This window comes from Pantherophis guttatus, chromosome 5, assembly GCF_059756535.1.
Source record: "Pantherophis guttatus breed Tessera chromosome 5, ASM5975653v1, whole genome shotgun sequence".
Classification (NCBI taxonomy): Eukaryota; Metazoa; Chordata; class Lepidosauria; order Squamata; family Colubridae; genus Pantherophis; species Pantherophis guttatus.
The window spans coordinates 68,499,302-68,623,741 of NC_142067.1; the positions used below are offsets into that span (position 1 = coordinate 68,499,302).

The window sequence follows — 124,440 nt, forward strand, 5'->3', positions numbered from 1 at the left end:
GGCACCTGAGCCATTAAAGCAGTGGTTCTCAACCTTCCTAATGCCGCAACCCTTTAATACAGTTCCTCATGTTGTGGTGACCCCCAACCAGGGGTGGGTTCTAATTTTTTTTACTACCGGTTCTGTGGGTGTGGCTTATTTTGTGGGCATGGCTAGCTGGTCATGTGACCGGGTGGCCATGGCTATGTGTATAGGGACTATTCGGAGGGCTGAAAAAAGTCATTTCTGACAGGTCCTCGGACTTTTGACTGGTCCTCACACTTATGACCATCCTCACATTTATGCCTGTGCAGCATTCTTAACAACCATGTCACTCATTTCACAACTGCTTCTCTTCAACATGGTGATAAGATAGGGCAAAAAACTTAAAATGTGAGGACAGTCGTAAGTTCGAGGACTGGTCAAAAGTGCGAGGACCAGTCAAAAATAACTTTTTCAGCCCTCTAAGTAGTCCATATGCATAAAAGGATACAGCAATAGAGAGGGATGAAGGAAGGGAAGGGAAATTAGAGTAGGAGTGAGGGTAAGAGAGGGAGGAAGAGGAGGAGAAGGAGAAAGGAAGAGGAAGTAGGGAGAAGAAGAAGAGGGGGGAAGAGAAAGTAAGAAGGAAAGAAAAGACAGAGGTGGTAGGTTTGAGGAGAAAGATTGCTGTACAATAAAAAAAGATGAAAGGGAAGAAAGCCAACCCCAAACAAATACACAGATATTAAGATAAAGAATGAATTGTTAAACTTTAAAGAATAAAAGAGAACAAATAGGAATAAATAGCAATAATTAGAAACACACATATAAACATACAAACATACAATGTATTTTCTTTGAACAGAGTATTTGGCCGGTTCACAAATTTAAACAGTTGTAGGAGGTTAGCACCCACCCCTTTCCTAGAAGAATGAAATATTTTGGGAAATATTAAAAAGGCAGAATATTATATTTCCCTGGATGAGAAATGGAGAAGCATATTTTACAGACAAAGCAGCTCCCACCTTCCTGCCCCCCACCCTTTGTTAATGGGCCAGAGGCAGAAAGTCAATCCTTTGTCAAAGGACATTTGCAACACAATAGCAACAGAAACTAACACAATGGGCTCCATCTAGCAACCGAAACTCATCACACGTGACCTGGGAAGCATGTGACCTGGGAAGCACATGTGACCATCAACCAGCAGGGCTAGCTAAGACCCCCACCCCCTGGGAGTCTGACAACCAATCAGGATACTCTTTCGGGGCCCCAAGAAATGCAAAGCCAGAGAGAGCATAAAAACCCAAGGATTTACTGTATCTGCCCCTTTTCTGTTCAGGAACTCAAGCCATGTGATCCTGTCCACCATTAAACCATCTTTCCAAGCAGTCTCCATGTTTCCAGTGTCTTTTTCCCCACTTGGAGCAGAACCCAGAAGGATATTTCTTCCAACACAGTGTTTAGTCATTTCAATTAAATTTACAATTTCTATATTTCCTTTTTGCCATATTTATTCCTCATCTATTTTTTTAAAAAACCAATATTACCCTTCATCCTCATCTCTAATCTTAATCAAATTCAATTTTTCCCTTCTATTCTATATTATACCCCTTCGCATTGTCATCTATTTTTATATCCATCCTCACATTGGTTAATTATGTAATTATGTAATACAGTTGTTTAATACAAATTCAACATTTTAATATAAATCAATTAGTTATATAACTATCTTTTTTGTATATTAATCAATATGAACATGAATATTCCAATTATTTCCATGCAATCCAATTTCTTACAAATCAATTAATTATATTTACCAATAATAATAAACCAAATAATTTTCCCCATATATTCCTCCAAACCATAGCTTAACCATTTCTGCTTTCAACACAATATACAATTAATAGTATCTCAATTATTACAATTCCCTAGTTAAATAGAGCTTTTTTTCTTTTGTGTTTTAAAATTTTGAACCTCCTCTTTTGCCTTAAATTTCCCATTGTTTGCAGTTTTGCACCTACCTTTTTTGGTGAGGAAAAAGAAAAAGAAATCTCTCTGCCTCATTTGTCACATTGCAGCAAAGACCCTGCTTTACTTTCAATTTTGCTTTTTCAGCATAGCTAGGGGGAAAAAAAATCTGCTCCAGGAATTTACCTCTTTGTTAGCAACAGAACCCTCCGCAAAACAGCTGAGAGCAAATCAGCTGAGAGTCTGGAGGCTGATCAAATCAATTTATGGTAATTAACCTATGCTGAAGCTGAAAGGGGCTGTTTTTTCTATTTTTGCAGGCACTGGTCTATTCATTTGTTTTCTTTTAATACTGATCAGCTGTAGGGCAGCTCTTTGAAGCCCTGTGGCAAGAATTTAAAGTTTTTTTCCCTCTAGCCATCAGCTGGGACTCCGGAGGCAGCAATAGATTGGGAGTGGGCGGGGTAAGCAACGGGCGACCGGCGATCCAACAGAGGCAGAGGGTGAGGGTGAGTGAAGGCGTGGGGGGGCCGAGAGAAGGCTTTGGCGATCCCTGTGAAATGGCCGTTCGACCCCCAAAGGGGTCACGACCCCCAGGTTGAGAACCGCTGCATTAAAGGCACAGCGTTTACATCAGGGGAAGGGGGAGCAACATAATATGGTGGGGGAATCTCCTCTTCCTCTTCAGTCACTTTGGGGAGCTTTTTCCTTTTTTCTAAAGTGACAAGGGGGCAAATTTTAGAAGAGGGTGTTGGAGTTAGCTCACACACTTTCTGAATGTCTGGGCAGCAAAGGATATTGGAGAAGAAACTCATGTAGAGTTCCTCTTCAGTTCGTCCAATGGTGGCCAGAAAATCAGCAAATTTGTTGACAAAATTTAAATCAAGGCTGCCTTCTGGAGGCCATGTTCCTACGTTGGGGCCAATAAAGTAGGTTGGCCAGATGGATGTGCAGAGGATTTTCAGCTTCTCCTTTTTAAGAACAACCTTTTTCTCTGCAATAGGCTTTACTGTGTCCCAATGGACTAACATGCAGTCCAGAGGAGACTGACATGCAGTCCACTTTTCTTGCAAGGTTACTTATTCCGAACAGGCTATCAATATGGTTGCCCATTGGTTTGTTTCTTTCTGAGGGGATTTTTCTGACTTTTTGGAAGCTCGAGGCCTGATCAAAACCCTTATTTTTCCCTAAAGAGTTTCTTGGGCTCGTCAGCTCGGGCCCTTGACCAAAGACCCTTCTTTTTCCCTAAAACATTTATCAGGCTTTTTCTTCAGTTTGGAGTTGGAGTTAGTTAGAACCCTCCCCTGAGTCTCAAGTTTTTAAAGGGGATTTCTCAGTAAGGGGGAGGGGGGTTGGGGCTTTTCATAGGCTTGGAACCTGACAAAACTCTCCTTTTTTCCTAAAGGATTTCTCGGGCTCAGAGTTTGGTCAGAACCATCCCCCGCACTTCAGACTTTTATTCCACTAGTCACAGGCCTTTCAAAGTGATCGTCTCTGGCTGATCTCCTTTTGAATAATCAGAAATGCAGATTGGATCTCCACAATTCACTTTGAGGGCAAACCTCTAGTAGGATTTCCCTCGTCTCATTCATGCACACACAAGGCAACACTCCCCTCCCCACCCAAAAGAAAATTCTCTACTCACCTAGCAGAGTATGTTAAGGATGTCCAAGGATCGTGCCCAATAACTCCATCACACAGGTACTCCTTAAATCAGTAGTCTTTATTAACAAGGCATCTTATCATTGCAGGTACAATTCTGGAACTGAGCCAGGACCGCATGGCTGGACCTTAAGTATCCCCAGGGCATGGCTAAGGTAAGGAGGGGTCAATGGGTTAGGGTGGACCCTGTGGGTTGGCCTGTTCAGCCCCCCTGCCTCCAGCCCTGGATCTGAGGCAAGGCATTTATCCCTGACAAAAACCCCTCTAAATGCCTGGCCGAGGTACCCTTGGATTGTGTGTACCTGGGATGTTGTTTCTGGGAGGACACCCAATTTGGATGTTAGATATGTATGCTGTTTATTTTGCAATGGTTTCGTTAAAATGTCTGCTGTCTGCTCTTCTGTATCGCAGTGTATGACCTTTATGAATCCTATGCTTGAGAACTGTCTAACGTGTTTATGTTTTATATCGATATGTCTCGACCTCTGACCAACTGCTTCGGCCTTTGATATTTCCACTGCAGCTTTATTGTCCTCGTGTATGGTTATTGGGTAGTTGGGTTCCGCCCATATGTTTGTGAGCAGGTCATCGAACCAGACCAGGTTGTTGGCGGCTTTGGACAGGCATATGTATTCGGCCTCTGTTGTGGATGTGGCTACCAGGTTCTGTTTACCTGTGTACCAATGTACTGGGCTGTTGTTGAGGAAAAATATGTAGCCTGAGGTGCTCTTCCTACTTTTCACGTCCCCAGTCCAGTCAGCATCAGCGTAGCATGTGAGTGTGGGTCTAGTGGCGTTCTCGGGTTCTAGTGATAGGCAGGCGTTAGCGCTATGCTTTAGATATCTCAGCACCCTTTTGATGGCTTCCCAGTGGTATACAGTGGGGTTACCTACATGCCGAGATAGCAGGTTAACTGGTAGGGCAATGTCGGGCCTTGTCCAGTTCGCAATGTATAATAGGGAACCTATGGTGGATCTATATAGTGTATTGTCCTTGAATGCTTTAGCCTCATTGTACATGTCCTTTATGAAATCTGGCTGCATTGGTGTCTCACACGTTTTGGCATTTGCCATGTTGCATTTTTGCAATAGTTCCAATATTTTGTCTTTTTGTGAGAGTTGGAAGCCTTTGTCAGTCTTTGTAATTTGTACCCCCAGGTATTCATCCACTTTACCCAGTATCTTTAACGAGAAGTGTCTCCCCAGCTCGTTGGCAAAGTCATTACATTTGCTGGACTGGTCGCTGATGTACAGTATGTCGTCCACATATATTAAAACATTTGACAGAGTTGCCTACCTTCTTAATGAAGAAGCAGTTGTCAGCAGAGGTGGCTGAGAACCCCATGGATTTCAGAGTCTTGGACAAGCACTCGTACCAGCGTTTCCCTGATTGTTTGAGTCCATACAGGCTTCTGTTTAGGACCCAGGTTTCCCCCTTCCTGGTGCTTTGGCTGGGTGGCGCTCTTACATATATCTCCTTGTCGAGCTCAGCGTGCAGGTAAGCGAACTGATGTACTTCTAGGCCAAGTAGCGATGCAATCACCAGTGCACATTTCACACTTTCGGCCCTGACCGTGGGGGGAATATGTCTCTGTATAGTCATCGGGGTATTTTTGGGAGAACCCTTGTGCCACTAGTCTAGCTTTGTAGAGGACTTTATCTCCTTCTAATGTTTTAATTTTGTAGACCCACCTGGTGCCTATGGGTGTTTTATCCTCTGGGACCTCGGAGTGGGTGTATACATTTAGTTCCCTTAGGCTGCTCATTTCCCTCTCCATAGCTTGTTCCCACTTTGTCCTCTCTCCCTCTGGTAACTTCAGCACATCCTCGTATGTGTTGGGGGTTAGTTGGTTAGTGTGGAGGGATAAAACGTAGTCCTCTAACCTTTTTGGTGCTTTACCCCTGTTTGCCCTGACTGGCCTGGCAGGAGGTGTCTTGGTGTCGTGTAGGTACTTAGCTTCTTTCTCTGTGAGTGAGTCCACTTTAATGCAGGGGTGGTTCTCCTTCCATTCCTTAACTTGTACTCCCTACCTCTTGGGTTTGCCCTTCTCCTGTTCTGTGGCCCTTCCTGTGTTATGCCCTGTCCCCTTTTGGTTACCTTCTGGGCCGTCCTTGCTAAGGGACACCTCGTTGAGGTGTATCTTGGACCAGTTGGCGTTCTCGTGGAAGACAGCTGTTCGTGATATTACAAATCTGTCGTTGCTGTCTATGAATCTGTATCCCTTTGTCCATGGTTCGTATCCCATGAACCTCAACCTTCTGGATACTTTGTCTCCCTTATGACTCAATTGCCTGGGGATGTGCATGTCGGCTGTGACCCCAAATATGTGTAAGTGTGACACCTGTGGTTTCTTCTGGTACATCAACTCATATGGAGTTTTATTCAGTACACTGGACCACAGTCTGTTTAATGTATAGTTTGAATAGATGAGTGCCTCTGACCAGAAATGTTGCCCTAAACTGGCATCCTCTAGTGCGCACCTCATCATGGTCTGTAGGGTTCCATTTTTTCGTTCTATGATGCCATTTTGGAAGGCGGAGAATGGAGAAGATGTGTAATGGACTACCCCACGTGCTTTCAGCCATTGCGAGAAATCGCTTGACAAAAAATCAGACCCCCGGTCTGTTATTATTTGTCTGATCTTAGTGTTGTGTTGTGTTTCCACCCTTGCATAGAATTCTTTAAATTTCTGGAATACCTCACCTTTGTGCTTCAGGTGTATATGAAGCTGTAGCGGCTGAAATCGTCCACTATGGTCAGGAAGAACCTCTTTCTTTATTTAATGGAGGGCCTTAGTGGTCCCACTAGGTCCATGTGTATGAGTTGGAAAATTGAGTTGGTTGTACATACTGATTTTTTGGGTCTGGGTTTGGTTTTTAGCTTGGAGCTTTTGCAAACAGAACACTCTAGATAGTTCTCACAATTTTTTATTTTCACACCTTCGGAGCATTCCATCATTTTTTGTACCACAGGGAAACTGATGTGCCCTAACCTCCTATGTAACAGGTGTGCACAGTTGTCATGCATTAGCTTCCCTATCGCTGGTTTCCCTTCCCCAGGTGGCCCCTGTTCTCTTGTGTCACTAGTTGTGTGTGCGTGGCTAACCCCCTCTATTTCCTCATCGTTGTTCTCCTCATTTGTGTTGCGTGTGTTTTTGGATTTGGCCCTCAGGTGGTTGTTCACCTTTGGCTGTGTGTCTCTGTCTGGGTGGAAAAATGGTAAATCCCCACTGATCACTGTTTTTCCTATGCTCTTGCCCCCTCTAGTTACGTGTGCCTTCCCTTCTTTGAATGTCACCTCGATGTTGTTGTCCTTGCTCAGTTTCGGTGTGGCAAGGATGTTGTAGGGTATGTTTGGTACTAATAGCACTCCCTGTACTGTTCCTATCCCTAGCACATATGTGTTACCTTTCCCTGTCACTTGTACATTGTTTTGGTTAGCCACCTTTATTATAAAGTTCTCCTTAGTGAAAGACGTTAGTGAGTTCTGGTCGTATGTGGTGTGGTTGGTGGCTCCCGAGTCTAGTAGCCACGTGTCCTCTTTCCTGTCCTGATCGGTGTGTTGTTCTTGGTCACCCAGTCCATACAGTGACCCAGTTTGGCTCTCTCTGGAGCTGTCCCTGTAGTTTCTCCTGTCCCTAGGGCTGGGGGAGTCTCTACGTCTGTGTCTATCATCTGGTGAGTGTCTGTCACTGTATCTCGCCCTTTGTTCTGGCCTGTCCCTCCGATGTGACCTGTCCCTGTCCCTAACATTCCTAAGGCAGTCCCTTTTGTGGTGGTTCTTCGAACCACATATGTAGCACTCTGTGTTGCCTTGGCTTCTACCTTGTGGTTCGGCCCTTCTGCTGGGTCTCTGCTCTCTACGGCTTAGTGAGCGGTCTTTCCTAATGTTATCCTCAGCTATGAGTTTACTGGTTAGTAGTTCCAGTGTGAGTTTCCCTGAGCCAAGGTTATCTATCTGCGTGATAAATGTGTCCCAGCTGGGGTCCAGGGAGTTCACGATAATGCTGATCATGGTTCTCTCGCTTATTACCTCCCCCCTTTGAGTCAGCTGGGCCCTGGTGGCATTTAAAGACAGTAAATGTTCGCTCATTGGAGTCCCTGCCTTGAGTTTGGTGGCATAGAACTCCCTGGAGAGTCTGGTGGTGCTTGCTACGCTTTGACAATAAAACAGTTTGTGCATTCTTTGTATTACCTCTAGGGCCGTTAGGTGGTAGCTAATGCTAGGGTAAATGCTGGGGGTGATGCTAGCAATAACTATGTAATAAGCCTTGTGATGGGTACAATCTAATTCAAAAGTCCAAGGTTTCTCTGGGGGATCAGTAACTAGGGACAACAGGTCTTCCTTCAGCAGGGTGACTTGGAGCTGTTGGTTCCACTCCAAAAAGTTCTCCCCATCTAGTCTTAGTTTGGGAAAGTCATTTGGTAAAGTCCCTGAATTGTAAGTTAAATTACTTACATTGTGTTGCTGTCCATGGTTTCTCACATAAGGATACTCGCAATAAGGCAGAGGGATGACTGTGGCAAGTCTGAACTGACTTGCTTCTATGTGCCTGCGTCGGTCTAGCTCTATGTCCCGCTCCGTTTCTCTTGCAGGGAGGCATTGCGCATGCCTGAAGTTCATTCCAGCCCAGCCGCTGTGGAGTGAGGAGCTCGTCTCTGCAGCTCCTGGGTGAAGGCCCCAATCTTCCGGATGGACCTTCAGTTCCTCTTTGGCCGGCCTCGCTTGGTTGAAGTCTCTTCGGATCGCCATCTGGAATCCCAGGAAGCGATGAGGATTGTCGGTGAAGGTCGGAAGTCCCGCTGGGGCCGCAAATGGTCCCGGATGGCCCGGCCTCGCATGGATGCTGCCTCCAGGTGTCGGGCCAAGTCCTCTGCCCACTGATGGTCGTCCCCTGCCTGCTTATGATCCCGTGGATCCTGGATCTGGTCCCGGTCGCCGGTCGGGTGAGTAGCCCCATCGCCCTCGGTGTTCCGTCCCCATGGGTGGGCCTCCTGGGGGTCGTGGGTAGTGTTGGGTCTGCGCGGTAGCGATCTGCTCCCCTGGGTGGTCACCAGCGCTGGCTCCCCTCATGTCGGTGTTCCCTCGGTGCTTTGGCCTGGCGCCGGTGTGGGTGTCCGGCAGCCTCATTTTGTCCCCTAGGGCCACGGTGACCAATTCTATTGCCCTGTTGACCTCGGGCTCGGTAGGCGAGCTCGTGGGCTTTGGCTTAGGATTTTCTTGTTCGTCGTGGCAGTTTTGGGTGGTCACCCTCGAGTAGGCCCCGATTCCCGCCATGAGATTTAAATCTCGGGAATCTATTGGTGGTTGGTCGGCCATTTTTGGTGACGTCACCTCCCAAGATGGCTGCCACGAAAAGAGCATGAATTCTTTTTCGGCCTTTTTGGTGGGTTTCTGGTGGGGGTAGTTTACCCTTATCGCGTCTTCGTCGCTGTAATCCGACTCGTCTTCATCTTCCTCACTCGCTGCTTCGCAGCCTTTGACCAGGCTTCGGAGTTCCGCGATGAGGTCGGTGTTGCTTTGTGCCAAGTCTATTAGCTTTATGAGTTTTTCTTTTAGGTCGTGTTTCTCGCTCGTTGGGCTCTCGGGTTCTTTCCACCCCTCATCGTGTCTGGTTGGGGTGCACGGGTGGTGGAGTAGGCCGCTCATCTTGGGTGCCTCTCCTTGCGTAGCTTCGGGTTGGGCAGGCCGTTCTGCCATCTTCTTGGTGAATGCCCTGGTATTCACCCTGTTAGTCGTGGTTCTCTGCATGGAGTCCCCTGGCATATCCTGGAGTATGAGGGTTGGGCTATTTAACCATCCTCTGCTACCATTTTATTAAGGATGTCCAAGGATCGTGCCCAATAACTCCATCAAACAGGTACTCCTTAAATCAGTAGTCTTTATTAACAAGGCATCTTATCATTGCAGGTACAATTCTGGAACTGAGCCAGGACTGCATGGCTGGACCTTAAGTATCCCTGGGGCATGGATAAGGTAAGGAGGGGTCAATGGGTTAGGGTGGACCCTGTGGGTTGGCCTGTCCAGCCCCCCTGCCTCCAGCCCTGGATCTGAGGCAAGGCATTTATCCCTGACAGAGTACAATCTTCCCCATTACCCAGTTCAAACCACAATTAAGGCATTCAGGTCCAGCTGGAAACAGAATCTGCTGACATCTGACCAGGATGATGTCACCGGTTCAAAACTTGCCAGGAGTGCTCTTGACATCATCTCTGGTTCTTGCTGGTTTCGTTTGTCTGCCGTAGTGAAAGGGGTTCAGCTTCCTTGAAGGAAAATGGTGCCTTCAAATCCCCTACCCCATGTTGGGTACCAGAAATGTAAGGTCTGACAATACGCTTAAGCCACAGTGAGCCAAAGAAGGACTTAAACCAGGGGTCTGCAATCTTAAACATTCAAAGAGCCATTTGGACCCGTTTCCCACAGAAAAGAAAACACCGGGAGCCACAAAACCCTTCCTGTGCCTGACTATTTCCTGAGCGGCCACAAAACTAGCATATGTAGTTGAATTAAACATTCTGTTTTCTTCTGAAACTTTTCTTTTCTTGGATTTATCCATGGTTGGCCTACCGGGGGTTGAAAAGCTCAATAAATTGCATGCCATTGGGTATTACACATTGGCGGTTGTGACGCATATTTTGAGTGACAGGGAGCCACAGCAGGGGAGTGAAAGAGCCACATGCAGCTCCAGAGCCGCAGGTTGCTGACCCCTGACTTAAATGGAAGCTTGAGAAATAATCAGCATTTAATCTTTGATCAAAGTTTAAAGACTGGGTCAGCAGTTCCAAACACATACAAAAAAGACATGCAAGGAAAGGCCACAAACTCAGGGCACATATGACTCCTTTTTATACTGTTTCAAACACCAGTTAAACCCTCAATTCTGGCCTCCTAATTAGGTTTATATATTTCTTATTGCCCTGCAAAAGGATAGAAGCCTCCCAATTATCAGTGTTATCACTTCCTTGAGTATTCCTTTGTTCTCACAATTGGCCACTTGGCTCCCTGGTGTTGCAGGGAAAGGAACTTGCACAGATCAAAGGTGTAAATTTTAGGGCTGTAGGAATAAATTGTATGCAACTCCAACCCGAGATATATGCTAGACCCTGTATGACAGGAGAGGAAGAGATAAGAAGATTGATATGAGTTCATATCAAATGGCAGGAAGATATGTTTGACAAATACCAGATACTTTACAGAGGCCTAATAACAACAGCAATATAATAACAGAGGCTAGAATTGTATTTGCACAAAACTGGAAAGCAGATAAAATCCCGTTGGAAGGAGAAATTATAAAGAAAATTTTAGAATGTGCAGAAATGAATAGATTAACATTGAGAATAAAAGATAAAGAGGAGTTGATATATTTCAAGACATGGGATAAATTTTATGATTGGTTAGAAAATAAATATGACTAAGGATATAGAAATAAAATAGAGAATAGATGGGAGAAAACAATTAGTAAAATAGATACCCAGATGATGTCAAGTAATAGGAGAAAGGGGAGGGGAGGGTAAAAGGGAAAAAAGTGAGATATTATAAAAATGTATGCAAATGATGAAATAAAAATAAATAATAATTGAATAAGAAATTGAAATGAGAATAAAGATAATTAGAAAATCGGGGCTGCTCGAATACCACTTTAGATTGAACTGAAAAGGGAAACAACAGGAGAGAGGGGAAGGAGTAGAGAGAGAGGAAGGGAGAAGAGAAGAGAGAAGAGAAAGAAGAAAGGGAAAGGGAGAGGGAGAACAGGGAGGGGAAAGAGGAGTAGAGGAAAAGATTAGAAGGGGGGAAGAAGAGAGGAGTGGGGGAAGAGAAGAGGAAGTAGGAAAAAGGAGAGAAAGAACGAAGGAAGTAGGAGAAGAGAGAGGAAGGAAGAGAAGGGGAGGAGAAGAAGAAAGGTTGGAGTAAAGGGTAAAAGAGCAGTCCTGAAAAAGTAAAAATGAAAAATGAAAGTTAAAAGAAAAGATGAATGAAAAATGATGGAAATGACTGTACATGTAAATGTGTTTATGAGAAATAAAAATTAAAAAATTTTTAAAAAAAGATTGATATGAGTTCAGATCAAATGGCAGGAACATATGTTTGACAAATACCAGATACTTTACAGAGGCCTAATAACAGCATATATTTGTTACATGAAATTAGTTGCAGGAAATACAAATATAAAGGCATAATGTAGCATTTTTGTGTTACAAATACAAAGGCATAGTATATCATATATATGTTACAGGAAACAAATGTTTACAGAATAACAAGTTTCTACTAATTCTAGTATTCCAGTATATTATATTCTCGTATTATTTAGTATATCCTTATTACCATTTCCCTTCAATCTGAAGACTCAATTTTGCTAAATGTCCCTTTGTGGTTTTTCTTTTTTATTCCACTACAAATGCTATAGAAGAGAAGGAAACATTTTCCAGTTATTAGTCAATTACCAGCATATTTGCTTTTCAGAGGTCCCGTTTCTCCCATGTTATATTAATAATATATTATACTAATTATAGTATAATGTAAAATCACAATTCTAATATTTTCCTGGGGAAGCAAATACCCCACCCCTCAAAATAATATGGAATGAAATGTATAAGTAGGGAAATAAGCAAAGTACACAAATGATTTTGAGGAGAGAGGAAGAAGAGAAATAACTCTGGTGGCATATTTATATGCATGCCTATCAGTGGTGGCATTCAGCTGGTTCTATCCGGTTCGGGCAAACTGGTAGCGGTTACTGCAGGATGCTCCACCCACCCACACGGACATCATGACATCCTATTTTTGATGCTCTGCGCATGCGCAGAGTGTCATGTGCAAGCAAAGTGTCCGAGCACGCATGCGCGCATGCTCCCATTTGCAAACCAGTAGCAAAGGTAAGTCAATACCACCCCTGGTGCCTATCCCATCAAAATCAAATGATCAATGGCAATTTTTACCTTTAAACTGCCAATTGGTCTTTTTTCTGATTCTCACTTATTCACCTATTATTTCAGGTGTTTTGAATATCTAAAGGCTGATGAATGAGAGTGTCCTCCTGTAAAACGATGGTTGGAAACTTTCTCCTCTTTTTACCATATGGCTAGCATTGCCACTAACAATGGCTCTGTCAACGAAGGGGAAAGGTGTTAGGATAGGAAAGAAAAATCACCCCTTCTTCAAACCCACTCAGCTACTACTCCTTACTTGCACTTTTTCAGAAGAAACTATACTGCTGCTTTAACCATAAAACATTTAGGCACAAGGGAATTCCTGATGTCGAAAATAGAGATGTTGGGAATGAAGGATATTTGATGACACCTAGAGAAAGTAAAATCTCAACAAAACACACTGCGATACCCCTTTGCATAATTTTGTCTTCACCCCATTACTTCACCATGACATTGTGGTGATATTTGTGATATTGATTAACTGTATGGGATAATTTGCATATACCTCTAAAGAGACAGTGTAATCTCTCCACTCTTTCAAACTGGCCTTTTCATCTAGTATTGATCAATAAATCAACTTGTGCTTCAATAGAAGTACAGGTGAAATTCAAAAAATTAGAATATTGTGCAAAAGTTCATTTATTTCAGTAATGCAACTTAAAAGGTGAATCTTATATATAAGATAGACTCATTACATGCAAAGCGAGATAGTTCAAGCCTTGATTTGTCATAATTTTGATGATTATGGCTTACAGCTCATGAAAACCCCATTCACAATCTCAGAAAATTAGAATATTACATGAAATCAATAAAACAAGGATTGTACATAGAACAATATCAGACCTCTGAAAAGTATAAGCATGCCTATGTACACAGTATTTGGTTTGGGCCCCTTTTGCATCAATTACTGCCTCAATGCAGCATGGCAGGGATGCTATCAGCCTGTGGCACTGCTGAGGTGTTATGAAAGACCAGGATGTTTCAATAGCAGTTTTCAGCTCTTCTGCATTGTCCGGTCTCATGTCTCTCATCTTTCTCTTGGCAATGCCCCATAGATTCTCTATGGGGTTCAGGTCAGGCGAGTTTGCTGGCCAATCAAGCACAGTAATCCCATGGTCATTGAACCAGGTTTTGGTACTTTTGGCAGTGTGGGCAGGTGCCAAGTCCTGCTGGAAAATGAAGTCAGCATCCCCATAAAGCTCGTCTGTGGAAGAAAGCATGAAGTGCTCCAAAATCTCCTGGTAGATGGCTGCATTGACCCTGGACTTAATGAAGCATAGCGGACCAACACCAGCAGATGACATGGCTCCCCAAATCAACACAGACTGTGGAAACTTCACACTGGACTTCAAGAATCTTGCAGTGTGTGCCTCTCCATTCTTCCTCCAGACTCTGGGCCCTTGGTTTCCAAATGAGATGCAAAAGTTGCTCTCATCAGAAAAGAGGACTTTGGACCACTGAGCAACAGACCAGTTCTTTTTTTCTTTAGCCCAGGTAAGACGCTTCTGATGTTGTTTGTTGTTCAGGAGCAGCTTGACAAGAGGATTACGACATTTGAAGCCCATGTCCAGGATCCATCTGTGTGTGGTGGCTCTTGATGCACTGACTCCAGCCTCAGTCCACTCCTTGTGAAAGTCCCCAACACTTTTGAATGGCCTTTTCCTGACAATCCTCTCCAGGCTGCAGTCATCCCTGCTGCTTGTGCACCTTTTTCTTCCACACTTTTCCCTTCCACATAACTTTCTATTAATGTGCTTTGATACAGCACTTTGGGAACATCTAACTTCTTTTGCAATTACCTTTTGAGGCTTTCTCTCCTTTTGGAGGGTGTCAATGATGGTTTTCTGCACAACTGTCAGGTCAGCAGTCTTTCCCATGATTGTGATTCCTACTGAACCAGACTGAGAGACCATTTAAAGGCTCAGGAACCCTTTGCAGGTGTCATGGCTTAATTAGCTGATTGGAGTGGGACACTTTGAGCCTAGAATATTGAACCTTTTCACAATATTCTAATTTTCTAAGATTGTGAATTTGGGGTTTTCATGAGCTGTAAGCCATAATCATCAAAATTATGACAAATCAAGGTTTGAACTATCTCGCTTTGCATGTAATGAGTCTATCTCATATATTAGTTTCACCTTTTAAGTTGCATTACTGAAATAAATGAACTTTTGCACGATATTCTAATTTTTCGAGTTTCCCCTGTATATAGGTGGCTAGTTTAAATAAGCTCAAAAATTCTCCAAGATCAAGCCATAGTATAAATTTAATTTAGTGTTTTGATTTAACATATGTGAATACAATCTAATGCTAAACCATTATCATGAGTTATAAATGATTCCTATTTTACCCAAATTTTAATGAATATCTACCTTATCTGGTTATTTTTACAACATAATAAAAGGTTCACCTATGAAATATCTTTTAAACTTATTAAAGACCCAGATGTGTTGCCAGAAAGATTCTTGATAGTAACAATGACTATCAAACTCTCTGGCAACTGAGCCAACTCAAAATACAGCCAAACTCTATTACTTAATACTGTTCTTTATACTCAGGAGCACAAATCAGCATACAATGCAATTATCTTTCAAGAAGCCTGATTTCTTGATTTGAGTGCTAGTCAGAAACCTTAATGCTGGTAACAGATGCTTCTGCTTGCATTTACTAAAACAACACCATCACTCTGGTAATTTCAACAACAATTTTCTTCCAATTAATCCACTTTGATTACTGCTTCTTTGGTAAGATGTGCACGTCCCTGCTTGCCAGGTGTGAAAAGGAGATAGAGATAGTTCTACACCTGAATAATAAGATTATTTTCTGGGATTCGATAAATCAATAATGCTAGTATGACATTTCATATGTGAATATCATCCATTACCAGGGAGTGCAGTGGCTCACATGGTTAGGACACTGAACTAACGATCAACAGGCTCTCATTTGAGATCCAGTTGCTGTCACGAGATGGGATGAGCTCTTGTCACTTGCTCCAGCTCCTGCCAAGACAGCAGTTTGGAAGCAGGTGACCATGAGTAAATAGATGGGTACCACTTCGGTGTGCAACTTAATGGGGACATGAAAGGAGCCTCCAACTGTGTGTCCCCTGAGCAATAGTAATGTCACCATTCTTTTTTTTTCAATTCAGAAGCACTTTGGTAGTCCCAACATGAATGCAGCAGCAGCAACAGCCATTACTGTAAAAGTTTACATTAATACTACCAAGAAAAGTTGTTTTCATGGAATAGAGGACATTGTTCTGGCAATAATGGTATCCTACTGCGATGGCTCCGGGGGTTGGGGGTGGGAGGCACTGTTCTACGGTGGTTCTCCTCCTATCTCGTGAGCCATACGCAGTTTGTTTGGGCAGGGGGTCAGAGATCCTCCCCGAGGCCCCTCGCCTGTGGGGTGCTGCAGGGGTCGGTTCTCTCCCCCCTGTTCTTTAACATCTACATGAAGCTGCTGGGTGAGATTATTCATAGTTTTGGGGTGAGGTATCATCAGTATGCTGATGATACCTAGGTCTACATCTCCACCCCAGACCAACCCAGGGATGCCCTTTCTGTGATGTCCCAGTGCCTGGAGGCAGTACGGGTCTGGATGGGTAGGAACAGGCTCAGACTCAACCCCTCCAAGACTGAGTGGCTGTGGATGCCGGCATCTCCTGATCTAGTTGCCCCATCACTTTAGATGGGAGGGGAGTCGCTGACTCCCTCTGGAAGGGTTTGTAATCTCGGTGTCCTCTTTGATTCTTGGCTGTCCTTGGTGGATCATCTGACGGCCGTGACAAGGGGGGCTTTTGCACAGGTTCGCCTGGTGCACCAGTTACGCCCTTTCCTAGACAGGGATGCCCTCCATACAGTCACTCATGCTCTCATTATTTCTCGGTTGGATTACTGCAATGCCCTCTACATGGGGCTGCCCTTGGGGTGCACCCGGAGGCTCCAGCTGGTCCAGAATGCGGCCGCGCGGATTGTTACGGGAGCTTCCCGTTACTTCCGAGTAACACCTCTCCTAGGCGAGCTGCACTGGCTGCCAGTTGCCCTTCGGATCCGCTTCAAGGTGCTAGTTCTCACCTATAAAGCCCTACATGGCATGGGCCCGGGATACTTGCAGGACCACCTCCTACTGGCCTCCCACCGCCCTGTACAGTCACATAGGGCTGCCCTCCTCCGGGTGCCATCGGCCAGCCAAAGTCGGCTGGTGGTCCCCAGGATGAGGGCGTTCTCAGTGGCCACACCGACCCTCTGGAATGGGTTGCCCATCGGGCTCTGGAGGGCCCCTGACCTCTGAACTTTCCGCACCGACCTGAAGACATGGCTGTTTCAGCAATTTCCCTGATCTGCTATGAGATTTTATTCTGTTTGGGTTTTTATATTGGCTGTTTTTAGGATTTCTTATTGTTACATGTTTTTATTTTGTGCACCGCCCCGAGTCCTACGGGAGAAGGGCAGCATATAAATTTAATAAAATAAATAAATAAATGAATAAATAATGAAAATAGATTCTGATATAAATACAGAAATATCAATCTTCCTCAACTTGATTCAACCCAGACATGTTGGGATTACAGGGGAGTGACAATATATTGAGAAGCAACCAATTGGAAAAGACCATCCTCAGTTTTCAAATAAGCATGTGTCAGGTTCCAGAACAATAATAAAGAACACAAACAAAACAAACCTGATTTGCTGCTGCTGCCTTTTATTTCTGGCACGTACTGACCATTCAAATGAAAATATTGTTAGGGCTATCTGCCCGGACTTCCCATCACCATTTATACATTTCATCCACGCATCCAACCCTCATTACCCAATCCTGAATGGTCAGCCCTCCCATGTGACCCGGAAGTGTTGTGCTAATGTGAGTGTGCTTGGAATTCAGTCCATGCCTTGCTCCTCAGGGTAGGGTTGCCTGGAGATGAGGGCTCAGTTCATGCTTTAGCAATAGCCACAGCTTGGCATCGACAAAGGGTGCTGTAGAGACGAAAGAGGAGGCAGGGGTGACTCTATCAGCTTCTATCACTCTCCTGGTGATGTCATCACCACGCGACCACCTCCCAGCTGTATGGGATGACAGGAAGCCTCGTTGCCATCCATCTCGGTCTCCAGCAGGTCAGTGAAACAGCATGCAGCCTCCCCTTCTCTGTGGTCATCTCTGATGTCCACCCCCCCTCCGAATGGCAGCTCCGACCATTCTACCATGGAGTGTCCGTCTGTAACAGAAAGACAATAGGGAGACAAAGGTTGAGTCATTGGTCCCCCCAGTTTCTCTGGGTGCTTTCTATGGAATCGAGCAACCAATTTGGGAGCAGCTACAACTTTTTCAGGGACCCACATAGCTTCAGCAAGCAGATAGCCCTTCCACAATAGTAGGTATTGGAGTTTTCCCTTGTGCCATCTCGTATTTAGCACTTTCTCCACCTCATAATGCTGCTCACCATCAACTAGTATCAGTGGCGGGGCCGTGGTTCTCATCCCCCTGAGTGTGGAGGGCACAGCAGGACATAATAGACTGCAATGGAAGACAGGTACGTCTTCCCTAATAATTTGGGTAGCTGGAATTGTATGGTCACTGGGTTGATTGCCTGTATTATTGGGAACAGACCAATGTATTTGGGTTCGCGTTTTTTACTTGGTAAGGGTAGTTTCAGATATTTAGTGGATAGAAACACTCTTTGACTGATATAGAAGGGGGCTTGGAGATGCTGAGTTTTATCTGCCTGGCATTTATACCTATCAGCTGCCTGTTTTAACGCATCGTGGCACCTTCCCACACCGGTTTTATTTGATTCATCCAGTCTTTTATATTCGTATCCACTGTATCATATGGTGGACACTCAGGTATAGGTACAAATTCTTTTACTGTCCCTATTTTGAAGGGTGTGAACCCGGTACTATCATGTACTGCATTATTGTAGGCAATTTCTGCAAAAGGAAGGAGGTTAGCCCAGTTGGGTTGTTGATGGTTTATATAACAGTGCAAATATCTCTCCACCATTGCGTTTGTCCTTTCAGCTGCTCAGTTGGTTGCTGGACGGAAAGCTGAGCTGAGCCCCTGTTGGACCCCCACCCTTTCTAGGAATTTCCTCCAAAACCTGGCGGTAAACTGTACACCCCTATTGGATATTATTTTCTGAGGTAGTCCATGAAGGTGATACATGTGTGTTATGAACATCTTTGTGAGTTTTCTAGCTGATGGCAACCCCAGACAAGAAATGAAATGTGCCTGCTTTGAAAACAAGTCAATGGCTGTCCATATCACCATATTGCCCTGACTCTTTGGGAGGTCAACTATGAAATCCATGGCTATTTGTTGCCATGGTTGTGTGGGAGGAGTTACTATTTGTAACAGGCCAGAGAGTTTTCCTGGCCTGGCCTTCATGGTTATACATACTTCACAGCTACGGACGTATGCCTCAATATCTTTTCGCATGTTTGGCCACCAAAACTGGCGATTTTCTAGATGGAATGTTTTTTGGAAACCAAAGTGACCTGCTGGACATACATTGTGACACTGTTGCAGTACAGTTAGCCTCATTTTTTCTGGAACATACATTTTTGACCCTTTCCACATGAGCCCCTCCCTCCTTGTCAGCCACGTCTGGTTTCCAAGAAACCAGGGATCAGTTGCGAGGGCTTCTTTAATAGCCTGCGGTAGGTTCTCCTTCAAACGCTTAGAATATGTCACCCCCGTTGGCAGGCCTATCATGGATTTTGTCGCCCTCACTGGGATTAATACCTGGATTACCTCCTCTTTTTCACTATTATATTGTGGCTTACGAGACAAGGCGTCGGCTAGGAAATTCTTTCCCCCAGGGATGTACTTTAAGTGGAAATTAAATCTCCTGAAATATAACACCTAATGAACCTGTTTTGGTGATAATTTACATGGGGATTGTAGAGCCTCAAGGTTTTTATGATCCATCCAGACTTCAAAGGGGACACTCCCACCTTCCAAGAGGTGCCTCCATGTCAACAGTGCCCACTGTACTGCAAACGCCTCCTTTTCCCAAATGGGCCAATTGCATTTGATGTTGTTCAATTTCTTAAACATGTATGCACATGGCTGGAGGGCCCCCTTCTCATTGGCGTGGAGGAGAACTGCACCTACTGCTACTTTGCTGGCATCCGTCTGTACGACAAATGGCTTCAAGGGATCTGGGTGCTTCAAAATCAGTTCCCTTGCAAATAGGAACTTCAAGAGCTTGAAGGCCTGTTGACAATCAGGAGTCCACTGAAGGGGATATCCTGGATGTGAGGTTTTATTTAAACACTTAGTCCATAACAAGTTGGTCAGAGGGAGTGCTACCTTAGCAAAGGAGGGGATAAAATGGCGGTAAAAGTTAGCGAACCCAAAAAAACTTTGTAATTGTTTCCTAGTTTTAGGGGCTTGCCCATCCAGGACTGTCTTGACTTTATTAGGGTCCATTTCCACTCCTTTGGGTGATATCCTAAAGTTTAGGTAATCCAAGGATGATTTGTGAAACTCACACTTGGAGAGTTTCACATAGAGGTGTGTGTTCAACAATTTTTTAAGCACTGTTCTCACCAAATGGATATGTTCTTTCATGGAGCAGGTATATAATAATAAATTTATTTACGGTCACAGACCAAAATGCAAGCATAGCTACAGAAAAACATAGGAAAAAGAACATCATGAACAGCCGGCCACCGGAAGCCCCGGCTGAGAGGGACCACAGCGCTCTCCTCTAATGGTTACGGCTCTTAGAAAAAATTTTGAGACCTGAGAGGTAGTGTATGAGGAGCCATCCCCTAAACAATACAAGGCCAAATCACTATCATTGGGCCCACAGAAATCTGTCTCTAAGAGAGATATCAAATTAGTCCTGGCTACGTTGTACATGGGGCAGTGTAAAAGGACATGCTCCACAGTCTCAACCTCCGCTCTACCACAGGGACATAGCTGCTCGCTCCTTGGAAGCCTCTTGAATCGACCGTCCAGCAATGCTGAAGGCAAGACGTTAAAACGAGCAAGGGAGAAGACTCTTCTATACTTAGGGATGGTTAGAGTATAGAAATATGAGGCCATCCTCAGTCCAAAATTATTAAATTGGCTGAAGACCAGAGGGGAGCAGGTTTTATTGGCTCTAGCTCTCAGATATTGTAAGTCTATGTCCACAAGCCGTTGGACTACCCTACATTGGGCGTCTTTAAGGCCATAGTCTCCCATGGCATCCCCCGAAAAACCTAACAGGTGGAGTTTCTTCATCAGATCCCTCTCCCATCGAGACGTATAGGGGTCAGCTAACACCAGGGAGAGGTAGCTGCCAAAAAGAGTGCCCAAAACCACCATTTAAAGGTGTTGATCCACGCCATGCATTCGACTGATCGAATGCCCAGTTCCAGATACATCGGAGCAAAGCCAACACAGGGAGGGAGACCCAAAAGTTTCCTTAAAAAAGCAGCCTGGGTTCTTTCAATACACTCCTTGAAGCCCTGTATCCATATCGGAATTCCATAAAGAGTTTGGGCCAAGGTTTTGGCTTTGTAAATACGCAGAGCAGAAGGAATAAATTGGCCACCTTGGGTATAGAAAAATCTTAAAATCTGCTGATGGCTACAAAAAGCTGAATTCAGCACCTGGGTTCGGTGTCTAGTCCAAGCACCAGTGTTCTGAAAATGTATACCTAAATACTTAAAATGGGAAACCTGCTTAACAGCATTACCCTTAATAGCCCAGTTGTGTAACTTCCGGGCACTAGAGAACACCAAGACTTTTGATTTGTCGTAGTTAATGGACAAGTGATTCTCAGCACAGTAGGACCCAAATGCAGAGAGAATCCTTTTCAGACCAAGCCTCGTCAGTGATAGGAGGACCGCGTCATCAGCATAAAGGAGAAGCGGGATCTTCGTTGTTGACAGCTTTGGGGCGTGAGACTCAATACATCCAATATAAGAGGCCAAATCAGATAAAAATAGGTTAAACAAAAGAGGAGCCAGGAGACAGCCCTGCCTTACTCCACTCTTTATCGGGATAGGGTTAGAGAGTTCTCCCTGCAAACTACACCTGACCTGACTAGAAGTCTGATTATATAGGGATCTAATTAGGAACAACAGACGTCTGTCGATGGAGCTTTTGAGCAATTTTGTCCACAACAATTCCCTTGGGATTGAATCAAATGCTGCCTTTAGATTGATAAAAGCAGTAAAAAGTTTACCACCTGGTATGGTGGCATATTTGCCAACCAGGTGCGCTAGGACAAATCAGTGGTCCAATGTGGCACAGCCTGCTTTAAACCCAATCTGTTCAGCATCAATAATGTTGGACTCCTCGACCCAGGTGAGGAGTCTGCGTTGGAGATATTTAGCGTACAATTTCCCAATGATAGAGAGCAGACTTATAGGACGATAATCGGCTGGGTTGTTCCTATTTCCTCGTTTAAAAATAGGGACAATAATTGCTTGGTTCCAGGAGGTAGGAATCCTGCCAGAGGTATTGATATGGGTAAAGAGTGTTGCTAAAAGAGGAAACCACCACTTGGGATTAGATTTTAACAGATCAGGGGGTATAGCATCAGGGCCAGGAGCTTTGCCTGACTTAAATTCAGAGATAAGCTCGTTGATCTCAGCATGAGTCACGGGGTGCCAGTCCGGAATTGCAGGGGGCAGTTGTTGTCCGAGTCCGGTCATGACTATTGAAGCCTGGAAGATTGATCCAAAATGGCTTTCCCAATCTCTGTTGGAAATACAACAGAGAGGGAGTTCTTGATGACCAGGCAGCGAACAGGCGACCATTTGCCAAAATAGTCGGGTGTTCTTCTGCTGAATAGAGAGGAGAAGTAGGTCCCACTTCTCTTTCTCTTTAGCCCTCTTTTTCTTAACAATTAGTCCAGTATTTGGGGGCCCTTAGGCAGATGTATATTTGTAAAGAGCCCAATGATTGTGACCAGGGGGTAGTGGTCGCTCTCCGTGAGGCAGTCCACAAAAAAAACATGGACTGCCTGTCTTAGTGGCTGGGAAACCATCACAAAATCAATAACACTACTCCCCCGTGAAGAGCTAAAAGTAATTCACCCGCTAGATCGCCTGGGGTACTCCCGTTAAGGATTGTCATATTGTGTTGGGATGCTAAGAGGGCTAATTGAACGCTGGCAAAATTTGTTAGCTCATCCTTAGAATGCCTGGCTGAGATCTGGTGTCCTATGGCCTGGCAGATTTCTTGGGAGTAGAGTGCCTCAATTGGTGGGGGAATTTGGCCTCCCAATCAGGCATTAAAGTCACCCCCTATGAGGATGTACGGCGCTGGAAATTTTGTTTCTGTATGGGTAATATAGCTCTCCAGTTCGCCCCATTGAGCCTTAGTGTCGGCTTGCCTCACCGTCGGGGGAAGGTAAACGTTGAACACTAGCATTTTACTGTGTCCTCTCTTAATTAGGAGCGCCATAGCTAAGGACCCACTGGGGGGCAGCTCCACTGTCTCCACTTTCAGGGAGGTAGAGACCAAACAAGCTAAACCACCCTTAGGTCTTCCCGACTTGAATTGTTTGGTAGCAGCCAAAGAAATGGCCGTAAACCCTGTAAGGGATATCTTATCGCATGCCCAGGTCTCCTGAAGCAGGACCACATCAAATGACTGAATATAGTTAATAAAATCGGTGGTGCCGCACTTTCTCCTCCAACCTGCTATATTCCATGAAAGGCATCTAAGTGTGCAAGAGGGGGATGCCAGGTTTGCTAGTCATTCTGTATAATTAATTTTTTCCAGAGAGCCCTTCAAATCCGAAAAAATACAGCCGTTATTCGATGGAAGTGTCACCCTTTTGGGAGATAAAGGCAAAGAAAAGTGGAAGGGAGGCGAGCCTTGTTCATGAGGCTGTAGGGCTCTACACGCAGTCCAGTTTATGCTTCTATCGTTCGTTGGTTGCTTACCTGGCAAGCATTCGGTGACATCAACAGACGGGGTTTGGAGTAGCCCTGGATCTTCAAGTTTACAAGTTGGACATTCTGGAGGGAGGGCCGAGGGAACTGCCTCTGATAAATTGATGTGGACTCCCTGGGGTCCAGGGGAATCCTTATCAGGTAGTGAAAGACTCCAAAGCTTGGATTTAACTGCAGACAGGCGCTTTATAATCTGGGCCCTTTCTGGTTGTGGAAGTGCGCGAAAGGAGTCGAAAAGCTGTATCTCCTCCAGATTCCAAAAATTGTCTTGAGATGGGATGGTTTCATAAATGGGTGGAATCCCAGAGGCACTAGCCTGAGGCTTATTCACTAAGGAACTTTGGAGGCCCTGGGCTGGTGTCGCTTCCTTTGGGGCCATTTCTTCCCAGCTGATCAGATCGTGACAAACTTCCTGATGAGATGGGCCTCGCTGAGGGGAGAAGATTTGACCAGCTGTAGGAGGAACAGACAAGGTACCGTCTGAGAAGATGCCATCGGGAAGTCTTGCAGGAATGGGTCTGTGTTTGATAGATGGTCTAGTATTAGGGATGGCATTCAAAATTGGCACATTAGTATGTGCTGCTAAGGGTCTTTTGGGGGCTGTAAGTCTCCTGCTGGTCACAGATTGTCGGTTTCTTAAGAGTGGCTTAATCGACATATCTTTGAAGACTCTGCTTGGCACGATGCCGAAAGATCTTAGCAAAGAACTTCTCCTGAAGAATAATTTCGGGGTGCTGGGGTTATCAAAATTAAGTAACACTCTGGAGCAGTATGCAGGGGAGGGTAAAAGTTCAATCTTCTTCAGATCATCAGCAGTCAACCCCAGTAGCTGTAGTATATGACCCCTTGCCAGCTGAATTGAGCCCCAGTAAGGCAAATTGCCGTTAATGGGATTAATATTAAGGGCCACCTGTCTTGGCTGTAAAACCAGGTGGCTTCTCGCACCCGGAGGTGTAGAGTTCAACCCACTGGCAGGGCCACCCCAACCGGTACTTTTGCTGGGGCCCGACAGGGAGGGCCCTGTCACTGAACCAGGCTGCCGAGCAGTCTGTCCAGGGCAGCCGGCGGTAATCAAGGAAACTAGACAATCTAAAGTACTTATTATTTTATCAAGCTGTGACTGTATACTCGCAGTTGTTTCTGCAACCAGAAAACATTGCTGGGCCAAGAGTTCTATAAGAGTAGGTTCATTTGAAGGTTGAGTGGGGGCCATAGTTTTTGAAGAGCCTTTGTTTTCAACTCGGGGGACGACATCCTCGACCAACGGAAGATCACGACGACCAGCAGCAGTCAGATGAAAAGGAGCTAGAGTTTCCAGGCAGGGAGGTCGAATTAAAGCAAAGTCCTCAATCTTAGATTGCTTCAAAGAAGGTTGGGGAGCCAAGTCAGTAAGGGATCTGGTCCTTTTCCTTGACTTCATTATATAATATGGTGAAAAATCTAGTTTCTGGGACGAGTCCAGGTCCAGAGGCAGAGGGATCAAGAGGAAACAAGCCCTGATGCAAATAACAACAAAACTCCTCACGAGTAAGGCAAGGATCCTACCCTCCCGGCAGAGCAAGGAGCAGGGAGTAGATAAAAATAATAAGATAAATGGAGTAACAAAATGATAGTTAAAAATAATTGTCAGATAGAAGAAGAAGTCAGATCAAAGCTTGGCAGTACTTGGCTTCCAAGCTAAAGCAATAAATCGTAGATAGCAGCAACAAAAGCGGCAGCAAAAACACTCCCAAAACTGAGGCCAGCTCAGGTAGTTAAAAGTTGTTAAAAATACAGCTACTATAACTGGGGCATAGCTAAAGGTAAATTGAGAAATATAAAAATATAAATATAGAAATATTTAAAATTTAAAACTTAAAAATTTAAAAATTAAAACAGAAACCTTAAAAACAGTTAGAAGATAAAATAAGTCAGTTTAAGCTTGGATAGGAGCCGTTGTAGTTGCCTGCAGCTCTGCCGAGCCACTCGGGGCAATCCAGATATTTATTTATTCCTGCCTGTAAGCTTCTTGAAATCTAAACCCCTGCTGTATGTTAAAAAGATTTTTTTAAAAAAAACTAATAAATTCTCCTCCTCTTACATAATGGTCTACAAATAGTTATGCTGTCTCATCCTTATTTAACAAGAATACTATATTATATAAACCTCATGGAGCAGGTATAGATGAGGATATCGTCTAAATAGACGAGCACCCTTTATACAGGTGTTCATGCAGAACCTCATTGATGAACTGCATGAACACCGCTGGGGCGCCCTGCAACCCAAATGGCATGACACGGAACTGGTAGCTGTGTAGGGGACAATTGAAGGCTGTTTTCCATTCATCCCCAGCCTTGATCCGTATTCTGTAATAGGCTTCACAAAGGTCCAGTTTCATAAAATATTTTCCTTCTGACAGCCGTGCCCTCATGTCTTTTAGGAGAGGAAGGGGGTATAGATACTCAATGCACACTGCATTTATTCCCTGAAATTCACACATAATTGCAACCCACCATCTTTTTTCTCTCAAAATTACATGGAGGCAGAGATCCTGGACCATGCAGGTTAAATGAACCCTCTTTTAAGATTTTTCACAACGTAGCACCTCATCTCAACTAATCCCTGGGGGGTCATCGAATACATTTTAGGTTTCGGTAGAATTGCCCCAGGGATTTTTTTTTTATTGAAAAGTTTTAAAATGTTTTACAAACAAATTCCCCCTCTCCTCCCCCCACCCATTCCCTTCTCCCTCCCCCCCCAACTTCCCAGAGCAAAATACAGGGTATTGCATTTAACAAACGTAATCTAACATAAACAAACTAACTATGAGCTCTTAACTCCCCCTTACTCTTTAACTCCCCCATAGGAACCAAAATGTCAAAGTAAAAAGAAAAATAATCTAAATATTTCATTCATAAGCTATTTGCAAGTTTTTAGTCCCATATTTGTTTTGTATATAGTCAATCCATCTTCTCCATTCCAGTACATATCTTTCATTCGAACGATCCTTCAAGTATGCAGAGATTTTAGCCATCTCCACCAAATTAGCTACTTTTAATGTCCATTCTTCAATGGTAGGTAATTCTTCCTTCTTCCAATATTGCGCCACCAAAAGTCTGGCTGCAGTTGTTAAGTTCAAAATCAGATTAGTCTCTATAACTGTACAGTCTACAGTTATACCCAATAAAAACAACTGTGGAGTAAATTTTATCTTCCTTTTAAGAATATTTTGTATAATCCACCATATTTTAATCCAAAATGCCTTAATTTTCTTACATGTCCACCATATATGAAAATACGTTGCATCATCACATTTACATCTCCAACACATAGATTGTAAACTTGGGTACATACAAGCTAACTCTTTGGGATCTAAATGCCATCTATAAAACATTTTATAAAAATTTTCTCTCAGGTTTTGGGCTTGAGTAAATTTTACATTTCTAACCCATATTTTCTCCCATACATCTATGGTTATTGATTCCCCAAAGTTTTGTGCCCATTTTATCATACAATCCTTCACTAACTTGGTTTCTGAATCTATTTCTATCAATGCATTATACAGCCTTTTAATATGCATTGGACTTTGATCCCTGATTTGTTTTATTAAATTTTCTTCATTTTGCAAAATACCAATTTTCTGAACTTCTTTCCATCTAGTATACAACTGTCCATACTGAAACCAAGTTTGAATTTTCCTTTCTTCCTTTAATACCTCTAAAGACTTTAATTGCAATGTGCCTCTTTCCAAGATAAGAAGCTCTTTATAAGTAATCACATCTTGTTTCTGTTCCACACTTATATTCTCTATCATATGTCTAGGTATTGTCCATATAGGTAATTTATTATTTAATTTGTATTGATACTTTTTCCATACACTTAATAATGCATTTCTTAATATATGACTTTCAAAATTCTTATCCACCTTTTTATCATATAGTAAATATGCATGCCATCCATATAACAAATCATACCCTTCAATATTCAATATTCTCTCTTCTGTTGAATTAATCCAATCACTAATTACTGAGAGCACAGCTTCCTCGTAATACAATCTTAAATTAGGCATTTTGAGACCACCTCTTTCACGTGTATCTTGCATTAATTTTCGTTTTATTCTTGGTCTCTTTCCTGCCCACACAAAATTAGTAATACCCTTCTGCCATTCGTTCAAATTTCCATCTTTTTTCAGTATTGGTATCATTTGGAAAAGAAATAAGAACTTTGGCAAAATATTCCTTTTCACTGCAGCTAACCTTCCCAGCAATGATAATTGCATTTTTTTCCAATTTTCCATCTCTTTCTGTATTTTTTGCCACAACAATTCATAGTTATATTTATATAGTTTCGCATTTGATGTCATAATATAAATCCCCAAATACTTAACCTTCTTTACTGATTCAAATCCTGTTATTCTTTCTATTTCTTCTTTTTGACTTGTAACCATATTTTTAATTATTATCTTTGTTTTCCCTGCATTTATTTTAAATCCAGATACTTGTCCATATTGATTAATTATATCCATTAAACCTATAACCGATTTTATTGGTTGGCTCAAGGTCACAACCAGGTCATCTGCGAATGCTCGTACCCTATAATCCTCATGCCTGATTTTAATTCCCCTTATTTTATCTGAGCCACGTATTTTATTCAACAAAAATTCCAGAGTCAAAATAAACAGTAATGGAGATAAAGGACATCCTTATCTTATTCCCTTTTCTATATTAAAAGTTTCCGTTAAACTACCATTAATTATTACTTGTGCCGTTTGTTGCTGATATATTGCCTTAATAGATTGTATAAAGTACTCTCCAAATTGCATCTTTTCAATTATTTTCAATAAAAAATTCCAGTTCAATTGATCAAACGCTTTCTCCACATCTAAGAATGTAAGCACCGCAGGGACCTGGTTGTTTTCCCCCAAATACTCCAATATATTAACTATTTATCTTACATTACTCTTCATATATCACCTATTAATGAAACCGGTTTGGTCATTGTGAATCATTTGTTGCATAACTGGCATCAACCTATTTGCCAATATTTTAGTAAAAATCTTATAATCTGTATTTAACAGTGATATAGGCCTATATTTTTTTGGTTGAGTATGATCTTGATCCTCCTTTGGGATTAGGGAAATAAATCCTGTTCTCCAGGAAGGAGGCACTTGTCCTCCAGTTTGTATTTTATTAAATAATTCTTTAAGTGGTTCCACCATTTCTGCCTGCAAATTTTTATAATAAACTGCTGTCCCAGGGGCTTTTCCCACCTTCAGTTGCTTAATTGCTAGAACAATTTCTTCAACAGTTATCAATTGATTCAAACCTTCCCTTTGCTCTTCTGAAACTATAGAAATATTCTCCCTCTGTAGATATTTGTCTATATCTATACCTTGAATCTTATCACTAGTATACAACTTCCTATAGAATTCTGAAAATGCTTTTTTAATCATATTTTGCTGATACACCTCTTTACCCTTATATTCTATTTTCTCTATAGTACGTAACTTTTGTTTTTTCCTAAGCAAATATGCCAACTATCTGCCTGGTTTGTTCGCATTACAAAAAGAATTATGTTTGGCATATTGCAAATTAGTTGCCACCTGATCTGCCATCAACATATTAAATTGCCCTCACAATAAATTAATTGCTTCTTTTGTTTTCTTATCAGTTGGGTTTAAAATTAATACTTGCTCTTTATTTTTTATTTCTTTTTCTAACTCCTTCCATTTCCTTTCCTGTTTACGTCTATATTTATTGTTCAAATATATTAAAATGCCTCTCATATATGCTTTACTTGCATCCCAAACCGTTTCCATAGGCGTACCTTTATGCATATTCATAACAAAAAATTCTTTCATAAATTGTTTGCATTCTTTCACATTTCCCTCATATCTAAACAAGTTTTCATTCAGCCTCCAGGACTTCCTGGGTCCCTTTTCATATTCTAATTCCATCCAGACTGGACTATGATCTGTTAATATTCTTGGACATATTTTCGTTTTCTTCACCCTAGAAAGAAAATCATTAGAAATTAGTATAAAGTCAATTGTAGAAAATGACTGATGTCTATCAGAAAAAAAGGTAAAATCTTTCTCTTCTCCATTCCTCTCACGCCAAATATCTCTCAGCTCCATGTCCTCATATCAAAAAAGGATTTAGGCAATCTGGCACGTGTTTGGATATTTTGCAGAGATCCTTTTTTGTCCTTTTTAATATCCAAAACTCCATTCCAATCTCCCATCATTATATGTGTTTTGTAATCCCATTGTATTAATTTAGCAGGTAAAATCTTGTAGAAACTTTCTTGTTGCTGGTTTGGTGCATATATTCCAATCAATAATGTTTTTTCCTTTCTGTTAAAATTTCAATTGCAATATATCTTCCTTGCGCATCTGCTTCAATTAATTTGGCTATTAAACCTTTTTTTAGGTATATAACTATACCATTTTTCTTTTCCGGTGCAGATGCTACAAAATGTGTCCCTAACCTTGCATTTATTAAATATTTTTAATCTTGCATTCTAATATGTGTCTCTTGTAAACATATAATGTCATTTTTATACTGTTTCAGATAATGAAATATTTTCCTCCTCTTTTGCGGTGAATTTAATACATTGACATTCCAGGTTAAAATTTTACTTGCCATCTTTGGCAATTTGAAGCTTTTGAAGCATTAGCTGAAGGTCATCTTTCACTTTGATCTTCAGCCTTGCCCCTCCCACTGCTTCTGATTTTTTGGTTTCCTGTGCTTTCATCTGCACCTTTAATTCCTCTTGGCGTTTCCTTGCTGCTCGAGTCTGTCTTTGGTCCTTTGGTTCCTCTATTTTGCCAAATAATTCCATATCTTGGGCAGAGCTCATAAATTATAATAAATCTTCAACAATCGAGGCCCCTCCTTGAGCCTGTGCCTGAACCTGCGTAATTTCTTTCCCTCCCTTTCTTGCTCCCTCTGTTTCCTTTCTTCTTCTGATTTCTGGAGAAAATGAACCTCCAGCCTTTATTACATTAAAGTGTAAATCTCTTGCCTTCCCTACTGTATTAAGACGAAATCTCTGTCCTGAATAATCCACCACCAATCCAGTTGGAACCTCCCATCTGTACTGTATCTGACGCTTTCTAAGTTCATCCACCAAAAAAGCATAGTCCTTCCTTGCTCTCAACATTTTGGGAGGGATTTCTTTCAATGTTAAAACCTCCTGCCCTGCCATTTGAAGTTTATTTTTGTAAGAAGCCTGTAAAATCACATTTCTTAGCCTCCTTGTTGTAAAGTAAATTACAATGTCTCTTGGTAAATTTCTCTGCCTGGCCACCCATGAATTAACACGATAAATTTTATCAATTTGCCAATCCAAATCCTCCTTTCTTTCTTCAGTTATCTGTACAAAGGCTTCTGCAAAGATCTCTCTCAAATTCTCTTGGGTATTTTCTTTCAGACCTCTTACTCTTATGGCAAATTCCATCAATCTATATTGTATCATCATCACCTCTGAGTCTGCTTTTTCCATCTGTGTCTGAACCTCTCCCATTTTATTCTCCAAATTCACTTTTGATTGATTAATTTCCTCTAATCTTTCATCTAACCCTTCAATGTGGCTTGCCAAACCTTGAAATGCAAAAATAATGTCTTCTCTAATTTCCTTATTTCAAGCTTGAATTACATCTTTGATTTCTGTCATTTCTCCAGTTACTTCGTTCATTTTATCAGTCACCTCTTTCAGTTTTTCATCAAAAGCAGAAGTAATTTTTTCTTCTAAAGTAAAGGCTTGCAGCTTTAAAGCTTGCTGCAAGGCTTCCAGAGTTAAAATTTGTGGTTCTGCTGGAACTGTCAGAGATTGCGGTTTGGGTGATGGAACAGGAGAACTCACAGTAATTTTAGCCCCAGCAGTTTTTATTTGCTTGAAAGCCATTTCCAATTTTCAATTCCAAATTAAAACTTTTACAACAGCCAGAACAAAGTCCCAGAAATTAGCTCAATTTCCAATTAGTTTCCAGTCCTCAGTAAGTTTGAATTTATCTACAGTCCAATTTAATTCTTCTTTCTTTTAAAACGAATTCCGTTTATTGTCAGCAAAAACTGTCAGCGCAGAGGAGTACTTTAGAGTTAATTTTCATTACCACGCCCAATTAAGACTCGGCGCCATTTCTTTTCACTTTCTTCCCACAGCAATCAAGAAGGAAGTGTTCAATACACAGGAGTTAAAGTTTAATACTTGCAGTTAGAGTCCCTCCTGACTTCACTCTGCCTGCTTTTGTATCCAAAATGTTGTAAAAATGTTGCAGGGATGGTCGCGGTGTCTTGTTCTGCTAACAGCAGAAGTGTCCCGGGTCCGGAGCTTGTGTCAGGCTTCCAGGGAGCTCTCACGCTTCAAGCCCCAAGAGTTATTCCTGGGATTAGATTGGCTTAGTGGTGCGGAGGGGCGGGGCAAGCCAGCAATTTAACAAATGGTTCGGCTGCACCACTGGCTATAGGGCGGCCCTTTGAAGCCCCGCGGCAAGAATTTAAACAGTTTTTTTTCCTCTAGCCATCAGCTGGGCTCCGGAGGCAGCAATAGATTGGGAGTGGGCGGGGTAAGCGAACGGCTGGCGATCCAACAGAGCAGAGAGTGAGGGTGAGTGAAGGTGTGGGGGGGCGAGAGAGGGCTTTGGTGACCCCTGTGAAATGACCATTCGACCCCCAAAGGGGTCACGACCCCCAGGTTGAGAACCGCTGCTTTAGACTGTCCATTTAAGCCTGCATTGCCTGATACCACTTTCTTGCTCTGAGTCAGGAAGATGCTTGATTTGTGTGAACTTATCAGGAGGAAGTGTAACAGTACAAATCAAAGGCAAGGGTGCTTTTGTCAGTTGCCACGAATATCGCTCTGGAGGGATCCCCTTTGTGGCCCTCTTGGAACGCCTCAGAACAGCCGTCCATTCTTCTTCCATTTCGTCCTCGTCTTCACCATCGTCGCTAGCGTCAGCATCAGCGGCTTGCGAAGACAGAACATCAGGTTGAGAAGAACTAGTGGATGGAACATTTACCTGTGAATCTTGATCATCAGGCTGCGAGGCATCAGCAGCATCATCTCTAGGAAAATAAACTCCAGGATCATTGGAATGGATCCTAGACCAGTCAACATCTTCCTCAAAATTAGCGGATTAGGAAATCACTATTACAAGTGTGGAGTCAATAAATTTGCTCCACTTTGAGTTATCATCAATACTCATAAATCTCATCCTCTTTGCTACTGTACCTCCTTCCTTTCTTTGAGCTAAGGGAATGTTCACCATAGCGTATGAACCAAAAATATGGAAGTTTTTGAGGTCGGGCTTGTACCCATACAACATGAAGAAAGGAGTCTGATTTATTACACTATTCCAAGTACGGTTGACAATATAATTTGCATATTTAATAGCTTCACCCCAGTATGGGATACTGAGGTTGGTGTCTTCTAGGAGACAACGCATCATGGTTTGCAGGATCCCGTTTCGCCTTTCTACCACCCCATTCTCAGCTGGTGTATAACCTGAGGTCTGATGAAGAATTCCATTTTTAGGCATCCAGTCCTGGAACCGCTGAGACATGAATTCAGCACCACGGTCACTTTGAATTCTAGTGATGCTAATTTCGTGTTGGGTATAAACAAGAGTGGCAAAGTCTTTAAAGATCTGAAAGGTCTCAGTTTTTTTTTTCATAGGATATACATATCCATATCTAGAGTAATTATCAACAATTGTTAGAAAATATTTTTTGCCACCAAGTGTTGGCTTGAAAGGACCTACTATGTCAGTGTGTACCAAATCAAAAATGCGTGTTGACAGGCATGTAGCGCGTTTTGGAATGGCTGCTGCTTTGGATTTGGATTTTTTGCAGACAGCACAATCCAAAAACACCTTACACCCCTTTAGATTCAAACCTCTCGCAAACTTCGGCATCTTCCTAAGAACATGGAAACTGGCATGCCCCAATCTTCTATGCCACTTATGGATACACCTGTAATGCAAAGGTTTACCAGTTAGTGAATTTTCAACACTATCAGTTTTATGAGGACCTCAGGCTTGCTCTGAGCCACCTGTTTTCTAATTTTCTTTTTGTTGGCTTTAGGAGCCTTTGGAGTAGCAACAGGATCTCTCACTGGAACATCTCTCTCTGGGCCTGTGCTCTCCTCTTTTGGAGTTTGTATACTTGCCTGTGCTTGCGGTTTAGACTTTGGCTTTAAGTAATAAACACCACCAATTAACATGGTTTCAGCAACAATATCTCCATTTTTAACTATATAACTTGCTTTTTCAAGGTGGTGGACCTGGAACTTTGATACTCTAGACAAGTGGCTCTGACTAAGTAAACTACTAGTTGCTGTTGGTATATAATAAACATCAGGAATAAATGCATCAAGCTCTTCAACATAAACAATTCCTTTTCCTATGACCTGACAAGGATGATTTGAGAAAGAATAGAGTTCACGTAGTTCAGGTTCAGGCTCGTGCATCTCTGTATAAAGTTTCTTTCTGTAGGTAACATGCAATGCTGCGCCACTATCCAAAGTCCACAGAAGTCGTCTGTCGTACTCTGGATGAGGTTGTGGATCGTTGGTTAAAGCCAATGTGGCGAGTCGAGCTTGAGGATCACGCCTGGGACCACAATGACCTTGTCTTCCGCCTCTGCCTCTGCCACCTCTGGAGTCTGTTCCTCTGGGCTGGTACGTGACGGGAGCTGGAAACCGTTGGGGGCAAAACCAGGTGGCATGTCCCATAGATTACAGATGTAGCATCGTGGCATCCTTGGAACGTAGGCTCTTCCTCGAAAAGGGGGCTTCACTGGAGCTCTTGATTCAGGTGGTCCTCTCAAATGTGGCGTGGCTAGCATAAGTGCCTCTTCTTCAGTTAAAATTCTGCATACATGATCCACTGTGCGTTGAGCAATAGGCACTTGATTAATCTTTGTAATGGCATCTTTCCATTCATAATTCAAGGAGTTAATAATAATGCTGATCATTTGAAAATCATCAATAAGATAGCCTCTTTCGCCCAATTCTTTTCTCATTCCTTTCATTTTAGTTAAATGTTCTCCAATATATTCGCCAGATTTTAATCTCAAACCATGGAACTCAGACAAGGGCAAACATGTAGATTCAATTGAAACGGGCCGGTAGCATGTTTCTAATTGGGCCCAAATTTGTTGGGCGTTTGCATCAGGTGGAAAAGTAACCTGCAGTTCAGTATCCATGGACATCAATAATGTTGTGTATGCTTTTGTATCTAAATCTCTTATTTCAGGAACCCATGGCTGGTCAGGAGGATTAAACACCATGCAATGGGTACCTTCTCTACGGAGCAAAAGTCCAACCTTGTCACGAGTGTTTTCAGGATTGCTGTGGCTACTTGATTAGTCACAAACAGTATGGTCTCAATTAAGCCATCTTCTGTTTGCAATTACCTGCAAGCCTTCCCCGCCCTAGTTAATTGCAGGTTAACTCCCCATATAAGCAAGGACCTTTTCGCTTGCTACTTGGGCCTAACGCTGTTTAGGCCTAGATGCAGAAGCTCCTGCTGGAAGCTGGATGCAGAGCTCAATGCAACGTTACAGAAGGGAGGAGAACACAGATAAGGACTCCAGACGCTGTTGCCGAGTTACTCCTACGGATGCTTGCCTTTTGCTGTTTTGAAGCACGCAAGCTATCATCAGGACTGCTGCAGCTGGATATTCTTCCTCCCACAAGCTTCAAGCTACGTTTGCTGTTTGAAATTGTTTTCTCTTCAGGTGACTTTTTTTTAGCTGTGAAGTTTATGCTGCCACCCTTCTACTACCTCGATGATGTATCGACACCGAAGCTGCTTATTGTTATGTTAGCTTTTTTCTCTTGTGAACTGTTTCGGTATTGTGGAGAGGAATCTAGGGAGATAGCCTGGCTTCACATAACCAAGATAAGACTTTTTTACTAATGTGCTTTTTTTAAAGACATAGTGCTTTTTAAATGTTTTAAAGTAAATTATATTTTTACACAAGACACCTCTGTTAGATTTATTTCAGTCTCAGTGTGTTTGCTCATAAGCTGGTTCATGGTCCGGGGTACCCCTCAACCCCACTTCCTAACAAACCTCACTGACCCATGCCTTATAATTTTGTCCTGACTGCTTTAATTTCAAATCAGCAGCCAGTGGAACAATAGAAGATGCCTGTTGAGGAACATGCATTTAAGGTGCTGGCTGTGCAGGTAGAAATGCTTGTGGTACTTGTGGTGCTTGTACTTGAGGCTGCTGTATTCGACCGTGCAGCTGCTGTATTGCAGCTGCCACTGGTGCTTGAGCTGCAATATTAACATGGCCTGCTGGAGCCGCTGGCACCTGTATTTGCTGCATTAAGTGTGCTGTACTCCATCTAAAATCGGAAAAACGTCACCAGCACCACCAGGGGATGCTAAGGATTGAGCCTGTGGAGGTACAGGTGGTGATGCAGCCTGAAGAAATGATTGATTTATAGACATCGTTGAAAATGTTTGCTGTAATTCTTGTAACTGCTCTTGCAGCTGATATAATAATTCAGCTTTATCTTGTAAATTACTTCCACCAGCAGATGGTGCTGCAGCTTTAGTTTTAGGCATTGCAGAAAACTCTGCAGCCTTTTCAGCGTCACGTGTAATCTGAGAAGGTACAACATCATGAGTCAATTGTGATGTAGACACAGCTTTCTGTTCTGATTCGCCTGACGTGAAACCCTCCTGTGGGAGTGGTTTTGGCTTTGAAGAAGAAGGCAAAATGGAGGACTCAGGAATTTGAAAAACACTAGAGTCCTTCTTATCTGGCTTAAGCAAGGAAGTTAAAGCTTTCGCCTGGTGCAGCCCATGCTCTAGAATCTCTATTTGATCAAGATAGCTTTTCACAGCCTTCTCATGCAGGGTTTGTTCAGGGCTAAGAGGAGAATAATGAATTTTGCCTATCTCTTTGGGAAAGGAATGCCCAGCCACTTGTGGAGCTTTAGGTTTGGCAGCAAGCCTTTCAAATTCCTGGGCTTCTTTAGGAAATTCATTAGGAATTGGTTGAGGGTCTGTAATATCAGAAGAGGGCATCACTGACCTTGGTAGCACGTCATCTTCAGGAACAGCTCCCCCAACAGCACCTTCCTCAAGCCTGGTAGCTGAAGCAAATGGAGTTTGAAAAATTGAGAGCCTTTGTAAAATTCTTTCCATTGCTTCATCAGAGAGATTTATGTCTTCAGCAGACTGTGCTCTTCGTTTGGTTTTCTTCTTTCTTGGCATATTTGCAGTAATTAATCAGTGTTCCTCAGTCGCTGGACTAACTATCTGCCTAATAGCCTATACGCTTATCAGCAGAGCAACGGCAAAGAAAAACATCGTAAATCAAACCATCCTCTGCTACCATTGTCGGAGCGTAAATCAGCCCCGTTCCCCCCCTGAGGTAATTGCACTTGATTAGAGACAGATGGATCTTGTTTTTCCATGCTGTATACTTTAAAGAAAGAAAACCCAAATATATTCTAATAAATTTTTATTATAAAAATATAAAAAACTAGCTAACTACATTTTACCGGCAGCTTATCTCATAGACGAACAAAGGAAGTATAAATCAGGAAGTTAGGAAAAAAATGAATGTAGACGTGCGCAGTAGCTCAAAGTTTTCACAAGACTAGTCTTATCTCTGTTACTATAGATACGTGATCAAGTTCTCTGGCAGGCTACCGTAACACTCAGAATGGACGCTCAGCTGACAAAGACATAACGCAGTGACACATGTGATCGACTGAGGACTGAGGGGATGGTTTTGGGGGTTTTGATTTACTGAGGGAAAACCCAGACCTCTCAGATTTGGGTTTTCCCAGATGTGCCAGTTTACCTATTCTAGTAAATAGAACTTTGAAAAATGCTTGCTTCAGAGTCTTTACTTGGAGTTGGGTTTTTTTTCTGGAACGCTGACACCAATACCCCCTTATTTAGGTACTCATGAAACACTTCATTGATTAACTGCATGAACACTGAGGGTGGTCCCTTCAGCCCGAAAGGCATCACTTGGAATTGGAAACACCCTAAGGGACAATTGAAAACGATTTCCCACTCATTGCCTTCTTTAATTTTTACTCAGCAATACGCTTCAAGTACAGTTTGGTGAACATCTTCCCCTTAGCCAGGTATCCCAGCATGTCCTTCATGAGGGGAAAGGGGTACATGTTTTCCTCACAGACACCATTGATCCCCCCCAAAATCAACACATAATCTCAAAGACACATCTTTCTTCTCTTTGAAGAGCACTGGGGCTGCCATCCTAGATTTTGCTGGTTGGATGAAGCCCTCAGCTAGATTTTTATCCACTAAATTCCTAAACTCCTCTTCTATCTTGGGGTCATTGAGTACATTTTTGGCTTAGGTAATTTTGCTCCCAGCAATATGTCAATGCCACAGTGAGTGGGGCGTTGAGGAGGGAGTAGGTCTTATTTCTGCTCACTAAAAGCTCTGCTAGGTCTTGGTATTCCATAGGGATGGTCAGCCCTCCTCGGTTAATGAGTTGATGGATTCTAATTTTCCCCTCCTCAGCAGCAGGTTTTCACTGCCTCTGCGCTTCGTCTTCTACACATTGCAGACCGCCTGCTCTACTCCTCCAGCGCCACTTGTTGTATTTCTAGTCAACAGTTGGGTTCCACTTTTTCAGCTATGCCAACCCCAATAGCATTGTTTCTGCCATTTTCGGGCTATTATGAAACATAGTTTCTTGTGGCTTCCTGATCTCAGGGTTACTGGTTTGGTTAGGCATGTGGTTGGTAGGCCCCCAGTAAGGGAGCCATTGACTTGCTCAAACTTCATAGATTGCCTCAATTTTTTAAGTCTCAGTCCCATCTTTTCCACAGTTCTCAGGCTGACCAAGCAGTGGGTGCAACCTGAGTCTACCAGGGCCGTAAAGACCCCTCTCGCCCTGAATGGGGCACTAGCATCTCCACCCGGGCAGTAAGGGGTGATGGTTCTACTTACCATTGGCTTGTTATCCTCCCTCACTGTCACTTTCATAGAAGACCAGGTTGGGGTTGCTGGGGGTCAGAGTTTCCTCCCCCTTGCTAGAGGGGGAAGAGACCACCACAACCTGCTGTGCTACCCCTGTCCTCTTTTCCCTTCCTCTGTGCCTTCTTAGCTTTGGGTTGAGCTGGGCTCCTTCCTGCTGACATGGGTTGTGGGGCCATGCAGTTGGCTGCTCGATGGCCCTCTTTTCCACATCGGAAGCAGGCTTCAGACAGGCACTGTGGGTTCTCTCTACGGGTGGCAGGAGGGGCTCTTGATCCCTTGTGTTGGCAGGCATCTCTCCTGGCCTCATCGGGGGGCAACTCTCATATGCTGCGTGCTGCCAGTACTCCAACAGGTCTAGCTCCATTTTGATCGCCAGCTGGTACCATGCCCCAAGGATGTCTGGAATTCCTTAGGGCAGACAGCTTTGGTATGGCTCCTTATTTAATCCATTTTGGAAGTGATAGACCAGTAAATATTCCGGCCACGCTCTCAGTTTCTCAGCCAGGTTGTGGAACTACCAAATGTATTCAGCTACAGGCTGGCTCCCTTGCCTTATGGCATGGATTCTGGATTCTGCTCGACGGACCCAGGCAGGGTCTCCAAACCTGGCTTGAAGTTCATCCAGGATGATATCTGCATTCCCCAGCCACAGGGGAAATGGCAGCTCCTGCTGGGGGAGCCCCAGCTCCTTGGACAATACTCTCGTCTCACTTTTTAGAGTGGAGGAGAGTGGGCTGCTGACAGCCGACAAATCTCTCATAGAGTTGCTCTACAGATAGGCTGTGGCATGCTGTCAAAAATTTCCACTCCCCTGACTTATAATGAAGTAGGAGATATGTAAATTTGTATATAGAGCAAGGAATAGATTACTTATTAACTTGATTTTGACGTAAATGTTAGAAACCAGAGATGTTGAACAATGTCCATTGTTTTACTTTTAAAACTAATAAAATAATAATTAAAAAAAAGCATTTCCATTCCCCTGACTCTTCCCAGTCTGCAGTCCTCTGGGCTTTCCATTTGTTCCCTCGAATCATAGCAACTCCAGGCTGAACCAAGGGGAACTCCAACTTGCCTACCTTCCCCACTCCGCTTGGCCATCGCGCCTTTGGATCAGGCAGATGGATTCTGCCTTGATCCTCTCCTCATGCACCAGTGACTGCTCTGTCTTCCCTGCACTTATTTTGGATTGGATTACTTTAATGAACAATTTTAAATTGGTTGAAGAAAATGCCATGTTCTTCTCCTTGGTCCTTAATGAATTTACCAAAATTTCTAATAAAATGTTTTTTATTTATTTATTTATTTTATTTATTTATTTTTTTTAATTTGATTTATATGCTGCCCTTCTCCGGAGACTCAGGGCAGCTTACAATACGTTAAGCAATAGCCTTCATACTTTTGTATATTTATACAAAGTCAGCTTATTGCCCCCACAAACTGGGTCCTCAATTTACCTACCTTAGAAAGGATGGAAGGCTGAGTCAACCTTGAGCCTGGTGAGATTCGAACTTACAGTAATTGCAGACAGCTGGTGTTAATCACAATGCTATTAGTCTGCTGAGCCACCAGGCCCATTTATTGATTTATCTAGTTTTGAGGCCACTCTACTCAAAAGTGTGAGTAGTTTCAGATCAAAAAAATCACACATAAAAAGAAAATTACGACTGACTGGAAGAATACAACCTGCTATAAACGAAATCTAACTAAAGGAGGCTTCACGAGAACTCTGGGAGATCAGCTTTTAGTAATTTCCTGAACATCATAATAGTGAAAGATGCATATGCTTAAACTAACAGGAATAGGAATTTCATTAATCAAGATTTTTGCTAATCAGTGTCCTAGATTTGGGGAGAGTATTTTCAACTTCCACAATTGCAGAACATTTATTGGTTTCATATGTGCAAAGTATTTCTGAATAAGGTAATTGTCACAATTGGAGATTTTGATTTAAGAAAAGAATTTTGTATTAAAACACAATGTGCAGAATTTATTAACTTTGAACAGTGGGTTATATGGGTGGTTCATAAATTTTCTATATTTTATGAAACTGATTGTTCTGGGGGGAAAACAGTAAAAGAAAATGCAATTACTTTATTTTAAGTCGGTATCCATATTTTAAAGAACCATCTCTTTTCATTTTCTCTAAAAATATTTCATAGGTGATGCAGTACATCATAGAACATATGAGTAAAAGTACCCTTAGATTGGCAATGTTGAAACATAGGTGCATAGCTGTTGTGATAAAGTGACATCATTGGAGGAAATACAAGAATTTAATCTCATTATATGACAGTTATAAAATCACAGACATCAGCCTAATTAAATCTTTGCAGCAAAATTAACACTTATCAAGTATGATACAGGAATTGAACTAATTGGCATCCTTCAGTCTCAAGAAGCTATGGTATTGTGCTCTGGAAAGAGGTCCTAAAACAGCATCTAGTGTGACTAAAAAGGCCAATTCGAGAGTGGCAATCCCTTCCACACTGAGGGCAGATACATTCTGTCCCCTGTCCAGCCCCCAGATTTTGCTGGTTCCGGGATTGCTTATTTGCCTCAGCCTGTCCAACAAGTGTCTCTTCAAATTGGAGAAGGCCATGCTGCGTCTTTAGCCTTCAAGCTGAATGATCGGAGGTCAAGGTTTCTCAGTTGTTAATGTCAATTCCCAGGGCCTTTAGGTCCCTCTTGCAGATATCCTTAAACAGTGTTTAGTCATTTCAATTAAATTTACAATTTCTATATTTCCTTTTTGCCATATTTATTCCTCATCTATTTTTGTAAAAAACCAATATTATTATTATTATTATTATTATTATTATTATTATTATTATTATTATTATTATTATTATTAATAATAATAATAATAATAATAATAATAATAATAATAATAATAATAATAATAATTTTATTTCTATACCGCCCTTCTCCCGAAGGACTCAGGATGGTGTACAGCTTATTAAAAACACAAAACAACATCAGTTAAAATAGCTTAAAATTATTAAATAAATTCGGCTAAATTTTAAAACCCCAGAAATTTAAAACCCAATTTAAAATTGTTATGTTGATAGCCCAGCCTGGCGGAACAACAGGGTCTTAAATGCACAACGAAATACCCGGAGGTCGGAGATCTTACGTATTTCCGGGGGCAGTTCATTCCACAGGGCTGGGGCACCCACAGAGAAGGCCCTCCCCCTGGGTGTCGCCAGCCGACATAACTTGGCCGATGGCACCCTGAGGAGGCCCTCTCTGTGGGAGCGAACTGGCCGGTGGGAGGCTATTTGTGGCAGAAGTCGGTCTCGAAGGTACCCGGGTCCTATGCCATGGAGCGCTTTAAAGGTGGTGACCAGCACTTTGAATCGCACCCGGAAGACCACTGGGAGCAAGTGCAGCTCGCGCAGGAGGGGTGTCACGTGGGCGCAACAAGTTGCGCTCATAACCACCTGCGCGGCCGCATTCTGGACCAGCTGGAGCCTCCGAGTGCTCTTCAAGGAGAGCCCCATGTAGAGAGCATTACAATAATCCATCCGGGAGGTGACAAGGGCGTGAGTGACCGTGTGCAAGGCGTCCCGGTCCAGAAAGGGCTGCAACTGGCGAATCAGGCAAACCTGATAAAAGGCCCCCCTGGCCACGGCCGTCATATGCTCTTCTAAAGACAGACGTGCGTCCAGGAGGACACCCAGATTGCGAGCCCTCTCTGTGGGGGGCAGGGATTCACCCCCAATAGTCAGCGATGGCACCTGCTGACTATATCGGGACACCGGGAGCCACAGCCACTCAGTCTTGGAAGGGTTGAGTCTGAGCCTGTTCCTCCCCATCCAGACCCGCATGGCCTCCAGGCAGCGAGACATCACTTCAAGGGCATCGTTGGGGTGGTCAGGGATGGAGATGTACAGCTGAGTATCATCAGCGTACAGATGACACTTCACCCCAAAACCACGGATGATCTCGCCCAGCGGCTTCACATAAATGTTGAACAGAAGGGGCGAGAGGACCGACCCTTGCGGCACTCCCCATGCGAGGTTCCTCGAGGTCGACTTCTGCCCCCTTGTCAACACGAACTGCGAATAGTCGGAGATGAAGGAGGAGAACCACCGCAGAACGGTGCCCCCTATTCCTAACCCTCTCAACCGCTGCAGCATGATACCATGGTCGATGGTATCAAAAGCTGCTGAGACATCTAATAGGACTAGGACAGAGGAGCAGCCCCTGTCCCGAGCCCTCCAGAGATCATCCACCAATGCGACCAATGACGTTTCAGTGCTGTACCCCTGCCTGAAGCCCGACTGGTACGGGTCCAGATAGATAGCTTCATCTAGGTGCTGGGGAAGCTGTCATGCCACCACGCTCTCAACAACCTTCGCCACAAAACGAAGGTTGGAGACTGGACTGTAGTTAGCTAATTCAGCCGGGTCCAGGGAAGGCTTCTTGAGAAGGGGCCTCACTACCGCCTCTTTCAAGGCGGCAGGAAAGGCGCCCTCACTCAGAGAAGCACTTATAATTCCCTGGAGCCAGCCTCGTGTAACCTCCCGGGAGGCCAGTACCAACCAGGAGGGACACGGGTCCAATAAACACGTGGCGGCACTAATCTTACCCAGAACCCTGTCCACATCCTCGGGAGCCACAGGATCAAACTCCTCCCAGATAATATTCTCAAGACCTGCCCTCGTCTCCTCCCCTGGACACATCCAATCGGAGTCCAAGCCCTCCCGAATCCGAGCGACTTTATCATGCAGGAATTGCACAAAATCCTCAGCATGACCCTGCAAGGGATCTTCCCGCACTCTCCCCCGAAGAAGGGAGTGGGTCACCCTAAACAGGGCGGCTGGGTGGTTCTCTGCAGATGCGATAAGAGCGGAAAAATTGTTAGATTTTGCCGCTTTTATCGCCACTAGGTAGGTCTTGATATGAGACCTCACCTGTGTCCGGTTGGTATCGGATTGACTAGTCCTCCAAATGCTCTCTAGGCGTCTTTTCCGACACTTCATCTCTCTCAACTCCTCAGAGAATCAAGGAGCTAATTGAGATCGGCATCGGGTCAGAGGCCGCAAAGGCACGACACGGTCCAAAGCTCCGGCGGCCGCACTCTCCCAGGCGGCCACCAGCTCTTCAGTCAAGTCGTGTGCCAGAGTCTCAGGAAACAGCCCAAGCTCCGTCAGGAACCTTTCGGGGTCCATCAGGCGCCTGGGACGGAACCATCTGGTCAGTTCCGTCTCCCTGCGGCGGGGGGAAGCGGTAGGAAAGTCCAAGTGAAGGAGCGAATGATCTGTCCATGACAAGGGTTTGATGTCTAGGTCCCTTCTACCAAGATCATTCAACCACTGACCAGAGACAAAAATCAGATCCAGAGTGTGTCCCCCTATGTGAGTTGGGCCTTGAACTAACTGGGTCAGGTCCATGGCCGTCATGGAAGCCATGAACTCCCGAGCCACCTCTGACTCCTCACCTGCAGACGGAAGGTTGAAATAAGTCTGGGGGTATCAACCGCCACCCCAGCAATGACGTTGAGTAGCTCGGGCAGGGTCGCTGCCACGTGACAGGGAGCCAGGTACGTAATCAGCAAACCCAGCTGTACCCCACGGCCCCACTTCACAAAAAGGGACTCACATCCGGCTATCTGAGGAACAGTGGTCTCCCTCGGACAAAGACTTTCCCTAATAATCACCACCACTCCCCCACCCCTCCCCTGGGCCCTTGGCTGATGAAATGCATGGAAACCTGGTGGGCACATTTCAACGAGGGGGACCCCCCACTCTTGGCCCAACCAGGTCTCCGTAATACCTGCCAGGTCCGCACCCCCCTCCAAAATAAGATCACAGGGAATCTGGCAATCCCTAAGACAACCAGGGAAACCCCCCAGGCTAGGGGCATTGCCAAATTGCAAACAGCCCCAGTGGACCCGTTCGTTGCTGCCACTCCAGCCTCCGAAGCCTCCGACTCAGAAACGCCAACGCCGCTGCTCAGCTGGTGCAAGCGAAGAGATCCGCCAGCCGCCCTACTAGCCCTCACTGACGCCGACGCCACCACAACCCTCGTCCAGCCACAATGTCCTGGGGGGGGGAAGCCCCCACCTGGCTGGCAAAGAGCTCCCCTAGCTGGCCCTGGGTCGTAAGCTGTCAAATTGACCCCCTAAAGGACCAACAAGGCGAATAGGCCACCATCCTCGAGCCGCGATTCAGGCAGATACCGCCATCTTGGACATGCGCAGCAATAAATTACTCTTCATCCTCATCTCTAATCTTAATCAAATTCAATTTTTCCCTTCTATCCCTTCTAGTCTATATTATACCCCTTCCCATTGTCATCTATTTTTATATCCATCCTCACATTGGTTAATTATGTAATTATGTAATACAGTTGTTTAATACAAATTCAACATTTTAATATAAATCAATTAGTTATATAACTACCTTTTTTGTATATTAATCAATATGGACAAGAATATTCCAATTATTTCCATGCAATCCAATTTTTTACAAATCAATTAATTATATTTACCAATAATAATAAACCAAATAATTCCCCCCCTATATTCCTCCAAACCACAACTTAACCATTTCTGCTTTCAGAAATATACAATTAATATTATCTCAATTATTACAATTCGCTAGTTAAATAGAGCTTTTTTTCTTTTGTGTTTTAAAATCTTGAACTCTCCTCTTTTGCCCTAAATTTCCCATTGTTTGCACCTACCTTTTTTGGTGAGGAAAAAGAAAAGAAATCTGCCTGCCTAATTTTCCAACGTTGCAGCAACAGCAAAGCAGTTTCAGTTTCATTTTTCAGCATAGCTAGGGGAAAAAAAATCTGCTCCAGTAAGCAGCATAGCCCTGAGCAAAACAGCTGAGAGCAAATCAGCTGAGAGTCGGGAGCTGATCTAATCAAGGGCTAATTAGCCTATGCTGAAGCTCCTCGGGCCAATAAAATTACAAAAAAACACCGCACCATTTGTTAAATTGCTGACTCGCCCGCCCGTCGCCCACCACTATTTATTGGCAATAAATAGTGGTGCAGAGGGGCGGGGCAAGGGGCGGGGCGGAACTGGCAGAATCCCACCACTGGCTATAGGGCGGCCCTTTGAAGCCCCGCGGCAAGAATTTGAACAGTTTTTTTTCCTCTAGCCATCAGCTGGGACTCAGTCGGCAGCAATAGATTGGGAGTGGGCGGGGTAAGCGAACGGCTGGCGATCCAACAGAGCAGAGAGTGAGGGTGAGTGAAGGCATGGGGGGGGGCGAGAGAGGGCTTTGGCGACCCCTGTGAAATGGCCGTTCGACCCCCAAAGGGGTCGCGACCCCCAGGTTGAGAACCACTGTCCTAGAAGATGGTTCTGCCCAGTGGTGGGTTGCTGCCAGTTGGCAAGAACCGGTAGTAAAAATTTGTGGTAGTTTGGAGAACCAGTAATAACATTGGCTGGTCACGCCCTCAAACCGGTCCCCAGCTATGTTGCCGCTCGCTTACTCCACCCACCTCATCAGAGCCTTTTTTTTTTTAACTTTTAAAAGCATTTTTTCTACAACCTCTTCGGCCGAAAAAATGCTTTTAAAAGTAAAAAAAAAAAGCCTCTGATGATCGTGCGACTCAGCTGGGATCGTCAGAGGCGTCTAAAAGCATTTTTTTCTGCAATCTCTTAAGGTTGTAGAAAAAATGCTTTTAAAAGTAAAAAAAAAAAAGTTGGCCACACCAACCCAGTCATATTACACCCCCCCACCAAGCCATGCCCACAAAATAAGCCTGTCAGATGTAAATGCCTTATTCTCTAATGTGTAAATAATATATGAACGGAGTATCAGGGGTTAACTTATTCTTCACTTCTTAATGTATTCATAATTCACCACTCCCACTTATAGCTCCACCCATTGTATATATAAGGAGCCACCTACACCATTTTCCTTGCTTCTATCTGTGAATATTCAGTGAATATAGAATGCCTATTGTAAATAAAAGGAAATATATTTAAACCTTTAACTCTTACTAATATTATTGAGTCTGATCCTGAAAATATTGCAACAAGCTGGTAGCAGAGGATGGTTAATTGACTCAATAAAAAAAACTTAAAAATGTCTAAGAAAGATAGGCCCAACACCAGGGCCTACAGCAAAGAAATGGAAACAGAACAAGAAATAATCAACGAATCCACAAACGCAATTTCGAGAGAATCCGAAGAATACACCACTGAAGACGAAGAAATAATAGATGAAATTGATGACCAGAAGGAAATCGAAATAGAGAATAACGAACTCAGGTCAGAGATATTAAAACTATTAAAGAGCCAGAAGAATGATGAAAGCCTCATCGCGAAACTCCAAGATATGCTGAAGAACAGCGGAGCAGCGAGAGAGAAAAACATCACTAATGAAAAGTCTAAAGACCCAAAAATAGTGAGTGATATGACTGCAGAGAAAGTCATTACGAAGAAGAAAAACGGTGATCCCGCGCGAAATTTTGAATGGCAGCCATCTTGGTTTCAACAGGCCTCCAGGGTGAGCGAAGCAGAGCCAATCAAAATGCTCAATTCAAAATTTCTGGCGCGAAAAACGTTACCAAACAACGAAAATGAAAAAGAAGATTCAAACTCCTCAGAAGAATCAGAATCAGAAAGTGAAGATGATTCAACAAACTCCCAAATAAAATCAGCAATGAAAACGCTTTTTGCTGCATTTGGGCCAAAACTAAAAATTAACAAACAGCTACCGAAGAAGCAAGCGAGCAAGCCGATGCCTCAAGACCTGCCCGCTCCCATCCTGACTACGAGAACGCCGACGCCCGAACCCAGAGAGCCCTGCCGGTACCGCCCTACGCCACAAACCGAAGCAAGCACCAAAGCCCTCAGGGGAAGAGGAAGAGCAGCCGCCGTCGTCAAGACTCCCAAAATTGAACCAGAGACCGATTCATCTGAAGAGGAGCAGAACGAGCGAGCCACAATGGAGAGAACCTTCCACGACGACTCCAAAGAAGAAATGGACAACGCGCATGCGCAAAACTACGCAGACGGTCCGGGAAGACATGAACTGGCGAGGAGACCATGCAGACTCGTTGCAAGCATTCCCATGCCGTTTTGCAATTTTCTACACTTGCGAGACCACGGACTACCTCAGGTTGTAAGTAATGGACACAATAATGTCGGAAATTTACCCAGTGACTTCCCAAAGCTAAGGGTTGATGGCGTTAATTTGCAAGAATGGTATCAACAGCTCCAGGTTGTCTTTATGAAGGAAAACTTATTATTTTTTATCACTAGTCCCCCAAAAAGACCTTGGACTCTAAAAATAGATTGTTTACACCATAGAGCATTTTTCTTAATAATATCTAGTGTGTCTCCTGCAATGTATCATAGCATTAAGCCAAATCTGACTGTTTCAGAAATCATTCAATGCATGTTTAATTTATTTCACAGTGACAGTGTAGCTACCACCACAAGGATGTCTAAAGATTTCTTTTCATCTAGGGTAAAACCAGGGGTTTCCATAAGTGAGCATTTAATATATTTAAACAAAATAAGAGCTGAGCTGCATTTGAGGGGGGAGGTGATTTCAGACCAAACAATGAAAAGTGTTATTATCAACTCACTTGATTCATCATGGGACAATTTTATGTCACATTTAGACACTATCAATCTAGGATATTTATCCATAGAAAGTCTATCCAATAAACTGATAGCAGAAGACAATTCAAGAAGGAATCGTTCTAGCAATCACACAGAACATAAACCATATAGGAAAGTAGCTTTCCAAGAAAAATATAATGAAACATTTAAATGCCACAATTGTGGATCCAGGGAACACAATAGAAGAGACTGTCCCAAAATTTCAAGAGAAAGGCATAGGTCAGAATATAGAAACAAATACAATTATAGACAGTCTTCCATAGATAGACATAGATATAGGAGCCCACCAAATTACAAAGAGAATAGAGGGGGCAGAGATAATTCAAAGGATAGAAAATCTGGCTCACTGAACGGGCTAAATAAACAAGACAACACTAACATACAGCAAAATGAGAACAATAATTGGCTTATTGATTCTGGAGCAACTAATCACACCACTAATAACAAAAATATATTGTCTTCATTTGCAGAAGATAAATTTGTAATAAAGGTAGCTAACCAAGAAAAGGTGCAAGTATTAGGTAGAGGGAATGTAACCTTGCCTGGTCTAGGAAAAATAGAGGGGGTATTGCTAATACCTGAGATACCTCATAACATACTAAGTGCTATAAAACTAAGTAGAGATTCTGACATTAACATTGTTTTTTCAAAAGGAAAAGCGATTTTGGAGAAGAATAAAATAAATATAGGCACAGTGATGATTAAAGGAGGCCTACCTTATCTGATAACTAAGGAAAAATGGTTGCATAACATTGACTCAAATATGGAAGATTGTATTGAAGTAGATGATGAAAATGTTAGCAATAGTGACAATGATGAGTGTAAAACATCTCATGATCACAAAGATGCACACAATGAAAAAAAACCAAAAATAGGTAAGCCAATTCATGATGAGTGTGCTCACATCTTACATAGGAAGTTAGGACATGCCAGTTTTCCTGTAGTACAAAAAATGACTGAACACGCAGAAGGTGTTAAAATAAAAAATTGTGAAAACTATTTGGAATGCTCAGTATGTAAATCTACAAAACTAAAAACTAGCCCCAGGCCAAGAAAATCTACTAGATCAACCAACAAAATTTTTGATTTAGTACACATGGACTTAGTTGGTCCATTAACTCCATCAATCACTTATAGAAAACGTTACTTCCTGACAATAGTGGACGATTATAGCCGCTATGGGTTTGTTTATACATTAAAACACAAAGATGAAACATTTCAAAAATTTAAAGAATTTTACAAACGCATAGAAACACAACACAACATCAAAATAAAACAAATTATGACAGATAGGGGATGCGAATTCATGTCTAAAGAATTCTCCCAATGGTTAAAAGACAAAGGAATGTTACATTACACATCTAGTCCATTTTCTGCGTTCCAGAACGGGATTGCAGAGAGGAAAAATTCCACATTACAAACCATGATTAGATGCACATTGGAAGATGCTGGCTTAAGCAAACAATTCTGGTCAGAAGCCTTACATTATTCAAATTACACACAAAATAGAACATGGTCCAGCATTGTAAATAAGACACCATATGAAGTGATGTATAATAGAAAACCAAAATTAGCACACATGCATATATTTGGAGTCACTGCAGACGTACACATACCTAAACAATTAAGAAGAAAGGGAGAAAACGTATCCAGAAGACTCAGATTTATGGGATATGAAACCGGTACTAAAGGGTACAGATTCATTGATAACAATAACAAATTTATAGTCTCCAGAACAGCTGTGTTCCATGAACAGGCTAACTGGTCTAAATTACATCTTAATGAAATATTTCCAAATAAATATAAAGGTACAAAATCTCATGAAGAAGGGATCATAGAAAAGCAAAATATCAACAAAAATAAGAACAAAACCAAAATTTGGACAAATAGCCAACACAAAATTAAGACAGACACATTAACAAAAAAGGAAGCAAGATATTTGCATGATAACGATAGTAAACCTGAAAAAACCATTAGAAACACCAGAAATCAAATGCCAAATAAATACAAAGATTACATAATGCATATGGATGGTGAGCCAACAACACCCAATACATATGAGGAAGTGTTAAAACTCCCTCGTGAAGAAAAGGAAAAATGGGAATTAGCGATGAAAAAAGAGATGGAAAGTTTACAAGGATTAAATGTATTTACACCTGCAATTGCACCTAAGGATAAAACAATTATTGGTACCAGGTGGATATATAAAATTAAGAACTTAGAGGGAGGCAATACTCTATACAAAGCTAGACTAGTTGCACAAGGTTATGCACAGAAATATCCGGAGGACTATACTGACACGTATTCCCCCACAGTAAGAACAGAGAGTGTCAAAACAGCTCTAGTGGTAGCATCAGCACTCAACCTTGATGTATTTCAATACGACACACAGACTGCGTATCTACACGCTAAACTAGATAAAGAAATATACGTAAGAGCACCTCACAGTCAATACACAAACAAAAATGAAATTTGGTTGTTAAACAAGAGTTTATACGGGTTAAAACAATCTGGTAAACGATGGTATGATTGTTTAGTGAAAGTACTTAGAACCATGGACTTCAACGCTACTACTGCTGATAACTGCTTTTTTGTCAAAAAGGATGATGATTACATTGAATTTGTATTGATTTATGTGGATGACATTTTATACATAGGAAAACATAAAGAGAGAAGAGAAACCTTTGTAACCAAACTAAATGAACATTTCTCGTTAAAATCTCTAGGTAAAGTAAACAAATATCTTGGTGTCCAAATTAATAAGACTAGAAGGGGATTCAAACTTACTCAGAGAGATAAGATTGTAGAACTTTTAAATAAATGCAATTTAAACAATGCCAAACCTTGTGATACTCCTATGCAAACTGATTTTCTAAGAAATACTGATGAATCTTCCCCCGAATTCAAGGATAACACGTTTTATAGATCAATCATAGGTTCACTTCTTTATATATCTAATTGGACTAGACCAGATATCGCCTTACCACTCAATCTATTATCCAGACATGTCAGCAAACCAACAATGTATCACTGGGAAGCTGTTAAAAGAATTTTAAGATATCTGAAAAGTACACTAGACTTTTGCTTAATATTAGAACCTAAAGACAATAAAGAACCAAAGCTTACATGTTATGCAGATGCAGATTGGGCTGGAGACACCTCATGTAGAAAAAGTACATCTGGTTATATATTTCTCTTAAATGACTGTCCAGTTTACTGGTACACTGGTAAACAAGAACTAGTGGCCACTTCAACGACAGAAGCGGAATATGTTTGTTTATCCAAAGCTGCAAATAACCTTGTATGGTTTAATGATTTAATTTCAGATGTTTGGAAAAAACCTGTTTTGCCTTTTGTTATGCATGAAGATAATAAAGCAGCCATTGAAATATCTAGATCTGATGCCATTGGACAAAGGTCCAGACATATAGATATAAAATTTAAACATGTGAGACAATTATCTCAGGATGGATTTATTAAAGCAGTGCATTGTGATACCTCAGAACAATTAGCTGACATATTGACAAAGCCTTTACCTTCTAAGCAACACAAATATTTAACTTCTAAGTTGTATGTATTGTATTGTCCTGAATCTGAGTGTAATTGGTGTTGTATAACGAATCGGCATTTAGAGGGGGATTTGTCAGATGTAAATGCCTTATTCTCTAATGTGTAAATAATATATGAACGGAGTATCAGGGGTTAACTTATTCTTCACTTCTTAATGTATTCATAATTCACCACTCCCACTTATAGCTCCACCCATTGTATATATAAGGAGCCACCTACACCATTTTCCTTGCTTCTATCTGTGAATATTCAGTGAATATAGAATGCCTATTGTAAATAAAAGGAAATATATTTAAACCTTTAACTCTTACTAATATTATTGAGTCTGATCCTGAAAATATTGCAACAAAGCCACCCCCACAGAACCGGTAGTAAACATTTTTAGAACCCACCCCTGGTTCTGCCATTTTATCTGCCGTTGGGGCATAAAGCCCTCTTCCGCCTTCAAAACAGTTGACCATCTTCTCCTGTAACCCTGGATAGGGGCCCTTACAAGATACTACCAGCCGGGCCAAGGTTTTTTTTTAGAGAGGTATTACTCCTCAAGCACTGTTCCTCACTACAGGATTCCTGCTCCAGGTTTTGCCTCGAGGTTGACTCCTGAAGACTTTCCCATAGATGGGTATAGCCACAAGGCAGTGGAGGTTTGAGATCAGAGTTTTCCTTCTTCTACATAAATTGCCTTTCAAGGCTAACGGACACCATCTAACCGGTTTTTCCCATGCACACAACTAACAAGACTTCCCAGTTACACTAAATCAAACAGCCACTCTCCCCTCCCCCTAAAAACAAGCAGATTTTCCCATGAGGAGAGCTGGAGAACTTTCCTCCCTGCAGTCACATGATCCACAGGAATTGAACTGTGATAGTAATAAAAAAAATTAATATGTAGGATACAAATTAATAAAGATTTAATCAGTAAATAGATTAATACAAGTCAGTAAAGAAAATATAGTTCTTAAATTAACAGTTTTCATACATTTTGCATGAGGATATTTAAAATATTTTAGATAATTACTTTATTCATTTATTAGGTTTCTGATTATTGACAAGATTAACCAAAGAAGATATTGATACTCTGTTGCTTGTCAGATTTTGCACATTTTATCTAAAAATAAAAGATGAATTTGCTAATACAAAAAGCTTTAATATAAAAGGATCTTCCAGTAAGCAACATTTTCTTCAATTGGATAAATTTAATTCTATGTAGAAAAAATGTTAAAAATAAATCCAACAAACCCAGAAGATCAATTAAATTTAATTGGATCCAAATGACTTGTGTCTTAGTACAAGCGTTTGTCTTATACCAGACATGTCTTCAGAAGAAAGCATTATTGTAGATATAATTTGGAACACTAAGTAGAAGAAACCCTCTTATCAAATGCAGTACAAATCACATAAACTGCATAAGCCAAAATATTAATTTACAACAAATTTAATAATAATAATCCAGACTGCAATATTCCAGGTGACTATTATATTTTTGCCCTGATGCCTTTCAAATAACTTATCAACTTCTCCCCTTTCCTGACTGTTCGATCAGTACCGTAGACCAGTGTCTGGTTATCCCGCACCTTGACAGCAGCGCTTTTCAAGCTTGGCAACTTCAAGTCCTAGAATTCCCGAGAATTGAAATTCACACATCTTAAAGTTGCCAGGTTGAAAGATCTCGTTATATATTCGATACTGCGACTACGATTCCCCCAGAGGCTACGTTTCTTTTTCTTCCATACTGAATGTTTTGGAAAAAGAGAGACACTAAAAATAGGATTAGGAACGCCGTCATCCACACCAGTCTCACTGAACTATTTTGAACTGTAGTCACTCCCGCCTATAATTTCATTCTCGCGATAGTTTTTTAGTGCGATTGTGCCGTATTGAAAATGAGAAATACAAGAGTCTACAGCGGCATTGACTTTCGAGTTTCTTCTTAGTAGATTTGTTTTAAGAAAATCGGTTACATCGCTGCTCACGAACTCTTGAGTACACGAAGAAACAAATATTAAAGCAAAGCAGTTTAAACTACATCAAAATTAAAAAGGAAAGCTTGCTTTGCTTTCTTCCCCTGCAGAGTTCGTACTTTGGGAGATGGAGTGACTTCCTACAGCTGTGTAAAAAAGATTTGTGCTGATTGGATTGCTGTTTGCCATGAAGTTTTTAAATGCATAGGAACCTAGAAAAGATACATTTCTGCTTCGCAGTGAGGGAGAATCTTATACTTTTAAAAGTATGAGTAATACTTTTAAGAAATATTTTTTTGTCACTCAGAATGCTGGATATTGAAAACAAATGTCTAGTAGTTCTAAAGAATTCTCTTGTATTCGTTTAACCTGCAAAACATGTTTCTTTTTGATGCTGCAGACTAACTCGCCCATCTATCCAAATTGCGTTTACAATTATTTAAAGCACACACATACACAAGGGACTTTTGCTAGAAAGAAAAGAGAATTTCGGCAGAAGACTGGCTTCTTTTCTCGACCAACATTCGCTCGAAGCAGGGACAAAGCCTGAACACAACCCTTCGTTTAGCACCGCTGAGTTCCACTACTCTTTCCCCACACACCGGCAACCGCTCGCCACGGTATGAGAAATGACGGCTGTTGGGAGTTCTTGGAGATTTTATTTTAAGTCCCTGAAAAGGAAGCGGAGACACTCGGCTAGGCTCCTCCTCCTGGGCCTCAGCCAGGCGGCTGAGGCTGAATTCCTCTGCCTCGCGCGGCTCGGACCGGGCGGGGCCAGGCTGGATCCAGAAAGGCTTCCCGACCGTGGCCAGCACTCTGCCCCACCCCTTCCCTCCGCCCCCACCGTTACCACCCGGAGACGCCCCCTCGCCGCACGCAGACGGGAAAGGGGGGGCCGTCCCGCCCCCACGAAGTCAGGGGGGCCTGGTCGCCTCAGCTGCCCCCGCGCAAGGGGGCCGACTGGGTAGGAATCGTGAGATATTTGTGCTGGAAGCAGCCCCCCCCGCGAGCGGTGAGAGAGAGAAAGCTCCTGGGAGAATTCGGCGTGGGTCTGTCAGCCTGTGCGGCGCGCGAACGTAGCAAGTGGGTTGTTAGTAAAGCCTGACAGGCGAAGGAAGAAGGGGAGTGGGGGTAGTGGCTTGCTGTTTTAACGCCTGTTAAGTGGGAAGTGTCCAGAAGAGGTCAAAGCAATGGACTTGAGGTGGGTGGTTGTGGTAAGAGTGAGGGCGGGCTTTATTATGAAGGGGGAAGTTGCACACCCCTATGCACAAAAGCGTACACGCAAGAAAAGGCAGCTGTAGCACAAAAGTAACTACTCTGCATTAGAATCTTGCAAGGAGAGGATATTAAAGGTAGCAGGAGGCTTGGAAGCAAATAGAATAAACGAAATGAAATTATCAATTTCATATACTAGTTTTACAATGATTCCAATGCTGGTATTTCTAGAGAGGCACTGGGTGTATAAGAAGGATCAGCTTTAACCAAGCCAGATGATTGGTAGAGAATTTACTCCTTGAGGCCTATAATAAAGAGTCATGATTTAACCTGCTTGCCACCACCCTCACTTTAGATGATCTTGGATTGGATCTTTTGGAATCTAGTTCTCAACCCATTACAGTATTTCAGTTGGATAGAAAGGCAAAACTTCTTTCCATACCTGTACACATTTCTAAACTTTTGGTCTGTTTTGGAGTTTGTAATTGGGTTGCTTAGAATAGGGCGCACCTATTCATGCATTTGTATAATAGAGATGTGATAATACCACTACTAAAGCCTTGAAACTATTGTATAACTGTTGTAAGTATTTGCAAGTTTAATTGTTGCTGTTTCCTTTGGAATGTGCTCTCAGCATAGTCACTGCAGTATGATGCTGCTGCTACTTTGATTTGGCAGCTTTGGAAATAGAGATCTCAAGTGAAAGCAAGGTTTGCTGTATATATTTTTGCTGAATTCTAAATAATTGTGATTATTTTATTTCTTTATTGTTTGCTAGAGCATGCCAATTCAGAGTAGATTAGACTGAAAACTAAACAAAAATGCTTTTTCTAATGCCTTTATATCTGTGGTATTCTGGATCCTATTCCTAATTGTGTATTCTGTTATCTCATAATTAAAACAGCAGGGTAACCTTATTGCATGAGGAACTGAGTGTATAGAGAACCTGTTCCATCATAGAGGGGAGTCAGTATAGTTTTGGGGGTCTTTTTTCATCTTAAGCTTTGCAATATATAGATATATAAACTTTATCTACCCCTACATATTTATGCTCTTTATATATGGTGAAAGTAAAAATTAAACATGTAATGCTAATTTCTTATTGTAGTAATGCACTGCTTTTTACATAAAATGTTTAAATAGGAAAACAAGAAGTTCAGTGTTTTCTTAATTGACTATTTCTTGTCTTGAAAAATATTTTTTATTTTCTTCTTTCCTTATTTTATAAAACATTTTATAAAAGTATTTTATAAAACAAGACTGGCAGACAAATAAAAATCCTGTGTTTGGTATTTGCTTATTATCGTAAGATTAAAATGTGCGTATTTGACATTTGAGAATTAGTTGGTGTATCAGATAGGTATCTGGCTATAAAACCAGGAAAATGGCATTGGACCTGGGTATTTGCGGGATCGCCTTCTGCCGCCGATAGCCTCCCACCGGCCAATACGCTCCCACAGAGAGGGACTCCTCAGGGTGCCGTCAGCCAGGCAGTGTCGGCTGGCAACTCCCAGGGGGAGGGCCTTCTCTGGGACAGCACCTGCCCTCTGGAACGACCTGCCCCCAGAGATACGTATGATACCAGATCTCCAGGCTTTTCGCCGTGCCCTAAAAACTTTTCTTTTTCACCAAGCAGGGCTGGCGTAAACCCCCCCCCCCCTTTTTGAGATGTTAGATTTTTAATTGTCTATGGATTTTAGTCGGGATTTTAAATTTAGGCCAAAGTTGTGTAATTCTTTTAACAAATTTTAAATTTTGTATTGGGATGTTTTATTTTGGCTGTGCGCCGCCCTGAGTCCAGTAGGAGAAGGCGGTATACAAATTTAATAAAATAAATAAATAATAAAATAAAATATGAGTTGCTTTAGGCATGAAGCTTGGGGACTTGGGGACAGTCACCCTTTTTCAGCTCCAATAAAACAACCGTGAACCACTTCCAAAATATTGCCAATAAAACTGCATGGATTTAGCTGGAATGATAACTGTATTTTATAGTGGGAATGTATTAAGTGACAGGGTAATGTTATTCCTTCAGCAGATGTAATGATATGGAACAACAGGCAGTTTTTAAAAATAACTTTCAGTAAATACCATATGGATATTATGTAAATTCAATAGATTTATCAATGACTATTAATATCAAGTCATTATGTTCAGAAATAGTATACCTCAAATATTCAGATGCTGGGACAAAAGGAGTGACTGCTATCAATTCAAAGTGTTTCTGTAATAACTCGGAGCTCTTCGTTGATTGTGATTATAGAGCTAGGTTTTATAATTAGATTCAACATTGGCATTAGTACTACAGGTAGTCCTTGACTTACGATCACAATTGAGCTCAGAATTTCTGTTGCTAAGTGAGACATTTGTCCCATTTTATGACCTTTCTTACCACATTTGGTAAGCAAATCACTGCAGCTATTAGTATCAAGGTTGTTGAATCTGGCTTCCCCATTGACTTTGCTTGTCAGAAAGATGCAAAAGGTGATCACATGACTGACCCTGGGACACCCGCAGCCATCATAAGTATGAGTCAGTTGCCAAGCACCTGAATTTTGAACCCGTGACATGGGGATACTGCAACAGTTGTAAGTGTAAAAAGTGTTCATAAGTCACTTTTTTCAATGCTTAGAACTTTGAACAGTCACTAAATGAACTGTTGTAAGTCAAGGACTACCTGTAGTTAATGCTTAGCTGCTGCTGTAGATCAGGGGTGTCAAACTCGTGACAACATGTCACATGACGTATTGCAACTGTTTTCTCCTATGTTAAAATGGGGGTGGGATGGCCAGCATGTGACGCATCCAGCCCGTGGACCGCGAGCTTGACACCCCTGCTGTAGATTAAACAAATTTATTCTTTTATGTCTTTTACACAAAGATACACACATACAACCACACCAACACACTTGCAAAGCAAGTTAGGTATAGGGAATAACTTTTTTTTAGCTTTATAAACATACTCTAATGGTTCATTCTGTAGTGCCAAATTAATGGTGGTGATTGTACTGGAAATACCTCATACATGGCAGTATCTGTATTTTTATGGATTTATGAGGCAGTACCCAATGTAAAAAATGAAGTGGAAGTTTAGTATCCTCCAGAAATATATAGAGTGATAGTGCTAATTAAGAATAATGTTGATTTTTTTTTGAGGAAAAAAGCGTGGAAACTTTTATGTAAATTAAGGCACTATATAAAAATTTTACATATAAATATTTCCAGTTTTCAGATTGATAACATTCTTTTCTTTTACATACTTACCAAAGATAATTACTTAACAATGTTAAACTACTCATTTGCAATTTGCAGCTATTTATTATTGATAATTAATTTACAGAACAGAAAATTATTTGTAGAAAGAATTAAGCACCATAAAATGTTCTGCCTGATAGTTCATTAAAATATAGCCTTCCTTAAACTAAATAATCCTTTAATTCATTTTTTTGTATGTATCTTTTGTTGATTTTTCTCTTTTTTTAGCAAAGAATTACAAGCAGGGAAATTTAATAGTACCTATTAATTGGTCAATGACAAGCCTTCTGCTTTGTAATGTAACTCATAGGAAAGCAATACATTCTTCTCTTTTTAAGGGCTTATAGTGAAGACCAATTAACATTTTGTTTTGCATTCTGAGAATGTTGGTTTTAGAGAGCTATATGTGTATACCTATACCATATATTTCAGTGTATAAGACACACTTCCCTCCCCCCCAAAAAAGTGGGTGGAAATGTCTGTGCGTCTTATACAGGGAATGTTGCTGAAGCCCCCCCCCCCCTTTCGGTCTCTGCCTGCCAGCAATTTGCCTCCTTACAGCAAACCGCAAATAGCCTGGTCAGCTTCAGCACAGCCTGATTTAGCATGAGCAGTTGATTGGCAGTTGGATCTGCCTCCTGGAATACCGCCTATCAGCTGTTCCAGGCTGCGGGGATCGCTGCCACCGCCGCCGCCTATCTCCGCCTCTGTTTGCCCAATTTTCGGCCTCTGCGCATCCTGTTTTCAGATTCCATGCACCCCATTTTCAGCCCGTTCTAGGCGGGAATCGCTGCCTCCTATCCCCGCTAACTGGAATGGGTCAAAAACAGGATGCGCGGAGGCAGAAAATGGGACACACGGAGGCCAAAAATGGGGCGTGCAGAGGTGGCGATAGGCAGCAGCAGCGATGGGCTGCGACAGTGACGATGGGTGGCCGCAATCCTCACTGGATTGCTGATAGGCGGTATTCCGGGAGGCAGATCCAACCACCAATCAGCTGCTCGTGTTAAATTAGGCTGTGCTGAAGCTGACCAGGCTGTTTGCTGCAAGGAGGCAAATTGCTGGGAGGCAGAGGCAGATTTTTTTTTCTTGTTTTCCTCCTCAAAAGCTAGGTGTGTCTTATAGTCCGGAGGGTCTTATAGTCCGAAAAATACGGTACATACAGGAATAACTTCTTTCTGAATCCATGTGTCAACTTGCAAAGCTTTCAAGTTGCCATGAGCAGGAGGGAGGGAGAACTGAAGTGAATTCCATACATTTTTCTGACCGTAATCAGAAGGAGGGTGTTAGGTTTCACAGCCAGCCAAAGTGGTTAATTGGAGAATGTGATTTATGACATGGCCAGGGCGGAGGGGAGAGACAGGGTCATAGGGGAACGTAAATCTATGTGAGATCAGTCCTGACTGCATCCAAGTATTGCCGGAATGGTGCTCCTAATAAATGAATATATTTCCTTTGAAGTTTGGATCATGGCTCATGAATTAATTAGGGCATCTTTCGGAAACTTGACACCATGCTTTACTTTTCCTTGGTTCATAATTTATTATAGATGAGCAAGGAAACAAGTTTTTCAGAAGTTGTGTGGTCATATTTGACATCTTTAAACATGCCAAGGGATATGATTAATGAAAATTGTATATCATAAGAATGTGGATAGTTCAAATAATTGGAAGCATTTTCATTCTACATATCTTATTTTTATTTACTGAAATTTATGATCTGCCTGTATATGCTGTTTTTTGCACAGAGCATCCTCTTCCTGTCATTTAATAATTTACTGAAATGGTTTAATTTGGATCAAAAATTAATAATTGTACAATCATACAGTTAATCATACAATACATAAATATGTACAATACAATAAATTGTATGATTAATTGGATTATCATACATGCTGAAAAACAGCTGGTATGTGCTACTTTATGTAGGACCTTTTAAAGTCTTTGGTTGTATGAATGACCATCTTTATAGATCTAGTTTTTCTCAGAGAAGATATTTCTACTTATTCAGTTAAGTCATTTATTCCATGCTTTGAATAGGGCATAAAAGTAAGGTAATGCAAAATATGAATTACCAAGATTCTCTGAGATAATATGATAGTGGATCATTTCTTTTTCTCAGAAGGATAGAAAAAGGTGGTTGTGCTCAACAACAGCAGAAATGGCCTAAAAACCAGTGGTCTAACAGTTTGGGGACATAGGATTCTTTTTTTTCTTTCCTGTCTCCCTCTACCATCCGAATAAATATATGATGATGGAAAATTTCTTCGTTCATTTGTATAATGCAAATAGTGGTGTCTACAGATACTGTGTTAGTGAATCAATCGTAGATAATTTTGGTATGCTTAGATCGCTTTGTATTTAGATTGATAACTTAATCAATTGAACATATTTTTATAATACTGGACTTGAAAACCATATATATACTCGCGATAGTTTTCCTATAAAATAATAATTATAATGTCGTAAAATTCCACATTTGAACATTGATGAAGTTTAATTCAAGAATTACCTATTGCTGTTTATCTTTCTGATAGTCATAAAATTGCACATTAATATGAGACATGGATAATTGTCTGAAAAGAATCGACATTAAACTATTACATAGTTGTGGACAGTGTTGGGCTTCAGGTTTTAGTGACCACAATCTAGAGAACAGATTTCCTAATGTTACACCAAGAACTGTGGCTGGCATCTTCAAAAAAAAAAAAAAAAACCTTTTATCCTTGTTAGTTTTGGATCATGGACTTTGTAAAGAGAAGTCTGGTTCAAATGTTCATACTAAAGGAAGAAGTATAATATGAGAATTTAGTGTCCATCTAGATGTTCTGACTCTATCCTGAATTAAGGGTCATAGAAAGGGAGACTCAGCCCATTTTTGAGGCTAAAAGGAAAAAAAATATCTTTAGATGTAATTTTATTGTGAGAATTGTAAATATTCACTTTAGATATGTGTATTTGTGAGGATTCATTGTGGCATTAAAGGGGGATAAGATTTTGTAAACTAGGTTGAAATGCTCATATTGAAGTGTTAGTATGCTATTCGGTATCATTTTTATTTATTATGTTAATTTTCTCAATTATCTTTCTTTTTGCAGAAGATGTGTGAAGCATTCAAAGATCATAATTGCTGGAAAGTTTGTTGACTGCTATTCCCTGAAAGTCCTGAAACTTAAACATCAATCTGGCATGGCACAGGGAAGCCAGCAGTTAGATATGCAGGTACTCCATGACCTCCGGCAACGTTTTCCTGAGATTCCTGAAAGTGTGGTGTCTCAATGCATGCTCCAGGTAGGTGTTGGTTGCCCCAACAGTAGTTTCTCTTTGAAGTAGTAGATAAGGGTAACCAAACAAGATGCAAGAATAACTTTTCAGAAACACAAGCAGTATGGAAAAAACTGGGACGGTGGATTATAGGAGATGAGAATAAGAACAAATATAGTAAAAGTTGGTTATTTTACCCAATTTTCATTTATCTTATTATACTTTTAGGAAACAGTTTGCTTCCTTCCCCTTTCTTTTTTTCTTTTACAAATGAAATAATTCTATTAGGCTCCATTTAATTAAAAATAAAAGTATAACTAAATAGCATGGACATAGCTAGAAATTTATATCCTACTAAAATCAGTGGGGGATAAATTCATTCTTAAATTCTAAATCTTCAGGATTGGTAGAAGCACCTTGATATGTTCAGCTTTTGTTCTTGAAAGTACTTCCCATCCTATATTTTCTTTCTATACAATTTATTTTCTTCCATTCCACTATTAGTTTCATTTACATTTATGAAATGGAATATTGTACGCAGAATACAAAATTCCATGTGGGAAAAAAAGAATTATTCTGTAGAAAACTCAAGCCTTAAAGAGATAGGTATTTCGGTTTCTGCATACATCTCCCATATCTGTTTTACTACTTATCCCAAGCTGCAGTAGAAGGAGTAGTTAAACATTCTGGTTCATTCATTGAATAACACAAATTAAATATTCTCGTTTTGGGGAAGCCTTTTAGCTAACAAGATTTGGAGTGGTAACATCTGTTTTACAAATCTTTAGGGAGAATTAATGAGATATTTTGTGACTGCACATACTTCAAAGCTGTAAAAAAGTTTGTCTAGATCAGACGTGAAACTCAAGGCCCACGGTCCAGCTCCAGCTCACAGTGTGGTTAGATCTGGCCCATGGGGCTGCCCTGAAGATAGCGAGAGGCTGGCCCCCACTGCCTCAGCCCTGGTCCACCCCAGCCCAGTGGGGCACTCCACCTGGGCGTGTATACAGGAAGCAGCGAGTGCACAGGGGCTGGTGTTCCGTGAAAGGGAAGTGCTTGTGGACTGTGAGGCCCTGGAAGCAGTGGAAAGCTGGTAGTGGGTATGTCGCTGCTGCTGGGGCTATAGGTGCTGATTTACAACAACTTCATGGCAGCCATCCAGGCCAGAATATGGTCAGCCTGCGTTGGCTGCCACAAAGTTGTAAATCAGCTTCTAGAGCCCCAGAAGCAGCGACGCACATGCCACCAGTGCCTCCAGATCCTCTATGGCCCCAGAGTCCACAAGCACTTCCTATTCACTAGGACAGCCCCGCGCCCTACCCTGCCCCCTGCATGGCAAAGCCACTGGTAGCGGTGCCACCCTCTCTCCCTCCCTTCATCCCTTCCTGGATAGGGAGGGAGGAGATGGGAATGAAAAGGAGGGATGCAGGGAAGGAAGGAAGGAGATGGGAATGAGAAGAAGGAAGGAGGTGGAGGGAGGGTCTGAGGCAAGTCCTGCCTTAGCACTTGACCACCAGCAGCCCTGCTGCCCTCTTGCCATCCCCTTGCCGCCTCTTCCTGGCCTCTCCTGGCCTCTCCTGGTGATCTCCCATCCTATTGCTGAGGATGCTTTGCTTACAAAGCCAAGTCTCCTCCCATGGAGAGGGAGTGGGCCTCCCTTTGGCCTACGCTTTGCCCTCCTGCACCCACCATGAGCATCCTGGCCAAGGAGAGCAAGCACAGCAGCAGCCTCAAGGAGGAGATAAGCATGGCCGGGTGCCCCCTTGGGGAAGAGGGGTTGGGCTGGCCTGGCCTGAGAAGTCCTGGTGCCCCAGGAGCTCAAAGGCCAGGCAGAGTGCTTGCCCTCCACTGTCCAGAGCTCCGGGCAGCCCGCACCACAGTCCAGGGATCCTTCGTGTGGCCTGAGACGGACAGCAAGGCTCCTCTGGTGGGCAAAACTTTGGGGCTCGCCCTGCTCTCACCTTCCTCCCCTGAAGACTCCTGGATCCCCCCTCCCACCTTTGCCTGCCCCCCCACAGGAGGCAGAGGACAACTCTGTTGCATGTGGAAGTGCAGAGGAGAAAGTTTTCAGGAAGCAGTTTCCTCCAAATCCAACTTCTGACATGACAAATCTGTGGAGAAGGGGAAAGGGTGGCGGGGGAGCTGCGTGAGGGAAGTCTGTCCCAACAAGCCAGCATCCTTACCACGCATGATTGGAAATGGGGATTCCCTTTTGAGAAGGGCCAGCTTCTCTTGTGCAGGACCGGGGAGCACTGCTCTCTTGCCTTCTCCTCTTGCTCTCCAGAGATCTGTCAAGTTGGACTCAGAGGAAACTGCTTCTTGCAAACTTTCTCTTCCACGCTTCCACACGCAGCAGTGTCGTTCTCTTCCTCCTGCTTTGCTGCGAGGGGGCACCGGACAGGGAAATGCTAATGATGTCTGGGATTGGGAGAAGAATGTCTCCTTTGGCATGCTGTGCACACACACACACACACACACACACACACACACACACACACACACACAGCATTCCAAGCTAGGAGACTTATCCACATCTGAGCTTGCAAACTGCCAATCGTGCCCTCTCCTTCCTCTGTGGATACAAGTCCCCAAATTTAGAATATAGTGTGTGTTTGTGTGTATGTGTGTGTGTATGTGTGTGCACGTTCATGGCTGCCAGCAGTTTGAGAAGGTGAGGAGCTTATGGGGCACCGAATTGTCCCCATGTCGAGTTAGCCGGTGCAACTTGTTCCATCCTGACCTAGCTGTCCTGAATCAGCCACATCCAGTGAGCGGTGTTGAGTCAGCCATGCCCATCCAGCCATGGCTACCTAGCTGTGACCACCCCAGCCATGCCCATCTGGCCGCTATAAGTGGTCATAGTTTTACAACTGGCCCTTTGAGGGCTACCATAATGCTGATATGATCCTCAATGAAATTGAGTTTGACACCCCTGATCTAGATGGTGATTGACAGATAATGCTTGTAATCTTTGTGGAAGGTTTCTTACATCTTGAAAGATTTGTTTATATATGACTCTTCATAAGCAAATTTAAGTTAGTCAAAATTATAACTTTAAGTTATAATCTAAAGTAACAACCTTAGCAAATAGAATACAGAAGAGTAAAACAGATTGTTGTACTATAGTTTCTAAAACTTGCTCCATAGAATGTTATTTCTTCTAGAATAACAACAATCTTGATGCTTGTTGTCGAATTCTTGCACAAGAGAGCAACAAATACCTATATATGGAGTATCACAGCCCAGATGACACCCGAGTGAACAGGAATCGTCTTCTGCATATTAACCTTGGCATCAATCCTCATACTAACTATGGAGGGGATGGACTTCAACTTAATGGTGGTCGTACACTGGTACATAGTTCAAGTGATGGACATATTGATCCGCAGTGCACCCCGGGCAAACAGCTGATCTGTTTAGTCCAAGAACCACATTCTGCTCCTGCTGTTGTAGCAGCTTCTCCAAACTACAATCCTTTTTTTATGAATGATCAGAATAGAAATGCAGCTACTACTCCTCCACTGACACCTCAGCAATCTTCTCCCATACAACCTGGAATGAATACATCTACTATGCAAGGTCCTCCTCCTCCATATATGCATATACCTCGGTACAGCACAAATCCTATAACTGTTACAGTTTCACAAAACCTGCCTTCTGGGCAGCCTTTACCCAGAGCTTTACAAATTCTTCCTCAAATTCAAAGTACTCCTTATGGAAGTCCTGGATCACTCTATATTAGGCAGACAACTCAAGGTTCTTCGGGACGACAGACTCCTACTCAAAGTACACAGTGGCATACGTCACCACCAGGTCCAGTTTCACATTATAGTCCACATCCATTACCTGTCTATCCACACCAACAGACCTATCAGTCTTCTCAGTATTCTCCCAAGCAGCCCCAGATTCCTCAGTCTCCTTTTCGATCACCACCTGCTTCCCAGTGTCCTTCTCCTTTTGGATCACCTCAACATCAGGTTCAACCCAGCCAATTAGGACATCAAAGTTCCCATGTATTTATGCCTCCTAGTCCTTCAACTGTGTTACCCCATCCATATCAACAAACACCACAGACATATCAAAAACCAAGTGGACACTCAGTATCTTATCTCCCATATGGTGGATCTACTTTATCTAAAGGCTCCATGAACAAGATAGAAATTACTGTTGAACCACCACAAAGACCGGGGACTACACTTAATAGGAGCCCTTCACCTATAAGTAATCAGCCATCCCAACGGAATCAGCACCCACTATATACACCTGCAACTCCTTCAAGTTCCCCTTCCAGAAGTATAGCAGGTCAGCCTAAACCTCCTTATAATGTTAATCCTGTATATATAACATATACACAACCAGTTGGACCTTCAGGTATCCTTACACAGTCCCCCCGTGTAATGGTATCTCAGCCAAATCCAGCAGTTTTTAAAATCACAGTAGGTCGAGCTCCTGCTGAGAATCTTCTAAATTTAGTGGACCAAGAAGAACATTCTGCAGCACCAGAACCTATTCAACCCATTTCAGTTGTACCAGGATCTGGAGGTGAAAGAGGAAGGCATAAGTACCAGAGAAGTTCCAGCTCTGGATCAGATGACTATGCTTATACACAAGGTAAGATTGATGAGTTTTTTGCTTAATAATTCTCAAAATGTTTCCTGAGTATCAGATCATGTGGACGGGGGTTCATCTTAAATAGCTGTCTCCCCAAATACAAATATCCCTCCAAATGTATAAGTTAATAAGGATAGGTTAACAAAATCATGTCTGTGATTTTTTCTCAAGTTGAAAGAAACACGCTTATTTCATTTACCACTTTGAATTCTGCAGCATAAAAATGGTGATGGGGTGGGCCTGCTGGATCAGTGTGATATGGTGATAAAAGTATGATAACCTAACCTAACTACCATTGCATAGCATAACAATAGCATAATATATAATATCGCAAAAATAGTTGTTAATATATTGTCCACCACATAATAGCACAGAAATGAACTGGAAACTGGACTGTCTTGGAATATGACTTAACTGAACAATACCGTAAAAAAATTCTGACTATATAAAACTAATATACCATTACATATTTCAGATAAAAGAAGCATAAAGGTGTAGAGTGTAGAGTACTTTTTTTAAAAAAAAATAACAATACAAATTTTTTGTTTTAATCTTGAATATAGCTTGAGTTTTATCAGTATAAATTGCAATGTTTATTGAAGTTTTTTAATATTTTGAGGGACTAGTCTAGGCCATTACCAAGAGTCAACACTGATCTGAAGGTACAAAAAGAAGTATGGCTATGTGTTTATGAGAAATAAAAATAAAAAACTTTTGAATAAAAAATCATGTGATTGTGATTGGCAATTTTCCTTTATGGTTTTCCACAAGCAAATTCAATAAGAAAGCCATCAAGAAATCTGAATTCACAGTCAGGGAAAGTCCTCACTTAATGATCCACAGTGATTTGTTTAACTGGTGACTTTTGGAACTGCTATCAGTAAGCAGCAGAGTCATGTGATGTCACACTTTACAACTGCATTGTTTAGTGATCAAAATTCAGGTCCTAATTAGCATTAAGTGAAGATTACCTTATCTTCATGAGTATGTAAAATAATGAACTTCCTTATGGAGGAATATTACATCTATAGCTCTTGTTCCTTTTTTTTATAAACGTTTTTTTATTTTATAGACAAACATACAATACATAATAGATCATTTAGTGTATCATCTGAGTACATTTTTTGTGTCTTCTTCCTACTCCTCCATCTTCATTTATTATAACATTTCTCCCACATTTCTTACTTTTCTATGAAGATTTATCTATCTTCATTCTCTTCTTTCTTCTTCACTCCTTTCATTACAACATTACCCTATATATATATATATATATATATATATATATATATATATATATATATATATATATATATATATATATATATATATATATTTGTTTTCTCAGGTTTTCGCGGGTGTTTGTATGTAGGTCTTTGGTTATTCGGGTCTTCTCCCACGTAAAATTGGAAGTGTCTTGGCGACGTTTCGACGAAGTCTCATTCGTCATCTTCAGGCTGGTGTTCTCGGCTTCATGCTTCCAGGAGCAATGTGAGATTGCAGCTGTCTCTTCCTTTTAACTGCTAGTGGGGGTGTGAGCTGATTGGGTGGGAACTTGGCTGTGTTCTGATTGGGTGGAGGTGTGTTCTGATTGGTTAGGGGCTTGGCTGTGCTCTGATTGGATGGGGGGTTGGTTGTGAATTCACTTTGAACACACCTCCACCCAATCAGAACACAGCCAAGTTCCCACCCAATCAGCTCACACCCCCACTAGCAGTTAAAAGGAAGAGACAGCTGCAATCTCACATTGCTCCTGGAAGCACGAAGCCGAGAACACCAGCCTGAAGATGACGAATGAGACTTCGTCGAAACGTCGCCAAGACACTTCCAATTTTACGTGGGAGAAGACCCGAATAACCAAAGACCTACATATATATATATATATATATTTGTTTTCTGAGGTTTTCGCGGGTGTTTGTATGTAGGTCTTTGGTTATTCGGGTTTTCTCCCACGTAAAATTGGAGGTTTCTTGGCGACGTTTCGACGAAGTCTCATTCGTCATCTTCAGGCTGGTGTTCTTGGCTTCGTGCTTCCAGGAGCAATGTGAGATCGCAGCTGTCTCTTCCTTTTAACTGCTAATGGGGGTGTGAGCTGATTGGGTGGGAACTTGGCTGTGTTCTGATTGGGTGGAGGTGTGTTCTGATTGGTTAGGGGCTTGGCTGTGCTCTGATTGGCTGGGGGGTTGGTTGTGCTCTGATTGGCTGGGGGTGTGTTCTGTTTGGGTGGGGGCTTGGTTGTGCTCAGCTTAGTCTGAGTTGCAGGGGGATTTGAGCTGGTGAGCTGCGTTGTTGTTGTTTGGCTTCGTGTTTGTGGCCGTGCGAGCTCTTCATGGTGGGTGTCAGTCTGCTTCATGTATGGATTGGAGGGGTTTAAAGTGGCTAATGATGCAGCTGCGGTCTGGCTTCTGGTCCTTGGTCGTGGCTCATTATCAGTGTGGGTTTGAGTCTGCTTTCTGCGTGGATGTGTGGTGGTGACATCCTGTGTGGCTCTCGTGAGTGTGGGTCTGGTGGCATTCATCGTGTTAGGGACTCGTTTGTCAATAAGGGCGGGTTTCCAAATGGCTGGTAGGCGGGAGGTATCGTCTCGTTTGTTCATGCTGTGTGGGCGTTTTTCTATCTCGATGGCTTCTCTGATTATTCTGTTGTTAAAGTGTTCAGTTTTGGCGATAGTTCTGGTCTTTTTAAAGTCAATATCATGTCCTGTGGCTTTAAGGTGTTGGACCAGGGAAGAAGCAGACTCAAACCCACACTGATAATGAGCCACGACCAAGGACCAGAAGCCAGACCGCAGTTGCATCATTAGCCACTTTAAACCCCTCCAATCCATACATGAAGCAGACTGATACCCACCATGAAGAGCTCGCACGGCCACAAACACGAAGCCAAACAACAACAACGCAGCTCACCAGCTCAAATCCCCCTGCAACTCAGACTAAGCTGAGTTAAAAGGAAGAGACAGCTGCGATCTCACATTGCTCCTGGAAGCACGAAGCCAAGAACACCAGCCTGAAGATGACGAATGAGACTTCGTCGAAACGTCGCCAAGAAACCTCCAATTTTACGTGGGAGAAAACCCGAATAACCAAAGACCTACATATACATATACATATACATATACATATACATATACATATACATATACATATACATATACATATACATATACATATACATATACATATACATATATATATATATATATATATATATATATATATATATATATATATATATATATATATCTTCTATAACCAATGATAAAATTGTCCCCATATCTTAAAATATTCCTCTCTTTAATGATCAAAGTCAATCTATTCATTTCTGCACAATCCAATATTTTCTTAATTATTTCTCCCTCCGTAGGGATTTTCTCTGCTTTCCATCTTTGCCCAAATACTATCCTCGCTGCACTTATAATATGTATAATCAAATATGTATTTTCTTTACTAAATTTCTCTGGTAAGATACCCAATAGGAACAGTTCAGGTTTTAAATCCATATGTTGTATCATTTCTTCTAACCATGTTTTAATTTTAATCCAATAATTTCTCGCTTCTGGACATGTCCACCACATATGATAATAAGATCCTGGTGTCTGATGGCATTTCCAACATTTAGCTGATTTATCTTTAAACATTTTTGCTAATTTTTCAGATGGCATGTGCCATCTATAAAACATTTTGTATTGATTCTCCTTATATGCTGTGGACATTGTTAATTTATAATTCCTATAATTTCTTTCCCATAGGTGCTGCCATTTGTCTAACTCAATTGAATATCCAAATATTTTTGCCCAGGCTATCATTGTTTCTTTTACCTGTTCTTCTAGGTTAATACTCAATAAGTAATTATATAGTTACTTGTTCCTGTGAGTATCTTATCCAGTTCTGTCATTTCTAAATAAAAACCACATAATTTAGCATCTTTTTCATATCTTGTTTGTATTTGCATATGCGTATAGCAATCCATCTCAATCCCTTGTTCTTCTATTTCTTGTTTCCCTTTCAATTCCCCCTTATCTGTTAATATATCCTTGTAACTAAGAATATTTTTAATATTAATAATATTTGGGTGTATTAACGCTTCTATTTTTGATAACCATGTTGGTATTTTCAAATAATATTTATCTCTAATTCTCTCCCACACTAATAATAATGCATTTCTTACATAGTGTCTTTGAAAATAACTGTGCATCTTATTTTTGCCATACCATAAAAAAGCATGCCATCCCAATTGTAAATCATGTCCTTCCAAAATTAATAGTCTTGAATTTCTTAATTCAATCCATTCTCTCATTGACGTGGATGAAAGAATGGATTGGACTAAGAAATATAAGACTATAAACTTTGGAAGGACATGGTTTACAATTGGGATGGCACGCCTTTTTATGGTATGGCAGAAGCAAGATGCATACTTATTTTCAAAGACACTATGTAAGCTCTTGTTTCTTTGTCATGAAGTATTTGTACCTCAGCATTTGATTGCATGTTTATGTTTGCTTCTGTTTTTGAAAAGGTCATTTGTTTGTACTTCTGTAGATAGAAGTTGGATTTCTTAATTTTATGCATATTTTTCTCTGTAATGCACTAGCTTTGCTGTTACATCAACGTGCAAGGATGGAGAGGTTAGCAAAGGAGCTGAACTTTGAGAACGAGGAACTTGAGAAACTTAAAGGTGACGTAAATAATATGGAACATGATCTTATGCAAAGGCGTCTAAGAAGAGTGAGCTGTACAACCTCAATCCCAACTGTAAGCAATTTTTCTATAATTATATTAAAATAAAATTGTTCTTTCCTCTATTGACAGTATGAATAATTCACTGTATTTTAAATTCATCATTTTTCATCCAATATGTAAGTCTCAGTTGAGTTGTTTCAGCAGCTAGTTACAACATGTTCTCCTAGTTGCCTCATATGCTTTATCACCTCTTCCAAATTCTGCAATACATCTCAAGTGTTTGTTGTTGGTTTGGAGTTGTTCTGAAAAGGCATGTCAGCAGTATGTTGTTGCTTCAGATAAAAGTAGGAAACCCTAGTTACAAACAATATTCTAAAATTTAAGGCATCATATCTGTTGTGATCTTTGACAAGGCATTGATTGAGAATTGGCAGAGGTGGAGTGTTTTCTGGGTCTTATCTTTCAATAATTATATGCTTGCATGTGCTAGTATCTTAATTCTGTAATTCTTTTTATATTTCTTAAATTCCTTCTCCTAAAATATGTTGAGTTGAAGTTCTGATAGAAGATGATTATTTGCCTCAAAAGGGAACGTGGTGGCATAGAGGCTTAATGACGCTAGATGTGCTGAACAATTGCCAGCACTCCGGCAGTTCGAGTCCAGCTCCGCAGGACATGGTGAGCTCCTGTCTTTTATCCCCAGTTCCTGCCCACCTAGTAGCTCAAAAGCATTGTTTGTGAATAGAGAGTTAGGTTCTGCCATTTTGGTGGTGGGAAACTGCTGGCTGCGTTCTGTGACCAAATTGTTGTGATAATAACTATATATCATAAGGAACTATATACATAGAAGTTTTATTAGATTTAAAATATAATATCTTTACATCATTATTGATATTGAGATTTTGCCATGGTGTCTCTAATGTAGGGATGTCAAACTGAATTTCTTCGAGGGCTGCATCAGCATTGTAGTTCTCCGCAGGCTGACCCAGGGGGGAGAGGGAGAGGATGGGATGGACACCTCCTCCAGCACCCTGTCGGCCAAAATGGGGCATGAGTGGCCTGCACGCGGCCTCCTTGTGCCCCGTTCTCAGCCTGGACTGCCTCCTATATCACTTTAAGTTCAAACCTTTATTGTCAGAGTACAACATGTGTCCTATGAGATTGGCTGAGCCTCCCTTTGTGCACCCCCTCAACACAATACATCTCACAGTGAAAGACCCCCCCCCCCAAAAAATCCCTATCCCAGTGAATCCTGCTAACAATCTCCCAATCCTATTGCACCATGTGAACTTATTGCACGTCGCGCCGGCCCCACAAGTCAATCATACTATGTTGTTGTTATTTTTCATTCAGGAGTCTGACAGCCCACAGATAAAAACTGTTCTTCGGTCTGTTTGTGCAGCTGCCTATGCTTCTATATCTCCTTCCCGATGGAAGGAGGATAAAGAAGTGCTGACCAGGGTATGAGTCATCTCTGAGGATTTTCCTCACTCTTCTAAGGCAGCGAGCCTTAGCGATGTCGTCTAGTGGTATCAGGGGATAGCCCATGATGTTTTGTTCTGTGCTCACCACTCTAATGTTTTTCTATCCGCGGTTATCAAACCAGCATACCACACTGTAATGCACTGAGTGAGGACGCTTTCTATTGTGGACTGGTAAAAGGTGGTAATCATTTGTTATTCCCCTTTGTTTTTTCGCAAGACTCTAAGGAAGTGGAGTCTCTGTTGGACCTTTCTGGCCACCTGGGTCGTGTTGATCTTTCAGGTGAGGTCTTCACTGAGATAGACTTCCAGGAATTTAAAGGAGGAAACTCTCTCCACACAGCCCCCCTTGATGTAAAGTGGGGCAGGTTCCTCCCTCTTCTTCCAGAAGTCTAACACCTTCTCCTTTGTCATGCTGATATTCAGGTGCAGGTTGTTTTCTAAGCATGATGTGGATGGTTTTTGAACCTCCCTGCTGTACGCTGCTTTGTCTCCACCTGTAATAAGACCCAGTACAGTAGTATCATCTGTGAACTTAATAATCACAGTTGATGGGTCAGACGATACATAATCATATGTGTACAGTGAGTACAGGTAGGGACTGAGCACACAGCTTTGTGGGAAGCCAGTGCTAAGCTTCAGGGAGGTGGAATGACAGACCCAACCCTCACTGTTTGTGGCTGGTCCCTCAGAAAGTATTTTTTTAACTTCCGGTTTGGCGTTACTGCGAGACAGTCGGGGGATTAGCGGGCTCTGATGAGCGCCACGAAAACCCCGGCTGCCGAACTGCTGCCGGTGGGTCTTCGGACCGGAACTGTCCTGTAGGGGCGGGGAAGAAAGAGAGGTGCCTCGGATGACCGAGAGGAACAGGCAAATTCCTTGGAAGTCAGAGGGAACTCTCTGTGAGTCGGCAGTGGGGGGCGGCAGCCATGAAGCTGGGACAACCGGACTAAGTGTAGAGCTGGAGAGAAGAAAGAAACGGAACGGAGTCTTTTTGAAGCTGGGTGAGTGACAGCCAACTAAAGCTTGAATAACAACAAGAGAAACATCTTACAATTATAAGACCTCTAATGTGTAATAGCTGCTAAGGAGCATGGGGGCAAAGAAGATTTTGAAAAATAACTTTGAAGAGATAAAAACCCAATTGAAAATTGATTTTTGAACAAACTATTTGGAAACTTTAAACAATTAGATATGGTCAAAGGATTGGAAAGAAATAAAGAGATCCCTTTTTTCCCTTTTCTTTTTTAAATTGCAAGAAATACAAAAAGAATGGATAATATGCTTTAAAAAGAGAGAAAAAAAGTGATGTATAAATAAAAGGGGAAAAAAGGAAATAAGTGAGAAGAGCTACTTAAATTTGGACTGGACTTTAAATATGATCTGATATTTTTAAACTGAAAAAGAAAAAGAGAAGCTAAGTAAGATTGTGATGTAATTGCAACAAAATGGATACTTGTTAAGCAATTGGAAATTGTGGATTGCAGAGAGACACCATCTGGAGTAAAAAGGAACATTGCAACTTTGTTTTGGAAAATTGTGAACTTTACAAATAACTCTGAGAACTATGAGAATTCGTGGAGGAGGATTCTCCTGTCTACAAGAGGTTTGACTTTTGGAGGAAAAAAAAGAAATAGAAGGGAACACAACGGAACTTGTATAATTGGAATAATTATTTGACTTGGAGAATGGAAATAAGAGATATAACTATAATGCTGCATAAAGGATATAAAAATTGAAATGGAGTATACACGAGCGGATAAGAAAATGAAGATGGAGAAATAAGACATAGAAGTGGAAAATAAAGAAGACAAAGGCATTGTGAATAAATATGAATTAATAATTCAACATGTGAACAGTAATAATAAAAAGGAGGTCTCTAGAGATTATATTAAAAAAATAAAAGGTTGGAAAATATTAAGGAAATTAAAAAAGTCCAGGACTTGAATTTATAAAATGACTATACTGAGATTAATAAATATGAGAAGAAATATGTTACAGACATTTAGAAATGGAATAGGGATTGAAGATAAAATAGAGGTAAATTAGACTATATTAAAAGAAAATATAGCAATGGACATAATGAACCAATTTTTTATTAAGATGTTAGAAGGTACTACTTGAGAAAATTGATGGTTATAATAATTGGGATAGTGTTTAAATACATAGAACAATTGTTATAATTTGAATACTTTTAATAATATATTTATAAAAGTTAAAGATGATTATGCTGGGATTAATCGTAAGAAAAATAAATGTAATTACACTGGGATTAACAGTGGAACAAGACGATTACACTGGGATTAACAGTGAGAAAAATAAAGATGATTACACAGGGATTAGTGGAACAAAGATGATTACACTGGGATTAACAGAGAAAAATAAAGATGATTATACTTTTTTTTTTTTTTTTGCTTTAATTTATATGCCGCCCTTCTCCGGAGACTCAGGGTGGCTTACAATGCGTTAAGCAATAGCCTTCATACTTTTGTATATTTATACAAAGTCAGTTTATTGCCCCCACAATCTGGGTCCTCATTTCACCTACCTTTGAAAGGATGAAAGGCTAAGTCAACCTTGAGCCTGATGAGATTTGAACTTGCAGTAATTGCAAGCAGCAGGTGTTAATAACACTGGGATTAACAGTGGAACAAAGATGATTACACTGGGATTAGCAGTGAGAAAAATAAAGATGATCACACTGGGATTAACAGTGGAATAAAGATGAGTATATTGGGATTAACAGTGAAAGGATAAAAGAAAAGGTTAAATTAGAAAATTGACAGCTACAATAATTGGGATATTGCTTAAATATGTATAACCATTGTAATAATTTGAACATCTTTTACTTAAGTAAAAAAAAATTGAAACAATATATGATTATGATTTATAAACAAAAATTACTTAATTGGTGTTATATAAATGGTATGGTTTAATAGATAGAATTTGGGATAATTGGGAAATTGCATTAAATAGCATTATTTGAATTAAGAACTATGTTTAAATGTTAAATTGCTATATTTTTAGATTAAAGATAAGATTTAAATTTGATAAAGTAATAATGGAATAAGGATTTAATGAGCATCATGAAATATAAATATGTTTGAACTGTACTGAAATGTATTATGAGTTATTAATTGAATTAAGATCCAAGGTGGGTTAATAGAAGGGTAATTGTTTTGATTAAGTAAATATGTGTTAATTTTTTTTAAGATGGTATTAGTTGAATATGTGATTTAAGATTAAGAAATAAGTGTTATGGCAAAATAGAATAGATAAAATTTTGTTAACGATGACAAAAAATTGAATAAATTGATGACCGGATCAAAGCTCTGTTCTGAAAAGATGTAATTTGTATGTTTGGGGAAAAAAATAAAAAAACTTTTTGCAAAAAAAAAAAAAAAGGAAGTCTTTTTTTAAAAAAAGTTTTTTATTTTTTTTAAACAAACACAAACAATACATCCTTAATCATTCAGTGTTTCATCTAAGTACATATTTTGTCTCTTCTACTCCCTCCTCCATCATTTTCATATTATATTTCTATCATACCTTTATATTTTCATTTAGATTGTTACATCATTCTTTCCAGATTTCTTATATTTATATTAATTCATCAATTATCTAGATTTTATATATATATATCTTCTCTAACCATTGATATAATTGCCCCATTCTTTAAAATACTCCGATTCTTCCTTTTCTTTAATTACCAATGTTAATCTATTCATTTCTGCACATTCCAATATTTTCTTAATTACTTCTCCCTCTAAAGGGATTTTCTCTGCTTTCCAGTTTTGCACAAATACAATTCTTGCTGCAGTTACAATATGTATAATCAAATAAGTATTCTCTTTACTATATTTCTCTGGTAAGATACCCAATAGGAATAGTTCAGGTTTTAAATCAATACTTTGTTGTATCATTTCCTCTAGCTATGTTCAAATTTTAATCCAATAGTTCCTCGCTTCTAGACACGTCCACCACATATGATAATCCAATCCTGGTATCTGATGGCATTTTCAGCATTTAGCTGATTTATCTTTAAACATTTTTGCCAATTTTTCAGGTGGCATATGCCATCTATAAAACATTTTGTATTGATTTTCTTTATATGTTGTGGACATGATTAATTTATAATTTCTTTCCCATATTTGCTGCCATTTGTCTAACTCAATTGTATATCCAAAATTCTTAGCCCATGCTATCATTGTTTCTTTTACCTGTTCTTCTAGCTTAATACTCAATAAGTAATTATATAGTTTTTTAATCACTTTTCATCTGTTCCTGTGAGTATCTCATCCAGCTCTGTCATTTCCAAGTAGAAACCATATAATTTAGCATCTTTTTCATATCTTGTTTGTATTTGTAATTGCGTATACCAATCCATTTCAATCCCTTGTTCTTCTATTTCTTGTTTCTTTTTCAATTCCCCCTTATCTGTTAGTATATCTTTATATCTAAGAATAGTCCCCATATTAATAATATTTGGATGTATTAACGCTTTCATTGTAGATAACCATATTGGTATTTTCAAATAATATTTATCTCTAACATTCTCCCATACTAATAATAATGCATTTTTTACATAGTGTCTTTGAAAATAACTCTGCATCTTATTTTTGCCATACCATAAAAAAGCATGCCATCCCAATTGTAAATCATGTTCTTCCAAAGTTAATAGTCTTGTATTTCTTAATTCAATCCATTCTGTCATCTACATCAATGCCACTGCCTGATAGTATAGTTCCCAATTAGGTAGTCCAAATCCTCCTTAAAGTCTCTCATCTTGTAACATTCTTATGTTAATTTTTGCTTTTTTCCCTTGCCATATGAATTTCATTACTATTTTATATAATTGTTCAAAATATTTCTTTTCTACTTTTATCGGTATTGTTTGAAATAAAAATAAGTGTCTCGGTAATATATTCATCTTAATTATTGCAATCCTTCCCATTAGTGATAATTGTAGATTTTTCCATTTCTTCAAGTCTTTCTCAATTTGATTTTTCAGTTTATAATAATTACCCTCTTTATTATTGGTTAATCTTTAGTGAGATTCACAGCCTTTGAGGCTGGTTAATAGCTCAGCAGCTTGAGTCCTAACCAAGGACCTAGGAACTGTTAAGGTATCGTTGGAGGATGTAAGCTGTTCCGAGTAAGGTGGTTTTTTGTAGAGTCAAAATGTTCAAGTTCGGCAAATTTAGAATTTCTAAATAGCGGGGTAGCCCTTTGGGTATTGCTCCAAGGGCTCCAATTACAATCGGGACAACACACGATTTCTTTTTCCACAGTCGCTCAACTTCAATTTGCAAGTCCTGGTACTTTATGATTTTTTCTTGCTGCTTATCTTCAATCTGTGCATCACCAGATATTGCAATGTCAATGAACCATACTTTTTTCTTTTCAACTATTGTTATGTCAGGTGTGTTGTGGACCAAGTGCCTGTCAGTCTGAATCCTAAAGTCCCACAAGATCTTGAGTTTCTCATTCTCTAAAACTTTCTCAACCTGATGTTCCCAGTGGTTTTTGCTGTACTCAAATCCAAACTTCTGGCACAATTTCCAGTGAATGATCTTAGCAACACGGTCATGGCGTTGTAGGTAGTCAGTTTGTGAAATTTTGCTGCACCCACTGATCAGGTGGTCGACTGTCTCATCTTTCTTATTGCAGAGGCGGCATTTGCTGTTGGTGGTAAAATGTTGAATTTTTGCCTTCATGCAGTTTGTGGCTAGGGCTTGTTCTTGAGCTGCCAAAATAAAGCTTTCTGTTTCTTTTTTCAGTACTCCTGATTTTAACCAGTTCCAAGTTAGTTTCTGGTCAGCTTTGCCTTCAATACTTTTCAAGTATTGGCCATGCAGAGCTTTGTGTTTCCAATTTTCAGCTCGCTGCTCAATTACTTCTTTCTTATATTCTGCTTTTGTTTTAGTTGTCTTTAAAAGGCCTCCTTTATTTATTTCCTTAATCATTGGTTCTTCACTTTTCTGGATGTAATCATTCAAGCTGCATTTTTCTTCTTCCACAGTCTGCTTTACTTGTAGGAGTCCTCGACCACCCTCTGCTCTTGGTAAATATAATCGGTCAACATCACTTTTAGGGTGCAAGGCATGATTCATTGTCATAAGCTTCCTTGTTTTTCTGTCCAAATTGTCTAACTCCATCTGGGTCCAGTCAATTATTCCTGCAGAGTATCTAATCACAGGTATAGCCCAGGTATTTATGGCTTTTATGATGTTTCCTCCACTCAGTTTGGACATTAATATCTTACGAATTTGCCGAATGTACTTGGCTGAAGTTAATTCCTTGACTTTATTATGCATTAAGTCAGAGGCTTCTAAAATCCCCAAGTACTTGTAGCCTTTTTCTGATTTTACTGCCTTTATCATTTCTTCATTCTCTAGTCTATTCCATCCTCTTCTATGGTCTTGCCTGCTTTGGTTGCTATTGTTGCACATTTGTCAATTCCAAACTGCATACCAATGTCTTGGCTGAATTCTTTTGTGTTTTCAATTAATAAATTCAGTTCAGCTTTTGTTTTATCAAACAGCTTCAAATCATCCATGTACATCAAGTGCGAGATTTTCAGTCCTTTCTTTGCAAGTTCGTATCCACAGTTCATCTTCTTCAAAATGACTGTCAGTGGTAGCATTGAGAGTATAAAAAGTAGGGGTGAAAGGGAATCGCCCTGGAAAATGCCTCGTTTAATTTCAACTTTACCCAGTTCTTCTTCATTAGCCATAAGTTGCGTTTTCCAGAGGTTCATTGAAGATTCCATGAATTTTTGTATGTTGCTGCTGATGCCTAATATTTCCAGGCATTTCTTGATCCAACTATGGGGAACTGAATCAAATGCTTTCTTATAGTCTATCCAAGCCATGAACAGGTTGGTTCGTCTTTTATTTGAGTTCTTTAGGATTAGCTTGTCAATCAGCAATTGATCCTTAGTTCCTGTTGAGTTTTTGCAGCATCCTTTCTGTTCTACAGGAAGCAAGTTATTTCTTTCCAGGTATCCATAGATTTGGTTTGCAATGATACCAGTAAGAAGCTTGTATGTTGTTGGCAAACAGGTGATTGGCCTATAGTTTCCAGGGTCCTTTCCTTTTTCTTTATCTTTTTGGATCAAAAATGTCCTTCCAGTTGTCATCCATTCATCATTTTCAGGTGTTTTTAGGATCTGGTTCATCTGGGTTGCCAATCTTTTGTGCAGACTTGTAAGCGCCTTTAACCAGAAGCCATGCAGCTCATCCGGTCCAGGTGCACTCCAGTTCTTCACTTTTCTTGACTGTCTTTGCACCATTGTTTTTGTTATTTTCATTTTATGCACTTTAATAGAGTTCTCAACCTGTTTGATCCATTTTGCATTTCTGTTGTGCTTCTTGTTGTTTTCCCACAAATTCTTCCAGAATTTCAGAGCTTTCTCTTTATCAGGCTTTTCATTTGTTGTTACTCCGTTTCCATTTTCTAAACTCTTATAAAACTGGTGCTGATTTGCTCTGAACTGTGAGTTTTCCTTGAACTGAGTTACTCGGTTTTCATACCTTTTAATCTTTTCAGCGATGGCAACAACCCTCTGCTTCAGCTCTTCAATTACTACCACAATCTCCTTATTCCTCAGATTGTATCTTGCTTCCAGGCTGCTTTTGACCTGCTTGTTCCTTAGCTGACCTTGCCTTAGGTTCTTCAAATTGCTCAAATCTCCACGTACTTTTTTGATCTTCAATTCTAACCGAATTTTCCACTTAGGCTTCCCCTTCTTGCCTCTTTGGTTCTTTTGTATTTTCAACCCCAGTTCTTTGGTGGTTATGACAGCTGCTGCATACATCAGTTGGTTTGTTTCGGCTAATGTAGTGGTTCGAATAGTTTGCACAGCCTCATTGACCTTTTTTAGTACATTTCTCAATTCTTTCCGGTTCACTTGGTTCAGCTTTGGCAAACGTGTTCTTTCAGCATCTTCCATTTGGTGCTTTATTTTTCCAGCTAAGTGACCACTATCTTTTGGTGTTTGTTCTTTAGTGCTTCCTTGTTCTTTATCTTCATTCATTTCAGTATCCTCTTCTTCCCTTTCTTCCTCAATTTGCTTTTGAGTCTGGAAATCATTCTTGATGTTACTCTTCTTTGTTGATGTACTCAGACCATTAATTGCTTTCTCTTCTATTGCTATTAATTCTTCTGTAGTGAAAAATTTGTGGTTTAGGATAACACGTCGTTGGTCCATTAACCTTTGTTCACTGGTGTCACAGTCCGTATGGTTCATCTTCCAAATCTGATACATTCTTTTTTGAAATCCATGTTTTGCTGGCTCAGACTGATAGTAAGCTTCCATAATAGAGGTGTTTTCTTCCCTGGTCCAGATTTTTCGCTTTTTGGGTTTTTCTTCCAGTAGCTTGTCAGCTCCATGCCCTGGTTGCCTAGCAGAGGGAGCTGAGCCCTGTAACTCATTTTGCGTAGAATGCCCAGGAGCCATAGCATCCAACGGAACCCTTGTTAATCCGGGCGACGGTTCAGCCGGCATAAATTTCATTTTTTCCATATTCATCATGTTTGAATGGGTTGTGGAGGAGATTTTGTCTGGCCCTTCACCTAAGGTCTGTCTGATATGGTTGCACCTGTTCAGCATAGCCCTTAGGATCACTAGAGCACGCAAGCTCCTCCACCACGACAAGGTAGAGCTCCTCGGAGGGGTTCCTCATTATTATTATTATTATTATTATTATTATTATTATTATTATTATTATTATTATTATTATTATTATTATTATTATTATTATTATTTATGATTTATATGCCGCCCTATCTCCAGCTGGACTCAGGGTGGCTCACAACAGTTAAGAAACATCTAATAAAAAGTTAAAAAATTAAATCCAAATCTCATAATTTAACAGTTAAAAGTACAATTAAGACTAAGAAGTTAAAATTAAATTAGAATTAAAACCCCATCAGTCCAGTCCGGCCAAACGAAACAGCCACGTTTTCAGGTCATGGCGGAAAGAGCGGAAGTCGGGGGTTACCCGGAGCTCCAGGGGCAGTTGATTCCAAAGGGTAGGTGCGCCCACAGAGAAAGCCCTTCCCCTGGGGGTCGCCAGCTGACACTGTCTGGCCAACGGTACCCTGAGGAGGTCCTCTCTGTGGGAACGCACCGGGCGATGGGAAGCTGTTGCTGGCTGCAGATGGTCCCCCAAATATCCCGGGCCTGAGCCATGTAGGGCCTTATAGGTAATCACCAGCACCTTGAATCTCACTTGGAGGGCAACCGGCAACCAATGCAAGTCGCATAGGAGAGGTGTAACATGGGATATGTCGGGATATTCCCATCACAACCTGTGCGGCCGCATTCTGCACCAGCTGAAGTCTCCGAGTGGTTTTCAAGGGCAGCCCCATGTAGAGGGCATTGCAGTAGTCAATACGGGAGGTGACAAGCACGTGAGTAACCGTGGAGGACACCCAAGTTGCGCGCCCTGTCTACAGGGGGCAACACCTCATCCCCTATGACCAAAGATGGAATCTCTTAATCGGACCGAGACGCCGGTACCTACAGCCACTCGGTCTTAGCAGGGTTGAGCCGAAGCCTGTTCCTCCCCATCCACATCTGCACCGCTTCCAGGCACAGGGACATCACGTCGAGGGCATTGCTGGGTTGGTTTGGGGTGGATATAAAAAGCTGGGTATCATCAGCATACTGATGATACCTCACCCCAAAACCCCGGATGATCTCACCCAGTGGCTTCATATAGATGTTGAACAAAAGAGAAGAGAGGACCGACTCCTGGGACACCCCACAAGTGAGGGGCCTCGGGGCCGACCTCTGTCTCCCGGCCAACACCACTTGCGGACGTTCCAAGAGGTAGGAGGAGAATCACCATAAAACAGTGCCTCCCACTCCCAATCCCTTGAGGCGTCGCAGCAAGATACCATTGTCGATGGTATCGAAAGCCACTGAGAGATCTAATAGGACCAGGACAGAGGAGTAATCTCTGTCCCAGGCCCTCCAGAGATTATCCACCAGCGCAACCAATGCCGTCTCTGTACTGTACCTGGGCCTGAAACCCAACTGGTACGGATCCAGGTACTCCGCTTCATCCAGGGCCAACGGGAGTTGACGTGCCACCACGCTCTCAACAACCTTCGCAACAAAGTGAAGGTTGGAGACAAGACGAAAGTTATTTAAAATAGCTGGGTCCAAAACAGGTTTCTTGAGGAGGGGCCTCACCACCGCCTCTTTCAAGGCGGTAGGGAAGCTTCCCTCACCCAAGGATGCATTAATCACTGCCTGGGTCCAGCCTCGTGTAACCTCCCGAGCCAATAAAGGAGCCAGGAGGGACACGGGTCCAATAAACACGTGGCAGCACTCAGCTTACCCATGATCCTGTCCATTTCTTTTGGAGTAACAGGGTCGAACTCCTCCCAGATAACATGACTGGTTGTCTCTCCCCCGTCCGACCCTGCCCAGTCAGAGTCCAGACCGGCCTGCATCTGAGCGATCTTGTCCAGCAGATGTTGACTAAACTCCTTGGCCTGGTCCCAGAGAGGGTCATCCCCTGCTTCCCAATTCAAGAGGGAGCAGGACACCCTAAACAGGGCGGCCGGACGATTATCTGTGGACGCGATGAGGGCAGAGAAGTAGGAACACTTTGCTGCCTCCATCGTCACAAGATAAAACCTCGTAAAAGATCTTAGCTGTGTACGGTCTGATTCGGATCGACTGGATCTCCAACAGCTCTCTAGGCCTCTCCTCTGGTGCTTCAACTCCTGGAGCTCCTCAGTAAACCAAGGGGTCAATCGGGATCTGCACCGGGTCAGAGGTCGCAAAGGCATGACACGGTCGAGAGCCGCAGCAGCCGCCATTTCCCATTTTAATCGTTACGCATCTTGAAGTTAATTGGATTCCTAAATATTTTACTTTCTTCGCAATATGAATGTCTAATTTCTCCATTAAGTCTCTCTTCTGTTTTTCTGTAATATTTTTCACCAGTATTTTTGTTTTTTTCTTTATTTATTTTCAGTCCTGCTATGTCTCCATATCCTTCTATTTGATCTATTAGTTTGGGTCCTGTTACTTGAGGTTCCTCCAAAATGAATACTAAGTCATCTGCGAAGGCTTGTAGATTATATTCTTCTTTTTTGATTTTCAATCCCTTTATTTCTTCATTTTGTCTTACATTTCTATTTAATATTTCTAATGTCAATACAAATAATAGTGGTGATGACTTCCGGTCGGCACCGCAGGCTCCATGGAAGGTCTTTTAAGACCGCCAGCCCTGTGTCTTCGTAAAAGTCGCTTTGACAGCGCAAACCGGCTGTCTGGCGGCTGAAAAACTCTCCTTTGGGAAAAGAAGGAGAGGAGAGCCGGTGGGCGAGAGTAGAGCTCCCCAAAAGCCCTCTGGAACATTTCCAGAGGCTTGGAGGGTGAGAGCTCCCCAGCCAGCCCGCCAAGAAGCTCCGGAGCCAGGACGACTCTGCGAAAGCAGAGCGAGAAGCCGCGATCCGATCCTGCTTTCAAAAGTGAGTTTGACTGATTACAAGCGCAGGCAGAGTGGAAAACAGGAGAACAAGCTTTAGAAGTACAGAGCTTAACTCTGAAGTTACTTTGTTTCAAATTGAATTTCATTGAGCTGGAGGCTGAAGATGGCGTCTTTGGTATGGTTTTGAAAGTGAAAGCCAGAAACGAAAGTGCTTGAGAACTTTGTGCTGAGAGAGTGGATTAGCTGCTTATTAATTGCTGGGAAGTGAGAGTTTGTGGAAAACCAAAAAAAACAAAACAAAACAAAAAAACCTATCTTGCCTGATAAATTGGAGACTATAAATTACAAACATTTTAAAGTAGTTTAAAAGACTTTGTGGCTTTCAAAGATCTCCTTAAAAGGGGGGGGGATGGCTTCTAGACAAGTGAAACCAGGAGTTGTTAAAGGAGGGGGAGGTTCTCCAGTTGTGTCAGTGGTGACACAGAAAGCACAACTTCCGGCTGATCCACAGACTCAGAGTCAGGAGGCAGCACTTAATGATTTTAAAGAATTTATGAAAGAAGCCATGAATAATCAAGCAACATCAATGACAGAAGCTATGAATAATCAAGCAATAGCAATGAAAGAAACTATGAATAATCAAGCCACAGCAATGAATAATCTAACACTACTTGTGGAAGGGAAATTAAAGAAAATTGAGGAGGATATCAGTTCAATCAAGGAGGTGGTTGCAGAAAAACACGATGAAATAAGAGATGATATTGTTTATGCTGTATCAGGATTGTCAAACCTTGTTATCCAGCTTGATGGGAAAGCTGAAGAAATTAATGAAGCCAATTTAAATTTGGAAAGCAAAATGGGTGATGTCATGACCAGAACCGAAAAAGTGGATGATGAATTGGTAATGTTACAATACAGATCCATGGAGTTTGCTTTGAGATTGAGAGGCCTGAAAGAAAATAGCAAAGAAAACTTAAAAGATTTTTGTGCTGATGTTATGGCAGAGATAATTAAAAAAAGACCAGAAAATGTGGCAATCCAAATTGATAAAATTTACAGGGTTAATTCCTGGTTGGCAAAACAAAGACCGCTGCCAAGAGATGTGGTGGTCTATTTCACAACTAGAAGGATCAGAAATGATATTTTACAAGTTTCTTACAAGAATAAAGTTCAGGTGGCTGGGCAAGAGGTGGTGGTTTTGAAAGAGATTCCTCCAAAGATGTTGAGAAGTAGAAAAGACTTTGGCTTCCTCGTAAATGAGCTGAGAAATCAGCAAGTGGCATACAGATGGGACGTTCCAATTGGTCTAATAGTGACTTATAATGGAGAAAGATACCGGTTAAACACAGTCTGGAAGGCAAAAGATTTCTATGTAAATGTTTTAAAGGCTGGATACCCACCCTCACGGGTGGGGGGGGGGGGAGGAGGAAGAAAACAGAGATGTTACAACAAGAAAAAGATGGAAAACAGATACAAACCTATGCTGAAGTTGCAGCTGGAGGAATTATTATGGAAGAAGATTTGGATCTTGGGGGCTTACCCCCAACTTTGGAACCACCTAAGAAGGGAGAGCCGAAAGTACAACGACTGACCCGATCAACTTATAAACTTCAAGAACAACAATCAAAAAGGCAACAATCTCAAGATATATCTCAAGAAGTTCAAAAAACAGAAGCGGGGGGGGGGGGGCTAGGCCGAAGAGTAAGGTGGAGGAGGAGCTTCAGCTGATGCTCACAAGGCTTCGAAAGGCTAAAGATGGCAACTAAATTCCTATCTTGGAATGTCAATGGCCTAAATTCACCACAAAAAAGAAAGAAAGTATTTCATTACTTGGAACAATTTAACAATGACGTTATTTGCTTTCAAGAAACACATATCAGATTATCAGATCAAAAATATTTGATAAATTCAAGATTAGGTACACATTTTGTGGCATCAGCGCCAGAGAAGAAAAATGGACTAGTCATATATGTAAGGAAAGGACTATCAGCTAATTTAATTGAGGCAGATGATCAAGGAAGATATATTGCAATTGAATTATTAACACAGACTGGAAAAATGCTTTTTATTGGAATATATGCCCCTAATCAGCAACAAGACAAGTTTTATAAATTTTTACATACTAAAATAATACAATGGGACTATAAATCTTTTATATTAATGGGTGATTGGAATGGAGCAATTGACACAGAAAGATAAAAAAAGCTTATCAAAGATCTCAACACGTGCAAAACTACCTAATTTTTTTTTTGATATGATGGAAGATATAGAATTGAGAGATATTTGGAGAGAACGTAACGTGGAGGAAAAAGATTTTACTTTTTTTTCTGATAGACATCAATCCTTCTCCAGGAGTGATTTTATACTAACCACAAATGATTTTATTTCCAGGGTGAAGAAGACGAAGATATGTCCAAGAACTTTAACTGATCATAGTCCAGTTTGGGTGGAATTCGAACAGGAGAGGGGAGAAAGGAGGTCTTGGAGGTTAAATGAAAACTTATTTAAATATGAAGAAAATGTAAAAGAGCTTAAAAAACAAATGAAAGAATTCTTTGTTATTAATATGAATAAGTGTACTCCTATGGAAATGGTCTGGGATGCTAGTAAGGCTTATATGAGGGGTATATTAATACATATGAACAATAAATATAGACTAAAACAACAAAAGAAGCGTAAAGAGATAGAGGAAGAAATAAAAAAGAAAGAACAATTACTTATATCTAATCCAGGAGATAAGAAAGTAAAAGAAACAATAAATATACTACAAGGGCAATTTAATATGTTAATGGCTGATCAGGTGGCAACTAGCTTACAATATGCTAAACATAATACATTTTGTAATGCCAATAAACCAGGTAGGTGGTTGGCCTACATGCTGAGGGAAAAACAGAAATCACGAGTCATTAGTAAGATAGAATATAGAGGTAAGGAAGTTTACCAACAGAATATGATTTAAAAGTCTTTTTTGGAATTTTATACAAAGTTATATGCTAGTGACTCAATACAAGATATAGCTATAGATAGATATTTAAAGGAAGGGAATATTTCGGAATTAATGTTGGAACAGAGGGAAGGATTGAATCAACCAATAACTTCTGAGGAGATCATTGCGGCAATTAAGCAGTTAAAAACAGAGAAAGCTCCAGGAACAGATGGATTAACAGCTGCTTATTATAAGAATTTACAGCTTGAAATGGCAGAACCGCTTAGAGCTTTATTTTGTAAAATTCAATTAGGGGGAGGAGTTCCACCCTCTTGGAGAATAGCTTTTGTTTCATTGATTCCGAAGGAAGATCAAAACTATCAAACCTGAAAATTTTAGGCCAATTTCACTTTTGAATATTGATTATAAAATTTTTGCTAAGATATTAGCGAATAGATTAATGCCAGTTATGCAACAAGCAATTCATAATGACCAATCAGGTTTTATAAAAGGGAGGCAGATGAAATATAATGTTAGACAAATTATTAATTTATTGGAATATTTGGAAAAAAATAACCAGGTCCCTGCAGCGTTCATATTTTTGGATGCAGAGAAAGCATTTGATCGACTGAATTGGCAATTTTTGTTTAAGATAATAGAAAAAATGCACTTTGGGGAGTATTTTATACATTCAATTAGAGCAATATATCAGAAACAAACAGCACAAATAATAGTTAATGGAGGCCTAACAGAAGCCTTTAAAATTGAGAAAGGTACAAGGCAGGGTTGTCCCTTGTCGCCATTGTTGTTTATTCTAACTTTAGAAGTTTTGTTGAATAAGTTACGGGACTCTGATAAAATAAAAGGAATTGTAATTAGACAGCAGGATTATAGATTAAGAGCGTTTGCAGATGACCTGGTTGTTACTTTATCTCAACCTATAGAGGCGGCTCCCTATATGCTGGACATAATAGCTCAATACGGTAAAGTATCTGGATTTAAAATAAATCTACATAAGACAAAGATGATAACTAAAAATATGTCCATAACTCAAAGAGAAGATTTACGGAGATTAACGGGGTTTGAAATAGTTAACAAAGTTAAGTATCTAGGTGTATATATTGCAGCCTCAAACACAAAATTGTTTAAAAATAATTATGAAGCTCTTTGACAAAAAGTACAGAAAGAAATGGAAAATTGGAAAAAGTTACAACTATCATTACTGGGAAGGATAGCAGCAATAAAAATGAATGTACTACCTAGGTTTTTATTTTTGTTTCAAATGATACCAATGCTTAAGAAAGATGGAAATTTGATGGAATGGCAGAAAGGGGTTAATACTTTCATCTGGGTTGGGAAGAAACCAAGAGTGAAACTAAAAATTATACAGGATATACGTGAGAGAGGAGGTCTTAAAATGCCTAATTTAAGATTGTATTATGAAGCAGCTGCTTTATCACAAATCAGTGATTGGTTTAACTTAACTGAAGAAAGAATGTTAAATATAGAAGGTTATGATGTGTTATTTGGATGGCATGCTTATCTGTTATATGAAAAAAAGTGGATAAAGTGTTTAAGGGTCATATACTTAGAAATGCATTGTTGAGGGTTTGGAAAAAGTACCAATATAAGTTAAATTATAAGATACCCATATGGGCAAATCCCAGACATGCAATAGAAAATATAAGTATAGAGCAAAAAACAGAGGTGATTACTTATAAAGAGCTGCTTCTTTTGGAAAGGGGTAAGTTGCAACTGAAACCTTTAGATGAATTAAAAGAAGAAGGGATAATTTATACTTGGTTTCAGTATGGTCAGTTTCAAGCTAGATGGAGGGAAGATCAAAAAATTGGTGTTATGCAAAATGAAACAGATTAGAGATCAAAGTCAGATGCATATTAAAAGGTTGTATAATGCATTATTGGAAATAGATTCAGAAACGGAACTGGTTAAGGATTGTATGATAAAATGGGCACAAAACTTTCAGGAACCAGTGATGATGGAAACGTGGGAAAAGATTTGGGTCAGAAATGTTAAATTTACACAAGCACAAAATTTGAGAGAACTTTTGTAAAATGTTTTATAGATGGCACTTAGATCCTAAAGAATTATCATGTATGTACTCTAATTTGCAAGCTAAATGTTGGAGATGTGAATGTAATGATGCAACCTATTATCATATATGGTGGACCTGTAAGAAAATCAAGGCATTTTGGATAAAAATTTGGTGGGTGATGCAGAATATTCTGAAAAGAAGGTTGAAATTTACTCCTCAATTGTTCCTATTGGGTATAACTATGGACTGTACAGTATCAGAGACTAAATTGATTTTGAATCTAATATCAGCAGCTAGGCTGTTGGTAGCACAATATTGGAAGAAGGACTCCTTTCCTACTATTGAAGAGTGGATACTGAAAGTAACAAACCTAGCAGAAATGGCGAAAATCTCAGCGTACTTGAAGGACTATACACAAGAAAGATAAGTATCGGAATGGAGAAGATGGATTGACTATATTCAAAATAAGTATCAGACAAGAAAATATCCAATAGCTTATGAATGAACGTTAAGTATTAGAAGTATTCTCCATTGTGGGTGGAGACAGCAGCCAGGATGGGTTGTGCCCGTCTGCTAAGCTGATAGACTGAGCCCGTCAAAGTTGTTAAGTCCCGCCCTTGTTACTGGGCAGACCCAGCTTTTGGCGAAGACCAGAAGACAGGCTCGGCGTGTGGGACTGTTCCTTTTGCTAGATTTTCTCTCTTTATTGGTATCTATTACTCTCGATACGTATTTAGTGTGGATTTACTGGTTTTCGACTTGGACTGTGACCTGGACTGCATTGGATTCCCCTTAATTCCATAGATAGTGAGTTCCTCTACCCCAGTGACTGGCTTTGCTAGTTATCTGGGGTTCAACTTTCTTCTTTCTTTCTTATTCCAGCAGTGGGAGGTTTTTTCTTGGTATTTGTGGAGCTTTACGCCCCCGTTTGTGTTAATTTGGCCGTTATATTCAGCAATGCCTAAATTGGCGTCTGCGGAGTTTCGCGCTCCCACTTTTTACCTCCCGATTGCCATTTTGTATTGCTGCCAGCCGTTGCTAACTTCTACTCTCCCGAGTCGGTTTGCCTTTACTATTTGCGGCTTTCAAGCGGAATCGGCTAGCGGAGCCTCGCCCCCTCATCAGGAGCCTGCAGAGCGGAGCCGCTGTTATTTTATGTGGATTGCGGGCCGTGGAGCTGTTTGAGCACTGACGTCTGGTTTTTGGCGCGAAGAGGCTTTTTGAAGATTGTCGGCTTGCCGCTTTCTCCTGTCACCATATCAGCTGTTTAGCGCCGAAGGGGAGAAGAGAAGGATTTGGTGGGGCTTCGCGCCCCCCCCCAATTGTTATCAGCGTCAGTGCCTCTGGGGGGAGAATGGTTTAATTTGGAGAGTTTTGCGCTCCTCTGGTGAGCTTCTCTGACAACTTTATTAGTGGAGTTTTTCGCGCTCCCCTTTATTGGCCCGGTCATTTGCCTCTGTGTGGCCTTATTGGAAGGCGGAGCTTTGCACCCCCCATTTCTAACTGGGTGGCAGTCTGTGACAATTCTACTGGTGGAGCTTCGCGCCCCCCCTCCCAATTCTGAGCTGTCATTATAGCTGCTGTCTGGACAAGTCAGTTAGTCTAAGTGGAGTTTTTACGCTCCCTGTTACAGCTGCCCGGTCAGGGGCCTCCTGGCTTTGGTCTGTGCCTCTTAACGACAGTTCCTTATTTTGCGACTCTCCTGACAACAGGGGTGTTTTTGTCATTGTCACAGCTAACAGCCCCCCATGTTTTCAATCATGCCCAAAGCTTCGCACAAATCAAAGCATGGGCGCAGGGCAGGGCACTCAGACAGCCCTCATTATGAAAGGGCTTCCCCTCCCAGGCGAGACATCGAGCATGTCTCCTCTAAACAGGTGGGGGCTGACCCATCAAGACCCCGTCATAAGTCATCTTCTGATTCACTACCATCTCGTGCAGAGGCCCGCAGGGATAAAGTTCTTCAAAAGATCTGCGCTAAGGCTAGTAAGCAGCATCCATCAGCCAACGAGTCCTCTACGACCGCTCCTCATGCTGCTACAGCCCAGGATTCTGGGGCGCAAGCTGACCAACTGTCTCTTCAGGACTGCCCTGCTGTTATTCAGACTGCCGATCTCTGGGGCTCTTCCACGGCCCCTGCTCTGGAGGTTCCGGTGGTGCCTCCCCCGCCGACTCCTTTTTTTTTTTTTTTATTGAAAAAGTTTTCAATTACAAATTTTTCCCCCTTTCCCCCCCCTCCTCCCTAACCCCCCCTCACCACCCCCTCCCCCCTCCCCCCTATGACTTCTTCAAAATAAAAACCTAATACATAACAGATTATGTAATATTTTACCATCCCCTTACTCCCTCCTCCAAATACTGACCCTTACTCCTAGTGATATTATTAATATTATTACTTCCCCCTCTTACCATACACTTCAAAATAACATTCCATTATAACACTATGTAATAACTTCTGATTTGATACAGTAATATTATTATAACTCCCAATTTATCGATAATCTGCCATTTTTTCTCCTCCCCCATACTTATGTCTGTATATTAATATAACATTTCATAATAACCTTCCACTTTAAAACTATATAATGAATCCTACTTTAACATTTAATCTTTTGTGTATATTAATATGACATTTCAAAGCAGCCTTCCCCATATATTCTAGTTTTACATTTGTTCTACACTATCCATTTCCTCCACTCCCATAAATATATCTCTTAAGCATCCCTTTTCTTAATCTGTATAATCAAATCTCTAACCTATCTCCACCCACTTTCCTACAAAATTACCATACACAACAATTCTTAATATCTTTGTTCTTCTGCCCATCCTACTAAAAAATATTCCCTTATATAAACAAAATCAATAACTTTAAATTTATAATCCATACAATATCTTCTTTAATATCTTTCCACTGGATTGCTGACTCCATCATCCGAATTAGGGTAACATAACATCCCAGTTGCAACAGAATATTCAAAATCCTCAGTTATCATCTGCCCCCATCAATAATGAATATCTTCGTATATATATAAGAAAAAAGAAAACAACCACCCGAGTGACTTTATAATTGTAATCCATGTAATATCTGTAATAGTGGCTTTCTTCAGGATTATTAATTCCCATTCTCATAATGGGGTAACAGCCAGATCTTCTGCATGCCCCAGCATAACTCTCTTGCCTTATAACTCAGCATAAGTATAATATGTTGACCAATGAAAAAAAAAAAGAAAACCCAAAAATAGATAATTCCAATCCAACAATTTAAGGCCCTTTTCACATCCCAAAATTACGGCATTGCAGAGGTCTGTCACTCTCCTCAGGATGATATTAACCAATACTTCGCCTCAACCATCTTTTCATATATTCAGTCATATATTTTTTTAAAAAAAATAACTGGCTTCGCTGTTGCTTAATTTAGAAATTTTTATTTTTGTAAGACCTATTTCTTTTTTTCCTTTCTTTTTGTGGGTTTGATCTCCATCCTAATTTGCTTTCTGCAAGTTGTGTGTCAACTGATTGGTTTTCATTCTGCTTTATAACTTGATCTTGTTGGTTTTGCTTTTGTGACTCATATTTCTTTTCTGTAAGTTGTGTATCAATTAATTGATTTCCATGGTTATCTGTAGCTTGGTGAGTCGTCACGTTAGAATCCGATACCACTTCTCTCTTATTTATAAATAATCCAGCTGAGGTGTCTGAAGAATCCAAAGGCAATTCATCTACCAAGGCCTCTGTAACTCGATATTTTTCCTTTATTTCTAACTCCTTCTTCTTGTCTTATGTTGTGCATAAAGATGTTAAATTCATTTTTAAAAAATTTTGATAAAATTCTTCCGCTTTTTCAACAGTATTTAATTGATATCTTTCTCCTTGATATCTCAATATTATACCAACTGGAGCATTCCATCTGAATAAAATCTTTCTTTTTTTAAGCTCAGCCACCAGAAAACCAAATTTCTTTCTTTCCAATAACATCTTAGGCGGGAGTTCTTTATAAATCCAAATCTTTCTTCCAAACAATTGCAAAGTAGACTTAAAAGATTTCTGCACAATTTTATTTCTTATTTCTTTATCTGTAAAATAAATCACCACATCTCTAGGCAATTGCCTCTGCTTTGCAATCCAGGAGTTTATAAACTCTATCGATCCTACAAAATACCTCCTCAGGATGAACCTTTAAAATCCCAGCCAGAACTTCAGAAGATATTTTTTTTAGGTCATCTCTGTGATTTTCCTGTAATCCTCTCAGTCTGATCGCATATTCAGTAAAATTATATTGCATCATTAAAACTTCCTTTTCAATATGTTGTTGTATATTTTCTACATTACAGTCAGCTTCCATTTTAGGTTTTTCTTCTAAACTATTGTCTTGGATGTTTATCAAATCATTTTCAATTTTTTCTATTTTATTTTCCAAATTATCCTCAATTTCCTCCATTTTAGACTCTAATAGATTAATATTTGTGTCCAACCTGATCAAAAATTCTGAGAAACCATTAGCCATTTTTATAATCTTTTCTTTAGTTTCCTGCTTAAATTTCTCAAAGTTCTGATTCATAATCTCATCCCTTCTTACAATCTCCTCCAGAAGAAATTCAATTATATTAAAAGCAGTTTTCTGAGACTGTAGGTTAAGAACTTGTTCATATAGTTTGTGGATGGGGGAATCCCCCCCCCCCCGCTTGTTTATCCAGCTTTGGAAGCCTAAACGCCATATTTCCACACAGGCAAACTTTTTAAAAAGCAAAGCTTCTTTTCAACGAGATCAATATCAAATCAAATCTCCAGAAAAGAGAAAACACAAAAGTGGAGCTTTTTCTTCAATTGTAGCCAAGAGCATTTATTCCGCTACTTTGTGGCTTAATAAGAAACGGAAGGACTTTCCCTTTTCAGCTTCCCTGCTCAAATTTCGGCAGTCGCCATTTTAAAAGCTCTTTTTTACTTTCCTTTGTAAAAGAAGTATAAATACTTGCAATTTAGGGTCACAGATCCAGATCCAGATCTCATCCTCTTTAGTTAATCTGTTAGTTATCTTGAAAGGCTCGTTTTCGTAGCCTTGCTCTGCAAAAAAGCAGAGGTCTCCCAACGCCCGGAGCAAACGGCGAGTGCTATAGGGAGCCGCATCCGCTCTCCCCCAAGAGTAAAAAAAAAACTCTGGGGACTACGCGGAGAGCTCTACCTACACTCACCTGCTCTGTCTCACATTTCCTCCTGGAAATGGAGTTTTTCGAGCCGCCTTTCCGTTGTAAAGGCGGCTCTTTACAGGCGAAGGGGCTGTCGGTCCCAAGGGACTGTCTGGCGGCTACGAAAAGCAAACCGGAAGCCCCCGCCGACTCCTTCATCGGATGTGGCCAACTCAGCGTCTGCACAATCCTCAGCACCCGCTCCTAAGGCGGGGGCGGCGCTGCCTATTAATTTCTGGTCTCCTGAGCGAATCCAGCAACTCATAACAACTACGGTGCAACAGTCATTGGCGACTCAATTGCGACCAACCAGCAGGGCGGCTTCAGTTCAGTCTGACGCGTCGCTGTCTCGGATGGATGTCGAGCAGGACGATGTCCTTTCAATAGCCACCCCTGATTCTCCGGTTTCTTCCATGGCGAGCCGAGCATCATTGCTGGCCGATGAGGAATCTCAGGAGTTGGGGCTTTCCGAGGACGAGGATCTTCCCCCCGACCAACTGGCTTTTACGGGCTTGTTTCTCCAGTCCTTGTTCAAATCTCTGCTTCACAAAGCCATTAATACGGCACAGCTCAGCTCTCCCTCCCCGTTGCCAGATACATCAGGTACGGCTAAAGGGGCTCTCAACCCCCTTTTTGCGGAACCATCCAGACCGGTAGACTCCATTCCTACTCCTCCATTGTTCCTCGATGTGATTCGGAAGCAGTGGTCCTCGCCTAGTTCGACACCGGCTCCTACAGCATTGGAACAACGCAACTTCAACGTCGCTCCGGATCTTACCTCCCTTCTTCAGGTCCCGTCCGTGGATGCTCCGGTGGCCGCTCTCTTACCTCACACTGTGGTTCCGGGTGACCCAGATGAAGGTCTGCGCCTGGAGGAGCGCTGGGCGGAGCAAGTGTTGCAGCGAGCCCATCGGCGCGGCTTGGGCCATTCGAGCGGCTTCTACAGCATCTTAGCCCGTGTGTTAGTCCATCCGTGCCTCTCTTGTTCGCCGACCCTACAAGTCGGCTTAGGTCAATGAAGACCCCCAGACAGGTAAGATATCAATGGTTCACCCAGAAGCGGAGGAACTCATCTTGCCGCAACGCTGGCCACACCCCCTTCCACTGGCCACACCCCGTTCAGAAAGTTTTTGATCCAATCGCAGATGGAAGAGGGAAAATCCAAGTCAGTCAGCTTTCCGATAAGGATGCTCGGCAGAATGGTATTAAAGGCCAAGCTATAATCTATGAAAAGCATCCTGACATAGTTTCTGGCTCTCTCCAGATGGCTCGCTACAGAATGTAAGGCAGTAGCTATGGCATCATCCGTCAACCTATTCCCCCTGTAGGCAAACTGATGTTTGTCAAAGTCCAGCGGGAGGCATGTCCTAAGGTGTTGGAGAACCAATATCTCAAAGCATTTCATCACTACAGACATTAGTGCGATAGGTCTGTAGTCATTTAGGCAGTTATCACTGTTTTCTTCGGGACTGGGACAATAATGGCTGCTTTCAAGCATGATGGAACATTGGCCGTTTGCAGGGAGATGTTAAAGCTGATTGTCAGGATCCCTGCTAATTGGCCGGCACAGGTATTTACCACTATCCCCAGCACCCCATCTGGACCTGCAGCTTTGCTGGGATTCACAGTCTTCAATACAGCTCTCATTTGGGGTTCGTATAGAGTGAGTGGCTGGGAATCAGAAGGCCGGCGGGCTGAGGCTACGGGGTCTAGTCTTTTCACCTTGTAGCAGGCAAAGAAGATGTTCACCTCTACCAACGAGGCATCAGTGTTGACCGTGTTCCTCGTGTTGTCCTTATACTTAGTTAGGTGCTGCAGTACCTGCCACACTTGCTTCGGGTTGTTGTCTGCTAGATGGTTCTCCATCTTACGTTTGAATTGTTGTTTTGCCATCTTAATGCCTCTTCTAAGGTTTGCCCTGGCCTCTCTATATCTATCACTGTCCCCTGTCTTAAAGGCAGAATCCCGGCCTCTCAGAAGCATCTGTACCTCAGCAGTCATCCAGGGTTTACAATTCCCATAGACTTTGATGCACCTGTCCGCTGTTACGCTGTCAGTGCACACTTTGATGTAAGAGTGTATGGTATCAGTGTATTCATGCAGATCTTGATGTTCAAATATACTCCACTCAGTGGTTTCAAAACAGTCCTGCAGCTGACTGAGAGAGCCCTCTGGCCAGGTTTTAACCATTTTCATGGCTGGCTGAGTTCTTTTCCTGAGAGGGACATACTTCGGACATAACAGCAGTTAGATGGTCGGGTGTCCCCAGGTGGGGTAGGGGGATTGCTCTGTATGCCTGTTTCAGGTTAGAGCAGAGGTTCCCAACCTTTTTTTGGCTATGCCCCACCTAATCATCTCTAAAATCCTGATGTCCCCCCTGTGACATATAATTCTTACTATTCAAAAAGTGAACTCCTACTCACGCGGAGGAAGCCTAACAGGCCATTAACTTGGTTGAAACAAAGTTCCAAATTGCCCCCATTAAAAATCAAATTGCCCCCCTGTGGAGTGTGGACCCCATGTTGGGAACCACTGGGTTAGAGTACACACGGTCTAAAGTGTTCTTCTGTCTGGTGGAGAACTGTACATACTGCATGAGTATGAGAACTGAGGGAGAACTGTCTTTAGACACGCTTGATTGAAGTCCCCAGCCATGACAAAAGTGCCCTCTGGATAAGTTTGCTGCTGCCTGGAGATTTTTTTTTTTTTAATTGAATTTAATTTATATGCCGCCCTTCTCCGGAGACTCAGGGCGGCTTACAATGCGTTAAGCAATAGCCTTCATACTTTTGTATATTTATACAAAGTCAGCTTATTGACCCCACAACTGGGTCCTCAATTTACCTACCTTAGAAAGGATGGAAGGCTGAGTCAACCTTGAGCCTGGTGAGATTCAAACTTACAGTAATTGCAGACAGCTGGTGTTAATCACAATGCTATTAGTCTGCTGAGCCACCAGGCTCTGATGATGTCGTATAGCTTAGTAAGCACCATGCTGACATTGGCATCAGGTGGAATATAAACAGCTATTATTATCACAGTGATTTCTCTAGACAGATAAAATGGCCTACATGTGACAGTCATCAGTTCCACATCTGGGCAGCAATGCATATAGCAGCAATGCTGTTAACACACCAGTCACTGTGTATATAGATACAGAGTCCTCTCTTGCTTTTACCAGAGTCGCCATTTCTGTTGGAGCGATAAGTGACAGGCCCAAATGGGGCACGGGTGCCTGCACACTCCCCTGTGCCCCATTTTGGCCAGCAGGAAGGCAGGAGGTCGTCCGAATATAGGGCATGCAGAGGCCCCCCACGGCCCCCCGTGCTCTGTTTTGGCTGGCAGAGTGCTGCAGCAGGCCATCCAGACTGGAAATGGGGCGTGCAGGAGTCATGCCCCCCTCCCCATTTTCACTAGCAGGGGCACCGTGAGCCGGTCTTTTGCTATTTCCAGGCCGGTCTCACAAGGCAGATTTGAGCACCCCTGCTAATGACACTAAGATTCCCATCAGTGATAATATTGTCATGGATTGTTATAAAATCAGGATAATTTAACCTAGCAGTTTAAATATTAGTTTAAAGTACTGAAGTAATGCAGGTACCATTTCCCCCCAAAATAGGACCTACCCCCAAAACAAGCCCTAGCCTGATTTCTTTGGAATGGGTCTAATTTAGACCCATATGTGATAGGCACATATCATAGATATGTGCCCATCAGGCTTCCGAGCATTCCATCAGCTGAGAGCTCAGGGCAGGGGGGTGGCGGTTATTATAAAGGAAGGTCTTGATCTGAGGGAGACCACTGTTCCACAGATAGCCAGATGTGAGTCCCTTTTTGTGAAGTGGGGCCGTGGAGTACAGATGGGCTTGTTGATCACGTACCTGGCTCCTTTCCACGTGGCAACAGCCCTGCCCGAGCTGCTCAACGTCATAGCCGAGGTGGCGGTTGATACCCCCAGACTTTTAGTCATGGGGGATTTGAACCTTCCATCTATCGGTGAAACGTCTGAGGTGACTCGAGAGTTCATGGCTTCCATGACAGCCATGGACCTTACTCAGTTAATTCATGACCCTACTCACACGGGTGGACACACTGGACTTAGTTTTTGTCTCTGGTCAGTGGTCGAGTGGCCTTGATACAGGGGATATAATCATCTAACCCTTGTCATGGTCTGACCACTCGCTCCTTCAACTGGACTTTCTAACCGCTGCACCCCGCTGCAGGGAGGCGGGACCGACCAGGTGGTTCCGCCCCAGGCGCCTGATGGATCCTGATAGGTTCCAGATGGAGCTTGGGCCATTTCCTGAGACTCTGGCTCATGACTCAGCTGAAGACCTGGTGGCCGCCTGGGATAGTGCGGCCGCCGGGGCTTTGGACCGCATCGTGCCTTTGCTGCCTCTGACCCGGCACAGAACTCACCTAGCTCCTTGGTTCTCCGAGGAGCTGAGGGAGATGAAGCGCCGGAAAAGACGCCTGGAGAGTAGTTGGAGGACAAGCCGTTCCGAATCCGACCGAACACTGGTGAGGTCTCATATTAAGACCTACCTAGTGGGATTAAAGCGGCGAAATCCAGCTATTTTGCCCTTCTTATCGCGTCATCAGATAATCGCCCAGCCACCCTGTTTAGGGTGACCCGCTCCATCCGGAAGCGCGGGATGATCCCTTGCAGGGTTGAGCTGAGGATTTTGTGCAGTATCTGTATGACAAGATCGCTCAGATTCGGGAAGGCCTGGCCTCTGACTGGGTAAGTCTGGATGGGATGACTGAGGCAGGTCTTGAGAGTGTTATCTGGAGGAGTTTGATCCTGTGGCTCCCGAGGATGTGGACAGGTTCCTGGGACGGCTGAACGCGACCACATGTTTATTGGACCCGTGTCCCTCCTGGTTGGTACTGGCTTCCCGGGAGATTACACGAGGTTGGCTCCAGAGGATTGTTAACACTTCTCTGAGTGAGGGGGTCCTGCCGACCACTTTGAAAGAAGCGGTGGTGAGGCCCCTCCTCAAGAAGCCCTCTCTGGATCCGGCTGTTCTGGCTAACTATCGTCCAGTCTCCAACCTTTGCTTGGTTGCGAAAGTTGTTGAGTGTGTGGTGGTGCGGCAGCTTCCCCAGTACCTGAATGAAGCTGTCTATCTAGATCCGCTCCAGTCCGGCTTCTGGCCTGGGCACAGCATGGAAACGGCATTGGTCGCGTTGGTGGATGATCTCTGGAGGGCTCGGGATAGGGGTTGTTCCTCTATCCTGGTCCTGTTAGATCTTTCAGCGGCTTTTGATACCATCGACCATGGTATCATGTTGCACCGGTTGAACGGGCTGGGGGTGGGGGGCACCGTTTTGCGGTGGTTCTCCTCCTACCTCTCTGACCGGTTCCAATCTGTGTTGACGGGGGCAGCGGACGACCCCGAGGCGTCTTGCTTGTGGGGTGCCACAAGGGTCGGTCCTCTTGCCCCTTCTGTTCAACATTTATGTAAAGCCGCTGGGTGAGATCATCCGTGACTTTGGGGTGGAGTTCCATCAGTACGCTGACGACACTCAGCTGTACATCTCCATCCCAGGCCACTCCAACAATGCCCTTGAAGTGATGTCCCAGTGCCTGGAGGCCGTGCGGGCCTGGATGGGGAGAAACAGGCTCCGACTGAACCCTTCCAAGACCGAGTGGCTGTGGCTTCCGGCGTCCCGATATAGCCAGCTGGTGCCATCGCTGGCTATTGGGGGCAAGTCACTGGCCCCCACGGAGAGGGCTTGCAACTTAGATGTCCTCCTGGATGCACAGCTGTCTTTAGAAGAGCACATGACTGCCGTGGCCAGGGGGGCTTTTTGTCAGATTCGCCTGATACGCCAGTTGCGTCCCTTTCTGGATCGGGACTCCCTACGCACAGTCACTCAAGCATTTGTCACTTCCCGCCTGGACTACTGCAATGCTCTCTACATGGGGCTCCCCTTGGGGTGCACCCGGAGGCTGCAGTTAGTCCAGAATGCGGCCACGCAGGGATTATGGGAGCGACGGGGTGCTCACATATGACACGTGTCCTGTGCGAGCTGCACTGGCTTCCTGTGGTCTTCCAGGTGCGCTTCAAGGTGTTGGTGACCACCTTTAAAGCGCTCCATGGCTTAGGGCCGGGGTATCTGAAAGACCGCCTTCTGCCGCCAATAGCCTCCCACCGACCGGTTCACTCACACAGAGAGGGCCTCCTCAGGGTGCTGTCGGCCAGACAGCGCCGGCTGGTGACCCCCAGGGGGAGAGCCTTCTCTCTGGCAGCACCTGCCCTCTGGAACGACCTACCCCCTGAGATACGCATGATATCAGACCTCCGGAATTTTCGTTGGGCCCTGAAAACACACTTATTCCATCTAGCCGGGCTGGCTTGATCCCATCCTCTCAGTTTTAATTGAATTCGGTTTTAATTGGGTTGTTTTAAATCTTGGGCCGAAATTATTTAATTGTTTTTTAAACTGTTTTTAAATTTTATATGCAATGTTTTATCTCGGCTGTACACCGCCCTGAGTCCCGCAGGAGAAGGGTGGTATAGAAATAATAAATAAAATAAAATAAAATAAAATAATAAAATAAAATAAAATAATAAAATAATAAAATAAAATAAAATAAAATAAAATAAAATAAAATAATAAAAAAATAAAATAAAATAAAATAATAAAAAAATAAAATAAAATAATCAAATAAAATAAAATAAATAATAAAATAAAATAAAATAAAATAAAATAATATAATAATAAAATAAAATAATAAAATAATCAAATAAAATAATCAAATAAAATAAAATAATCAAATAAAATAATCAAATAAAATAAAATAAAATAAAATAATAAAATAATAAAATAAAATAAAATAATCAAATAAAATAAAATAAATAAAATAAAATAAAATAATCAAATAAAATAAAATAATAAAATAAAATAAAATAAAATAAAATAATAAAATAATAAAATAAAATAAAAAAATAAAATAAATAAAATAAATAAAATAAAATAAAATAAAATAAATAAAATAAAAAAATAAAATAAAATAAAATAATAAAATAATAAAATAAAATAATAAAATAAATAAAATAAATAAAATAAAATAAATAATAAAATAAAATAAAATAAATAAATAAAATAAATAATAAATAATAAAATAAAATAAATAAAATAAAAAAATAAAATAAATAAATAAAATAAAATAAAATAATAAAATAAATAGATAAATAGATAAATAAATAAATAAAATAATAAAATAATAATAAAATAAATAAAATAAAATAAAAAATAAATAAAATAAATAAAATAAATAAAATAAATAAAATAAAATAATAAAATAAAATAAATAAATAAAATAAATAATAAATAATAAAATAAAATAAAATAAATAAATAAAAAAAATAAAAAAAATAAAAAAAATAAAAAAAATAAAAAAAATAAAATAAAATAATAAAATAAAATAAAATAAAATAATAAAATAAATAGATAAATAGATAAATAAATAAAATAATAAAATAAATAAAATAAAATAAAATAAATAATTTAAGCCCTACACCAAAAATAAGCCCCAATGAAGAGGCATGGCCAGTACAGGATGCAGCCCTTCCCTTCCCTGGTCACCTCATGGAGGTTTGGCCTCTTAATTCCAGCCCTATGGATCAGCTGAGCTAGTGAGGGCTGGGAGCTGCCTCTCATTTTGTCTTGCCTGGAGTTCAGGTTTTGCTCAGGCTGCTACTATGATGTGGCAGAAAGCCATGCAGTGCATCAGAATAGGCCCCCACCCCCCCACCCCTGCTCAACTGCTGGACCTGTTTTACCTGCTGCTGCTGGCCTCAGCCTCCTGGCTGTGCTGCTCTCAGTAGCCCTGCTGGGCTGCTCCTGGCTGTGTGGCAATTTGGCCCAGATTTCCAGAGCATCTTCCCTGCTGCCAGCCTGCCAGGGCCCCCTTTGGCAGCGGTTGTGCTGCCCTGTGTGAGCTCCATGGTGGTGTTTCAGTGATACGGAGGAGGGAGGGGGAGATCGCCCCTTCCTCCTTTGCACCCCAAAACACCATCTTCCCTGGCTGCCGAGTCCCTGGCCTGCACCCCTCTTGCGGAGCAAGATGTGCAACTCGATGTTATCTGTGGAGGCCTCTCAGTGCAATGCTCTGCTGCAGTTTCAAAGGAAACCTCTGCCTTCCCTGCACAGGATTGCAAGGCTGGAGGCTTCAGAGGGATCATTTTTGGGATGTGCATCTGTGCAGGGTTCCCCATGGAAAGGACGATTGGCAGGAAAATGGGGGGGGGGATTTTCCTGCTGATTTTCCAGCCGAGCAGGCCGGCCAAGAGCAGCGCTGCCAGGAGGGTGAAGAGCCCCCATGAGGCCAGCAGCAGCATGGGCAGCTGCAGACAGCCCGCCATGGCTGAGAAGTGTCTCAGCAGTAGCTGAGCTAGCAGGCAGGGCAGGTGGAGGCCAGGGCATGCCAAAAGCTTGGCCCATTGCAGCCACAGGCAAGCAGACAGTGGGACGGAGAGGGTGGAGCCAGTGGTAACTGTGCTCCCACTCCTGTTGGCCCCCTGCTCTTTGCCTCCTGCACATCAAAAAAATAAGACCTCCCTGAAAATAATCCCAAGTGCTTATTTTCAAGCCCAAAAGAAAATAAGACCGGGTCTTATTTTTGGGGAAACACAGTAGTCCTCAGGTTGCAAGCACTCATTCAGTAACTGTTCAAAGTTATGGTGGCACTGAATGAGTAGTACTTATGACTGGTCCTCAAAATTCTGGCCATTGCAGCACCCATACAGTCACATCATCATGTTTGGGTTCACACTTAGGACCATTGCAGCCTCCCCTGATTGTCATTTGCACCATTCCCTGTCAGCCTCTCACAAGTAATGTGAATTGGCAAGCTGGAAGGGAAAGTTGTAAATTACTCCTGTTGCTTTTTCTCCCAAGGACCCTCCTAGAGAGTACAATATCAAGCACCTCCCCCAAATCATCCTGCTTGTGCTGTGTAGCAATCATCCACAACCCTGCTGACCTGCCTGCAGTCCCCCATTATCCATAGCATCTGCCCATGACCCCCAATGGAGTGTACATGACCTCTGCCAATCTGCTTATGCTCCAAAGAGCCTGCCACCAACAACCTATTTGCACCACCCACAGCCAGGCTGGCTTCCCTGCCCTTGTGGACTTCGGGTTGCTACACATTGCTTAGCAATGGAAATTCAAGATCCAATTGTTATTGTAACATGAGGACTGCCTATAGGTATTTTTTAGCATATAAATTGATAGATAAAATATTGAAAATAGTCATTTTCAATTTGATAAGGAGACTATTAATTAATCTGTCATTTCCAGTTTGTGGCTCTTGGAATTCTTTGCTTTTACATTGAGCATTGATTTTTTTTGATGTGGAGACAAAAGCTGTCTTTCTAAAAGACATACATTCTCTTATTAGGTGATACTATCAATAAGGAGGATCTGTACTTTTAACTCATCTTTTTTGTAATTTATGAATGCACCTCTGATAAAGGTAAGGGATGGAAAGGTGGGGAGAATTTTAAAAAATTGTGAATGGGCTTCTGGTTGGCTACATTTATGTATTTAGTTAAATGAATGTGCCAGCTTACTTACTTTCTATTCTTGATTCTCTCTGCTAGCCCGAGGAGATGACAAGATTGAGAAGCATGAATAGGCAGCTCCAGATAAATGTAGACTGTACTCAGAAAGAAATTGACCTCCTTCAGTCTAGAGGTAGATGTTTTCAATGATTTTCTGTATCTGAAATGCATTGATATGGAGCTTTATGTAAGAATTTAAGAGGTTTTATGAATATTGTCTTTTCCTATCATAGTCATAGAAAGAAAGATAATCCAATCAATTTTCTTTTTACTAGATGTATTGTTTTGATACTTTAGTGAAAATGTATTTGCCAATATTGATTCTGTATCATTTAAGTGACAGAATTTGCAAGCATTCTTCATTATATATGGGCAGTTTCCAGAATAGCAAGGCTATATGACTTTAAGACACTGTTGTTTGCTGCATTTCAATATCGTTTCATGTCAAAAGCACACTTAACCAGTAACTTTTTTTACCTCTTAAACATATATCCTGTTCAAAATACATTATTTTCTGCTTTTTATTAATAGGAAACTTTGACCTGAAAGCCATGAATAATTTTTATGATAATATAGAGCCTGGTCCTGTTGTGCCGCCAAAGCCATGTAAAAAAGGTGAGTCACTACACAAATGTTCAAGATGTAGTTTGTTTCTGGTATTTTTTTGTAGAGGGATTCTTATATTAGAAGGAAGGAAATTAGATGTACTGTATATGTTTCTTATGCACAACTACCATATTTTTCGGAGTATAAGACGCATCTTTTTACCCCCAAATAGAGGGTGAAAATCTGGGTGCATCTTATGGTCTGAATGTAGCGCTGCCCACCCACCGGCCTTCACCCTTCGGACATTTTCAGGCAGTTCCAGGCAGCAGGGATCTGGGTCGGGGCACATCCTGAGGAACAAACCTCTTCGGGACGGTCTTGGGGGGGGAAAAATCTGCCTGGCAGCTTCAGGGAACAAGACGGGCCCCATGGTTTGCGGCTGGTCACCCCTCTGGCCGCCCAGTGGGCAGCTCAGGACAGACAATGGTCGCGATGACTTCACTCCCCAGCAATGTGAGGAGCCGCCGCCTAAGCCCTCTCTGCGTCTAGGAACTGAGCTGAGCCGAACGGGAGCCCCTAAAGTGAAACGTCCCTCCTTTCCAGCCACCGCTGCCCGTTGGCCAGATTCCCCAATGCAATTCTCAGAGCCGCGTTTCACTGCAATGTGCAGCGGGGAACCAGGAACCATTTTGGATTCGGGGAGGGGATTGCAGCACTGCCGCCTAAAAATGCTTTTCTTCCCATTGCACATTGCAGACCCGCACACCCTCGTCCTCCTTCTCAGCAGACTCACCTTCTCTTTCCTCCTGGCCAGATCCGCTGCCTGAAACGTGATGTACTTTTTTTGCCTCTGCACACCCCATGTTTGAAATCAGGAAGGGGATCGCGGGTCTGCCGCCCGAAAACGCTTTCCTTTGGAATCGGGATAGATTCCACCCAAATTTAGTGGACTCTGGGCAGTGTACAAAAATAGAAAAAAACATAAAAACAACGGATAACATTAAATCAGACAAACACCCCTGTATAAATAATCCAATAAACAACAAAATAAAATAGGGACCTTAAACAAATAATAAACATCAAACCCAGACCTGGCACCAAAGCAAGGTGTTCAAATCTTTCCTGATCCCTAGGAGAGAGAATGTCATCCTTACCCCTGGGGGGAAGCTGTGAAGAGGATGGTGGCCACAACAGAGAAGGCACAATTCCTAGGTCCCACAAGATGACAGCAGTTAATGGTAGGAACCTAGAGTGCATCCATTCTGCTGAAATGTACTGGGCAGACGGAAATGATTATAGACAAGCAGTCTCTTAGTTATCCTGATGCTACCTTTCTGGCATCAAGCCCTATGCCATATATGGCTTTATAGGTCCTCTACCTCACACATTAGTCATCTCATTATATTTGAGTAGAAGTTATAGAAATAGTAATTTACGGAAGTATAAATATTGTTGCCACGTGGCCATATTGTACAAACTATGATCCTTGGAGAGAAAAATAATGCAGTTTAAAATATATTAAATATTGCTACAAGTCAGTTTGCTAATTATGTTCAAATGAATGGAGACTCTACATTATATATAATCTAATTGTGCATATATAAATGTTGAATAGTTCACCCTTTTGTAGAAGATAAAGGCATTTATATATGATTTTCCATGCATTTTGTGTAGTATTTTCAAAATCTTTAATTAATTAGGGTAAAATATAGGAAATACTTTGTTAGATTGTAAAATAAATGTTTAATCAAAATCAGCCAAAAGACATGGTAATTAATATAATTCAGTAACATGTTAGAGTAATGTTCTGGACCATTCTTCATATTACTATGCTCCTAATAGATATTAGTACCCTGTTTTCCCCAAAATAAGACATCCCCTGATAATAAGCCCAATCAGGCTTTTGAACGCATGGCAATAAGGCCAAGCGCTTATTTTAGGGTTCAAAAAAATATAAGACAGGGTCTTATTTTCGGGGAAACATGGTAGCTAAAGTAAGAATGTGTCATACCCACATTAATAAATTGTTTGAACTCAACACATTGTTTCTTAGAAACAGTTCTAGTATAGGATGTTAAAATACATCGTAGTAATTTTCTCTTGTTGGAATGATTTTGAAATTTAGTCTGGTAGATCTCATACTATCTACCTCAAATGACAAAATTTGGCAGAAAAGAATATACTGTATTTTTCGGAATATAAGACACTCCGGAGTATAAGACGCACCTTAGTTTTTGGGGAGGAAAATAAGAAAAAAAAATTCTGCCTCTGCCTACCAGCATCCATCGGTATTCATCAGGCTAGCGTCCTGTCAGTGTGTGAGAGAGAGTTGAGGGCTGTTTGGAAATTGAAACAGTATTTGCTGTGTGAGAACAAGGAAGGACACAGCAAGGAGCCTGGGCATGGCTTAGCTCAACTGTTCTAAAGCTGCATGCTGTGCTGATCTCTGAAACTGAAACTCCTCTCCTCTACTTGTGTTTTGCTTGTATTTACTACCACTTTGGAACACCTGCTTTTGGTTTTGTATATTTACTTCATGAGTTATATTATATATAAAGAGAAATTATTGAATCCTGCTGAATCAGTTACTTGTGTGTGCTTTCTGGATGTGATTGCTGCTGCAAACTCTGACAGTCCTTGCAGCAAATAGTGAACAGCCAGGTCAGCTTCAGCACATTATTGCAGCCTGATTCAGCACGAGCAGCTTATTGATGGGTGGATTAGCTTCCCGGAATACTCCCAATCAGCTGTTCCAGGCTGGGATTGCCACAGACCATCGCCTCCTCAGTGCCTCGCAGTTTTTTGGGCTACATTTGGTGTATAAGACGCACCCAAATTTTCACCCTCTTCTAGGGGGGGGAAAGTGTGTCTTATACTCTGAAAAATACGGTACATAATTCACATATCTTACTATATTTTTACTGGAGACCAAAATCATACCAATAGAATTTATTTTCAGAATATTGCACTTGGTATGTAGTTAAAGTGTAGTACTGAAGACCCAAATTCTAGTTCACCTTCTGGTATAGAAAACTCACTTTCAATCAACAATGATTATTGTAGAGAAAACAAACAGGCCTTACAGTGTGCTTATACATGAATGCCAAATAAAATATTAATACAAATATTATTATTGACCTATGATGTTTATATATTTAAAAGTATTATGTTTTATAAGAAAAATGATTCTTTGTAGACCATCAAAATAGTTCCAAGCAAGTTCTGCGATCACAGCCAAGAGATGAGGACTTTGAAGGAGCTCCATGGAATTGTGACAGCTGTACTTTCTTGAATCACCCAGCACTGAATCGTTGTGAGCAATGTGAAATGCCGCGGTATGCCTGAATTTATCAAAGTCTACTTTGTATTAAGATGGGCTTTGAGATCTCAGCCATAGATGAAAATTTGGGGGATCTTTTAGTTCCCTACCAGGTCATTTTCAGTTTTTGAGAGAAAAAATTCCTTTTCATTCATGCTGCACTAAAGATTAGTTTATGGAAACATACTCTTATCCCATGGTGGTAAGAAAGTTTGAAAGGATATTCTGAATCCAAGATTTATTTTCTTTTAAGAATATATGCAGGAAAACAAGTGATTACTGTTGTTCTAGCCCCCATAATTACATTTGCTTGTTAGTAGTCCTTACATATATTTTTATAAGCATTGAACAATTACTTTGTGAAGTGTTACAGGTATGCAGACAAACTATGAAGAATCAGAGCTGATCTGGCCAGAGCAAGCTGGAAAACAAGAGCTCCCTATGTTTCCAGACTGTAAACTACTGAAAAAGGGGGAATCAAAGAACAGAAAAGGATAATCTGAAATGCTGCTTTTTTCAGGGTAAATTAAGTCTACACAATTGCTGTTTTGATATTGTGAATTGTGATGAGGAGGGAAAAGTACTGTACAATCTTATTTATAGAGTACAATCAGAAGTGATTTTACAGTCCCTTTTGCTTGTACAGCACTCACCAAGTCATGCTAACACTGGTAGTTAAATAATTATACCATATTACACAGGAAAAATAGTGCTGCATGCTTTCATTAGGTCTTTGTGTTTTAAAGCTAAAAAGTAAAAGTATACTTTTATAAATTACCAGTATGTTCCCTTAAAACTGCTTGACAGTGGAGTGGACATATACCAAATGCAGAACTGTTCCAAATTCTTTTTGGAAAACTTAAGTTCAGCCATTAATAGTATAAGAAATGTTTGCACCCTCTTTCTTAGGCCTTTCAGCTTCCACTTATGTGAAGAATTCATAATGTTTACAGCACAGAAGGTACTTTGTGTCCCCATTCTGATTTTGCTGAAAACCACTAATCAATATGAGCTCTCCAATAAAGTTTATTTGCACATTGTCAGTAAACTAACTTGTATTAATTAGTATGAGTGGTGGTTTTTGAAATGTTGCACATTGCATTTTGGTGTGATCCTTAGACAGTTAAAGGGTATAGAGAATCCAGAAATGGTATAGAGAATCCAGAAATTGAATTGTACTAGTACCTGTATGAATATGCTAATCATGAATAGGATATTTTATTTGTGAGTGCTTCAGGATACTGAAATAAAGCAGTCTTCTGAGTTTGAAGTTGAGTCAAAAATAAAATTGTTTATGAATAATCAGAATTCCTTTTTCACACTGAAGAATCACTAGGACAGTGAATTTTACTTCTTACACATTCATTATTCTAGATTTTGCAGGGATTGCAAAATGGAGAATCATATTTTACTTGTGGATATCTTGCTCTTATCTGTTGGTATTATATATGATATAATTTCTGTTCAAATTGAAATATATTGAATACAATAGATGTTAGTCCATAAAATTTTTACAGAAGCTATATGGAATCAAGCTTGATTCAATTAGTCAATCAAATAGAGCTATTACATTAGTGCTCATATTAAGATTATTTTAGTTGACTTTTACACTATAACAAATATGATGAGAGGTTAAAAGGGAACTTATAAGAATTCTGTATCCCTACTTAAGAGTAAAATTATGAAATTCTTTTCTTTTACCTAGAGAAAAAATTAAGATATGAAGTTGCAAAGACTCTCATGTAAAGTATTCTTTTTAAAGTTATCTATTAAATCACATTAGTATTGCTCCTTAGTATTGGTCATAACTTCATGATCTTTTTAAAACAACCTTCTGCTTGGCACTTAATCAACTACTATAGGGAAGGGAATTGTACTCATTAAGTTCAGAACATACAGTAAATAGCATGTTTGGAGGTATACAGGATTTTAATTGGCAATGAGATACTGTACTTACAGGTTTGTATGAAAGTTAGGCTGAGTTTATCTTAAGGGATTTTTTTTTTCTGGATTTGGAAAGCACCATCAAAATTTTGATAAACGAATACATAGGAACTTAAGGTTTCCTTATCTTATGTCGTGAGCAGGGAGTTCTTTGGACATGCCATGCTAGGTGAATTCAGTACATTTGCATAATGCCCAGGCTAGATTGTGGAACTAATATAATGTTCAATGATTTACTCATACTTTCATTACTGAAGTAAAAGTCAAAACACAGTTTGTAGTGGAGAAGGTAATACTCTGTTTCCCCTAAAATAAGACATCTCCTGATAATAAGCCCAATCGGGCTTTTGAGCGCATGGGTTAAAATAAGCCCTCCCTTGAAAATAAGCCCTCCCCAAAAATATTTAAACGCATGTGCAGCCGGTCCCTGCCATTTCCTCTGGTTAGGGTTTGGGAGACAGAGCTGGAAATCAGGTAAGATGGCAAGAGGAACCCCGTCTTGCTCCACGTGCCCCAAAATAATAAGATCTTCCCAAAAATAAGGCCAAGCACTTTTTTCGGGATTCAAAAAAATATAAGACAGGGTCTTATTTTTGGGGAAACACTGAAACACATTTCAGTGTTCAAAAGAATCCTTTTACTGGTTTACTTGTAAATGTCCTTTCACATGTAATATAGATGATAGCAATGAAATTAATTTTAATATGTAAGTTCATGTGAATCTATTCATGTCTACATGGAAAGTACCCGGAAATAAGTGAATTTAATCAAAATGGATTTAGGTTATGCCAAAATAATTGCTGATTGTCTAAAAGGTTTCATTAATGTCTGGGTTCCTTATGTTTAATACACAAAATGCACTATAATCCATATAAATTCAGAATGTGTGTGTCTGAGTGGTGGGATTCTAAGGCCATCAGGAATTTTTAAAATGCACTACTTTTTAATAATAACTGATTTGCCCTTGCCCATAGATCTTGGTTGAATCTGTTTACTAGAAAGTTCAAGAATACCTTCTAAGTCTCCAAAACCTTTTCTTTATACATGCCTCTTTTGTATTTAATGTTATTAAAATGTATCCTTTCACATATATAAAGATGTCACAATTTTAATTGATAGAATAGTTTATAGCAAGCCAAAATTAAATCCTGTACTTGATTATTTGATGAAACTATCAAGCTAGCATGTTTGTGTAGGAAGAGAGGGCTAAGAAGAAAAGAGACTGTTTTGTAAAATCTGAGGAGATGTGTATTTCTCTGTGATATGTATGTATTTATCCTTATGACAGATGTGTGAAGCAAATTTAATTTTTAAAGAGCTGGTCTCAGTCATATTATTAAGTCATGTTTTCTCTCAGTTATTGTATGTTTCAGTTCTGTACACTTATTTCCCATCCTTTTTTACTATAAATTCCTTTAAAGTCTCTCGGATTTTACAGACTTGGAAATTAGAACAAAATATTTTAATTTTTTTAAAGAGTACATGAAAAAATTAAATATTTGGTTATGACTTTGTATTCTTGAATTTACAAGCTTCTAAATTGAGAAAGCGTGTAGTGTGGTCTAAATGTGAAATAAATTCACAGTATAGCATGGAATAGAAAGATAGGCTGTCAGTCAACCGAAGACTGAAAACATGCAGAGAAATAAATGCTTATTATAGTTAACATTGTGTCCATGTGTTATATTTGTTTTTACAAATAATCTTTAAAGCTTATCACCTGTGCGAGAAAGGGAATTCTTAATTGGTAGGTTAGTTGAATTAATATAATAGCTTAATCTTTTTTTAGGTTTTTTAAAAATACGTTCTTTAAAACCTGTACACCTATATCTTCTGCTCTATTGAAATCCTGTTAACTTCGGTCACTATAAAACAAAACCATGCTCTTTTTAATTGTAAATAGGGTGTTTTTCTATCATATGGATTTGTGTATGCTGTGAATGAAAACTATTATTGCAAGATAAAATGTATAAGGTGTTAAGAGGCTGTGCATGCATGATTTTCCAAATAACATATACTGAACACTGCAGTTGCCAACCCAATAAACTAAGAAAATGTAACATTCTGCTTTTGGTTTTATATGTAGCAAGAACTTGCAGTTTCTTTTAAATCTTTCATCTTAAAATAGAGTATCCTTATAGGTGTATTGCATTTTTTTTCAAATATAGATTCTTTTCTTCGATCTCTTTAGTGAACTTATTGTCAGCCTTTCTTGCATGTTAAGCCACAAATGGTGGTCCTATGCAATGGAAAATTAGAATTTTCTACTTTATTGTCTTCATCTTTTATACATCTCATCATACCTGCTTTGGTTTTTAGTTGTCCAAAAGATATCTATAATATTTTTTAATTTTTTTTAGCAAGAATTTATATGGTTAGACAAAGAATAGCTTGCTTTTATGTAGCCACTTAAACAGGTATGGAACTTCATTCAGCCAAGACAATCCATTCAATATTGCTTCAAAAGTTTAGATGGTTTTAAGGGGAATTAATGGCATCACTTTAGTTTAACAATTCCTGATTAAGGCTGGAGCCTGCAGATAGGAAGCCACTATTTACACAAAGAAAAATTATTTTATAGAAGACAGGAACAAAACAACTGGAAAGAATCACCTAACGGTAGTCCTAGCCACACTGTTGGTTTTTCTTCATAGAAATAAGCAGGATCACTGGTAGTGGTTTAACCTGCATACTGTTCCGATTCAGTGGAAACACTGGATATCCCTTAAAGATATATAGAATGGATTGTAGTGATCTGCTTACTCATTTAAAATGTTTGGGCAGTACTCTGCATTTCAGTAGCAGCTGGATTCCTACTGGTGGTTGCCTCTTAAGGAAAACTATAATTAATTAGGTAATTAAGAATAAATTAAATGATCCTTGGTGTCCTTTCTAATCGAGTGGGTTCCACTTACCTTTGCTACTGGTTCGCAACAGGAGCCCGCTTGCGCGTGATGCTTCTGTGCATGCGCAGAGCGTCCGTGATGACGTCTGGGTGGGTGGGTGGAGCCTCCTGCTGCTGTTATTACCGGTTTACAAGATCCGTATCGAACTGGTAGCAACCCACCACTGTTTCTAATGATTTGTGTCCAACATATATGAATTCCCTTAAACATGGTTCCCTCTTTAAAAACAATTAAAGGCTAAGTTACTAACATACATACTGTAAGATAAAATATCACATCCAGTGTTTACTTTAAACAGGTATTATTTGATATTGAAGTAATTTTGTTAAAGTTGTCTAGCTCTTGTAATGTCATGTCATTATAGTGTTTGTGAACTAAGCGATCATATTTTGGTGACTATACAACTTACCTTACAATATATACTTCCCGGCCTGTTTAGATCAGCTTCAGAAAAGCAAGTTTACTCTAAGTGTATACAGTGCTAACTTTTCTTGATTCCTTACATATTTTTATTCAGGTATTCAACTTACATCCTATTTTGTTTTACATGTGAATTTTATTTGTATATTCCCTTAGCTTCTTTTAAAAGTAGGCTATATCCAGTGCCTCTCCATACATAATTTGCTACCATAGACTCCTTGGACACTTTTTAATGCATGGGGTATAGTCCAAATTCAAATTTCCTACCTATTAAGGTAGAACATTTTCTGCAGTCCTGCATTTTTTCATTTATGGTAGTGTCCAAACCACAACAGCTACAACTGGGTCATTAACATAAATGCAAATAAGAAACATTTGGAATGAAATGTAATAGATTTATTTTATACAGCTGAAGATTCTAAAAATGCTGAAGTATACCTTTAAAAATAATATAAATAATATTGGCTGATTTTTTAACAGAATTTACAGGTGACTCCTGGTCTTCTCCCTCCCTCCCCCCATTGATGATTTATTGTTGAGTTTCATTTTTCATTTAGGATTCCCTGGGATCTCTGATTGGGTGTTCAAAGGTATCTTGTCTTCTTTCCCCATCATAATGATTAGAGTGTGCCCATATAGTTCCACCTGGGGAAAAAGACCATGCTGATAAGATATCTGCATCTTTGAAGTAGTGAAGAAAGTGAGGTGAATGTTCCAGTGCTGATATGAAAATACAAAATAAATGAAAGACTTGAAGAATAGGTTGAATCCTGTGACTATCTAGATTTCAAATGTCAAGCAGTGACCAAGTGTCAAACAATTGGTTCTTTGAGGATCTAGAGACAATAAAACATGCCAGTATGTAAGGTGATTTTAAGCTTTATTAATATGTTTAACAGAGAGATGCGAATAGAAATATAAAAGCATACCAAACAAGATGCTCTTCCTTTAGATGTTGGGGAACCTCAATAAGAACAGTGGAGAGACCTCAAAATGACCAGGGTTTACAGTAGTGAGCTCTCGAGCCAAAGCTCAAGGCTCAATACTAGGGTTTTTATTAAGATCTGGTAGCAAACTTAATAGTGTTTCCATGGTGATGAGACTATAGGATCTGACCATGACTGGATGGTGCATAACTAGGATGGGTGTTAAAGTTCTGAGAAGTTATACAAATAAAGCTGTATGCAGATAAATGAGGTTTTTCTACAGCTGTGTGGAGATTTCCTCCCCTCCCCCCCCTTTTTTTCCTTTATTCAGCTTAGAATGAAAACAAGCAAGTTATCTCGGAATGAATTCTACTTCTAGAATTTTCTTAATATGAAGGAAAAATCAAAATACGTGACAAATTATGATCTTCTGCAGTGGCACTACACATACAGTATAGTCAACCCAAATCCAAAATTTCATTTGATACTCGCTTCTCTATACAGGTAGTCCTCAACTTACAACAGTTCATTTAGTGATCGTTCAAAGTTACAATGGCGTTAAAAAAAAGTGATACTTTTTTCATACAACTGTTGCAGCATCCCCATGGTCACATGATTTATATTTGGATACTGGACAATTGACTCATTTATGAACATTGTAGTATTCCGGGGTCATGTGATCCCCTTTTGCACCTGTCTGGCAAGCAAAATCAATGAGGAAGCCAGATTCACTTAACAATAGCAATAATTCACTTAACAAATGTGGCAAGAAAGGTCGTAAAATGAGGCAAAACTCACTTTACAAATTTCTCACTTAGCAACATAAGTTTTGGGCTCAATTGTAGTCATAAGTCAAGGACTACCTGTACTAAAGTTACCTTTCTAAAAGGGGGGTAATTTTCCCCAATTACCAAAAGCAAAGCAAAAATTGCCAGTAGGTGCTTAAGTTAAGTAATACATGCTTAACTCTTGGCAGAAAATTAGCCACACAAAATCTGTTAAACGTGGATTTTGAGAGCTTTTCCTATGGTTTTTGAATGAGGTCTTAACACTCTTCTGGGAAACCAAAACAGTGGGGCTTGCCTCACATCTGAGGGTAAGGTGATTAGCTCAGTTTCAGAATTCATTCTTCATTCCCTTCAGACAATACGAGAACAATTGGCTTTGTTCATATCCCACATAAACTGAAAGACTACTTTCAGCAACCATTCACAATCTGGTGCCTTTTGTATGGTGGATTACAATTCCCATCATTTCCACCTAAGAGGACATGTCAGATTTTAATAACTGGCCAAGTTTTGTCTAAATCTCTGTCAGTAACAAACACCTGCTTAGCGCAGTAAGGCAGGCCAACACAGAGTTTACACAACATCTCTAGCAGTTTATGCTATCGCCCAGCCATCATTGGTGATTAGATCATTTATAGCAAATTAGAAAGCAGAAACTCATGTACCGTATTTTTCGGTGTATAAGATGCACCTTTACCCCCAAAAAGGGGGTGAAAATCTGGGTGCGTCTTATACGCTGAATGTAGCCCCGCCCACCCGCCAGCCCCCACCCTTCGGCCATTTTCGGCCAGTTCCAGGCGGCAGGAATCTGGGTCGGGGCACAGCCTGAGGAACAATCCTCCCTCTTCAGGACAGTCGGGGGGGGGGAATCTGCCCAGCAGCTTCGGGGAACAAGGCGGGTGCCACAATTTGCAGCTGGTCACCCTTCTGGCCGCGCTGACTTCACTCCCCAGCAATGTGAGGAGCTGCCTGAAACACGGTGCACTTTTTTTTGTCTCTGCACACCCCATGTTTGGAATCAGGAAGGGGATCGCAGGTCTGCCACCCGAAACCGCAATCCCCTTCCCGATTCCAAACATGAGGTGTGCAGAGACAAAAAAAAGTGCACTGTGTTTCAGGCAGTGGATCTGGCCAGGAGGAAAGAGAAGTTGAATCTGCTGAGGAGGAGGACAGGGGTGCGTGGCTCTGCAATGTGCAGAAAAACACTTTCAGACGCAGCGCTACAAACTCCTCCCTGAATCCAAAGCACTTCCCAGTTCCCTGCTGCACATTGCAGGGAAACTGGCCACCACCTGAAGCACGACTCTTGAGAATTGCATTGGGGAATCCGGGCAGTGATGGCTGGAAAGGAGGAACGTTTCCCTTTAGGGGCTCCCATTCAGCTTGGCTTGGCTCCTGGACGCAGAGAGGGCTTAGGCAGCGGTGGCGGCAGCTCCTCACATTGCTGGGGAGTGAAGTGCTGCGGCCAGAGGGGTGACCAGCCACAAATCGTGGCACCCACCTTGTTCCCCAAAACTGCTGGGCAGATTCCCCCCCCCCCGACCATCCTGAAGAGGTTTGTTCTTCAGGCTGTGCTCTGCCCCCCCCCCCAGAGCATGCGAGGGGTCTCTTTGGGGGAAAGCGAGTAGTCCCTGCTCCTCTCGCAAGAGGAGGAGGAGGAGGGCGGTGCCACCTTAAATGCTGGTAGGCAGAGATAAAATACTTTTTCCCTTGTTTTCCTCCCCCAAAATTAAGATGTGTCTTATACTCCGGTGCGTCTTATACACCGAAAAATATGGTACTTTGGACATGTGAAGCAAGCAGTTGACAGGCTAGAAAAAAACAGTTCTGTTTGGAAAGACTAAGGGAATTGGAAGAAAAAAGGTGGATGGACAGGATCAGAGAGGTCACTGGTTTCTGGAAGAATTGCAGATAATCGGCAATAAAAATTGAGATGGTGGGCTTATTTGACCATATGGTCTCAGAGCATTGGATCTGATTTTGTAGCATCAAGCTACAGTATACATTTACTTATTAAATCAATTTACTTAAATTTGATTGATTCCCTTTTGTTCCGAAGGGCAAAATAGACATTTTCTTAAGTAATAATTTAATTAATTCAATTTATATGAATTTATATTAAAATACTGAGTTAGCCAAGGATCTGATCTGCAAATGAGCTAACTGCTGCATGTGTGGTGACTTCTTTTATTTTCTTTATATTAGCCTCTCTTCTACCTATGGTCACAAAATATACCTTTGTCCTAAGACAACAGATAAAAGCTGTGGATTAGCAGGGCAGAAATCTACTCCTTTTACTTTCCTGAAAAAGGAATACACCATAATTTCCCATGAAATTAGTGTAACTTGTGGCTTCCCATTAAGGATATCACACATAAATATATACCATAATCACAGTAGTACATTTATAGCAATAGTTGTTTCCTTGTTTATTAAAAAAAACCCTTTAATTTGGTAGTATCAGAAAATATATTAGCTATAATTAAATGTAATTATCTCATATGATGAAATTGCAGGATAATATAATTGAGGCAGAGATAAGCCCTCTGGTGGTTTAGAACTTCAAGTTTAGTTAAGTATGTCATAGGGGAGGCAGAGCACGTGTCACTGAGTTTAAGTATGCATAGCAGGGCTACAGTTTCGCTGTTCCCTTTTCCAAAAGTTGCTTTGGATTCTAATTTTTGATATAACTGTAGTAACTTGGAAGTTTTGCAAACAGAATCTAATACAAAATGGGAAAGAGGAGATACAAAACTTGTTTTTGATACTTTCAGTGAAAAAACAGTATAGATATTTCACAGTGTTTCTTTTGTTTCTCAAGCTTCCTTCTATCCATCACAGTATTTCTCAACTTTGGCAACTTTAAGATGTGTGGACTTTAACTGGCTGGAGGATTCACGAGAACAGAACCCCATACATCTTAAAGATATCAAGGCTGGAAAGCACTACTCTAGCAGCCTGATTTTGAAACAAACAAAAAGCTAGATTTGTTTATATCAGAGGTGTCAAACTCATATCGTCACAACGGCATCACGTGACATATTGGGGCTTTTTCCCCCTTCGCTAAACTGAGCGTGGGTATGGCCAGTGCATGACACATCCAGCCTATAGGCCGGGAGTTCAACAGCCCTGGTTTATATTAATTTGAAACAATTGGAAGTTAGAATGTCTTATTGATCTTCTAATCAACTAAATTTAATAGCAAATCTTCAGCTTCCTTATCTGTATTTTATGGCGCTTCCTTCCAGCCTATAACAATCATTCTTCCCAACCTTGAGTCAGTAGAAAAATATGTAACATAATATGCATTGCCCACACAACTACTTCACTGTACCTCAGAAAGAATCTGGGAAAGGTGATGTTTTATCAAATAAGATAAAATAATAAGAGATAAAGAGATAAGATAAAATAGATAAAGAGATAAGATAAAATAATAATAATAATAAGAGACTTCCAGTTTAGGCCTACATACCTCTCACTTGGACTATTGTAATTCATTCCCACTGGAATTTCCATTAAATACCATTCAAAAGCTACAATTAGCCATAATGAAGCAGCTTTTATATTTAGAGGTAGGTGCCTCCTAGTTTGCCATTATTAGTAACATCACATGTGTAGGAGCTGGTTGGGTGCCAGTTGCTTTTTAGATGCTATTCAAAGTGCTGGTTTCTCATTTAAAGCTCTATCTGGGTCTGAATTTGGATACCTGTGGGAGAGCCTCTTCCCAGTGGTTTCTATCATTCTGAAAGGATCTCGTAGGGAAAACATTATTTGCATCCCTGAAGATTTGCTGATATCCGAGGCCATAAAGGCATCCTTTTTTCTATATGTTCCTCTCGGAGCAGAACTCTATCTGGGCTCAACTCAGCATCAATCCTGATGAAGTTCAAGAAAGCCATTAAGACCTGGCTGTTCTATAAAGTTTTTGGGCATGGGTGATTTAGAAACTGCAACTCTGCAGCAATTGTTGCTGTTGCAACTGTGTTTGTTTTCTTCAGTCCACACGTTTGTCACTTGCGAATGGACTATCGTATTGTTGTCTACATGGGTCTGTGCTTGAAGACCACTAGGAAGCTGGAGCTGATTCAGCTCAGGAAGTAATAGGTATACCACATTGTGCCCATGTGCTTTGGGTGCTGCATTGGTTGTCAGTTGGCATAAGCTTGCAGTCGAAGTGCTGATTAGCTGGAGGCTACACTGGAAATAATTAGTCTTGTTATCTGAGAGACAACTATTTAGTTACTTACATACTTTCAGGATGTATATGGTCATCTTATTTTATGCATTTCACAAAAAGCCTTAAAAATAAAAATATAGAATTACCTTCCCTTCAGACACCAGACCAGAACAGCCTCCCAGGTCAATCCTTTTAGCCTTCCATGAAGACCTGACTCTTCCCCCAAGCAGTGGACTAGGTTGAGGGCTGAGTTGAGAGGCTGTCTGGTTTGCAGCTATATATAGAGAGCAGGGGTCCCCAACCTTTTGGACCTCAGGGACCACCAAGTTCATAATTTTAAATTTCGCGGACCACTAATATGAATCCAGCATGCCACTTGCTGAAGCACCTGGACTCCCAGTGATGGGATGGGGTCCTTCAGACACTCTCCCTCCTCTGTCTTTCTTTCTCTCCCCTCTCTCCCATTCTTTCTCATTCTCTTTCTCTCCCCCCCTCTCTCCCACTCTTTTTCTCTCATTCTCCCTCTCATTCTCTCTTTCATTCTGTCTCTTTCTCTTTCATTCTGTCTCATTCTGATTCTCTCTCATTCTCTCTCTGTCTCTTTCTAATTCTCTTTCATTCTCTCGCTGATTCCCTCTCTCTCTCATCTCATGGGCCAGCCAGTGTCTTGGGGCTAAAAGGAAGTGAAGCATCTCCCTGAGAGACCGAGGTGCACAGACATCTACAAGGGCCGGAAGAAGTGTGGGAGCGAAGCACTAATTGAACTGCATGAGCATTCGCCTCGGTATATTTGCACCAACCGGTGATGCAAAGCAGCCCTCGTGTCCTGCCGCTTGGGACTCAAAGTGGTAAATGGCGTCTGGTCCAAGGAGCAGCTGGATTTCGCTCTCCATGGCGAACACCAGATCGGCCCCCTGCAAGCTCTTGTCTCTCGAGGAGCACTCCCTGAAGCAGTGCTGGAAACTTTGGTCGGGCTCTTCAAGAGACGAGAGCTTGCAGGGGGCCGATCTGGCGTCCGCAATGGAGAGCAAAATCCGGCTGCTCCCCAAACTAGACGCTGTTTACCGCTCTGAGTCCCAAGCAGCAGGAAACAAGGGCTGCCTTGCGCTGCAAATATATCAAGGTGGAATCCTGATGCCGCACTACAGCAGAGAGAAGAAGCTAGATTTTGCTCTCCATTGCAGACACCAGATTGGCCCCCTGCAAGCTCTTGTCTCTCGAGAAGCCCGACCAAAGTTTCCCACGCCGCTTCAGGGGGTGCTCTTCGAGAGACGAGAGCTTGCAGGGAGCCAATCTGGCGTCCGCAATGGAGAGCAAAATCCGGCTGCTCCTCGGACCAGACGCCATTTACCGCTCCAAGTCCCAAGCGGCAGGAGATGGCTGGCACAAATATACTGAGGCGGAATGCTGTTGCCACACAAATTAAAGTAGTGCTTTGCTCCCGCAGCTTCAAGCCTTCCCAACTGCTGCTTCTGCCCACTTGTGCTGCCCCCTCCCCCACCGCCACAACAGTACCATTATTTCATTCTGGACGGCGAGGGCTGCGCTCCTTTTTTTGTATTGCACCACCTGCAAAGTTACACATTGCACGTGCCACCCCAGGGCAGAGATTTCCAGCCCCGCCATGGCCAGTCCCATATTCCAGAGCTGTAGTCTTACTGTCACGATTGGCCCATTGGTCATCCCGGAGCAGTTCCTTCACCTGGGTGCACTGGCCTGCTGGGGAGCAGGCAGCTCCCCAGTTGGGATGACCAACCGGCCAGTCCTGTGACTACTACAGTCCCACCCAGAGGCCTTGCAGAAGGAGAGATGTAGGCCCGAAAGGCGGATGAACCTCCCCCCCCCCCAGGCAGCCATTCGGCTGAGCACAGCGAGCTTTTGGTCTTACCTTCCAGTTCCAATTTGTGTGGCTAGCACCGCTCTACTCGAGGTGAGGTTTGTGCTCGGCCTTAAGCGGCTGGCATGTGGGTGGGGTGATGTGGGTGGGGCAGCTGTGTATTCCTGCGCGTGGGCCTGATTAATTGTTCTTGGGCCATATCCGGCCCAGGGGCCATAGCTTGAGGATGAGTGCAATATAAAAAATGCAAAAATACGAAAATTTCTGTGCGGATCACCAAAATTTTCTTGCAGACCACCAGTTGGTGACCACTGATATAGAGAGAAAGGAAAACCCATTAATTAGAAGGTATTTATATAAGGGAAATTTCTGATAGCTCTGTATAAATATTTCTGTTGTAAAGGATTGCAAGATTTGCAGCAATACTACTTACTAAAGGGTGGAATGGAGGGGTTGGCATATTTGAAGTGAACTATTATTAGAGAGTACATGATCTGAATGGTGAGTAGCAGATGTGAAGTGAAAAATCAAAGGAACTTGCAAAGGAGAGAAAGGGAAAGGGTATGAAATTCTATGGATTGTTAGTGAGAATGTTTCAATCTCTAAAGATGAGAGAGACTGACAGCACATGGTAAAGCTAAGCCAAACATCAGAGAAAGATAGGAAAAGAAATAGGAGCAACAAAAAAACTGCAGTATATTTTATCTATTTTAAAAAATTATATGGCCACCCAACTCATTCTCAGTGACTCCAGATGGTTGCAAAGATAAAACCCAATATAAAAAACAATTAACCCACATCCCCTTTTCAACAACAGTCAATCAAATAAGCCACTTGATGGGCTCCATCCCACTCTGGATTCCCCTGATCCTTGGCAAACCAAGCCTTCAGGGCCTTGCAAAAGAGTGTGAAAATGGGGGCCAATCTTATTTTTTGGGGGGATGACGTTCCATGGAGAATGCCTTCTATTTGATCCCACTAGATCAGGGGTGTCAAACTCATGGTGTCACAGTGTCATCATGTGATGTATCAGGACTTTTCCCCCCTTCGCTAAACCAGGCATGGGCGTGGCCAGTGGGTCACTTATCCAGCCCATGGGCCAGGAGTTTGACAACCCTGCACTAGATATATTTCCTTAGGAGAGGGACCTGCAGGGACCTGTTCTGGTGGATCGGGTAGATGTGACTTTGGAAAAGACAGCCCTTCAAATAATCTGGTCCCAAGCCATATAGGCTTTATATTTGTAGTGTTAGATATTAAGCTGAATAGATGGTGATGCAGGCTTGTTTTAAATCAACACTTCTTTTAAAAATCCAATAGCTACTGTAGATGTGGGGGTTGAAAAGGAGGGAAGAAAATTACCGAATTGGAGTTGTGGCCCAAACAATAAAATCTCATTTTTACAATTAAACCCTAAGAAATGATACAAAATAATTGGGTTTTCTCTTAAGTTAGTATATGTAAAAATCACAGCCTAGGATCAGGGACAAAAGTTCCTGTTGGATACTGAGCAACATGATACACATTCAGATAAGGAAATGGAAGTAAGAAAACTCATTCAATAGTTCTACGTTTTCTGTCTGTATGTTTTAGAAGGCAAGTGTTAGTAAGATTATTACGGCTATTGTACCAATTCCAGCTTTACATATTACAAACTGGCTGTTGAAAAAAGGAGTGGAAAATTGCTGCTCACAATTCTTTTTACCTTCAACAATCACACTGTATTTCAAATGGCAAATCATGCTTTCTAGAAATACAAAACTCTTGAACCATTGATGAATGGCTATTCAACACAGCTGCTAACATTTTATTGCAATAAAATGCCTCAATTGCAGTGGTATTGATGAGGCCATTCAGAAGTACCATTGACAGCACAAATAAATAAAATGTTAAGTTTTATTTTATGTTTCCCCGAAGAGATTTAACTAAACTCTGCTTTTAATTTAAAAGCATCTGGAGCTATTTATCACAAACAATTTAACGAAGCTGCTCTGGGAAAATACAAATTAAAATTAACCTCAAATTGGTTGTAGAACCCAGTCTGTAGAAAGTTGAGCCAAGATATGGCTGTATCTTTGTAAAGCCTTTCTTCTTTTCTGATGAGTAGAGGTCAAGAAGTATAAAGAGAACAGACTGATCACCAAATAGAACAACAATAAATGAAACTTAGGGGTCACTGGATATCAGCAAAGGATCAAATTTTTCTATATCTCTTTACTGCTATCTCTTGGTCACTGTAACAAATATACAGTAAGGCTTTCTGGCATTCCCACTGATAGTGCAAACTAGAGTGCTTAAATTCCTCTAGGAATCTACACATTGGTCTTGGAGCAGAGTTTGGGGTTTCTGAAATATTCCTCCCTCCCGCCAAGGCTGCAGCTTTTGTTTCCAGGGCAGATGCCATTTCTGTATTTATGACCCTATTAGAACTGCTTGTCATCTATATCATATTAAGAAATATTTCATTTTTAAAAGAGATTCCAGAGTTTTTGTCACATTATTTGCCACAATCTTCTCAAAGCCTTTACAAAACTGTTTATCGAAAATCCCCTTTTAACTCAGTTTTTACTGTTTATTTTTTTAAACAAATAAAGCAAAAGGATGCCTAGCCAAAGCAGTAACCAGGAAATTAGACAAACCTTCTGTTTGGGCAAGAGTCATCACCAGAGCAGATGAAAGTGTTCTGACCCAGTTCCCCAAACACGACCAACCCTCTGTAGTTGAAGCAATGATTCCTTTATTAGGAACGCCAGCAGCCCCTGCAAAAAATTTCTCTCACAGCAGATTAACAAGTCTGTCTGGTTGTCTGCTACATCTATTCATCTCTGCCCCCTTCCTTTTATCCCCAGAGCTAGGGTTGGGCTTCACTAGCCGCGATGGCTCTTCTGTCCCAAGGATTGGCCCACAGATTTCCACTGCTCTTTGCTCCTCTGCCTTCTGCGCATCCACACATCAGGCACTGGACCCGGCTGTTCCTCCTTTTCCTCATCAGCCACCTCCAGACCTGGGGGCTGTTGACTCTCCATCTGAGGGCTGACGGCCGGCCCAGGCTCCGCCTCTGTCTCTCTCTGACAGCTCCATTCGGTCTTCCCCCTTGGAGCTCTCAGGTTGCCTTGATGCTGACCCTGATTCCCACGCCACCTCCTTATCTGATTCAGTTGCTGGAGAGGCCAGCGGCTGACAGGCCACAACAGAAAGCGAAAATGCATAATTGTATACTCTGCAAAATTATGAAACTACCGTATTTTTCACCATTTCAAATCAAGTTGGATGAGGGGTGTCAAACCCGATTTAATTGAGGGCTATATCAGGGTTGTGGTTGACCTTGGGGAGTAGAGGGTGGCAGGCATGGCCGGGTGGTTGCAGCCAATTGGGTGGGCATAGCCAGCTCAAGCTTGCTCACATCGGGGGCACCTGTGGTGGTGGAGCTGGGGGGGGGGAATCCATTGTCTCCAGCAAAGGAAGGTGAGACCAGGGCAAGCACCAAACCCTTGTCCACCAGAGGAGCCTTGCTGTCCATGTCAGGTCACGCGAAGGACCCCTGGACCATAGTGCACGCTGCCTAGAGTCCTGGGCAGTGGAGGGCAAATGCCCAGCTTGGTCCTCAAGCTCCCAGGGCACCAGCAACCCACAGCTCCGTCCAGCCCAGCCTCGCTTCCCTCAGGGGGTGCCCGGTTGCGCTTACCTCGAGACTGCTGCTGCTGTGCTTGCTCTCCTTGACCAGATTGCTCATAGTGTGTGCAGTGCAAAGAGTGTGGGTCAGAGGGAGGCCCACTCCCTCTCCTTGTGAGACCTTGCTTTGTAACCAAAGCATCCTCAGCTATAGGATGGGAGACCACCAGGAGCGGAGGGGACATGGGGATGGTGAAAGGGCAGAGGGCTGCTAGTGGCCAAGTGCTAAGGCAGGACTTCCCTCAGACCCTCCCTTGCTCTCATAATCTTCCTTTCCTTCTTTTTCCTTCCTTCATTCTCATGTCTTTCCTCTTCCTTCCCCTTTCCTTTTTTTCCCTTCCTTGCTCCCTTCCCCTCTTTCCTTCTTTTTCATTGTCTTTCCTCTTTCCCTTTCTCCTTTCCTGTATCTTCTTGGATGCTCAAATGCAAAGGGGGAAACATTTCTCAATAACTCCTTGCCTTGTGAGCAAATGCCACTTTTGCTAGTAGTTTGTGGCCACTTAAAAGACTGAGAACAAACCAGGCTCAGTTTATCCCATGCTTGCATTTAGTGGGGGTGTCCACAAACAACAGTACAGCAAAACTGTCAAAATGGTGGCTGTGATAATTGATCAGAGCTCCTCTATTTTTATGTGCAATTGTATGTGTTTAGGAACAGAGGTAAATTAGCTGCTTTTCTATTAATACA

At 41.4% G+C, this 124,440-nt stretch overlaps 1 protein-coding gene across 15 annotated transcripts; it reads left to right on the forward strand.

Annotated features, from left to right (window-relative positions):
- Positions 1-53,418: 53,418 nt before the first annotated feature.
- On the forward strand, positions 53,419-110,692 carry TAB3 (TGF-beta activated kinase 1 (MAP3K7) binding protein 3). 15 transcript variants are annotated; one of them, XM_034423780.3, is made up of 10 exons: positions 54,285-54,530; positions 61,085-61,277; positions 64,415-65,861; positions 70,449-70,609; positions 71,126-71,215; positions 103,257-103,350; positions 103,749-103,832; positions 104,897-105,001; positions 106,960-107,098; positions 107,448-110,692. In XM_034423780.3, the coding sequence occupies exons 2-10, from the start codon at positions 61,176-61,178 to the stop codon at positions 107,578-107,580; spliced, it is 2,355 nt and encodes a 784-aa protein (XP_034279671.1). In that variant the 5' UTR covers positions 54,285-54,530; positions 61,085-61,175; the 3' UTR covers positions 107,581-110,692. The 15 variants fall into 15 exon arrangements, 14 of the variants coding, with proteins under 14 accessions (XP_087727447.1, XP_087727442.1, XP_034279671.1 ...); XM_087871314.1 differs by having other exon boundaries at positions 54,358-54,482; XM_034423781.3 differs by having other exon boundaries at positions 54,441-54,601.
- Positions 110,693-124,440: the final 13,748 nt, after the last annotated feature.

Excerpts from the sequence above, each read along its gene's own strand:
- TAB3 (XM_087871313.1), top strand. Across the intron at positions 61,278-64,414 it reads TGTCTCAATGCATGCTCCAG|AATAACAACAATCTTGATGC; the intron begins GTAGGTGTTGGT and ends TATTTCTTCTAG. Across the intron at positions 103,833-104,896 it reads GCCAAAGCCATGTAAAAAAG|GAGAGAGAATGTCATCCTTA; the intron begins GTGAGTCACTAC and ends CCTGATCCCTAG.